The sequence below is a fragment of the Physcomitrium patens genome, chromosome 5 (genome assembly GCF_059467195.1).
Source record: "Physcomitrium patens ecotype Gransden chromosome 5, ASM5946719v1, whole genome shotgun sequence".
In the NCBI taxonomy this organism is placed as follows: Eukaryota; Viridiplantae; Streptophyta; class Bryopsida; order Funariales; family Funariaceae; genus Physcomitrium; species Physcomitrium patens.
This window is the reverse complement of record NC_143414.1, coordinates 13,892,181-14,033,957: the sequence shown is the minus strand read 5'-3', so window position 1 is coordinate 14,033,957 and position 141,777 is coordinate 13,892,181. Positions and strand designations below refer to the sequence as shown.

Sequence of the window (141,777 nt, the reverse complement as noted above, 5' to 3'; positions counted from 1 at the left end):
ACCACTTGCCTCGTGAACAATAGTTGGAGTTCATAGTAGACGTTATACGAGAGATCTTCATTTTCTTGCGTTGGTACTGATTAACAACAACATTGCTTCTCAGAGACCTCGAAGCTAAAGGAGGGAGTGATGTTAGGGACATAATCCTTAGAATCTTCTAGAGAGAAGAATTTAGAACCTTCTGAAGACAAGTTTCTAGAACCTTCTAGAAGCAAGTCTCTGGAATCTTCTAGAAGCTTCTTAGTTAGTAGAAGTTGCTTAAGAAGCTTCCTAAATAGGAGTATATATTGGAATCGAGGCTGAAGAGTTCTTCAGTCTCGACAATACATCTCTTGGAGCTCTAGCTCACCTCTCTGGTATTGTTTTCATCTGATTAATCTAGTTCTTGCCAGTTCTCCTTAAACTTCTTGTTAGATCTCGAGTCTGTATTTCTGTGTCCATGACAAAAGGTAAAATTATTAACTAACCTTCAACCTACTAACTATTAAGACAAGAAAAAAAACCTAAGAGGCTTTTATAAAAGCCATGTTTAGATACTCTAAATTATAATTGAACTAAGATAATTAGATATTAATTAGAAATTCAACCTTGATTATAATTTCACTATATAGTCATATTGCATTACAACATCCACCCTCTCTTAAGCTATGCATCCTTTGGCATGTACCAAATGAACCATATGTCATAATTGGCATCACACCATCTCTTCATTTTCTTCATCAAATCCTTCATTTTTATTTTCACCATCCTATTCAAAACAATTATTTTCTTCAAAAATATCGATATCTTCAGCATAATCTTCCATATTGATTTTTCTATCTTATCTTTTAAAAATCTTTACTCACTTTCCAGCAATAGGTATTTTCAACCTCGTACCATCTAACTCCTTTAATGAATATGTGACATTATCATGAACTATTACTACCACATATGGTCCAAACCAACGTTTTAAAAACTTTCGTAAAGTCCTACGTTGGTTATCCAAAATGCTATCATAAATAAGTATCCAATCACCTTCTTCAATTGCTCTAGGTCTCAATCAATGTTGCTTATCAAATCGAGTCTTATTTCCTAACCTTACCTTTTGTAACCTTTTTAATGCTAGTTCCACATCTTCTGATTTTTGTTCAAGTTTTCGGATTCTAAAGGCTAACAATTCTTCTCTTCTCAACCCGTCTTTCCATGGTAGCATACTCCAAGTTGGTACATTTTCTTCAATTGGCATAATTGGTTTTTGGCCTGTCATAAGTTCTACTAGCATATATCCTATCACCAAATTATGTGTTGTTCGATCAGTCTATAATGCATAAGGTAGAAGTTGATGCCATTCTCTCACTCTTCTATTGCAAGCTTTAACTAAGGCTTTTACAGTTGGAGGATGCCGACGTTCACTCTTTGCATTCTCTTCTTGATTATAAGCAGTAGTCAATGATAATTTGATTCCACATCTCTTGAAAAAATCATGAGCTTCATGTACATCCAATTCTCTTCAATCTGCAGTGATCTTTCTCACACATCCATAGTGACAAATAACTTTCTCAAGTAAAAATCTGCAAATTTCCTTTGTGGACTTTGTTCTTAGTACCCTACCTTCTACTTGGTTTGATAAATCTTCATGAACCAAGACTAAATATCTCATCTGCCATAGTCTAATCGGCATAATAACCAAATGCACAACCCATTTAAAATGAATAGCCAAAGGATATGTCGGATGCAACTCATCTCGATGTTGTATATTTGAATACATCTGACAAGTTACACAAGACTCTACAAACAAAGTTACATCTCGATACATATTCTTCTACTAATATTGTTCCTTCATTTTAGCAAAAGTAGTCCAAATTCTTCTATATCCTGTCCATAGATTTTCATGAAATTCTTTGAGTAGTCTTTGTTGATCTTCTTTAGTACCCACTACTAGTCTTGGCATTCCAATTCCTTTCTTTGGTCTCTTCTATAAAAACCCTTCTTGAAGTAAAAATCCATAAGCCTTCTTTCTTATTTGATTAAATTTTTCTATTGACCAATTTTCTTGTTTACTCAAGGTATTCAAATAAAGACCAATTTTTAGTACTTCACCTTCATAAAGCTCTTTAAAAAATATCTTGTCTTCATTATTAAGATTTGATACTGAATAGAATTTTGTTCCAACATCATCAATATCTTCAACCATCTTGTCTTCTCTTTCATATACTGCTCGAGATAACATATCTGCTACCAGATTATCTTTCCCCATAACATGCCTAAATTTTGGATTTAGTGATTTGATATAAGCAATCGATCTCAAAATCGCAATATCTAACATTGTACAATTGGTATTCATTTTAAGTAAAGGCAAACAATCTATTTCAATTACTACCATAGCTCCAATCCAATAATCCTTTTTAGCTTTCATAGCTGAATCAACTCCCTATAGTTCCCTTTTCACTTGTGAATATGTATGTTGGTGAGTACTTAAATTTTAGCTCCAAATCATATTGCAAATCTGTCTCCATTCGAGTCATCTTGACCTACAGCCCATCCAATGGCAATCAGACTAGTATCCATAGTAAGAATTACTGGTCTATTGTACTTATAATCAATTTTTTTCAACATTGGAGGCGATATCAATAATTTCTTCAATCTTTGTACTGCTTTAATATGCTTTTCTTTCCATTTAAATTGATAGCCCTTGTGTAATAGTTCATATAGTGGATCCGCTATGTGTGCATAACGAAGAATCCAAATACGATAAAATACACATGTACTTAAAAACCTACAAAGTTCTATTAAAGAATTACAATCCTCTTTCATTCTTTCAATCGCATCAACCTTAGTTGGATCTAATTTTCTTCTATAAAATCCGCACAAATGTCCAATAATCACAACCTCTTGTACTCCAAATGTAGATTTTGTACGCGATAATATAAGATGAACTTTTCCAAGCCGAGTCAATATTTTTTTACAATCTTATATATGATCAACAACATACTTGCAACACCCCTTCATATTTAAAGTTTCATCCTTGTCTCTTCTTTGTACCCCTTTATAGGAACATCATCTAGAAAAGGCATAGTCTTCTCTGGAATAAAATCTCTTAATACCTTATTCATCCCGTTCATCATATGCACAATTGAGTTGGTTGTCCCTTGAAGAAGAGTACACATTCTAACTAATCTAAGTGGTGTTCTCATTATTTTCATATCTCTACTTTCTTCTGCAAGTTGAAATTGGTCATAGCCCGAATATAAATCACCCATTGAATAAATTACCCTTCCTGCAAACGCCTCAACAAATTCATCTACTATAGGCCCAATTCCTGCATTCCTGATAGTTACTGCATTCACTAGTTGCATATCTTAAATAAAATATAATGACCCATTTTTCTTAGGCACTCTAAACCATTGACTAGAATATGGTACAAAAGAGGGCTCCAAAATCTTCATCTTTATCTTTTCTTTTGATAATTCCACCAAGCTTGGTAAATGTGTCCTTGGTACTAGAATTGGCCTTAGATTCCAAAATACATGTGGTATAGTGAAAATAACCATAGGTGTTACAATATTTGAATCCACACATCTAATTTCATAAGATTCAAAGGCAAATGATCTACCTTGTTTTGTCAACATCTCTTTGAAGCAGGTAATTTTCTTTGGCAATAAAGAACCATCAGAACCAATCTTTAATTCTTCAAAAATCTCTTTAGTAAACTTATGATCAATATTCTTTGAGCCTCTCAAGCTCCTTTTTCTAGATACTTTTTTCATTTATTCTTTAGAATCTTTTGGCAAAGGTCCGACAATTGGTTTAACTTTCTTATCTACTGTCTTATATTTTGTCTCAACTATAACCTCAGGTATTTGAAAAGATTCAATCATATTATAAATTTCTCTTGAATGAATTGATATAACTTTATCATTATTACCTTATCCAATAGACACAATTAATTCCAAAGGATCTTCTAGTCCATTTTCTTTATAAATACTAGTAACCTTTTTATTATCTTCTAATATTCCCAACCTATATAATTTTCTTTCAATAGTACTTGTTTCCTTTCTTTCTTTTCTTTTTAAGCCATCAATCTTCTTATACATAATGCTTCTATTTTAAAAAAATACTAATAAATCTTCCATTAAAGGTACCTATATCTTATAAGAGTACCTCTCTTTCTGTACTTCTATAATCTTGCTTTATAGTGGTACCCTTAAAAAATCCTTGAATTCTTCAACAACCCTTGGCAATGGATTTTCTCTCAATTTGTCTTGATTTTGCTTATGATTTGGAGGCACAGTCAAAAACTATACTGCCCTACTTCCATCCTCACTACAAATTTGTATATAAGCTAAACCAATATTAAGTACCTTTGTTTCCATCTGAGTTGCAATAATATATGGTTGTCCCAAAATAAGAGGATAAGATGTTGCATCTTGAACAAAAAAATTCTGCTCTATTGCAACATCACCAATTCAAATTTTCACATCCGAGCAAGCACCATATAACTTCTTATGTGTATTATTGGCTGCTCGTATTACCCATCCATGCTCCATGTCAATTGGCCACCTTTACTTCATATAAAGATCTTTAGACATAAGGTTTATCTATGAGCCATAGTCAAACAAAGCAACAACCGGTTTGTCCATATCTCCAATCTTCACTAATGTCTCTATAATTGTTCTAGCTCAATGCTTTCGCGTATAATGACTTAAATCTCTCTATCTTTATTACTTTGATCATCAAAACATACCCTTTGATTATAACTCCTCACTTCATTTGCTGATTGTTTGTAACAATTATCAAATACATCTTTTTCACCTTCATATATGTGTGTATCAATAGCATGATTCAATCTAGCTTCTTCTATTAATTACTTCTTTCATTTAATACTATCAATAATAACATCATGGAATTCTTTCTTGGCAATTCCTAAAATTTCTTTCAATGTAAATTCAACCTTAGCATTGAGCACTCGTTCCTCAAGCACTTTCTTTAAATCTATTGCCACTTCAATATCAAAGAGTAGTTTACAAGTTATGAATTTATCTTTATCTTTCATCTCCTTTGCTTTTTCTTTCGATATTATTGAAGTATCCTTTGTGGACAATTCTTGTGAAGCCAATGCACGAGCCTTATCTCCTCAAGTTTACATTTCTCCTTTGTTGTAGTCAATGGAGGTTGGACAATAGGTTTAATCAATCTTATAGTAGGCATTGGCATCTTTGGTACTTGTACCACTCTTTAAGTACTAAATCTATCCTTTATCCTTTCTTTTTTTGTAAGTAATCCAATAGCATCTTCAACAGATGTCTACTTTATTGTCAATCCTTCCTCTTCTTCTTTATCTTCAAGAAGAACCTCTAATTTCTCTTGTAATTCTTCATTAGCAGCTTGAAGAAATAATTCAACCTTGTTTGGTCCCAATATTAACTTTTCTATTTTTGATAATTGAAAAAATTGCCTTTCAAATTCTCTTAATAATTTTGTAGCTTGCAAATTTTTGCTAGGTCACTCTATCCATTCTAAGAATGATTTCTTGGTAACTCAATTAGTATCCTTCAAAAAATTCTCATCCATCAATGCATATAAAAATACCTCCCATGAACTTCCAAATTGCCATATAATAGACCTTATATGCTCTCTTATATTTGGTACCATAGCAAGCTCAAATAGTTGAATCATCTCCTTCTCGGAAATGAGATTCAATTCTATTTCTCACACATAACATCTTAAATATTTAGAAATATCCCTCCCATCAAATTGGTCAACCTTCTTAACCACTGCTTACAATGCTTTAGTTGCCAAAGCCTCTTTGAAATTATTGCCTTATTGCTGTTGCATAAATAATGTAAATACTTGAAACATTTTTGTAGTATTTGGATCAAGGTACATACCTTATTCACGAGTAGGAATTTTACTTAAGGTGTGCTTGAAGATCCACTTGAAGCTCCACTCAAAGCTCTATCAAAAAGTCCGAATTCAACCTTCTTGCACCATCCATTTCAAATAACCACAAATATAATCCAATACCTTCCATTCCAAACTTTCACATCGAATTCACCATTTATGTCGAATTACGTATTGTTTTGCTTAGAAATGCATCGGGTACTTAGCTATTAACAATGAGATTAAGTTTCACAAATAGCCAAAAAATCCTAATAGGTTTCATCCATACGAAAAGAATATAATCTGAATTTCAATTCAAAAGTGCTTAGAATACTCTTCTTAGTAGTCTTAACTATACATAAATCCCAATTATCTTGTTACTTTCATATTTAAGCAATTTAGATTTTTCTTGTACACTCCAATCCTAATCAATGAGCTTTAACAAGCTGTAACATCTAATCCGACCATCCACTTGATGTAGAATTTTGCATGCAATTGTCAATGCAAGTCTTCTATATGCTTAAGAATTTTTAGTCCAATCCAACTTACAGATTGTGAAAAAACCTCCAAAAATTGTACCAATGTTACTCGGTCACCAACTTGAAAAGTGAAGCAAAAATCCCAACAATGATTTCTCCCTTTCTAATTGATAACTTTGTCTCAAAATTGTTATGTAGCTTGATCTTTAAGTCTTCCACGACTGAAAATTTTTTTATCTTAATTCGACTCATAGATCTTCAGATATCATAGAAACCCTACCAAACCTCAAACTGCCACCTTCTGAAACTTTCTTATGCTAAAAACTAGATATCTCTAAACCATGCTATTAGATTATCACAAAATTTTGTATACAATTAGCACATCCAATAATCCAAATAATATTAAATTTTTAATTATAGATATTATGCCAATTGTACAAATTAGCAAAAATTGCTAGCCTTAATTATATTATATAAAAGCCAAATCACTAATACAAACCTTGACTTTGAACAATAATTGCTAAGTCCTCCAAAACCCTCTCAAAACAAATCTTACATCTCTAGAAAGAACTTCAAGCTAGCTCTCAAATTCTAACCTTCGATCTTCAAATGAAACCCTATTTTGCCTTAGACTGTTGTTTTAGTAGCCAGAGGACTGATTTTGACCCTGTTTCAAAAATGGTCGACCCCTAGGTATCAATCTAACCTATCCTAAGGTGTTTTTAGTCCAACTCTACTCTTAACTTAATCCTAGTACCAACTATATTAATTATTTATCTCTTTTAATCTGATTTTATAAATTTATGGTCTTTCTAAGGTAATAGAAGAGCCTCTACAACCTAGAAGGTAAAATTATTAACTAACCTTCAACCTACTAACTATTAAGACAAGAAAAAAAACCTAAGAGGCTTTTAAAAAAGCCATGTTTAGATACTCTAAATTATAATTGAACTAAGATAATTAGATATTAATTAAAAATTAAACTTTGATTATAATTTCACTATATAGTCGTATTACATCATGACACCTTTGTATAAATTCCTCTATTATCATGTTCTTGATGTGGATGGATCAATGGAGAGTTATTGACAAAATTGGATGTTGACTAGTATTAAGGAAAAATGGTGAATGATTGATTCTTGTTTGAATACTATCATTATAAGCAAACTCCCAAGGCATAAAGTATTCATCCCAATCATTATGATGAACTACCACAAATTCTCATAGCATATCCTCCAAGGTTCGATTTATACTCTCTGTTTGTCCATTTGTTTGAGGATCAAAGATTGTAGACATGACAAGTCATGTACCTAGTAGCTTGAACAAGGCTTATCAAAAACCTCTCATAAAACATGGATTTCAATCTAAAATAATGACATGAGGTAATCCACAGTGACAAAAGATGATATCAAAGAAGACTTGTGTAAGTGTTGATGCATCAATATCCAAGCACACTATGGCCAAGTGAAGTTGCTTCAAGAGTCGATCCTTCAAAGATGGCAACTGTAATATCATTATAAGGCATCTGCGGCAAACACGTAATGAGATCTATAGTCACATACTCACAACATGTCATAGATAGTAGAATTGGTTGTAATAATTTAGGAGATACTACATTGCATGCTGTATTATGTTGACATGACTAGAAAGAGCATATAAAGGCTCGATCATCACAATTCAACCTTACTCAAAATCATGTCCTTGAGATCTATTTTAGGATCTTTTTTCATTTCAAATCTCTTAATATTGGGATGTCATGTTTCTCTTGAAGTAAGCACGTTTGGAATTTTGGATTGTTGAGTACATAAATTTGCTTCTTAAAATATAGCAAGCCATCACTAAGAGTGTAATTCCAATATTATATATCATCCACCTTTAGCTAATTACTAATCATCTTAAAATAAGCATCTCATTGCATAGCTTCTTTCCATTCTATTTCTTTTGTTAGATCTAAAATGATACTACTAATGGTAGCAACTTTTGCCTTGTCTTTAAATTCGTCCTTCAAGTTTGGTCTCTATAATAAATTATTTGGTACAATATGTTGTTGCCCATACTTATACTCAAGCTAGATATCAAAAAGTTGTAATTTTTTTTTCAACAATGATACAATTTCATATTTTTCATATATAAATCATATAGCAAGAATCAATGGTTAGTCCAAACAACCATTGGCTTTTCCAATAGATCGTGTCACCATACCTTTGTAGTGAGTACAATCACTAATTGCTCTCGATCACATGTAGAGTAATTGTGCTCTGCCTTTTTGAGCTTGCATGATTCATATGCCACAAGTTGAAGGCTCTTATCAAAGTCTTGTTGAAGGACCAATCCAATAGCAAAGTTGGAAGCATCAATGTCAAGCATATAAGGGAGATTAAGATCATATTGTTGTAATATTGGAATAGTAATGAGTGTCTCTTTCAATTTATTAAAGGTATTTTGCTGCTCCAATTTTTATTCAAATGAGGCATCCTTTTCCAATAGGTTTGTCAATAAATCAACAATGTTAGTAAATTGCCAAACAAAACAACGATAGTATTCAACAAGGCCTAAAAATGAGCAAACTCCAAAAGTATCTTTGAGAGTTGGCCAATCTTTTACTACTTTTATCTTATCTTGTTTCATATGAATGCCTTCGGAGGACACTATATGCTCCCAAAAAATGACTTTCAACTTCCAAAGTTCAAATCTTAATTTCTTGCAATGGAAGCATCTATCTTGCAATCAATATAGTACTTTTCATAGGTATTACTCATGTTCTTCAAAGTTTTTACTATATGCGAGGATATCATCAATGAAGATAATTACATACTTATTCAAAAGGTCTCAAAACAATCTATTTATGTGATCCGTGAAAGGAGTTGGAACATTGGTGAGGCCAAATAATAAAACCATCTGTTCAAAATGTCCATAGCGTATATAAAATGTCCTCTTTTCTACGTCCTCTTTTACAATAGATGTTCACCAATAGCTATTGTCGTATTGTAACATGACTATATGGTAAAAGATAATAATATAGATCTTATTATAGATGAGTCAAGTTAAATGAAAAGGTTGAAAAATATGAATAAAAGATAAGAAGGTTATAAATCTTTTAGTAGTAATGCTGCCCTTTTAGAAAAAATAGCTTCTATTTACTTTGTAAGGCCAAAAATAAGGCAAAATAAGGTAGATTAAAAAAATAAATGATATAGACATCTTTAGGAGAAAGTTAAGAGTAAATTCTAGAAAAAATTACTTAAAAAAAACTAGATGTTAATACCTAGAGAGTACCGGTTATGAACCATGATCCAAATCAGACCGTGAGGCACAAAATCAAGTCTCAACGACGACTTCGGGTTCTTTTAGAGATTGGAGAGTGAGGTTTGATAGCAAACTGAATAGGCATTATATGAATGTTGATTTTGGATGATTTAGAGTTGATAAGACTTTGTAAGAGCTTTGCAAAGTCAAGGTTTGTTTCGGATGACTTGGATGTTATGAAATAAAATAGAGTTTACATTTTGGGTGATTTCAAGAGTTTTGTAATAGATCTATAAGTGAAATTTTGTGTATTTATGGTTATAGTTGTGTTTAATATGTGTCGTAAATTTGAGCTTGATCTAATATTTGAATTGAGGGATATTAAGGTTTAAGTAGGTCAAGATCTTAGAAAGTAGAATTTTATGTCCAATGGAGGTTTTTGAGATTTCTTGCAATCTACTAGTTGGATTGGAGTGAGACTTACATGAATGGATATTAAACTTTTTTTTCTATGTGTATGAAAATTTTGAGATCAATCGAACGATGCAAAGGAGAGATATTGGCTTTGGAAGATTGGCATTAAGATTGGAGAAGGAGGCTGGCCAATACCTAAGTTAATTTTTGAGGTTATCGTCAATTTGGTAACTCCGATTCTTTTCAATTTTTTTGTGCTTTTATCTAATTTATTTATTTAAAAGTGTGAAAAAATTAAATTAAGATCAACAGTTTATTCATTAGTTATTGAGGTTTAAATCTGTTATAGGAATTACTAGGATTTAGTTTAGAAGTTGGTTAGGGTTTGATTTAGGGTTTAGAATTTGATTAGGGTTTTATTTAGGATTTGGCTAGGATTTGGTTTAGAATTTGGTTGGAGTTTGGTTTAAGATTTGTTTAAGGTTTGATTCAGGATTTAGGATTTTATTAAGATTTAAGATTCAATTAATTTTGGCCTAAAGTTTGAATGAAGTTCAATAGGATTTTAACTAGAATTAAATTAAGATTGAATTGAGATTTATTTGAGTGATATTTATGATCCTTCTAATATTTCTTTAAGAATTTTTATTACTTATTTGAAATGTCTTTGAGATTTTTTTTGGATTTGATTAAACTTGCTTAGCATTATTATGGTCTAACTAGAGCATTGTAAGTATTCTATTAGAATTAGGATTTTGTTATTGCAATTTCTATTCTTCCTTCCACAGCTAGGTGTCCGAAGCATTTTCAAGCAAGACTTTACATATTACGACATCGCTTTGAAGATCCAATTTACTAAAGATGATTGAACCTTGAAGGTGATCAAGAAGATCATCCATGCGTAAAAGTGGATATGCATTTTAAATAGTTTATTTATTGGGACTTCAATAGTCGATACAAAAACAAAGTCTACCATCTTTCTTAGGTACAAAAAGTATAGGTGCTCCCATATTGATGTGCTTTTTCAAATGAGGCCTTTCTCTAAGAATTCATTCAATTTCTTCTACAATTCTTCAAATTTTTTTAGTGCTAAGGGATAAATTAGTCGACTTACTGGTTTGGCTCCAGACAATAGTTCTATTTGAAAAAGGGCACTTCAATCAAGAGGTACGCCACTATGTAGGTCAGTTGAAAAGACCTCTTGATATTCTCGTATAAATTGTTCTGTCCATTCTATCCCTTCAATTGTCTTTTCTACTACTGATGCAAGATTTAGAAAAACCATGTATATTTGTTACTCATGTTATAATTGCTTCTTTGTAAAGATCGTTTCTATAAATAAATCTTTGATTGCACGATGTCTTTCTTCTTTACTTGATGTGGAAGTACAAAGAGTTATTTTGTATCCTCTATCTTTAAAAGAAATTGTCCTTGCTACTCAATCAACTTTTTTATTTTCCATGTCTAGCCATGGCAAACCAAGGATAATATCATATCTTAGCTTTGTTACCTTCAATCTCTCTCTAAAGACATAGATGTCTGTCAATCTCAAGGTTTCTTCTTTACACATCTATTTTCTTGGTCATCTGTAAGGTATATACTTCTTTCCTTAACTTCTTTGATTTTAATTCTAAGTCAATCAATAATTTTAGTTGAAATATAATTTTTTATAGAGCCACAATCTATAAGCACTATACATGGTTTTTTTTCTTAGTAGTCCTGTTAGATGCATCAGTTGATTTTTTTTATAGTGATTTGAGGCTATGCCATTTTTCTTTGAGAGATAATAACTACCCCTAATATTGGCTCTCAGTGCCTTTATTGAGAAGTCTCATTTTCTTGTTCTAATTCATTATTGACTTATTGAATTTTGAGACTTTGAACTTGCCTTGTCTTATTAGTACTTACATTTTGATATTGTAGACAACCTCCAATCTGATGGTCTAACTCCCAAGAATAGAAACACAATCCTTTCTATATCAATATTTGTTATTTTTGTGGTATCAATGATCCTTGTAAGGCATCAATCTCCATTGGCCTTGGTTGTTGTGCTATAATATTAGATAGCGCCATAAGACTTTGTGCTATAGGTTGTGCTCCATGATTTCAAAAATCTATAGCATTGACCCTCTCTACAATCCAAATTGCCTCTTTGATTGTTTGTGGATACCTTAGCTCCATCTCTCACTAGACTTTGGATTTCAAACCTTTTGGAACTCGATCCATCATCTTTGCCTCCAAAACATTTTCAATTTAGAGACATAGGAACTTGAATCGGAAGACATAATCTTGTACCAACCTAGCTTGTGTGAGATTTACAAACTAATCACGTGTAATCTTCTCTACATTGATGGGCCAAAATTGATTTCTAAATTCAGTCTCAAATTCCTTCCAATCACAAAATCTACCTTGAGCTTTATAATTTTGAACTTGATGTTGCCACCAAACGGCTACCGCATCTTTCAAATAACTGGTTGTATATATGATTCCTTTAATGGTATTTATCCCAGATAGTTGGAGGTATTATTGCATGTTGAAGAGCCATTGACATACATCTTCTTGTTTTAAAGTTCTAGAGTATGTACTAAGCTTATTCAATTTCAACCTAGTAGATGTCAACTTTCTTGTGCTTGAGGCTTCTATTTGTCCTTGCAAAGTAGCTATTTAGCCTAAGAGGTGTTGTATTTGAGTCTCCATCTAGGATTACTCTGCCATATGAAGTAAGCATGGAGTGTAATAAGATGAATCTTCATCAAATAAAAAGAAATATCCTTTGAGAGATAGAAAACAACTTAGTGGATGGTGAAAGAATCACAACTTTCTTCATGTAGGTGAAGAACATGCCAATGTTGCATTTTTTGCTGATCCATTGAATTTTTGTAATGCAATGAAGTAGAAAAAGACTATGGAAGATGAATACAAATCATTATCAAAGATATGAATCTCTAAGAAAGAAAATCCTCAATACACTCTTGTATCATTAAAAAGAACTAGAAAGTCACTCAAAGATAATATAATATTGAATTAGAATGGCTATTGCCAAGAACAAGAAGACTAAAAAGTCTTGAAACAAGACTAAGGACTATAAAGTCATTCAAAAGAGTGAATAAGACTTCACTCTTGCCTCTATATACACTCTCTAATTAAGAGCTATATGGCGATATTCTATAAGACATACAAGATGTGTTGATTTTGCTAGCCAAATGTCTAAACTTACAAGGCAAGTTATGTATATATGCATTACATAGTTAGTTTGTTTTATAAGCTATTATATAGAGTTAACTTGTTCTACAAGCTACTAATACATGATTAACTTGTTGGCTAAGTTTCTAACCTACAAACATATCTAAAGTCAAAATCATGTCTATAAAGCTTCTAAAAATCTTTTCTAAAAGACTTTATAAAAGTAATCTATATTTATCTACTTCTATCTAATCATATAAGTAACTATTGGAATAAATGAATATGTCCGTGATATTATCCTCCTATCTAAGGATGAGTTCTACAAAGAGCAGTCACCATCTTTCATAGAACTTTATAATTCTTTATCTTAGTTTTGATGGATGTCATCCATAAAAGGCCTCAACCTTCTTTATTACATTTGTAAGATGCTTTGTTGGCTCCCATGTGCGTTTACTAATATCATATCCAAGCCAATGAAAAAGATATTCTAACCTATTTTGGCACCCTCTTATATCTAAGACTTCTTCCACCTCAAATTCTTCATTATTATCTACTTTTATAAGAAGAGGTGATATTTGTCTTCTTTTTAAGATATTTACTATCTTATATAGCTCAAGAAAGGACATGTGAAATATAGGGTGGATCTTCATAGATACAAGTAGATATAATTGATAAGCAACAAGATTTATTTGTTCACAAATAGGAAAAGGTCTAAGCTTACGATAGTCCAACTTATCACAAGGACAAGTAGTCTTGATATTGTGACAAAGTAACCATACCTTGTCACCCACATTGAATTGTGGTTACTCCTTGTGATAGGCATCCACTTTGATTTTTTGTTGTTTTTGAACTTCCTTTAATTGTATCTTCATTGTTGAATATAGCTATGACACATAATTTACTAAATCTTTTATCGCAAGATTATTAACTTTTGAAAAGTTAAAAGTACCAAGTGGTAGATGATAACCATAATTGATAAATAAAGGTGTTTATCAAATAAAAGAATGTACCAAATTATTGTATGCAAACTTTGCCAAGGATAAAAGAATTGTCTAATCATCTTGATGATAGTCGATAGTATACCTCAAATACTGCTCTAGAACTTTATTCACCTATTCCATTTGTCCATCAATTTGAAGATGAAAAGCCAAAGAGAGCTTTATATCCACCTTTAAAATCTTCATATAAATTGAGTCACCCTATCTAATATAATGTATAAGTATCCTTTGACAATCCATGGTAGGAATAGATATTGTCAATAAAATGCTTAGTTGTATCTTCACCTAAAATATATTTTGTACATGGTACAAAATGTACCATTTTTGTGAAGCAATCTATAATTATAAATATAGAGTAATATAAACTTGAACTTAGAAGATCTATAATAAAATCTATAGAAATAGAAAATTGTGGTTGTTTGGATATAGGCAATCGTTGGAGAAGTCTATAGGATTGATGACGAGGAGTTTTTGAACTTGAATAAATATCACATTATAGGACAAAGTCTTTTACTACCTTCCACATTTGCAGCCACCTAAAATCTTTGGATGTAAGCTCTAAAGCTTTATTGTATCCAAAATATCTTATTGCAGAAAAATCATGATGTGCTTAAAAAATATGTTGTTGTATGGCGTGATTTGCTATCTGGGAATACATTGGATATCTAGTTGTAGAGAGTGTAGCTTAAACCTTTATATGAGTCTTTGCTTAGCCTCCCAAAACTCTTTTATTTTGCATAAAACTCAAAATATAACAAAATCACTTCAACACGTATTTTTTCTACAAAAGGTTTTCTTGTCCCCAAATTTAGAAATTCATAAAACTTGATCTATCCATTTAGTTTGTCTAAAATTTATAGGATAGGTAGAATTTACTCTTAAGTTTTATTAAAAAAAAAAAAAAAAAAAAAAAAAAAAAAAAAAACCAACCACAAATTCACTCTGAATCTTCTGGCATCTAAGAAACTCTAGCAGACGCTCTAAACCCTAATTTATTAATACCTGAGCACTATTTTCTTAATATCTCAAGAATCCAATATTCAAATGTCATAAAACTTATGCACAAAGTTTACTAATATATAATTATATATTTTTTGAAATTTTGAGCCAAAACCTTGCCAAATTGCTCAAAATAGAGCTCAAGATACAACCACTAGTAAATCAGATCACTTACTACCTTTAGATTGCATGCATTGACTTCAAAGTCCAATAACTCCTTCACTTCAACTTAGAATCTAGTAAGCAGTATATGAAAAGTGTAGCCGTAAAAGTGTTGTCTCTAGTCGCGGTCGCCGATCCTCAATTGCTATGTGTACGCGTGTGTTATGCTAAAAAGAGTGACAGTAGCTCTCAAATCAACACCTTAACTTTGAGCGCCTATATCTCCTTCATATAAACTCCAAACCATACAAAACTTGCACCAAAACCATAGCCAAAAACCTAAAATTGCTGATCTTAGCCTTCAAAGCTCGAATGGCTCCGAAAAACTAACCCTAATTTCTAATATGGCCTTGGGCAGCCTCCTCAAAGTCCATTGGTCATGATTTTTGACCAATAAGAATGGAGATTTTCATCATTCATCTCCATTCATCTATAATGGTGCCCTAATTACTTCCTTTGCTACCAAAACACTTTTTCAATTCTTTTTTTTTATAAGATTTTCATAATTTATGCTCTAAACATCAAATAAAAGAACCAAAAGAAGTTTTCAAAGGTCACCAATGTCTAACAAAGGTGAATCTAAATATTTAGAAGTTACTATCAACCAAAACCAATCTTAAAAGCTACTATCAAAAAAAAATTAAAGTTATACAAATTCTATATTAATCTTTTTAAACAACCTCTTCTCAAGGTAATAATCAAATTATATTCTAAAACCAACTAAAATCTACTAACATGGCTCTCACCATGTTACTTAATAAATTATATATTAAGTACATAATTACATTATTTTCATATAGTAGCCGAACCACAACACGACAACATAAATATGCTTCTCCTTTTGGAACTTATAGACATCTTTTGAAATAAAAAAGGTTGTTCTTGAATTTGAACTTTGAAACATCATGAGACTTAGAAGAAAGATTTTTGATATCATGAATAAAAATAACAGAGGACATACTTAATTGGATTCGTTTGATAAAGATTGAATCAATAGTCAATGTTGATTTCATTGCTCAAAGATAAAAATGCTTTGGCTTCAAAAGGATTGCTCTTTAGTAATCAAAAGATATATCTCCTTCTTTTGGTGCAAGATAAGAGCATCTAAAAAGAGCATTTGATAAACCTTATTGCTTTTCAGATTGATATATGATCTTGAAATCAAATCTTCATAATAACATGCTCCAACGGGCTTGGCAACGATTCAAAATACATACCAATAAGAAATACTTGAGATTCATGTCATCTATATATACTAAGACTAGATTTGAAGCACATTCTAGATAATGATACCATTCTTGAAATGAATCAATGATTACAAGAAGTTCTTTGTCGTAGATTTCATAGTTCATCTTGATTGCTAAAAATTCATGGAAATAAAAAGCTATTAGATTATAATAGGATATAAATAAGATAATTATAAAAATAATTAGAACCATGGAAGTTTCTTGAATAGGATTTAGATTAAAGGATCAAGTAGGATCCATCATAGAACATTCTAAAACAGATTAAAGGTAATTATTTAAATAGAACCTACAACAGAACATTCTACAAAAAGAATTATAGGTGGTTATTTAGACAAAGGCCACCACGATAGAATATTCAAGAAAGTCTAGGATGGTAGGACAAGGTATAAAAAGGACTATTCAAGGCCTTTTGGGATATTTGGTCACGTATAACTTTGGATCCATTTTCCTAGTAAAGTTTGGTTTTGCATACTTTTATTCAAGTTTGTTTTGTTATATTTCTGTTTGCTTAGTTTGTCTTTCATGACCTATTTTGTTTAATTTTGTTGAAGTTAATTTTGATCTATTTTGTCCTATTTTGTGATAAGGATTTATGTTGATGTGGAATAAAAGTATCTTAGATTTTTGAGATAGTCTGTTCTTATTCCATTGGTATCAAAGAGAATGTTAAACTGTTAACTTTTGATAGCATGTCAATTATCATCATTTAATCCAAGGTCAACTGTTGTGGTCATATTGGATACTATATTGATGCTATTACAAGCTACTCTTACAAAATCAATTGAGAAATAAAAAAAGATTGTATTAGTAGAATCTAATGGTAAAATTATACTATGGGAGATATAGTGGAGTAATCCTAGATGGAGACTCAAGCACAAGAAAGTTGACATCTACTAGGTTGAAATTGAATAAGCTTAGTACATACTCTAGAACTTTAAAACAAGAAGATGTATATCAATGGCTCTTCAACATGCAGTAATACCTCCAACTATCTGGGATAAATGCCATTAAAGGAATCATATATACAACCAGTTATTTGAAAGATGCGGTAGTCGTTTGGAGGCAACATCAAGTTCAAAATTATAAAGCTCAAGGTAGATTTTGTGATTGGAAGGAATTTGAGACTGAATTTAGAAATCAATTTTGGCCCATCAATGTAGAGAAGATTACACGTGATTAGTTTGTAAATCTCACACAAGCTAGGTTGGTACAAGATTATGTCTTCCGATTCAAGTTCCTATGTCTCTAAATTGAAAATATTTTGGAGGAAAAGATGATGGATCGATTTCCAAAAGGTTTGAAATCCAAAGTCTAGTGAGAGATGGAGCTAAGGTATCCACAAACAATCAAAGAGGCAATTTGGATTGTAGAGAGGGTCAATGCTATAGATTTTTGAAATCATGGAGCACAACCTATAGCACAAAGTCTTATGGCGCTATCTAATATTATAGCACGACAACCAAGGCCAATGGAGATTGATGCCTTATAAGGATCATTGATACCACAAAAATAACAAATATTGATATAGAAAGGATTGTGTTTCTATTCTTGGGAGTTAGACCATCAGATTGGAGGTTGTCTACAATATCAAAATGTAAGTACTAATAAGACAAGGCAAGTTCAAAGTCTCAAAATTCAATAAGTCAATAATGAATTAGAGCAAGAAAATGAGACTTCTAAATAAAGGCACTGAGAGCCAATATTAGGGGTAGTTATTATCTCTCAAAGAAAAATGGCATAGCCTCAAATCACTATAAAAAAAATCAACTGATGCATCTAACAGGACTACTAAGAAAAAAAACCATGTATAGTGCTTATAGATTGTGGCTCTATAAAAAATTATATTTCAACTAAAATTATTGATTGACTTAGAATTAAAATCAAAGAAGTTAAGGAAAGAAGTATATACCTTACAGATGACCAAGAAAATAGATGTGTAAAGAAGAAACCTTGAGATTGACAGACATCTATGTCTTTAGAGAGAGATTGAAGGTAACAAAGCTAAGATATGATATTATCCTTGGTTTGCCATGGCTAGACATGGAAAATAAAAAAGTTGATTGAGTAGCAAGGACAATTTCTTTTAAAGATAGAGGATACAAAATAACTCTTTGTACTTCCACATCAAGTAAAGAAGAAAGACATCCTGAAATCAAAGATTTATTTATAGAAATGCATGGATGATCTTCTTAATCACCTTTAAGGTTCAATCATCTTTAGTAAATTGGATCTTCAAAGCGGCTATTGGCAAACATCTATTGTAAAAGAGGATGTAGAAAAGAGGGCATTTTATATACGCTATGGACATTTTGAACAGATGGTTTTATTGTTTGGCCTCACCAATGTTCCAATTCCTTTCACGGATCACATAAATAGATTGTTTTGAGACCTTTTGAATAAGTATGTAATTATCTTCATTGATGATATCCTCGCATATAGTAAAAACTTTGAAGAACATGAGTAATACCTATGAAAAGTACTATATTGATTGCAAGATAGATGCTTCCATTGCAAGAAATTAAGATTTGAACTTTGGAAGTTGAAAGTCATTTTTTGGGAGCATATAGTGTCCTCCGAAGGCATTCATATGAAACAAGATAAGATAAAAGTAGTAAAAGATTGGCCAACTCTCAAAGATACTTTTGGAGTTTGCTCATTTTTAGGCCTTGTTGAACACTATCGTTGTTTTGTTTGGCAATTTACTAACATTGTTGATTTATTGACAAACCTATTGGAAAAGGATGCCTCATTTGAATAAAAATTGGAGCAGCAAAATACCTTTAATAAATTGAAAGAGACACTCATTACTATTCCAATATTACAACAATATGATCTTAATCTCCCTTATATGCTTGACATTGATGCTTCCAACTTTGCTATTGGATTGGTCCTTCAACAAGACTTTGATAAGAGCCTTCAACTTGTGGCATATGAATCATGCAAGCTCAAAAAGGCAGAGCACAATTACTCTACATGTGATCGAGAGCAATTAGTGATTGTACTCACTACAAAGGTATGGTGACACGATCTATTGGAAAAGCCAATGGTTGTTTGGACTAACCATTGATTCTTGCTATATGATTTATATATGAAAAATATGAAATTGTATCATTGTTGAAAAAAAAATTACAACTTTTTGATATCTAGCTTGAGTATAAGTATGGGCAACAACATATTGTACCAAATAATTTATTATAGAGACCAAACTTGAAGGACGAATTTAAAGACAAGGCAAAAGTTGCTACCATTAGTAGTATCATTTTAGATCTAACAAAAGAAATAGAATGGAAAGAAGCTATGCAATGAGATGCTTATTTTAAGATGATTAGTAATTAGCTAAAGGTGGATGATATATAATATTGGAATTACACTCTTAGTGATGGCTTGCTATATTTTAAGAAGCAAATTTATGTACTCAACAATCCAAAATTCCAAACGTGCTTACTTCAAGAGAAACATGACATCCCAATATTAAGAGATTTGAAATGAAAAAAGATCCTAAAATAGATCTCAAGGACATGATTTTGAGTAAGGTTGAATTGTGATGATCGAGCCTTTATATGCTCCTTCTAATCATGTCAATATAATACAGCATGCAATATAGTATCTCCTAAATTATTACAACCAATTCTACTATCTATGACATGTTGTGAGTATGTGACTATAGATCTCATTACGTGTTTGCCGCAGATGCCTTATAATGATATTACAGTTGCCATCTTTGAAGGATCGACTCTTGAAGCAACTTCACTTGGCCATAGTGTGCTTGGATATTGATGCATCAACACTTACACAAGTCTTCTTTGATATCATCTTTTGTCACTGTGGATTACCTCATGTCATTATTTTAGATTGAAATCCATGTTTTATGAGAGGTTTTTGATAAGCCTTGTTCAAGCTACTAGGTACATGACTTGTCATGTCTACAATCTTTGATCCTCAAACAAATGGACAAACAGAGAGTATAAATCGAACCTTGGAGGATATGCTATGAGAATTTGTAGTAGTTCATCATAATGATTGGGATGAATACTTCATGCCTTGGGAGTTTGCTTATAATGATAGTATTCAAACAAGAATCAACCATTCACCACTTTTCCTTAATACTAGTCAACATCCAATTTTGTCAATAACTCTCCATTGATCCATCTATATCAACAATGTGATAATAGAGGAATTTATACAACTACCTTACAACAGCCTCACTAGAAGGAAGGACACGCCTTCTTACAGCACAAAATTAGGAGAAGCAATATGGAGATAACCATTGAAATACAAATCTTTTGGGAAGATAATTAGGTACTATTCTCCAATGCCAACTTGCCACTTGCTTCATCAACCCAAATTTGTAAACTAGCACTTCAATAGCTTGAATCTTTTCACATTTCAACTGTGATATCTAATGTTGGATACTGCTTTAAGTTTTTGCCACATATTTAGGTCCATCTAGTCTTCCATATTTTGCAATTGAAGGAATTTCATACTGAGCCAAAACACTTTCCGAATTGATACCAATTACCACCACCACCACTAATTATACTTGATGACCAATAAGAATATGAAGTAGATAGCATTTTGGAACATTGCTACCTTTGTTATGGCAGTGGATGTCTACAACTTCATTACAAAGTTCTTTAGAAATATTTTCTTATTTACAATGCAATGTGGAAACCTGCACAAAACCTCACCAATTCTAAGGAACAATTTGGAGATACTATTGAAAGCAAAATGAGGATGTTTCGCTTTAGTAAAAGAAGATTAATCATAATAAAGTATTAAAAAATATATATATATATATATATATATATATATATATATATATATATATATAGATAATTAGAACCATGGAAGTTACTAGAATAGGGGTTAAGTTACTGGATTAGGTATGATCGACCATGGAACATTCTAGAAGAGTTTAGGGTGATTATTTAAGTAAGACCTACACTTGAATCTTCTAGAGAAGGCTTAGTTTAATTAACTAGGTAGAAACTATCATAAAATATTCTAAAAAGAATGTCTAAGGGAGTTATTTAAGAGGGATCTACTATCTATAAACATTCTAAAAAGTCTAGGGTGATAGGACAAGGTATAAATAGGACTGACCAGGGCCTTTTGGAGCATCCGATCAAGTATAGCTTCAAACCTTTTTTCTTTGTAAAATTTAGTTTTGCATCCTTTTATTTAGTTCGATTCTGTTTACTTTCCATCTGTTCAATTTTTTTCATGTCTTATTTTTTATAATTCTATTTAGTTTTATTTTGGTCTATTTTATCTTATTTTGTGATGAGGTTTTATATTGCTATAGAATAGAAGGATCTTGGGTTTTTGAGATATTCTGGTCTTATTTCACAAACCTTAGATTTTATCCATGTAGCATACTCCTTGCCATCTTTACAATGTTGTCATTTGCTCTTTCAGTAATTTCATTTTGTTATTGAGTGTATGGAGTAGAAATTTATCTTGCAATGCCTTAAATCTTCAAAAATCTATCAAAATACTTTGACATATACTCATCTCCATTGTCCATGCATAATACCTTGATCTTGCAATCACATTGCTTTTTCACAATTCCCTTAAATTTCTTGAATCTAAAAAAGTACTTACTCTTATATTTGATGATATAAATCCACATCTTCTTTGAAAAATCATCAATTAATGTGACAAAATACCATGCTCTTCCTATTAATGTCATCCTCATAAGTCCACAAATATCTAAATATGCAATCTCTAATAACTTTCTGGCACATGTTGCTATTCTATTTGAAAATGAGGCCTTTTATTGTTTACCTTGGATACAACCTTCACAAGCAAGTGTATTGACATTGTAACTAAATTGACCAAGATCCATGTAATTTACTATAGATTGGAGTTCCTTAATGCTCTTTGCATTCAAATGACTAAGGCATCAATGTCAAATGCCAAACTTATCTTGATCAAGTAAAAACTTAGCAAATATGGCCACTTCAACTTCGTTCACCTTCTTGCATTTGATGAAATAAAGATTGCCATTTCTAAAGCCTTTGGCAACATCACCTCCATCCAATGTCTTTACAAAGCATCCATTCTTATCAAATTGCACCTTACAACTATTTGAAATTAATTTATTCATCAAAAGGAGGTTTTTCTTTATCTTGGATACATCCAAGACATTCTTCAATCTGATCATCCTTATTTATCCTCTCACAAAAATTTCTACTACAATAGAGCCTATTTCAATAGCTTATACTATGCCATTGTCTTCTATAAAGACATTTATTATTGAAATTTCTTCATAAGTGTCAAATAAATACTTATATGGTGTCATGTCCTTGGTGGCACTTGAATCAACAATCCACTTGAATGTGGCAGCCATAGAGGTGCCTTCACTTGCCATGAATGCAAAATAATTTCTTCTAAATTACTCATGTACATTGTTGGTGCTTTCTTTATCTCTTTTTTTGGCCTTGTAGTAATTTTATACAAAATGATATGATTTTGTACAATTAAAGGAAGTTTTGACATTACCTCATTGGTATGAAATGTTGCCCTTGCATTGACATGAGTAGAATGTTGAATCTTCACTTTGAGGCTCTTTTTCTTTTCTTTTGGTCACTTATGGACAAGTCTTACTATTACATAGTCATTTGTAAGTTCCTTCAACTTGATGGATTTCAATACTATAATAAGATACTTGTAGAACTCAAAAAGACTCATTACCAAGATCATGATAATATCACCCTCTTCTAAAGGCTTATCAATGATTGTTAGTTGATTTGTAAGAATCTTTACCTTATTGATATGAGCCATGAGATCTTTATTTTTTTCTATCTTATAAGTAAAGAACTTCTTCCTTGTGAAGATGATGTTGGATAAGTTCTTGCTCTCATATTTGTTGTAAAGAGTCTTTTATGTTTCTATTGGTCTTTTGCAAGAGATGATGTGAAAAAAATTGGCTTCATCCAAATTAGTAGTAATTATGTCAAAAGCCTTCTTTTCACGTCTTTTTAAGTCCTTTCTCTCCTTAGCATTTGCATGTATGCTTGGAACCTCTTCACTTTCATCTACATTATCCCAAAGGTCTAAAGATGCCAACAAAAGATCCATTTTGACCTTCCAATAGTAGAAATTTTCTCTTCTAAACTTCTCAATGACTCTCAAACCTTCACCTTCACTAGAAGCCATGTCTAAGAAAGGCTCTATCTAAAAATATCAAAAAAAAGAGTCGTCATGAGCTTGAAATCACCTAAATAATTTTACACTAGTAGAATCTTAGAATGCCTTTTTTGTGAATAAATTACTCTTTTTTCACTTAAAACACTCAACTCAAGCTCTGAATCTTTTAATAAGTATGTGTATTCTAATAAACTTACTATCATGAATTCTCACTCTTTAGAATCAATTATTTTACTATACATAGAAGGTAAGTAAAACAACATCAACAAAATAAAAGATACTATCAAGGTCTTTCTATAACATCTTAAATTCTCAATCTTAGGAGATAAGAAACTACAAAGCAATGTTAGAAATTTATAAGGTCAAAGTTAGCACCTCTTCATGCTCAAAATATAAGTTTAAATCTTAGAAACCCTAACATAAGTAAACACCATAAGATGTATAATATGTGGTTAACTTATAAAAAAGTGGTCAACTTCTAAAATAAGTAGTCAATATATTTGATACATGGCCAATTTATTAGCTAAGTTTTTAATCTACGTATCATCCACAAATACTTGTAAAATCAATTTTATGTCTACAAAGCTTCTAAAAAGCTTGTCTATAAGATATTATCAAATTTATTATTTTATTCTTCTACTTAATTCTATTTATCTTCTTTATTATAAATATTAATATTAATATTTATAATTCTTCTACAAATAAGGATCTATTTATTTTAGATATATGATTCATTACTTAATTTAAACTATTTTTAATTATATCACTAAAAAAATCAAGTCTATAAGTTATTAAAAAATATTTAGGATTTTATTTTTTTAGCCACACTAAAAAAATAATAATTAAATTAATGAAATTATAACTTATTTTTATAATTCTTAGTTTGAAACTAAAAAATTCAATTATTACAATTTACATCAAATTTAAGTGTTTGGCTTAATATTTGAAGATTGAATAAGTTCAACATCAATTTTTTTACTTTATATTACAATCCATAGAATTTTTTTTTGATAAGTGCAACATTATCCTACTTAATATCAATTGCTAGTTGTCAAAATTCTAAAGAATGTAATAATACTTAATAATTTATTTGATATAAGATTCAAATCTTATTAGTTGCAACACAAATCATATTATGCTTTTTATATATGGACCAAAATTTTGCTAAAAAATCCTTTAAATTATTTAATATCAGATCATATTGTTAATAAAAGGATAATAATCATAATAAGATAAAATTCAAGAATTTTCTTGAAAATTCTTGAATTTTTGATTTTGTGAAAGTGGTGATAATGTTTTCTAAATGTCCTACATATATAAGAATTGAAGTAGTTCCAACCATCTCTACATCTTTATTTTCAATCAAGCATGATGGTACTCGTGGTAATAAAGTAAATTGATTCATTGAAAGTACTAATTTTCTAATTTGTAATTATATTTATATTACTTCATCTTTCATTTCTACAAACTTGTCCATAATTGTACAACAAAAAATATCTTATATCACTTATGATAAGAAGTAGAAAAAGATCATAAATAAATAAAAATTTCTAAACACAATATTGATTTAGAAGTAGATAATCTATTCTTAATTAACAAAGACAAAGCTTTGATATTATATGTGTACTTTGGTATATTCAGAAAAAACTAAATTAGCCATTTTTTAAAAAAAAATACTAAAGATTCTTTAAATTAGACTAAAAATAAGTAAGAAATTGACAAGAGTAGAAAAGACTTGACTACTGCTTACATATATATTATCTAACTAAAAAACTATGTAGGAATCCTCTATAAGTCACATAATATGCGTTTAATATATATATATATATATATATATATATATATATATATATATATATATATATGATATAATATATACAACAATAAGATTCATATATTACTCACAACTATATAAACTAATATTATATCTATTCTAATATGCAAGGCATTTCAATTCATTTTAGAACTACGTAAAATCTAAGGCTTTTTTAACTACAAATTATTGATTATTATTTGTTTCAAATGCAAGTAATAGTAATAGATTTATTTTGAAATTTTAGCCATATTATAAAATTTACAATGAAACATATAAAAAACATGATAAATATTTATTAACTTTAATAATTACTACTAATAAAAAATTATATTGATTTATTTTCAAATAATAAGTGGACTATTTCTTTGATAATCTAATTTTTTTAAAGATTAGTTGGTCTTGATTTTTACTAAATAAAATAAAATTAAATTAAATTAAATTAAAATATTTTATTATTAAATAGTGTTAAAAATTATTTTATTTTAGAGATACGTGGATTAATTTTATATTGATCTTAAGTTTTTATTGAAAATAAGTTATTATTTTATAAAAATATAATAAATAAGATTATTTTTAACATCAAATTAATTAGAACCATCATAAAGATTTTTTGTTTATAAAAAGTTAAAATGATATTATTAATTTTTTTATTAAATTTTCAAAATTTTGGTATATAATTGAGATGTATATATTAATAGGGATAGATATCTATATATTTGGAATTAAAAATAATATTAAATTAGATTAAATTAGATTAAATTTTATATAAATTGAGATTAATAATGTATATAAACTTAAATATTTTTATTTCTTAACCATTTAAAAAACTATAATTTTAAAAGTCATGAATATTATATGTAATTAAAAATTAAAATTAAAAAATCTAATTGATCCATTATAATTTATCATGTTCTTATAAAGCCATATTAATGTAGATTTGATTTAGATAGCTTTGATTGAAATCATTTGTATTAATATGTAAAATTTAAATGTCATAAATAGATGAATATTTATCACAATAATTAATCTTATTATTACATAATAATAATATTAATGATATTATCAAGTAGTTTTTTTAAATAGCTTATAAAAACTTATAAGTTTAGTTTAGTATAAATTTAGTTATAATAGAAGATAGAATATGTGATGTCATATCATATTGGTAAAAAATATTATTCTATAATTAGGGATTTTCAATAGTTTTTGTTTAGTTGTTAAGATTTATAAATTGTATTACTAAAACAAGACTAAAAATAGAAATTAAAATTTCTTTTGAAAATGTCATTGTCTTTATTTTCACTAAAAATTTCCTTATAAATTTCAATGATAGCAATCTCCAACAAGACTTGCATTTGCAATGACCATTAATAAATCTCAAAGACAATCACCATAAAATGAAGATATAGACCTTTGAACCACAATATTTTCTTATGGACAAAATAAGTGCCTCTATCTTCATACATATCTCCAAGGTGCATTAAAAATATTTATCTAAATTAGAATAAAAATAAAACATCAGTATTGATATAATTTATCATAAAATCCTTCTAAAGTGTTGTATGCATAAATATAACTTGAAATGAATGAATGGGTTTATTATACATATGCTAAAAAAATCCTTATAAAACCCAAGATTTGTACAAGAAGGGGGAAAAAATAAAATAAAATAAAAGAAAGAAAGAAAAAAGGAGAGAGTTGTCAATTTTTTATTTTATTCTTTTCTTTTCTTTTCAAGAAGCTTTGTTCAAAACCCATGCATCTTATTAGAACTATTTGTGTACGGGTATCCACCAAAATATCTATGAATCTATATATACACACACATGTACACTCATGCTAATATACAGTATCACTAAAATGCATGACGACAAAGACATCTTCCTCTAAGGTCACTCGTACAGAATTAGCGACACTCTCCTGGACGGCGACCGCTGGGTGCGGGGGTTGGATGGACCAGCAGGTAGAGGGGGTAGTCGCCTCGAAACGCGGCTTCGTCGCACCCAGTGCAGCGCCACAGCAGCAGCAGCAGCACTGGATTTGTGCTTGGGCTTCGCTGCGATGCGATATGATGCGATGGTATGCAGGGAGGAAGCAAAGCTTGGGATGACATACAACACAATAGTTCCTGGCAGCGGATCCTCCCGCCTCCGCGTCCCGCATCGGCACCGCTCTTTATCTCTACCTCACTCATCTGTAACCGTATTCATTCATGATTTCCAGCGTCATGATTGACGTGTGCGGTGGCAGTATCTGTGGAGCATTTTTTAGCACTTGCAACCGAGCATTTTGAGATGAGAGGAGCGATCGCGAGTTGTCACATCGAATCTGCAGACTACACGTGGTGAAATAAAGGGGGGTGGTCTTCTGTTTTCGGGGGAGAGTGGTGTTGCGATGGCGGTGGACCTGGAAGAGAGTCTCTCACTTTGCATCAGTCGCTTCTCTGATGCTTCTCTGATGCTTCTCTGATGCCACTCTGTTCATAACCCAATACATCGGACTTCCATTGGTGTGCCGCGCATCCTGGTGTTCTGTCTCTCCAGGGGGGCATATTGGTTGCCTTCGAGCGTGCCGCTGGGCATCGTTTCCTCACCTTGGTTCTGCCCCCCCTCCCCCAAGTCTCCGTGCCTCCGAGATATCAGTCAGTGGCACCGCCCGCCACTTTCTCCATCCGCAGGTAATGGCTGAATATACCGACAACGACTGGAACAGAAAATCCTATCATCCACTGAAACGGTGGAGTTCCGCACGGCTGAAATGGAAATTCACCGTCGGGACAACTCAGACAAAAGGGGGAGTGATAACATCCAGATGTCTGTCTACATCGAGTCTTGGAACGAAAGGATTGACGTTCGTCCACCCCACCGAATGAATACCGGTTTTGATTCACACAACATCCAGGGGACCCATTGCTAGGGATTCCACGTCAGGATGCTTAGAGTGGGGTGGAGGCGGAGAGCAGGGGCATTGACCGAATTCACTTTATATACTGAAATTTCACGCGTCACTTGAAGAGGTATAGAGAGAGAGGCGCAGTGTGCAAGTAATCGTAGCCTTGAGGATAGAAGCTAGGCATTCATCAGAAGGAAAAGTCCAACCTCGCTTCAAGTTGAGCGATGTCTGATAATGATGACGATGAAATCGACGACGACGACGATGATGCTTATTAATAGTGGAAGTGGAACAAGTAATGAATCCCAAAAAACTAATGTTTTTCCACGGATGCTCATTCGGTAGCCACCTTCTAAAGGTCCACCCTGCGGACGAGGGCGGCTCCTTCCGACCCATTGATGACCCAATGATGCCTGTGCTCGCAGGATCCTCGCAGCTCCAGACTTCAGTACTGGCATCGTTCGCAGCGAGCTCTTTTAGATTCTTGCCGATGCTTAGTGGTTGCTCGATGAGGTACCAGTCGTGGCTACAAGGTGGTCGATCTCGTTGTGAGTGTTGTGGAGTGCTCAACCATGTGGAGTGAGAGGAGTTCCTATGTTGGACACAGAACAGGTAGGCGGCAAGCGTGAAGGAATTCTCGAAGTTTACATTGAGGAGATTGCCGAGTCGGTTGCGGGGGCCTGGGGAGAGCCTTGCTGGGAAGCGGAGGATGGTTCGGGCTTCGTCGGGAGATTCTGGTTTGGCCTGGGGCATTTCTTGTGGTAGCAGCGGAGACGAGGTCGCCGTATCAAGAAAGGTGGCGAAGAATATTTTTTCGTTTTAGACATTGCCAGGTGCGTTGGTCTTTTCAGAGGTTTGCGCCAGTGGGTTGAACTTGATCGCCGTCCTGTGCTTGAAATACAGAATAGTTTTTTTCACTCTAGAATTCGGTTGTACACGTGGTAGTCGCACGCAAGTTTAGGACAGGATTGGACTTTCCACAGAGTTCTAAGTTCGTATTCTCCCGTGCGGTTCAAGGTTATATTTGCAGTGTTTGAGGAAATTGAGACCACGAATGAAGTGGGGAGGGAGGTATGCATCTGTTTACTGGACCGTTCGCCGGACCGTGCACGCCAGAGGTTCTGACGATGCTCCGGATAGTTGACGAGTAAATGCTTGTTGGTTACGATCTTGAAACTGATTGAAGCGCCCATGTTTATAACAACAGCCAAGAGCGAGAATACAACTTAATTACTTCTAACTAGCTTGGAGCTTCTTTCTGGGTGGCTGACATTTTCGCGTGGTAGGCATTGCACGGAGGAAGTTTGACTTTCTTTTCATTCCCATGTCCACATCAATGGCATCCCCTAAGCGTTAACGTTTTCAGACTGCTCCTGATTGTGATAGGTTTGACAATGTCTTTCTGACACTTTCTGCTTATCGCATCCTGTTGTGACTATTGCAAGATTCCTACGTATTTACAGAGTATGTTTTAGGTGGAAATAGGGTGAGCATTCCTTGCTCAGTGAACATCTTTTGTGAACTAATACGATGGGTTTCGGTGACACAATGATGAAACGACAGAATGCAGTGCCATGAGCTCAAGCATTCTGGTGACGTGCGGAAGTCTGAAGGATTCAAATTCCATGAAAAGATTCTGGATTAGTTTTAGTGAGTGAAGGCTTGATGCTGAGCATGTGTTCTCCATACAAGTCTTGGTACTGAGCAGTCTGTGCCCTGTAGCGTGTGGTGGAGTTTAGCTGACTGATACGATGTTGCGCAGGTCATAAGAGAATTATTCCCACTTGGAGGATGTTCTGGAACTTAATAAAGGGGTGACGAGGCGGCTTCAGTATTGAGAGTTGTTTTCTGACTGATCAAGTCTGAGAAATGTGTTGAGAGACTAGTTGTTCCTGATTTCCATCAACAATAAAAGTGGATAAGCTGCGTGAAATAAAACAATTGGTCAAGCATGGTTAGCATCAGGAAGCGGCGGCAGGGTGGTCTGTCCCCAGGTACAAATTGCAGGCTACCTTTATTGACTGCTTGGAGTGGAATCTGTAAAGTTTCGCATGTGCCAAACACAAGTAACCAAGAATCGGTCCACAATTTTATTCATCCCTCTCAGACCTGAACATTATATTGACGAAAATTCTCCTCGCAGACAATACAAATCGACCACAAGTTTACAAGGCTTCTTCATATCCTCGGCCAACTGCCGTTTCAGCAAGCTACCCGAACACCAAGAAGGATTTACCACTCAAACAGGTAATCGTGAATCTGTTCAGTTGTTTGTGAAGTTCACAAACACGGAAAGCAAGGTTACAACGATGTGATTTGGTTAAAAACATAACATTTAAGCTCATACGCGTCATTCGGCAGCAAAGCAGACTGCAGTTTGGGAACATCAGAAATAGCCACTTCGGGAATAATAATAAAAAAAGATTTTTTAGCATTTGTGCTCAGTTTCGATGACAAAATTAATGACTACCAAAGGTTTTTAGCAACTTATTTCAAGCCCTAACACAATCTCTGGAGTGGAGAAGAGTATTTTATGTTGGAGATGATGCACTGCAGGAGGTGGGCGTATCAAGGTTTAGATTTGCAACTCCGCCGCCTTTGCCTTCGTTTCAGGACGTGCACCAGTTGCTGAATCCCGCATCTCTCCCGAAAGGTTGTCTCTGTGAGCTACTGCTGTGAAGCTTTCAAAGCGTATTGCACGACTTCTGACGTATCATACCATACTGAAGTTGAATCATGCCATTTTATTTTGGATTTTAAACCTGGCAGCATTGAGCAGCATGCTGCTGTTGAGTTCCCAATTCATGTTGATGTTGCTCTGACTAGTTAACTGCACTGTCTGATCAAACAGAGAGAGAATTGAAAAAGAGGAAATGGCAAAGGCGTAAACACCAGGAGAATCAAGAGGCTTGTGTTATGAGAGGTGTTTACTTTAAGAACATGAAATGGCAAGCTGCCATTAAGGTCGAGAAGAAACAAGTTCACTTAGGCACTGTAAATTCCCAAGAAGAGGCAGCGCGTCTCTATGACCGGTAAGTAATTCCTCTGCTTTATTGACTATCTGGTCCTCATCATATCCTTTCTTTTTCATACAAAACCAGGTGTAAATAAAACAACAATAATAATGATAATAAATATCTCAACGATGTTTTCAGCTTTCTCATTAAATCTCGTCTGACAGTTGAATGCTTGCACATGGCAGAGCTGCTTACTTGCGTGGCAGGGAGCCCAACTTTGAGCTGACTGAAGCAGAGAAGCAAGAGCTCCAACTTCTCCAGTGGGAGGAGTTCTTGGAGCAAACACGGCAAGCAATCTTAAGCAAAAGTAAGAAAAGTAGGATATCTTGAAAAGCACAATATGTAGAAATCATTGGAGGATGTTGATTAATCCTTACGTCCTGTCTGAGCACTAACCTACGGTAGCTGTTGCAGAGAGGAAGCGGGGCACTAGCAATGCGAGCGGGCAGAACACGGAAGCTGTTGTATCTCCCAAGTCCTTCAAATGCTCGTCATAGTGGAGATCACTGCACAAGACCACGTTGTTATTGTTGTTGTTGCTGTTGTTCTTCATGGTGTTTGGGTCCTATCTTGCTTGATTTGGGTACCCATGATTTTACATTCTGGGATCCAATTTGGACAGTTTCCGAAGAAGACAAAGCAGCTATAGGTTTCGGCTCTGTTGTACATAACTCGTGGAGCTTTGTCTGGAATTTACACAGGAATCCCACCCGGACTGTGATCGATCCCTCCACTGAAGGAATCTCTCCCATACTACTAAATATTGCCAGGGTGCTGAGAACATCTTCTACGTAGAGTTGTAAGTAAGAAAAAAAGGTGTTTATTTTATTAGTCCTTTCAGTAATGAACCCAAGTTAAAAAGAAGGATGGGAGTACAGTATGGAAACAATATTTGGTGAACTTTGGACTTTACATGTTGGCCAGTTTTGAACGATTGAGCTGGTCCACTGTTTCCTAAATTGGTTCTGGCTGTTGACCCTCTTCACCATTTCTCATCGCTCTTCTGCTCCACTGCTCCACATGTTCACTGAGATTCTCCAATTTCAGCCAGATTCTTTCATTTTTCTAATTTTTTGAGAATATAATTGCTGAACAAGGATTGAACCAGCAAACCTCTAACAATTATCTAGTTACAGTGTAAAGCAGTGGTTTTTAAGATTTGAGTTTTATTATAGAACTGCAAGTCATTGGTTTAAAAAAGAACCTATAAATTATTAGATTTGTTGAAAAATAGTAATTCCAATTGATACATTCTTTCTAATCTTTAATAGCAAGGCCTTTCAGTCTTCAATGTAATTTTATAGTGAACGAATCAAAGCATGCCAGTAAACAACATAGAAGAATTTCAAATGATTTATTCCTTTTATTTCATTGTTCTTGATAATAAGTTTTTTATTAGCTTTTTATAATTTTCTTGTTTAGTTGGCTATAGAAGTAAAACCTAGATTGGTTTCTAACAATTGATTACAAAATAAATTAAAATACCAAGTAACAAGCTAATTTCTTCTTATATTCTTTATTTAAATTTTACAAACTTTTCACAAACTGTTATTTGTTTTTAATACCATTAAACACCTAAGACTTCACCGAATTGGTTTAAACCAAAAATGTTATATTTATCTAAAATAACTTTATAACATTTTTGATATAGTGTTACTTAAATTTAACCAATAAATTAATAATATTAATAAAATTAATGTTTCCAAATATGACCATTGTAACAACTCTTATTTAATTAATTATATTGTATCAATCTCTAAAAAGAGAAAATTAACATATTAATTTAAAACAATTAATGTGAATAATATTTTAGTTTGAAATAAGATAAATTATTAAAATAATATCATCCAAATTTTGGATATTTATTTATTTTATACATAAATAATGAATTTATGCCTTTGTTAATAATTACTTGTAAATAATTAATAAAAAAAGAGACTATCAAAATATTCCTACTTTAATTAATTCTATAAAATTCTAGGTCTAATACAATTAATTTTTTTTTCTATTAAATATAGAATTTTTATTGGCATGTTAAATGTATTTAATGATCCTAAAATCTTTGCTATTTACTAAAATAACTTGTAACAATTATATATATTTGAACATACATCTGCATTTTCATAAAAAATTATCAATAATAACATAAATAGTTATAATTCAATTTCTTAAAAAAAATTATGGCATAAATGAGAATTAAAAAAATAAGATTCTTAGATGATTTACCAATTTATAAGTATAAATAATAACACAATAGTTTTTATAATTAATTGGAACAACAATTTTCAAATGCTACATTTTCATAAAGAACTAGATGTGTGTGGCTTAACACCAAAGATGTACAAAGATAAAAAAAAAAAATTAAAAATAAAAATAAAAAATAAAATAAAATCAATATTTCAACCATTAACAAAAAAAATTAATACATGTTTATTAAATAAATAACATCAATAAATAACATCATTTTTTTTCTTGATAGTTTAAAAAATTAAATTAGATTTTTTTTAAAAGATATTCAATTTTCATATTATAAATATTTATTTTATGTCAACAATTATTGAATAAAATAAGTAAAAGATTAAAAGAATTACAAACATATGTATTCTAAAGATTAATAAGTTTTTTACTCAAAAATTGTTGCAGTGTTTGATTGTTATTTTTTTCTTGCAAGTAATTAGAGTGTCTATTTAAAATAAAAAATTTAAAAATAATTATTGAAACTATTGTAGATCATTTTTACTAAAAAAAGCTATATTTAATCTTTTTACTTAGAAAACATACAAAGGTAATAAATATTTAATTAAAATTTTAAAAATTATATTTCATTTTACCTTACAAATATAAGAGTTAATGTATATATATATATATATATATATATATATATATATGTGTGTATACACTAAAAATATATAAACAACTAAATATAAAAAATACTAAATAAATATATCTATTTTAAATGGATAAATTATTTACCTAAATTTAATATATACACAAATTAAATCAAATTATACAAATACTTAAATGCATTATAAGTAATATATTTAATTATATTTAATAACCGTGTTGCTATTATGTACATAATGCATGTGAAGATATAAATGATGTTTTCAAAGATATAACAAACAAAAAAGATTGTATAGAATTTAAAAGTAAATATATTTTTATCTATTATAATTGCCATAATTCAATGTACTAGTATATTTTTGTAATTATTTTCTTAAGACTTATTTGTTTCTGAAACAATATGCTTTAATATAGTTAATTTTTAATACTATTGGTACAGTAAATACAATATTATATAATTGAATAGATTTTTTAAAATTATAATAAATAATCTCGTGGTTTACAAAAAAAAACTATATATATGTGTGAGTATTGGATAACATAAATTAATATCTAAGTTGATTTTTATATTTTAAATTTAGTGACAAATATTCAATAAAAGTTTTAAAATAATAAAATTTTAATTAAGTTTAAATTCTCAATTTAAGGTTAAATATTATAATAACCAAAAATAGCATATCAATAATATTAAATATTATTATATGTATTAATTTTCAATAAAAAATAAAAGTATTTAAAAACATAGTAGTGGTTATTTTTGGCATATATAATTATGTAACACACACACACATATATATATATATATATATATATATATGTAAGTAGAATACTTTTCTTTCGTCCTCAATTTTTTTTAATATCAAAATTAATTTAAAATGATAATAAAAATTTATTAGTAATAATTTATTTTAAATTATAATTATCTAAAAATTAAATATTTTAATAAGATTATAAAAGTAAAGACATAAATAAATAAAGAAATAAATAAATATTGTATTTTTTAAACCAACACCCTCTCAAATTAAAGAATATTATATCTTATCAAATTTTTAATAATTTTTTATTATTTTAATATAAAATAAAAATTTGTTTTTTAAATAAATACTATGAATTTTTTTCATAAATAATTAAGAATAATAATTTTTAATAATATTTTAAATAATATAATAAAATTAAAAATTCTATGAAATTCAATTTTTATAAAAACCTTATGGTCTTGTATATCTTATCATTATATTTATAGTTTAGGACACCACAAATAGTAGATTTACAAGTTTCACAAAAATAATTAATACACAAAGTGCATAAATGATGGAGACAAATTTTAAATAACCCTAATTACTTGTTAATATTCCAAAAATTATATTATAAGAATATCTATAACTTACAAATAAATTTTAATTTTCTTTCAATTATTTTTTTGTCAAGCACAACTGCTTCTTTTACTGCTATTTTAGGTTCCAAAAAAAAATAGAAAATAATCTATTCAAATTCAACCATGTTGCAATTTATATTTGCCAAACTTAGAATAGCCATGGTGCTATTTCTTAGAAACGATTATTTGTTTTTGTTTTGTTTTCAAGGTTGCCCAAATCGGAAGCGTGCATTGACTGCCCGACATGGTGCCCGGGGAGGGAGGAAAGTGGCATCTAGGTCGCACATGCCCGGGAGGCCCGACGGCGCTGGAGGATCATTGAGAACGCCGTCGGAGGAAGAAGGCGTTCATTTTGAATCGAGGGGACGGTTCCAGCGTGGACAAAAGAGGACCTGAAACGACACCTGGGCCATGTGGCTTGAACTCTTCTTCTTCGTCTACTGGTTCTACTTCAACTTCTTCCTCGTCCTCTTCTCGGAGTTGCTGCTCTGCGTCCTGGCCTCCTTTTTGCTGTGTTCTGCCACAGCCTCTCGCACATGCTACGCCTCCTCGCTTCCCCGCTAAGTCTCTAGCTCAGTTCAGCCCCCTGTCTCTGCCTCTACCTCCTTGTCTGCATCCTACGCGCTGCGCACCGTTTTTTCGGTTCCTTCAATGCCCAGCAGCTTCCCTTCGCGCCCCCTCTAGGTTGGTCTTTGGATCGGTCATGGAAATGCAACGTCATGGATCAACGCGTTATTCGTGTGTTGTGGTTTTCTCGGCGGCTCGGGGTGTCGAGTGACGTAGAGTGGTTAAGATTTTGAATATCACGATGTTTGCTGTTTGGGGGGATGTGATCATTGTGTAAGATTTGGAGGGGGAAGAACGTTGGATTTTGGATTTGAGAGTTGTGGTTGGCCGAGGAATTGTGCTGTTGAGTTGTCAGAGCGCAGAGTCTCGGATGTCGGGTATCTTGTAGTTGCAGTGACGTGATCGAGGTTTGTATTGCATGCGAATTTTGTTGGAAACATTGAGTTTGTTGGCTTGTGGAGTTGATTACTGCATCATGGCTGTCGGCGGTCTGAAGGGCGTTGTAGATTGTTTCAGGATATTTGCGGAGGCGGAGCGGTGTGCGGGGAGTGCAATTTGAGTGGGACTGGATTATTGGATTGATAAGTGAATTATGCTCTTCTTCACCACTGGAAATTGAAGAGTGTTCGATCTTGGGTGGGGTCGCCCCTGGGCCCTTTGGATGCAGGACGTAGACAGTAATGATTAAGTCTGCCTCGCGCAGTAGCCCAGAATTTGAATTGGAGCTGCGATAGTTCGCAAACAGATCAATGCGAGAGGCTGTACAAATTTGTTCAAGATCACGATCTTCAGCTTAATTCGCATGGATCATAACTGATGGTAATCTCACTGTAGACAGCCATGGGGGCGTTGACAGAACTTTGCAACGTTTTGGCAGAGACCAAGTGTGCTCCATCTGCAGAAGCAATTGCTGTGCTACGAGATCAATGCCCGGCCCCTGGCTTCTCGCAACGTACGCCAGTGCAACTTTCAGGACGCCAGTTTAATGGCATATTGCTTCTTGCCCGGTATTTGTCACGCACTAGCGACAGAGATAATATACCCGAGATTTTTTCTCTTGTTCTTGAATTCTTTCAGGGTGTTACCTCAATCGTCAAAGATGATTCGACCTCCAGCCCAGATAATATGGATTTGTATTTTGAGGAGCTTCTCAAGTATGTTGTGGAGGTTACAAAAGTTTGCCCGGCTGTTTCTAGAAACTTGAGTAAGATTATTTCTGGATTCATTGAGAAATTTATACTGGATTCGTTGCAAGAAGGTTCGATTCTTGCTAAAGAGAATCCCTCTCTGACAAAGGCATTGTTTTCAGCATTGGCCAAAGGATGTCCTTCATTGATTGCAGATGATGCAGAACGTATAGCACAAAGACTTTTGGAGCACTGGATTATTCCCGTTGAATCATCTTTAGCACCGTTCCCACCTCCAGAAACTCATAATGGTGAATCTCCAGCAATGTATCATACACCTGAGAATAACGTTACATTGCACACCGAACCTTCTATAGACGATCCATATGAACTTAGCGCAATTGGAAGTAATTCTTTTCACACTCCCAAATCCACTCCCTCCAAACTGAGTCCTAGCATGACAGATGGTTCTCATGGCACTGCTGGTCTCGCTGATAGGGTAAATGGCTTGAGCAAGGGTGGAAGAAAATTGCAGGCTTCCTTCGAAGCAGAGTCGCTGGATACACTAGAAAGGCAGGATCTAGCTATGCAACTTTTCGTGCAAGTTCTGGAACAAGCCAGAGATAGTGATCCCCTTTCGCTTCAATTGAGAGCTGCTTCAACAAGACATCTTAAGGATATAGCTTTACTTCTGAAGGTACGCACCAATACATGTTGCGGGGCTGAAGTGTACATCTTTTGAGAGTTGAGTGATAACGTCTACACAATGAAGGATGTTTTCAGCACCATGGTGTTTTCTTCTGCACTTTCGAGAGCACTCCTCAAGCGTGGAATTGAAGTGGTGGTGTTGATTCACGTTCATCTACCGTAAAGAGTGTGTTGGAGATGGTGGAGTTCAATTGCAGCCACTTTGCTAAATTTCATGTAATTACTTGTGGTACTCAAGAATCTCTTTGTCTTCTTCAGATTCGTAAGCGGGATTGGACTGTAGACGGTGTACCGCTGCTTGCTAAGATGAATTTAAAGCTACAGACTGCTCAAAGAGCTTGTGTGGTACAACAGCGCTTTTTGAAACCAGATCCAAACACAAATCTTTCAAGAAGCTACTCAAATGGCAAGCTGCCCAAGACCATAATTCGAGATACACATTCGTTGTTGATGGACGTGGCAGATGCCTGCATTGTATCACCATGGCGAAGATTGAAATCTTGTGAAGCGCTAGTGGGTTCTCTTGTTTCTGTGGTGGCACAAGCTGGTGCCTTGCACGGTAGTCAGATGTTTAAAATTATTTTACTACGTTTCAAGGGGCTTCTGTTAGCTGCATGTGCTCAAGTGAGTTATTTTGCACTTTGGATCCATCTTGTGTCTTGACTACTACCAGCACCACAAAGTTGTCTCCAGTTGCTGTAATTTAGACCACCTGCTGTAGTTAAGAGGTTATGTTGAGTGCACGTGGGTGTGTTGTGCCTTGCTTCAAACAGGTGACCTCTTGGATGTGACATTTTCCCGATTAGAATCTTTCTTGGATTAACGACTGATTTTTATTGTTCTCTATGGAAGTTTAACCACGTGTTTTACAGGTTGATGTGTCATGCACAAGTCCTTTGCTATCAAGCGTTGTCAAATCCGTCTGTACATTGATCGGTGAAGGCTGGAATTTAGATAGGACTGCCATTGAATCTTTCCTCCTATCATTGGCAGCTTATGTTCGGGAACGACTGGCACAGGTATAGTCTTCTTGTTTTCTTGTTGTATCAATAAAGGAGACCAGCATAGATTCCAATTGCTTCTATTTCTGGTCCAGTGTACTTTTCGTGTGACTCATGGATAGAAAGGTGGGTTGAAACAGGAGAAAAAAGATAAGCAAATGACTGCAGTGACTCAGCTAAACGTCATATCTTCACTCGCTGATATTGCAGTCTCGCTAAAGAAGTCAGATGCAGTTGATTTAATATTGCCTCTCTTCATTGAGAGCCTGGAAGAGGGAGATGCTTCTGTTCCAAGTCTCGTAAGGCTCAAGGTAAATTTAACTTCGTAGTTGGTGATATTTTAAACTTCAAGAAAGTTGTACACTCAAGCGACAGAGATCGTTAGCACATGTAATCAGCAGCGTTAATGGGTTAGGCATGTTGTGCTGCAGGTCCTGAATTCATTGGCGCGCATGGCATGCTTGGGCTGTAACAAATCCTATAGGGAGGTTGCTGTGCAGCTCACGCGCGGTTACATGAGCAGGCTTTTAACATTGGAATCCGCATTCAGTCGGCTTGCTCCTGAGCTAACTACTGAATGTGAGGAGGTAACATATCTTCACCGCTCTATTGATACTACTTAAGTTTTTTGAGGATGAGGTGTTTGTAAGTCATAACCATGTCAGAATTGTTCTGAACCTTGTTGTGTAATTTCAGTTCTTTCGTATCATAGCTGAGATTAGTTTTTAGAATTGCTTCCGAAGCGACTTTGCGACAGTAGTGTTATGTCAAGCCTTTTATGGGTTAAGTCTCAATTTGATAGGAAACTTTGATTTTGTTAACTGTAGATCCTGTAAAGTAAAAATATTTGGAACAAAGATACTTCTCTCATTTATGAAATATGTATCTTTGTTTTTAAATGTTTTTGAGTAAAGAGTTATCATTTTAAGTTCTGTAAAACGCGATGTTCCAATGTAGACTCTTCCAAGCGCATTTCTATATATTTCTCAAAGCTTGAAGGATCCAAACATGCGTACAGACTATCGACAACGGCTTCTGATACTCTGCTCTGATGTCGGTTTAGCTACCGAGTCCAAAGAATACAGGTTTGTGTTCTCAGACCATTAAATCTCTTAGCAGTTTATTTTAACTGTTAGAATGCTACAAGTTAGACCAAGTTTTACGGTATAGGGTTTACGGTTTAGGGTTCAGGGTTTTAGCCCAGTCAGGGTTTTAGCGTGAGAAGACGCTTTGATGATCTTGAACTTGTTTTTATGACCTTGTTTTTAATTTTGTGAACTTGCTCAATGACATACTCGTACCGGGTTTTCTGCCTTCTGCAGGAGTGGTCAAAAACTTCTTGGGCCGCTTCTTCCAGCTGTAGCTGAAATATGCTCTGACTTAGATCCAGCTGAAGAGATGGAGCCACAATTGTTGAAGCTGTTGCGTAATCTCTGGTTCTACATTGCCTTATTTGGTTTGGCCCCACCTATTCAAAAAGTTCCTATGTCATCGAAGTCTGCTTCTTTGAGCAGGAGCCAAGTAACTATGAGTAGAAGTCAGCAAACGATGAATGGGATGTACGCTATCAGCGGGCCCTATCTATTGAGCCCTGACTGGGCTGCAGCTGTGATTCGTCTCACACTAGCCACTCCAGCATTAGTAAGTTATTTTCTACAATCTGCGTGCAATACAATCTTGTATTTTTTAAACTTTTGGTTCTTAGAAAGCGAGATAATCACAACTTCACTCGCGTGTTTTGAACAATGGCATTTTTTTTTTAGATTTGAAAATTGCTTTTTTTCTGTCTAAGTATTCCAATGTGTTACCGATTTTCTACTTGCTATGTCCTGAGCTAGTCGGTAATTTGCAATTGTGTTAGGTCGTGAATCCAATGAAGTGGCTAGAGGATGAGCAGGAGCTGAACGCATTGCATAATGCAGACAGTCGCCGAAGGGTTACTAATGAAAAGACTTCATTGATAATGCTCTCTGCTGCGTTGGGTGGGCAAGTTGATGTTGCTTCCATGTCCACAATAACAGGTAAATGATCATCCTAAAGCTTTGGTGTCGATGTAGCGATTCCAGTGATGGTTCCGTTTCCTGTCCTCAATCTCAGTCAACACCTTTGTTAATTTCGCGTTTGGAAGAAAATTGACAATTGCGAACACAATTCCCAGACGTCACACAGAATCTCGATCATGTTAACCTGTGCCTTCTGCAATTACTTCTCATCAAAATTGCCATGTTGATGACTTTCGAAAGAATTTGAGCACCTTTGGGTTGCATTCAGGCGTGAAGGCAACATACCTTCTAGCAGTTGTCTTCCTTGAGACACTACGCATGAGTCGACGTGGAGGGATATTAAATGACAAGGAAACAACCGGAAATCGTAGAAGTGCTTTGATCTGCCTATTCAAATATCTGGAGACCGCAAGTCCAAATGCTGCAGTTGATCAATGTCTTACCACGATTGTTTATCGTGCCTTTGGTGCTGCTTTAACATGGCTGGTAGGTTTTCAGTCACTCTTTTCTGATCGTAAATCTGCACTTGATTGTGGAAATGTTGCAAAAAGATGAATTTTGTCAAGCATGAAACAATGCATGAGGTCACTTTCTTTGGAAGTTTATCAATTGGATTATACTCTGTTTGTGGCAGGGAGAAGAGCGGTTGTTTAGTGGAGACGAGATAGAAGTAAAGCAGGGAATTCTTACTGCTCATGCGTGCTTTTTGATCAAGCACGCAACTCATCGCGAGGAGTCAGTTCGTGAAATGGCAGACAGTTTGCTAAACCAGCTGAAAAACAAATTCCCACCAGTATGTCCTGTCGTACCGATTCGCATCTAAGTTGGTTGTACCATGTCTTTTTGATGACCTCTCAATATGCTCTTAGTTGGCTTGTTCATTATTTCATTGCATCATCCTTTCTCATGTTCTCATTAGCTTTTTGAAATATTTAGCAAGGTAGGTACAAAATTCTTCATTCTTATATTTGTCTGTTTGTTGTTTTCCGGGGCTTAAAAGTGCGGTGTGAAGTGTAAAATTTGTAACCAACGACAGTTCTTACTTACTTAGATGGGTGCCACTCATTCGTGCACTATAGATCTGACTAGTAATCTGGTTTTACATGAATACAGGTTTTGTGGAATAAGCAGTGTTTGGAAGCAATGTTGCGTTTATTGTCTGAACAACCCCCGCTGCAATCTGTTGTAGATGCTACTGCAGTAAGAGAACTATCACACCAACGAGTACAAGAATGGATTACATATGCCCTTTTATATGCACCATCTACAACGCAAGGTCTTATACAGGTATATTGCAATATTCACATTTATCAGCAAAACACATTTTTAGGGGCCACCATGATTGTATCCCTCCGCCCTTCGGAATAATAGAAGCAGGGTGTTTTCTAATAAATATTGTTGGGTTGTTTTGCTTCTGGGTCATGGTTGGAAACTAACATGTGAGATAATGTAAGTTGGCATATCCATTTTCAGCCCATGAGGTTTGACATTGCATGTGGTGATTATGGGTGAGTAGGAATATTTTCGGCAGGTGACTGCATCCCAGAATGTGGCTCATTCAAGCGACATTATTGCCTTATTATCAGATATCAGGTTGGATCCAAGTGCCTCAATAATGGGTGCTGTTCCTGCCGTTACAGCTGCCACTGCAGCTGCTGCTGGCGGTGATATGAGCCGCATGGATGTCTTGTCTGTTGGAATTACGAGTGCAAATGTTAAATCAAAATATGTTGGAGAGATTGCTGGAATGAAGAGGATGCTTGGTGTTAGCATGAGTACTTTAACGTTAAATGAGATGCAAAGAACGTTGAGAAACGGTGGTACGGAAAACGAAGAGTCTCTACATGTAGAGCTTATTGAGCGCTTCATTCAGCAGCTGCGGCAATTTGAAACAGATTCTCAACGCGGTCTATCTATCGAAAAAGAAAGATACCGTGATGCCTGTTTGCAAGCTGCAGCTCTACTTTTATCCAACACTGTAAGGATCTGACTTCCCATCTTCTGCGAATTTGCATAGCAGTTCATATTTAAGCGAGCAATTTAATTGATCATAATCATCGTTTATCAGATTCTAATCTGTAAAACCTTGTCTGCTCAGAAACCTACTAGTGAAGTGACTTCAAAGGCCACTTTCCAGCTGTTGCGAGTGCTGTGTTGGAGTCCCGCTCGCATTTTCACCACGGAAGTGATGGAGACGGGTGTGTTCGCGTGGACGTGGCTTTTTGCAGCGGCCCCTCATTTCAGTTCCTTGGTGCTAGCTGAGCTCGTAGATGCATGGTTATGGACAGTGGAAAGTAGGCGGGGTCTGTTTGCTGCAGGCGTCTCCAATTCCGGGCCTGCAATGCAGCTTCGTCCTCAACTCTTCCCTGGACAGCCTGGACCTCCTCCTGCTCAAGATCCTGTCGAAGCTATAATTGCTCACAGATTGTGGCTTGGATTTTTCCTTGACAGGTTGGAGGTGAGATAGCTTCTAATGGTTTTCTGGAATGTTTTAATACTTATTAATCATTTTCGGTGTTCAATTAGAATCCTTTGTTTCTTACTCAACGACGTCCTCGAATTTGCAGGTGATAAAACACAGCGGAAGTGACCAGCTGCTATTGATGATGCGCTTCATGGAAGGATCGGTGCAAACACATACTCATTTTTCATCTCACCCAGGAGCTGTTGGCACTTTCTTTACTCTTTTGTTCTTGGGCCTAAAGACATGTGAATGCTTGGTTCAGAGCGGATCTCCTAATGGAAGTCTTGGTGTTCAGTTGTTGCGAGATCGCATTTACAGGTGCATTCAATATCTGTTAATTTTCTTGCAACGTGGCTTTAATAAGTCGAGTTCTTATGTAATTTAAAAAATATCTCATTACCTCATCTGATAGCTGAATTCGAGGTTAAATTCAATAACTAGTGTGATTGATTCATTATGCTAATGCTACTTGTAATTAAATTCTAAGGTGACATGATCCTTTTACTTGGTGATACAATTAACCTGATTATGATGTCATGCTGAATTGTGTACTCTCTGTGCGCATTGTAGAGCTGCATTTCAATGGTTTGCAGTGGAGCCAACCTGGCATGAATCGAAGATTGAAGGAATGGCTGCAGCAGAGGCTCAGGCCGTAGCTACATTTACTCAGCAATTGGTCCTTGATATGCCTGAAACTACCAGTCAATCGGAGTTACAAGGTCGTCCACCTTCTCGTTCAGCACGTCTCACCTCTTCAGCATCTCTGCGTCATTATTCATCACCATCTTCCCGTCCAACTGGAAACTTAATTATGCAAGTGAGAAGCCTTCACTATCTGAAATCGACATTTCTCTTGAAGTTAAAATAGTTTCTTATATATATATATATATATATATATATATATATATATACTTTAATTTACGTCTTATGAGGTAAATGTTACATTTCGGTCAGATGATGATTTTACGACTTTCTCAGCTTCTTGGTAGCTCTTAGTGAACTTTCTGTTTTGTGCTTAGCGATTTGGAGTAAGGCATTGTAGCCATCTTGGAAACAATTTGTGTTTCATCCTCATGTTTTTTCTTCGTTCAGATGGAGATTGAACACCCAGTTTGGGGCAAGATAGACAATGATTCAAGAGCAAATCAGAAACAATTATTGTGTATGCTATGCCAACATGAATCAGATCGACTGGATACTTGGGCTTACCCACTTAAGTAAGCGGGATTTATCTTTTTTTTTTTCCTTTAAGGATCTCCATTGAGGAATTTCAGTCTTATTCAATGCATGGCATCCAGTTCAATGGCACGAAGACGTGCATTAGCGATTAGTAATTGATTTTGAACGGTATCCATTGATGAAAAACAAATTTACTTGTATTATACTCAGCTGTGAGTTTCTTCTTGTGTTCACTCCTTGCAGGGTTTACGCAGTGCCTCGCTTGCAGAAGATGATACCAGAGCGGTGGGGAAATTTTGTTAAGACTGCTTGGGCTGTTGATCCCCGGATCGCTCTTTCATTGGTTGCTAGATTTCCGGGTTCTGCTGCATTAAAAGCAGAAGTTGGTAATTTGGTTCAGGTGCGCTAGCCTACGAGCTTTGATCATATACTTGGTTTCTCTGCACTTCATTATCCTTGTTGTTTGACTGCAAAATACAAAATCGTGTCGTGAATGCTCATCATCCACATACAGACTCGGGGTTCAGGAAAGATTACCTAGTGCTCATTGCTACTTTGTGCTTGCAGAACAACCTCAAAGACTTGACAAATGTTCCAGGGGCGTTACCATACTTTGTAACTCCAAAATCTGTTGAGGAGGATTCAAGCGTTTTGCAATGGTTACCGCATTGGGCCCCGTGTTCTATCACCAATGCCCTGGCTTTTCTAACACCGGCCTACAAGGGCCACCATCGTGTCATGGCGTATGTGCTTCGGGTCATGGAGTTTTATCCTCCTGAGAAAGTAACATTCTTCATGCCTCAGCTTGTGCAAGCCCTTCGCTACGATCAAGGAGTAAGAGACTTGATGTCCACAATGCTACTATCTCTAACCGCTTCTAAATTGTGGTTGGCTGTTTAGGATATTGCTGTTATCTAAAATTTCTCCAACTGGGTTTGAAAGAAAGTCATGCTTTGTGCAGGAACTTGATGTAAAATCTTCTGTACATTTACGCTACTGAAGTAGACGGTTAGGCTTGTCTAAATGACTGAGCTCACTTTTGCAGGGACTGGTGGAAGGATACTTGATGGTTGCAGCTAGAAGAAGCAATTTGTTTTCTCACATATTGATATGGCAGCTTCAGGTTGATTGAGCTCTTCCTTGTTGTATGTCGTTGAGTCGCTCGATTATGTAATGTTTGCTACTGTCATGGTCACATTTTCATATAGCCGTGCATGAACAGGGGGAAGAGGCGCCTGCAGATGATGACATTAAAGAAGATAATGCAGTCGAGGTATGTATCAAACCGTTATTATAATTAAAAAATTGTTTGGAGTGCCAGTGAGAGTGACCAAAACCCTGGGTACAAAATAATTTACCTTTCCGTTCATTTACGAAATATCCTTCTGGTATTCCATGTGCTTTGGTGAAATTTTTTTGTTTCATGACAATAAGTTACCTAATACAATTAAAATGCGTACGACAGGATAGTATATTGTACGAAATTGTACCGAAGATTAAGCAGCGTATTATTCGCAGTTTTTCTCCTGAAGCTCATGATATCTTTCTTCGGGAATTCCGATTTTTCGACAAAGTAACCTCTATCTCTGGAGTTCTCTTTCCCCTGGCTAAGGAGGAGCGACGAGCTGGTATACGCAGGTAAACCTCGTACCTGAAAATCATGATGTAATATCTGCTTCCCCTTTTTTGGTCTGAGATACGACATAGAAAATTCTTGTTTTCTGCGTTTTTAAACTTTGATGAATGTAATATGTGATGACCAACGACAACATATTAAGTATTTTTCTTGTCTTTGGGCTATTAATTGCACTTGTGAGTTTAGAAAGGTGCATAAGCTTTCCCTCGTTTTAGACTCGCATCTGACCGATACTAATGTCTCTGTTCCTGGGTCACACATGATCAGAGAATTGGAGAAGATAGAAGTGGAAGGTGATAATATTTATCTGCCTACAGCACCACATATGTTAGTCAGGAGCATCAAAATGGACAGTGGTATTCCACTGCAGTCGGCTGCGAAGGTGCCAATAATGATCACCTTTAATGTGGTGGAAAAAGATGGTGATCCCGACGATTTCAAACCGCAAGCCTGCATTTTTAAGGTTATTTTTGCAGCCATATCGAGTACATCCCACAATGATTCTGATTGTGTCGCTATCTCATGTTAAATCATAACACAGCTTGCAATGTGCGAGAGCATGTCCCTAAAAGTTACTAAGTCTACTAGCAAACTTTACGTTACCTGATGCACTCGAAAGAGTTCCTAGAACGATAACCTTCGGTGTAATGTTGGCAATCTGGTTGAATATGACACGCTGAAGTTCTGAAACTTTCCAAAGAACAACCTAGATTTGGATTGTCGCTTCTGCTTATATCTTTTTAGGTAGCAGGTAGTTTTTATACGTTTGAAATCGTGATCAGCAGTATGTGTTGAAAAATTGATCTTTAAATTATAACCCGTTGTAGGTGGGAGACGATTGTCGGCAAGATGTACTGGCCCTGCAGGTGATCGCACTTTTGAGGGACATATGGAGAGCAATAGGCGTGAACTTGTATGTATTTCCGTATGGAGTGCTTCCCACGGGTTATGGAAGGGGCATAATTGAGGTATGGTCATTTCTCTTGTCAACTTCCCAGCTGTAACATGCGGAATAAATGATATGGCCTTACTCTGAAGATTTCATGCTTTTCAAAGCGTCTACGTAGGATAGTGAGTTCTGTATCTGTTTTGGGTTTGGCTGGAATAAGAGGATATTCATTTGTTTCTCCGCTTCCTCATGGACTAGTTCATGAAAAGAGTGCCCTGTTTGCTAAGTACACTGCATGTAATCAATTGTTAACTTCATTTATTTGTGCGAAAGTCAAAACTATGTTTCTAATCAGATCTTAGTTTTTGTGGAACTTCCCTCAGGTTGTACCTAATGCGCGAAGTAGAAGTCAAATGGGGGAGGTTACAGACGGAGGGCTGTTTGAGATTTTCCAACAAGAATACGGCCCCGTTGGTTCTGCCCGTTTCGAAGAAGCTCGTAACAAGTTTATTGTTAGTAGCGCTGGCTATGCTGTTGCAAGCCTTCTGCTCCAACCAAAGGACCGACACAATGGAAATCTTTTATTTGACAAGTACGACTTTTCTTCTAGCCTACTCGTGTCTTCTCTTCTGCAATAGTGTTCTTGGTCGTAAAAGTTTCGTGATCATTCTAAATGCCTACTACTCACACTGGCATTGTGTATGAACAGCGAGGGAAGGCTGGTGCATATCGATTTTGGCTTCATACTTGAAACTTCCCCTGGAGGCAACATGCGATTTGAGAGTGCAGACTTCAAATTGAGTCATGAGATGACTCAACTTTTAGATCCCTCTGGAGTGATGAAAAGCGACACCTGGAATTACTTCGTCAGGTATTCTGCTACTCATCTTTTTTCCCTTCGTTGTAGATATCATATGGTAATTTTTTAAATATCTTTCTTGACCTTCTCTATTCTCTAGACTTTCAAATTGTCGTGAGACCTGTACTGGATGGTACACATTTTCTTTTTCATTCTGAGATAAAGTTGAGTACTTACCTATTAAGCAATACTTGCTTGGCAGCTTGTGTGTGAAGGGTTATCTGGCGGCAAGACTCCACATGGACGGGATCTTGAACACTGTCAATTTGATGATTGACAGCGGTCTTCCATGTTTCAGTCGAGGGGACCCTATCGGCAATCTTCGCAAGCGCTTACACCCTGAGCTGAGTGAGCGTGAAGCTGCAACTTTCATGATAAAGACATGCGCTGATGCTTATAACAAGTGGAGCACAGCTGGGTATGATTTGATCCAGTACTTGCAGCAAGGCATTGAGAGATAGGACCATATACTGGCATATCCACCATATATCTAGTTTAGAAGTACAGCATTAGGATCTTATTCATTAAGTCGTATGGTTGTCATACTTACAAAATTTGAAGGATGGTTGCGAGATTAGGAAGGATATCCGTACTTCATTCATTCCCTTCCGTGTATCATATTAATGTTGAGCTCAGAATATCATACAATTGAATGGAACGCAATTTTGTCGCGGGAAAGTTCTCTGTCGATATGTTAATTTCTGTGTACATGCCTGTCAACATCTGGAGGGTGTTTGCAGAACAATCATCTTCTAATTTTCTCATTTACCAATTTATAAATTAAACATTGTACGAAAAACTAGCAGTTGTGCGATTCCTTTTGATTCACTCATTAGATTTTATCAAAGATTTCGTGACTTATATCAATGTCAGTTACTACGATCCGATCATCTAATTTTTATTTATTACATAATGTAAATTGCAATTTTTTTGACGGTATTTTTATGTAGATAATTTTATAACATTACTTCCAAAACTTATACAGAATACCTTTGGACTATTCAAAGTCAACATGTGCCACCACAAAAGATTACATTTCGTTTTAATAAAAAGTAGATGGTTTGTAATTTTTAAGGAACATAGAAATTATCGTTATAGAATATCTATGATGATTCAAAATTTTTAAAATTTCTCATATACATCTTTGTAAAAACAAAAGAAATGTTATTAAATGTTTGTATTTTAATTTTACTTCAATAAATACTGGAAAAGCCCTAAAGAGTCATAAAGCAATACATTATATTAAGATTTTTTTTAGTAACTTACATATGTTGTGAAGAAGTAAAATAGTTGTGCTCATTTATATTAACTTTTAACTGATAACAATTCTATTACAATTTTATATATGTCTCTCTCTCTCTCTCTCTCTCTCTCTCTCTATATATATATATATATATATATATATGTAATACTTCTAAATTATGTTTAATCTTTAAGTCAAAGCATGAAGTCATAGAATTATTATGGATGATAAATAATAAATTGGTAATATTGCCATATGCTTTTGTGCTATGTAATAAGACAATGTCATCTTCAAACCTTAAACATTTATAAAAGTTTTGCAACAAGTCTTAAGTATGATATCAAATAATGCTCAAATGTTAGTGTTTGATCATTTGTAAAAAAAATAAAAATAAAAATAAAAATAGGTGACCTAATAATAAACTACAAATATGATATCTATACAAGGATAATAATATTTTATAATTATTAAGTTTTTACATATATGAAAAAAATCAAAAAAAATCTAACCATGATAGTAAAAAATAATAATGATTTAAGTTAATATGATTTCTACTAAAAGCCTAAAGATTGTAATATAGAAATTTTAAAACAAATTATAAATCCTAATTGTATTATTTCTAAAAACGATTGTACATCTTTAAATTGGCAAATAAACTAATTTCATACAATTTTTGCAATAGAAAAAATGCAAACTTATTTTATTTAGGCTCTTAGGAAAAATAAAAACAAAGTATTCATTAAAAAAATTACAAACAGTAGTTGTCAAAAGTCGAGTGATAATTTTTGCAGTTAAACAATTTCAATATAAAACTTTAATCCACTAAATTAAAAAAGAAATTTCAATATAAATAAAATAAGATGAAATTTTTGTTTTACTTTTATTTTGATAAAGCTTTGTACATCAAATAAGAGAATTTTCAAAACATTTACTCACACGTCTCTCAATTTTTTTTTTAAATAGTTTGGTTAAGAATTTGTTTCTCCCAATCTCAGTATCAATACAACAATGAAGACCACACATCACCCTTCAAACCACATGCATCACACAATTGGGTCAACGTAATTTCCAACCCACCCAAATCCAAACCACAAACAAGATCCAAAGACACACTAAAACGAGCCAATTAGGAAGGAAAAGGAGGAGAAGAAATGGCTAATGCACGGGATAAGAGTGAGACGAATGCGACCACAAGATTACGGCGACTAGAATGGCAGAACGGGCTTCCTTTCTGGCCCCTTCCTTCCTTCAACTCAAGCAAGCCACACTGGCAGTCACAAACGAAGGAAGGAAGAGAGAAGCCACAATGGCAATGAATGACTTCAAGGGAAAGCCAACAAACCAACATTCGTACAGACAACGTAAAGACAAACCAACCCACTCCATTTGGGGAGACTTTTTCCCTGCTTAGCGACGAATGGCAGGTGTGCGGGTATTCCGAATTTCCCCGTTTTGAAGACGCTGGTAGACTGCTGAACGCGCTTGAGAAGTTTGGTGTTGTTTTTCTTTTTATTCTCCAGGGGGGCTGCAAGTCATGTCGGCTACAATCCCTGGAGTTTGACTGATAGAAAGGAGAAAACTCGGGCTGGGGTGGAGTTGGCTTGAGGGGAAGTGCATGATCCACATAAAGTGAGTGGTAGTGTGTACTTTCAGTGATTTGAAATTGAGGAGAATCGAGGTGGTGGTGGAGGGGGAGAAGGTTGGTCCTCCGCAGATCGACGTCCACGTTGCGGCTTCGGGGGGAGGGGACACGGACAGCATCAGCCTTGCACCCACGTGGAGTTTTCGTTTCATGTGGGAATCAATCCCAGCTTCGTCGTCTTGGATTCCTGACTCCCTTGCGACACCTTTGACGAGGTGCGTCTGATTTGTTTGTAGATGGTCGTCATGAAGTTTTTTGGTTGTTTTTTTATTGTGTGGTCGCCCTTTGAAACGAGCTTTCCCACAAGTATACCGTTTTATTTAAATACCTGCACAGCGTTTAGGGAACGTGCCCATTGTGATCCATTTCTGATACGCGAGTCGGACTTGTAGGTCGGAAGACGGTGTTCGGAGAGCATTTCCTGCTTTTGCTGTTGGCCACTGAGGGTGTCCCGGTGTCGAGTTGTGAGTAGGGGCAATGTCTATAACGGAAGCAGAGGGAGTGAAGATGCTTAGCGGGCATGTGGTGCTGTTCCCCTTCCCCGCTGCAGGGCACATCGCGCCTTTCATTCCTTTCGCTAAGAGCTTAGCTCGCTATGGTGTGGCCATTACGTTCATGTGTCCCAAAAACGAGATCTCCAAGTTGAAGCGGTCCATCACCGAGGACGAAAGCTTTGACGCCCGTGAGAACGTTATCCTGGTGCCATTTGAGATTCCTACAGAAGACGGATTGGACCTGGTGACTTTTGACGTGCTGAAGCATTTCATGTACAAAAATGTCGAGAAATTCGACGAGATTATTGCCCATTACATTGAGGAGTCGCGGTCCATCAAGTATCCCAGCCGCTCCTCTAGCGGACCTCCAGTTTGCATCGTGTCCGACATGTTCATGGGATTCACCCAGGTCAGTTCTGTCACCTGCACACACACTGCGGACCAATCCGTCGCAGTCTCTAGCGGTTACGAACTTCTAGGATTGTAACTGGCCACTTCAAACTGAAGCTAACAGATACTGGCATGAACTGACATTGAGATTCTAGTACACACATTGATAATGCAGAGCATTACATTTCCATGTGGCAAGCATGTACAGAATTAGAGAAAGCCCGGTTATAACCTAACCCACACTCTATACTTATATGGTGCTCTCGATAAATCGGTACCCAATCCTACTGACAATGTAATTTGATAGCGGTAACCGCTAATCGACAGATGTAACACTAGTGCTGAGCAGGGTTCAATTCAAACCATCTTACCGAATAATTAACCTAATACCAGATATCAGATGTCGAGTAGAGCGCAGGAAGGACCCCCTCACATCTTGCCGGAGGATGAGCATAAATCTATTGGTCGCTTCAGCATTCTGCTATCAGCTCCTTGTCGATTAGTTTTAAGCTTTCGCATGTTGGATGGGAATTTGCGCAATGGGCTTTCGGAGCTGACTGTGAGTGGGTGTTGGGCACAATGTACAGGGAACTGCGGAGAAATTCAGCATTGTGAGGTACTGCCTCTTCGCTTCTCCGGTGCATTTTCTATCGCTACTTTTCCACCTTCCCAAGTTCAATGACGAGAATTTAATTCCCGTAAAGAAAGGAGACGAGCCCTTGATGATCCCGAACTTCCCCCCAATCCCTGCTGGCGATTTGCCGCCTTCTCAGCAGGCCGACAATGGGAACCCTGGGTCTCATTTCTTCCTTCTTAACGAAACGAAGCAGATGTGGAAAGCAGCTGGAGTTCTCGTCAACAGCGTGGAAGAGATAGAGCGCCCTGTCCTTGAAGGACTCCAACGCTACATCGACGAGACCATGTCCGGTGATCAGGTACATCCTTTTTATTCAGCTCATTCGCTGTAGAATTTAGCGGTACTACATTATGCTTCTAGAACTCGGCATGAACACCAGTGGATGCGGTGATTAGCCTTAGAAGAATTTACGTTTTGTTGGTGCTGGTTTTACAGGGGCCGAAAATAAGCACGTTTGGCCCACTGGTGGATGGTTGCGGAGAAGGAAAATTGTCTCTACGAGACAAGCTCCGAGAAATGAAGGAGGGAGGCGACTGGTACGACTGGTTATCCCAGCAACCAGACTCTTCGGTGCTCTACATGTGCTTCGGAACGGTAGCCATGTTAAGTGACGAGCAAATCCGGCAGATGGCCATCGCCCTGGAAAACAGCGGGCAGCGCTTCTTTTGGGCATTGCGCCTACGGAGAAATGAGACCGGCGCCCCACAAGACGTCTCTCGGGTGTTTCCTGAGGGGTTTCTGCAGAGGACTAAATCGAAAGGTCTGGTGTACTTCGATTGGGCCCCACAGCTGCACATCCTGGCGCACCGTGCTATCAAGGGATTCGTCACCCACTGCGGGTGGAACTCCACCATGGAGAGCATCCTCATGGGCGTGCCCACGATCGGGTGGCCTATGCAAGCGGAGCAGATGCTGAACGCCATCTTTCTGGACAAGGTGCTGGGCATCTCAATCCGCATCAACAAAACCGCCGGGTGGAAAGACATGATCTCCAGCGACACCTTCGAGAGGGCCATCCACACCTTGATGGTGGATCCCTCGGGCGAGACGATGAAAGCCAAAGTGTTGCAAATCAGCGACACGGTAGAGAAAGCTGCCAGGCCAGGTGGGTCTTCCAGAATCAACCTGGAAAGCTTCGTGCAGGATGTGCGTAGAATGGCATCAGGCGGGGTGAACTCGTAGTGCTGACGGAAACCGATTAGGACAAAAACCCCGTGACGAAACTCAGATTTTAAAAAAAAAGAAAAAAAGAAAAAAACCCCACGTTTTTCTGACCCCCCCCCCATGGCCTCTCCCATCAGATCAACGTGGATCTTCCCCCTTTTTTATGCCTGATTCTCAGTCTGTGGTTATAAATAGCGCTACGTCGATGCCTTCCCTCCTACGACACACTCTCACTCGGTCATCAATTGTAGCAGCACAACGCCGCACCCTACCATCACCAGACTGGCTCTGAGCCCATCTGAGCCAATTCATCTCCGAATCACAAGATGTGCAGAGAAAGTGAAGCATGCGTGGGTCGGAGATTGTTCATTTCATTCATCGTTCTTCTTCTAGATTGGGAATGATCGATCCTCCTTGCGATCGATCAATCGATCTCAATTGATCAGAAGCAATTCCTCTATTGAGATTGTGTGTGTGCTACTCCTCCTCCTCATGAGCAATGCACGTCGCTTCCACGGAGCCGGCCAATGCTGGATGAATGAAACCCGTGGATGAATTAGATGTGGATGTAAGGTGGGTAGATGATAGTTGTAGATGGATGAAACGTCGATTATATATGCGTAGATGAACTTCAAACTACAGGATTTTTTTGTAAAGATATTTTTAGAGGCAATAAATTAAGTGGGTGTTTTTATTCATTAAATGAAAAACTCATTTGTAGGGTTGGAGAGAATAGCGTATTTTCTCGACCAGAATTAAATGTAACCGTTTGTGTGGCAAAAGTGGTGTAGATTTGTTTTTGATAATTCTACTGTAGTGGATGGTTTTTTATTTTATTTTTTTATTTTTTTATTTTTTTTCCTTCTCCTTCTTGTGAAAATATATTTGTTTGTACATTAAAACAGAGATGTTCTGACGAGTTGAGATGTTTCCTTTCATTAGTTTATATTTGAAAGTGAAATGCTTTTGAGGATTATTAAATACTATTGAGAAGTGTGTGATGAGGGGAAGAGTTGAAGAATCTCTGTATATTATATTTGTTTATTTATTAACGCAGTTTGAATAGTTCAGGTGGACAATTTCTAAAGCATGACAATAAAATTAGGTATAATCTGATAGACTACATAGTATTTATTATGTTAAATCATTGAGAATCCAATGTGATAACACCTAATGATTTTTTATTACTTTAGGATGATTCTGTTTTATTTTATCTGTACAAAGTTATAAGACCATGTTCCGACCTGTAAAATAACTTTACACTATTTTGCAAGATGACCACTCTATAGATATTAATTTTTTGTTTACATTACACAGGGTCCTCCAAAAGAATATGTATCAATTTTTGTACTTACAAAATAACATTCTTTTTAGGTTTATAAAACTACAAAAGTTTCATTGAAATTCAGTGGATCTACTAGTGACCATGTTTTTGCAACTAGTTTTGCCTTGTAAATTAAAATATCATACTCTACATTTTTTTAGGTGCACAATACCCACTTGCAATCAAAAATAATGTGATCAAAGATGTTCCATCTTCCATGAGAGATTGATGATTTTCTTCTAATTTTTTATTTCACTTGCTTTTATCCAAGGATTTGCATAGTTTTATGCAAAATCAACAGATCATAAATATAAAGAACTATTTTTTCATTTTTTTTTTCTAACTTAAATAAAATGTGATTCCTCAATTGATTTCTTGGTAGTTTTTCTTTTTTCTTTTTTCAGTCTCTCTTTTGACAGATTTTTAGTAGGTTTTCTTCTTTTTACACATCTTCAATATTTTTAATATTTTTGTCACAAAATTTGTTTCTTATCTTCGATAAAGATGAAAATGAACACTTCGTGAGGTAATGCTCATAATCAACTATCTTTACATCAACATTTTTATCTTCATCAATGCTTAAAATAAGTAGAGATTTATCCATAACATCTCAGTACTTTCAGTTGGATGTATTTTCAAGAATTTATTGTGATGAAATATTCTTTTAAAATGCCACCAAATTTTGTAAATATAAAATTAATTCCGTTAGTAATTTGATCTTCTGTTCCAATTTCTTTTAGATAACACCTTAAATTTCTTAAATAGAAAGGTTTTATAAGTATTGTACACAGTCTTTCTATAGATCATGTGTTTTGCAACACCTAAATTAAATATGTATTTGTATATGATACTCGTTTTATTCTACTTTTTTTCTATAAGTACATAATCATCTCATCCATGTTCATTATTTGCATAATTTGCATAATTTACAAATTTTCTTTGCATATTACTTAAATTGAAAGAAATTTTGAGCAATGAAAATATATATTTCAAAACGGTCTGTTCTCAAATTAGAATACTGTAAAAATAACTTCTGGTAGCACAATTAAAGTGGGAACTTTTATGGATATGGATCTTAGAACTCATATATAAATTTTACTGATTTATAAGTAAGGTCATTATTACATTTGCATCTTTAATTGGAAAATCTATTATGATAATTTGAGTATTAAGTATTTTTTTTCTTATTGTTGTAAGCTTAACCTGACTCCAACTTTTTCTATCATAAGATTAAGAATGCGTGTCAAATTAAAATGGCATTAAAAATATTTCTTTGAGACCATGATAGTTAAGTAATGTTTTAAAAGTTGTATTGTAATTTTTTTAAAACATAATCAGTTAAGTGAAATCTTTGAATGTTAATATGTTTGCAATATTTACATCAATAGAATTAGAAAGAATCAAGAATTTATTTTATGAGAAATTGTAAATAGATCGACGTAGTAGTTGTGAGAATATTTGAAGATAAATTGTACAATTATATTATTAGTGCCAAGCCAAGATGTCTTTAATTTTTCTTGATACATTTTGAACTAGTTTATGTTCATTAATGTTTGTAAATGAAAAGTATAGTCTAAGTTATTAGATTATCATAAATCATTTCTTTAAAATTACTTTTTTATAACTTGAAATGAATGAGTTTTTTTTTTTTTTTTTTTTTTTTTTTTTAAGATTTCAAAAATGTTTTTATGACTGCAATTGTTTTTTAAGTAATCGTGACATCTCGTGGAATATTTTAAGAACTTATACAGAGAAGGTCATATTTTTTTAAAATACAAAAAAAATATGCAAGATACAAAAGAACAAAGACTAACATTTATCAACTTATGCTCGAAATAACACGCCCTCACAATCCAAAACTTAAGTTTTAAAATATTGATTACATGGATAGGAGAAAATCATGAATTGATGAATTAATTTTTGGTCGGCAATTTTTTGCAACAAGCCACTTGTTTGCTATAAAGAAGACTCCGTCATAATCATGGTTGACAACTAAGCCATGTTTTATTTAACTCCACCGTAATCTACTCAAGAAAAATAAAGAAAATTGATAGTAGCATGGTATCGCCTTTACATGACATACATTTGTGTGTAAGTGATGATAACAGTGCCGATTGCAACAACAATCTAACCACCTGACCATTTGTTTGCATCCATTCACTCAAAATACATTGATGAAGTAGTAAGCGCACACTATCAACTTATGCTCATAACTATTTTCAAAACACCACTAGGATTTTATCTGTACCAATGTACAATAGCTACAGCTGAAGGGTAGTGTAAGAATACTACCACAGAACCACTTCTCCAACACGATCACCATCATTTCCTCTAATGCTGAAAAAGACGGCGGTATTTCGTGTTGAGCGGGTCATCTTTTAGGCTGCCTCGGCAAATCCTAAGCGGGTGTTTCCAAAATCGAAAACTGTGTGATATACTCCCATGAAAACGTCTCCCAAAATCCTGAAAAAAACATTTCCAACCATCGTCAGATGAAAATAGATAGCAAGCGATCTCATAAATGCTGGTTAAATCTCGAAGTATGTGCACCATGAAACCGGGACGAAGAATTCATACCACAGAGGCCCTGCTGGAGGAGGGACATCAAGTCCTAGGAAACCACTGATGCACTGCGCCTCTGCTCCTTCCCCAATTTTGAGAATGTACTGTAACAACCACACCAGAATTAAATTTGGATGAACACATTACAAAAACAAATAGTCGGTAGACACATGCCATGAAAACAGTGCAATTCATGCATTAAAGCACAACAAAGATCAAAGAGTACATATTACGCAAGATCAGATATGCAAGTAGGATATCTAGACAGATGTAGCATATACTAACCTCCTCTGGTTTAAGCTCGAAGGTTTTGTTAGAAATAGTGAAGGCCACATTTGGCATTGAGGAAAGCGAATTGCAATCTACCGCAGACTCGCCATTCGGACTTGGCAATCGCTCACAAAGCTGAACGACGAAGTATGGCATTAGTAACATACGATTACAAACACATGAATTGAGCTCAAAAAGAGGGAACGAACACCAAGTACTTACAACCAAGGCTAAAAATAGAACAAGTATCCATGCAAATATCAACACCCTCCAAATGATGTTGCACTAATTTTAACTACCTGGTTCAAGTAAGCGTCGATCTGCTCTTTTGTTCTGTTCTGACTGAGCTGGTTCTGGGCCCACACAACAGCCATTTCACATACTGTGCACAATGGATCTTCGCGCAGAGAATGAGACTGGTCCTTCTCCACAACGCTGGCAATCCCTGGCTCACCAGCTCCGAAGTTGCATAAACCAAGAGTAGTGCATACTTTCCCGGGGTTCATCTGTAGTAAAAGATATCAGCCAAGGCATGACTTTCCACTTTTTTCAACGTGAATGTAGGCAGGACAAACTCACTTATATTATTGTACTAGAGAAATAGGGAGAAGAGTTCGTTCTTGCACTCGTGCACCTTTCACCTAAGAAAATTCAATACTCCAAGGCAGTACATGAACATAATCCATATCAATAACGTAAAAGCAATATTTTTTAAGTTACCTGAGCTAAGAGCATCTCAACAATCTGGTCACCATACTGCTGAACAACCATCTTGCACTGCTGGCTAACAACACCAGTAGCACCAATGGCCTGGTTGATTTCTGCAACGATTCCCTACAGAAATAAGCATTCATCAACAAAATCAATACCTGACATGCAACTGGAATGTTTCAAAAAATAACAAGCTGATACATTATGAAGCCTCAAAGATTTAACCAATCCACAACAACAAGATAAACAAATAAAAATAAGAAGAAACAGGACTTAAACAAATAAACAAGTTCTCACCGATGGTCCAGCAAGCAGCGACGTGCCGGAATCAGCAATGGCAGTGCAACCATTCGCACAGAAACCTGTGGTGCGTCCATTGATGGTTACATCACCAAGATCAAACTGCACAAACGAATAAAAACACAAGTTAAGCGTTGTTTGGCTGAATTTACAAATTGATAGAGCCTACAATAACGGAACGAAAAGAACAGCAATAAATACATCAACCGAAACTCTCCACTATGGAATGACTTACCTGCCAGTATCCCTTGCGCGTCACAGGAGTATAAACGTGTTCACCCTTGAAGTGCTTAGGGTCAACACCACCTAAAACCAACTCACCGCCAGAAGATTCATCTGGATTTCGGTTCAACCAGAAAGAGAAAACAGGCTCCTTCACAAGCCCCTGATCCAACATGTTGTACCTGAAGAAGCAAAAAGGAAAACATCAATTTCAAAAATCTGAGGTAGTAAACAAACCAGTTGATCATTTTAGAAACATCGACTGAGGGAGGAACGCTGGTACACAAGCCACGGAAAATATACTTACCATGGAGGAGTCACCCTGTTTACAGAAATCTCCTTAAATCCAAGACCAAGAATGCCGTCAAACTTGGCTACGACAAAAGTGAGACCAGGCTCCTTCGTAGCTTCAGCAAACACCTACGGAAAATGCAATATTAGATGGGCCCGACCTGTTTGCTCAACGATACAAGCCCCTAGTTGAGCTTCTCTGGATTACACACCTGTACAAGTTGTAACTTTAAGGATAAAATCTAAAATTTGAGCCTATTCCGAGGCCCAATTCGAAAGACTGTGAATCCACAGTGTGAGTAAAATAGGTGCAACTAAAATTCTCCACTACGAACGTGTTCGATTGTACTCACCTGGCCTTTCACCGTGAGATCACCAAGTGTGACATCGTCTTGACTCAAGAAACCTTCCATAGACCCAGTGCCGTATTGGATAGCAAACGACGTTCCTACAACACATGCATTTAAAGAGCTACATAAAAGTCCTAGAACACATAATAAAATACTCGATGACGTTTAAATGCTACACAACAAAAACATGACGCTAATTGTGCGAAATTGAACTAAAGGGTAAGCTGCGTACCATCTTCCTTGTATGTGCTCGACTTGCCTGATTTGTACCTATGATGAAAGTAGCAAGCCAGCTGCAAACCAAGAGAAATCACCTAGTCAGGGCAAACTGCCATACCTTTTACCAAGCCAACAGTCACACACGCGAGTTCACACATACCTACGCTTAAGCACTACATAGAGCTAACTCTAAAAATGAGCACAGGCACTACAGAGCATAGGCTTGCACATTTCCAATTGTGACAAATGTGTACCCAACGACAACCAACACCGAAACCAAACCCATTCCACGCCAATGACACATGATCAGCTACGGTTTCTGACCACAAACAGCGGCATGAATGATGCGCCACCAACTGAACCCAGGAATTAATAACCATCCCAAGGAGAAACGCACCGACAAGTAGCACTTGGCAGACGGGACCCAGAGATTGGAGCTCCCGGTGTCGAAGATGACAGCGAAGGGCTGGGGAGGCGACCCTATTCCGATCTCTCCGAAGTACTGCGCGTCCAAATAGTTATTCAACGCCACGATGTCCTCGCCATCCCTCAGCTCATCCTCACTTCTCGTAAACGTCTTCGCCCTCTGAATCGTCCTGGATGCAGCGTTCCTCACCGATTGCAAGGTGACGGGCTTCTTCTTCAGCGCGATCCTGCGAGGGCTTGCCTCAGCTAAGGCTGCTAATACTACCAAAACAACCAAGAAGAAAGCCAATCGAACACTCCTCGATGCCCCCATCGTCACTCCAGACCCAGTGGCCACAATTCACTACAAATCAGCGGAAACCCAACTGGTGAATCCGTCTCTACAACGATCTCCAGAAGGCAGTTGAACGCAAACCCTGGCTCAAGAGGAAATGAGAGAAATAGAAACTCCTATGTAGCACACCACCTCTTCTCGGTAGAGCGCGGTGACCCACTTACTAGTAATGTATAACCACGTCGTGAGCTACAAAAGGTCACATAGCAGGGGAAGTACCGGCGCGCGTCAGTTCTCGTACCGGAAAGGCCCCTTCAGAAACGGTCCAATTTCCACCCTCGGTCCCCGAAGCTTCACGTAAACAACACCGAAAATCAGGCCACCTCTGCTGGCTTAATTCTCATCATCGTCATCGAACCACGGACTCGTCGCTCTCTCTCTCTCTATCTCTCTCTCTCTTGTTTCAGTGATGTACATACAAGTTTGCGGCACAATACACATCTGTTGTTGTATGAGTGCTCTCTGAGTTGCTGGCAAAAACGCTCTACTTAACGGAGAAACACGCTAAGCTGCCGAGGTTTCGTCAAATCGAAGCGATTGTGTCTTACAAAGTAACCCGAGGGATTTGTTTTTGTGGCTTGAAGCAATGTTGTCCAGCCATGTTGGCTGTAACAAGTTGTTGTATCAATTTTTCCCCTTTTTCTTCAACATGACCGATGGTTGTTTACATCACAGTTGCTGATTCAAAATGCAAAAAGATGTGTTCATGAAAGAGCTTTAAACTAAACTGATGCAACCACGCTAAATGCCATGATAAAAATATATTATTAAGATGAGTGAAAGTGAGCTACAGCACTGAGAGTTTGCTGCTTGAAGAGACAATCACAAATTTAATAAGAGAAACAAACAACACAAACAAACAAACGTAAAGGCCAAGTAACCAGAGTGAATGAATCGTTTTTACGATTTTCCAATCAGTCTTCCAACACCGCTTCTCATTTTATATTTATATTTTTTTTTCAAGATTCCATTCACTTCTTCTTCATCTTCTTCCTTTTCAACTTTCTGCTCTTGATCGACGCCGTTAATCATTCACCCAGCCACTCAACCCTGCTTTTGTTTTAGGGTAGGCTTTTTGGATTCTTCCTTCCCCGCGTGGCATTGCACCAAAAGAAAGCCACAACAACATCAATATCAACAACATCAACAAGTCACCGCTATATATGTAAATACACCCACACACACAAGCACAGATAAGCTATTCCTATCCATCCATCTATCTATGCAATCTTTCTAACTTCGGAGAGAATGGGTTTGCTTGTTTGCTTGCTGCTCAAGGGAGCCCCATCCCATGCGGGGATACTTTTTCAAATTACGAGAGTAGGGAAGTGAATAACAAAGGAATGAAGCTCCCTTTTGTCGTTTGTTGCTCAAAGGCGGTGGAGAGGGATATGCACATTTATTTAAGCGAATGTGTGGACAGAAAGGAAAAAAACGTGTGCCTCTCTTTCAATGTAGTGTATTGCTAACTATGTACCATGTAAGGCATGAAAACCACACTAACTTTACTTTCTTTTTATTATAAATGTTTGTGTCAAAACACATGTCACAAATTTTCTTAGAAATATTGATTTTCAAAGCCTTGGATTTTGATGTACCAATCCTATTAAGTATATTTCTTTGAAAAACATTACTCGATGATTTATTGCAAAGTAGTTCAAGTTTACTTTTCTGAGTTAGCAAAATCAATTATTATCCTTAGTAATTAAATGAAATATACAAATTATTATCACAGTTTAGTCTTTATTGAAGTGCATAAAAACAAATTCTTCTATTCTCAAAGTATAGAAAACTTTAGGGGTGTTAAACTACTTATGTTAATCTTTTATTTTTTGTGTTGTTTTAAAAAAATTTAAATCATGGTATAGACCAGGTAGAAATGATAAATAACAACGTTATAACTCACACATATTAATAAATAAACAAACTAAAATCTTAATAAATAAACTAAACATACTAACAAACAAACAAAAGGGGGGGGGGTGTAAAACCTTATCTCAACATTGCAATTCACAATCAACATAATTCTTACAAAAGGTGATAAAAATCTCTTGAACATCTATGCATTATGCAACAAGTAATGTCCATGCAAGTGCAAGTGGATGGATGAAATTAATGGGCATAGATGGATGTTGTGGTTCATCCATCCTTCCAACAAACATTAATAATTGATGAACGTCTCCAAAAATGTTTCCAAAAAATATTCCAAAGAAATTTGGTCTAATATTTATAAGTAATAGAAAATGACATGTTGAAGTTTTTAGCATTTCTAATTAATTATCACATCATGTTGGTCATTATCCTTTGGTCTTACTTGAATTATGTAATTACAACAACATTTTTTTATTTATTTATTGTTAAAGTTTCATTGTATTTATTTAATCCTTAGTTGGTATTAGGAGTAGGTTTGGTAGAATGTATTTAAGTTATGATGAAGAACTGGTTGTGATTAAATGTTGTTGATGTCATCTTTGTGGTTTTAAGTCTAATTTAGTGGAAAGGGACATACTAGGAAGAGAATTATCAATACAAAGATTGTCAAACACAGTAACATCAAATAAAAAAAGTCTTTAATGTGTATTTACAACAGTCCGTTTTGCTTGAGTAAGACAAAGAATAAAGGTTTTAATTTGAAAAAATATTATTGTTATTGATAGGACAGACGATGTTTCAATTTCAATTTCGATTTTTTTGTTATGTTGTTGTGGTGTAAAACTTAATAAAAAATCACAACGAATATTACAAATGTTTCAAGGCATTCTCATAGATATTAGCTGTATTGGTGTTTATTTCATAAGTTATTAATCTTTTGCTTGTGCTGGGTTGTAAAGAAGCATTAATGGTAGTCTATTGGCACTCTATTTGCTGCATGGATTCTCTTTAGTTTAATTGTACCACTAATTCTCCTATTGTAGCCTATAATTAAACTTACATGAGTTTTATTTCTTTGATTGAAAAAGAAGAAGAAGGTCTATTCCTTACTTGTGATTGATATTCAGTAAAACCTCAAAACTTTGAATATATGAAAAATATATAAAATACTTAAAAAGCTATCATTTTTATCTCTTTTAATTTTTTGTAATTTGTAATTTGAGATAATCTATAGATTAGAACGGGTTAGAAAAAGAGATTATATATATATATATATATATATATATATATATATATTGGTATATTTATTTATTTATTTTTAACTAAGTTTTAAATTTTTGAATATTAATTAGTGCATACATATGTAAATGTATATACACACCTGCATTGCTTATTCTTTTGTACGATGTGCAACTGTTATTTTATCTGGTCATACAACATCTGAGAGTACTTTTTCTTGATCCAATGCCTCGTATCTTTTTATGTAAATATGTATAATAATTTAAAGTAATTATTTCAAGAATTTTTTATTTTATAGAGGCAAGATTGATGTGATTTCTATAAATTAACAAAATACACTTCATTGCACATCAATTTCTTTCATTGATATTTTTTACTTTTAGAATTCTTGTCAAAAAATTAGACTGATTATATAAAGTGCAATGAAATGATCAATATATTAATATCAAAAATAATTGTTTATATTAGCAGATTACCTTTCTACTTCTGCCAACATTCTTTTATGAAACTGTGTCTCAACATCTTGTAATACTTGTGCATGTTTTGAACAACAAAACAACACTATTCAAGTTAGAGTTGGAATGATAATTTATAACACAGAGTACATGGCTGGAGAAACTCACATACACAAATGAATTTTCCAAAATTGTGAATGAAGAAATTTAAATCTAATGTGTGCTTATTAGTATATAATTGAGTTTTTTTCTCCAACTCACCTTTATTTTCTCCAAAAATTTTGTGTATTTATTTACCTTCTTTAATAGATAAGAATGTTGGACATAGCATAAAACTTCCAATTATTTGTGACATCCTATACAAAAGACAAAACTGATTGTTGCTTGAATGTTACTTGGGTTAGGTATAAGCTCAATTCATGTTAAAATTTACATTGAAACAAATCTATGAGATGAACAAAAAATGCAGTAAAAATATATCATGTTTTATATAACACTAAGACTATGTTTACCTATAAGTTATCTAAGAACTTGAATTTTGTTTGATTTCACCCTTTCAAAATTAGAAACAAAATGAATTGAAGTTACAACATGAATTGATCATACCTTAGGATAGAACTTTGCGTGGCAAGAATACAAATCATCTACTACAACATCTACAACATCTAAGCAATGCAATGCACCAAATTAGAGTCTAACTAGCAAGAAAAAGACAAAAGACAAAAAACAAAAACAAAAACAAACACTGATGCAAAATGCCGCCAATTATTGTCACCTTTATATTCTTTGATTTAAAAGATCCACTACAAAAACTCCAAGCAAGTCCAAACTCTACAAAATTGTCTCATGATAGCCATAAACATCAAATAATGACACTTCATCTCTATTGCTCAAAATCTCTACCACTACCAAATATAACTCGTATATACATGAGTTTTATAGAATGCTTTGCAATGCTTCAAAATACTAAAGTTTCATCCCAACACATTGGTGTTATGTGTTGAGGCATTTGAGATTTAATGTATAGTTTAGATTGCTCATAAGTTTTATAAGGCTTATAGAAAAAAACATGGACTTAGTTGGCAAATGAGAATATGAAGGCTCAAAAAATGAAACAAAATTAGTTTTTCTAAGCTACTACTTTGTGCAAATCCAACTTGTGCAAGATGTGATTAATTGCAATGGTTGCAGAGCCTACATTCTTGTCTTTACTCAAACAAAAAATGTCACCTTAGAGCTCGTAGGTGCTTTATAAAGTCATGTTGAATTAACTTTATTAGAATAATCCTCAAAATCAGCCAAAAAAAACTTGTCAATCCAACTCATTGTTTCCTAGTCCAATCAAACAAGCTTCTAGAATCTAAAAACAACAAGCTTTCATTGTGTCATATAATGAGTTGTCTCACTTGAGAATACATGAGGCACTTGACTATGGAAGAAAAATTAGAATTTGCAACAATAAAGATCTTAATAACTCTAAAGTAATTCTAAATAAATCCTAATTAAATCTTAATTATCTTAATCAATTTTTAATTAATTCTAAAAAAAAATTTAAAACTCTAAATGTATATTAAAAAATACTAAAATAATCTAAAAAATAAATAAATGAATCCTAAAGTAATACTAAAAAAATAATAAAGATCCTTAAAATATTAAAAAAAGAAATCTTAAGTAAATCTTAACCAAATCCCAATAGAAGTCATAAAATTCAAATAATTATTAGTTGAATAGTTGAATAGTTGTTTAGTAAAACAATTTACACATTTCAATCTTCAACCAAACAAAAAACACAAAAAAATTGAAAAAATCAAACTTACCAATTAGAAAAAAAATCTCTTAATTTTCTTAAGTATTGGCCTTCTTCTTTCTTCAACCTTGATATTGCTCTTTTAGTAGTAATTACTGCTAGTTGAACTCTTCATTTGCTTTTCAAATTGACAAAATTGAAAAAATAAAATAAAATAAAATAAAAATGAAACTAATGCTTAAACAAAAAAATTTGTATAGGTTGAGATAATTCAAAAAAAATTGTATAGGTTTTATTTTTTTTAAATTGACAAAATCGAAAAAAAAAAAAAAAAAAAAAAAAAAAAAAAATTGAAACTTATGCTTAAACAAACCTTTCAAAGGCTACTTTCTAACCTTACTCTTAGGTCATCAAAAAAATCGTGGAATTGCCATAGATATGCATTTTTTAGCTTTAGAGTTTAATTTCAATCTTGGCTCAGTATTGGTCCTCTCCAAGTATTAATTCATAGTTTTTTAAGATAATTTTTGTTTCAAACTACTCTTAACTCTCTCCTAAAGATGCTTATATCATTTATTTTTCCAATGCACTTTGTTTTGTCTTGTTTATGGTTGTACAAAGTAAGTAGAAGATTTATTTACAAAAAGGTAGCATTAACACTAAAAGTTTTTATTACCTTCCTATCTTTTACCTATATTTTGCTACTATATTTTTCAATTAGGCTATTTTATAATAGAATCCAAATTTTTATCTTTCACCATATAATTGTGTTACAATACAACAACATGGTACAATAATATAATTGTTGTTTTGATGTATGAAACATTTTCAATTACCAATAGCTCTAGTTTTTAGTTTTTAGTAATTACAGCATAATTTTAATGATTTTATTAGAAACTCAAAATTTTATTATATTATAAATACATATTAACACTAGAAATAATATGCTAATGCAATGGGGTTTTAAATGCTTATGAAAGATGTAAAAATTAATTTTTATGAAATTATTCATTTATTTATGTTAAATATTAATCTTATATAAAATTTAAAATAATATAATATTTTATATTAATTGCAAAGTAGAAAACACACAATATAGATAAATACCATAGAGTATGGCTCTTGGTATGTACTTTAAGTGATGTGTCTTTCTTTAAAAAAAATGATTTTATTAAGACACTTAATTAAAAAAAGAAATTGCTAGAAATTTTAGATAAATTCCTAGATGGATTGACAAATAAAGAGATGTAAAGTCTTTTGGATGGATGTATATAAATAGACACCATTGTCTTTAATATACAAAATACATTATATTGTAAATTAATAAGGCATCTTTCACAATACTTTTGTAAAAGATGTCTTATGCATGGACATTTTTTTCAAGTCTTCCATCTATATTGGACAATATCCATGCTATATTTTTATCCAAATTATACAAAAATATATAAATAGTAGGCAACAAAAAAATACATATATTCAAATTGACAATATGCATACATACACACATACATATACACACACACATATATATACATATATATATATATATATATATATATAAACTTTTTTATATATCTGTTTAGAAATTAGAAATATGTTTTGATGATTTTGACACATCAATACGATTAGGATTTTAAATGAGATCATTGATATCTATTATTGTTGAAACTAAATAAATATTTGCTACCTTAAAAGTGCTATAAGGTGCCACTGCATACCTTGCATGCTCCAAACATAGCTCCCTTCTTAGGCTGCCCAATGGAAGATCAAATACAGTGAATAGCGTGTAGCTTCAACCGAGGCCTTGGCGTGAGACATTACATAGCTAAGTAGCCTAAGATTAACTGAACTAAAGCAGCTTAGAATGCCTTTAGAGAATTAAAGGAAGGTGAAGGAAGAAGTAAAACAATTTTAACAAAAAGAAAGAAAGAAAAACAAAGAACAAAAAAGGAAAACTGCAATCAGGTGACCCAGGGATGACCCCATAAGACATATATTCATATTGAGATACGATTCATCAAATGAGTGGTCGATACATTGCTTAATTTTGCAGTATCAAGTACTTACAGATCTCATCTCCAAGCCTTGCCAATACTGCTTTCTTGAGGAAAGCTACAGCATGCACTCGACTAGAGAGAATGGAATCCATAAAAAAAACACAGTGAAGATGCTGCATCGAACATGAGATTTAAATCAACTATCCCACAGCTGCGAATATATATATAATCGTCATTCAGGGTCGAAATTGTGTTAAGACTCATTCTGCACGTATTCCTCCTCAGCAATGGCAATCAGCTGCTCCAATCTCTTGTCGAATTCAAGTGCACTTTCATCACGCTTGTCTAATTCGGATCCTTCTTCGTTTAACCACTTCTCACGCAAGTCATCAAGCACGTTTTCTCCGGCTTGAGGGCCATCTTCAACCCCAGGAGCCTTCGGAGCAGTTGTCCGCTCAGCCAAGTCTCCAGAAGGGGGTGGAAGGCACAAGAGCATTTGCCTAAATTCCGGGATCCCGGAAAAAAATTCGAAGTTTGCTGCCATGGCGTCTAAACAGTGTTCCCGAAGTTTCCATACACCATACCTGCCATCGATAACAAAAGTATCAGTGGGTTTACCTCTAGTTCAGTGATTGACGAAATTCCCTTAGCACAATGAAATAGGCAGCACAACGCGGAACAGGCAGATGTATACACTTACTTGTCAGCCAAAAGGAGCCAGCCACATAAATCAGCTGGAGAGGCCGTTTCCAGTTGCGGCAATAATGCATCCGTAACCGCACGCTTCAGAGGGAATAGAAGGTATCTCGAGGCAGCATCGAACAACTCTTCTGCCTACAATCACAACCCCAACCCATGTGCAGTGTTACAAACAAAACTGAGACAGTCATCTTCGATATGTTAAGAAAAGCTTAAAAAAAAAGGCTATTAGATACGGTTGAAACATCAAAAACTATGTGCGAGGCTCCATGACTGATTCCAAGTAGCAACTAGTCTTATCATAATGAACAATATTATCTTGCCCTTCACACTCTCTGTATCGTAACTTTCTTTCCTCATCGTTTGTCGAACATACCTCATCGAGATCCACCGTTTTAACTGAATCCGTGTAACTGCAATATAAAGCAACAACCGAACTTTAAGACATCAGTTATTTGACAGATTGCGCATAACCTGCTTAATATTCATATTATTAACCAACATCGGTGAATAGCTTACATGTACTCCAAGACCTTCTCAAAGGCTGAGGCGCTCAAATCATTTTCTTGCAAGATAAGCAATGAGTCTGCCCCTGAATTGGTCGCCAAGCCTGCCACTCCTTCTCTAAATCCAGTTGTTCTCGAGAATCTAGCCTTGAAGTATTCAGATCGAGCACCCAATACAAAACGATGACACCTGAACTTCTCGTTTCCCACTAAAAAACACACATCTGCGTGATCTTCTTCACAATGCTCATCTTGCTTACTGATAGAGCATTCATTCATTTCTACTTCCAGCTTCTCAATGTCACCTCCTTCGCTAGTGTCCTGTTGACGGCATCAGACGTCAGCCTCTGTGAACGACCAATCACAAATAATCACACCTTCACGACCAATAATCGAACAAATACCCTCATGATAAATGATAAATGTAAACAAATACATGATAAAACAGCTCAACATGAGTTCAAATCAGCTGAAGTGTTCTTAGACAATCTAAGAATCTCAATTCCAATGGATTGTGATGTCTACTAACATGGAGTACAAAGAATTTTGAAGAAACGAATTGATCCAGACTGATCTCTCTGTCTCAAAATAAATCCACTGTCACCGAAAATAATACGGCAAGAGGAACAATTTACCTTTCTGTCAACAATTATGTCTCTGTTATTTGCGCTGAAAGACTTAGATGAATCAACTGACGTCCTCGAAGGCTTTGATCTGTCCTCATCACCTTTACTATCAGATTTCTTTCTCTGGGCCGAGTTTGAAAGTGACAAAGTGAACAGGCTGTACAATGCTGACGACAAACGCTCAGATTCAGGCAACGATGATCCTTGAAAAATAAACCTCTTTTGAGAGTCATCTACCCTTTTGATAGACTTGTAGTCAGCATATTTCTGGTGTGCCAACTCATTCTCCAAAACTTTCTGTAATGCCAAGCACTTACAGTTTTTGCAAATAAGCACCAGGTCCTCCATATCCTCGACAGCCACATCCAATCTATCCGTGTAGAAAAAATGAACCAAGCTAAAAAGTGCGGCAAAAGTAAGTCTGGGCCTCGCCAAACGAACTACTTGCCGGTGCTTCCACTTTCCTTGGAATTGCTCTTTGAAAAACGGACTCCGAGCTGCCAGTAGAGCGCGATGAGCTCCAAATGGTCTTCCACTAATATAAAAAATGACATCTGGTCCAAGACAATCCTCAGCGTCTCTTAAGATCTTCTCGTGAGCTGCGGTCTCCGTATGTGACCTCCCATCCTGCTTCATTCCATAAATGCTGTTGTCGTTGTAATTCACAGGTGCACCCTCCAGATACCTGTTCAAAATTCAAAGATTGTTTATGTGTCGCGTTCCAATTGTATGCATTTCCAACCAAACTTACTATTTATGCACATGCTTACAAAACCTGTAACTTGCAAAAATGAAAAAGATTTAGGAACCGATTAAATAAACAAATCTTAAACGAACCAGAACAAAAACAAAGATCAAATTCAAACAAAAATTGTTGCTAGAGTCACTTTCAAAATATTTAACTAAAACAAAAACAAATAACAAAAAATTAATTATTTTTTTTTAAAAAAAGTATCAAAAGCAGCATAGCACCTGCAATTGGCCTCAAAGCTGACGAAGAGCTCCCGAAAAGTTCGCGGAAGAGGATCAAGAGGGGGAGGCCGTGCCTCAAATGCCTTCAAGAGCCTACGCACTTGCAGATTTAAAGAGGCATAGTGACATCTATCGCCATCAAATGTGTTTTCACTGCAAATTGCCCCTTTCTCCAGCAAAATACGGGCTGCGTCAAGGTGCCCTGCCAAACATGCGTAATAAAGTGCAACAGAGTCCCAGTTATCACGAGCATTCACATTCACTCCCTCATCAAGTAGAAGCTTCAAACGATCAACATCACCCGCCCTAGATGCCTCGTATATGTCTCCCATAGGAACCTGCAAATGCAAAACTATGTGAATAACAAAGCAATCAATGGATGTCCTGCCTTCAATCAAATGTAATAGGACCACAACCAAACAATCAAGAAAACAGTGGAAGGCATGAATCTTGACCAGAATGAGCCCAAGGTAAGCTAAGCAAGAAGAATCACAACCCAACTACTAACTCAAATTGAAAATATGAGATCCTCCACAAATGAAGTGCGCATTGACAACAGCACTGAAAAATTGTACCATTCCTTTCTATAAAAACTATGCGTCTCACAACCAGGGGCCGAAGGTTTGAGAGAGTGCCTTTAGGGAGTAGAACCCTCTCTGAAACTATGTGTTATTGAACCCACACCCACGAGCTGGAAGTGAAATCTCTCCTGCGCCTTGAGATTTCAGTCACAGTTTCCCATAATGGAAAACATTTCATACGATTGGTACAAATTGCTCCGAAAAACTAATACCCAATGTGAACAATTCGCCCCAACTAGTAACCTTTATTATTATAACTTCAGCACCACATATGAAAAGTGTAAAGAGAATAACGAATCAAGTTCAGAACATAACGTATTGAACACTCGCTGAAAGAAGCAGCAGAAGTCAAGCATAAACAGACATGAGAAAAACAAATCAACTGAAGTATCTGACACAAATTGACAATGATCCACACTCCTATGATAGCCGAGTGTAGACCAGAATAAGATTATATCTGTTCCAAATTCGACATCATAATTGCAACGAATTGCTTCAGTATGTATGCTCTTGAATCGAAAAGCAAAATAATAAATAAATAAATGACTCTGAGCTACAGGAGGAAGATAAAAACCGTGCTTTGCACTAGAACTTCGCACAAAACGAAACTAAGCTTCAGAAGTAAAGAAGCTCAATACACGAACACTCTACATTCGCAGCACACCGTTGTAAATTACAGATCATAGTTTCCCTTGAACTAAGACATGAAGAGGAATGATCGCAACACGAGCATTATCGAATATCAGTGTGAATTCGTGCGTAGAGATGAATTACACGCAAAAACTCAAACCCTAAACCTTGCAACTCTCCGCCACAAGTTACTTATTTGATTCAGCTTAGTTGCTCTGTCCATTGATACATCAGCAGCAATTATTAAACTGCTATTGAAGAGGATTAGTCAAATAAATATTGATTAATTGCAGCGTTCCTCTTCTCTAAACTATGCTCAAATGCAGAGTGGGATTAACTTTGCAAGGTACACAGAGACAATTGACGATCGATAGAATCCCCACAACCCAAATGCCAAAGCAAATTCGCAGGCATATTGTGACCAGATTCTACTCAGAGTGAATGTCACACAAAATGCAAAAAAATGCAAAAAAAAATACATCAACAAATGTTCGAAATTTCATTGTCAAAAGGAAATCCTAAAACAAACAAAAGAAACTCCACACCAAATCACCTTTTTGCGTGGAAGGGCCGGCTCCTCAGGCTCGTCCCCATAGAGACCAATGTCCATATCCTCTTCAACCAAAGGACTTATCACCATGTTGACACTCCGCCCAGCCTTATTCCTCTCTGTACACCACTTCAAAACTATCCCACAGCTGTTCACACCATCTAGTAATCCGCCGCACCTTTCACTAAAAATCTAAAGAAAAAAAACTCCCAATTCCACTCGACGCCGCCTTCCCAACACAGAATTCAGCCCACAATTCAAGCCGGCGGCATCAACCTCACACCCTCTCTCTCTCTCATCCCATCAACTCTGCGCCTCCAAATGACCTGAAAACGTGAGAGTCGCAGCAGCAGCAGCGGAAAGAAACATGCATACGCGCCGCCAGCTCGCAGTGCACCGAAGGCTTCTTCGACGGCTTTCTTGCTCGTCGATGCTAGGAATCGACACCGACAATGGAGTCGGTCAATGGGGAATTCAAAACTGGGGAGATCGGCCTCGGATGTTGCTCTCTCAGCTGCTGCAGCTGCGGTTGCGCCCTCGTGTCGCCCCGCTCACCGCTTCACGTGGCGAGCGGGTTGCGCGTCGTGACCCCGGTGAGGTTCGAACCCGTGACTGGTTGCGGGGTTGGATGGGAAATGGGTGGATGGATGAATTAATGGATGGATGAAAGTACTGGGTGGTATTACGGGAGAGGATGCTGTTTCATTGTTTCGTTTGTCCTCCATAACAAAAATCGTGCATGTATTTATTGCTTACGTCTTTGATAGTTGTTGTGATCTCTTCACATAAAAGTAAACAAAGCAAAACAAAAAATCACAAAGAATGGGTTGAATGACGGAAACCATTTAATAGTTCTTGAATGCTTTTCACATGGGAATCAAAACCAAAACATTCTATTGATTCTTACTACAATAATCACTAAAAAAAATTATTCTGTTAATCCATAAATTTAGAATTATAATTTTATTTTTAAAAAAATATTAAAAAACACATAAATTAACACTAGTTTATTTAGTCATTTATTTTGACTGCTAGAATTGATACATCAAAACATATATATATATATATATATATATATAGATAAGGTGATGAGTTTTTGTTCAGAAAAGTAAATTTTATGCGTGATTTTTAGAACGTATAAAAGTAACCAGTTTAGCACAAAAGACTGATATATTAGTGTTATCTTGTATTATTGTGAATTAGTAGTAAATAAATTATACATGTGAGTTCTATTGTTATTCTGAAAAAAATGCACGAAATGTGATTGGAATATATTGTTATCATTTGTATTTAAATGATATCAGTTTTCCACAATACATGAACAATAATCACTTCGAAAATTGAATTGATTCTATACAACCTCTATTTCACACACTTGTACTACTACACTGACAAGATCCAACCAAACCAACCAACTAGTGTGCAAACATCAAGCCTTACCTGGAGTTATAAAACTCAATAATAAATGTGGTGTGATTCTACAATGAAGTATGAAACTACCCATCTCACGAAATTGGAAGCTTGCCTTGCGTGTCATTGAGCTGCACACTTTCTAAACCCCAAAACCCACAACCCTCACATGCGTATTGCTATTTATTTATTTATATATCTATCTATATATATATATGTCTTATTATTTGTGTGTGTGTATGTGTGCACATAAAGAATAGGGCAACAGAAAGAGACTATCTACAATGCAGCAAATCTAGATGAAGCATGGATCAGATACAGTTCGTTGCTCAGCTTTCCATCACAAGCAGTAACGTTGTCGATCGCGAATTGGGGCAGACTTTGCTGATGAGGAGGAGATCAACAATCTGGTGGGTTCACTTGAGAGTCTTCGAGTTTCGATGTGGTAGGCGAGGTTTGAGGGTCGCCGCTGCAGGGTTGTTGTTCTTGTTGTTGTTGACGAGGATGGTTAAGATTGAAGACTTCTCCATCCTGGTTTTCACGGGACGGCACAGGATTTTGTGGGGTTTGTGAGGATGGGTTTGTGGCAGGATGAGGGATAGAATGAGATGAGGGCCCAGGGATTCGGTTTTGTGGTGAGGTGGGCAAGTAGCACCAGGCAATCATGTTCTCCATGGAGCCATACTGGTCGAATTCACACCTTGTTGGGATGCGTCGTTGCTCTCGTCGTCGTTGCAGCTGGATTAGGAAGGAAGTGTTGTTGAATGGTGTGGCAGGTGGCGTGACATTTGCTTTCCTCTTTCTTTTGAACCGTGTCGTCAAAGTGACTCCAGCACTGGTCGTTTTCAAAGCCATTTTGTCTGGATCAGTAAGATATCTGCACAATGCCGCACACTTAGGGTTAATTTCATCAGATTGAAGTTGTTTATGGAATCGATCAGACCCTAATTGTGTGCGTGCACATCGAAAGCGCCAGGTTGAGGATTTACTTAAGGTTTTTGGTGATTTGGAGAATGCCCGTCTCAACTTGGATGGACTTCTCGAATTGCCTGGATCGTCCTGTTGCAAAATATCCAGTTCACAACGAAGTAAAGAATTGCATTTCGTAAAAGAAGATGAATGGAAACGAGGCCTAATCACCCTCCAATACCTCATTCACAACAAAATCATGGGGTTGTAGACCAGATGATCGTCACTGGACAAAGGAAACTTATGAGATACTGCAGGGGTCACGAGAAAGTGCATGTACCCTACGTCTCACAACAGCAACATATTAAGCGAAAACTCAATTATCAAGCAAGCCGTGCCAATGTGGCAGCTACGAGATCATACTTCATCTTATACTGCACTGTAGACAATCGGTGGAGTGAGTCTTTAAGGTGACGCTTCCTGACGATTGCAAGGTTGCGCCCGCCTCCGAAGGCATTCCCGTGGAAATGAGGTTTTTCATTTACCGACTAAACTGTACATAACGTGATTCTGCTTCTTACGAGAAGGTTACCAATCTGTACCGATCAACATCTACCACGTATCATTGGCAGGTTTTAGGGTGTAGTGTCTGCACAGATTTCTAAGAATTTGGTTCATTTTCGTCATGATGTTCTCAATTACACATTCGACTTTACTAGGATTACAAGCCATGGACTGAAGCATCTGGTCAGCTTCAGCATGCAAGAGTCTCCCCAGTCTCACAATCAGATAAAGTTTTTACTAGAACTGTCTCGGTGTCAACAACACAAGAATATCGTACTACATTTCGGAAAATCGTGTGCAGAAACAACATATACACAGTTCACTCACAAACACAAAGGTTTGCCACAGCCTCGCAGTCAAAGACACGCTCGAGATAACGATCGACACTACTACCATCGACTCGACCATCATACCTTTCGATGACCACCTGATCGAGTTTGTTGTCGGAGTCGGCCCGTCAAAAAGATGTTTCAATCGCGTGGCAATCTTCAGACCAGAGACTTGTAGTGGGTTGACACAATTCATGATCACAAAACAGTAGAAGACACGGGAAAAAACACACACACACACACACACACACACACAAACAACAAGAAACAAGAAGTATGCTTGCTAAACACTGAATGGTGCTGGGTATCCTACAGCGCAAGCGAACGAACTCCTACAAAATCAATTCTCGTGTGTGCACATCAATAGGTTTGGCAGTTCATTGTGTCCACATGAGCTTACCCATCCGTCCATCTCTAAACCAATGCTCGTAAACAAGTTTTGAGAGAGGCGAACATCAGGAGACGAAATCAGAACCTACCACCAGGTGAGCATTCTGAGAGTTTGAGCCGATGTGAAGGCGCTTGGAGTAGAACGAAATGGAGAAGTGGTAGCGGCAAATGCGAATCTTAGCGATCAGGAGTGGCGTGGGGGAGGAGAAATTACACTCGTTTGGACGTCAAACTAGTCAATTGCCGACGGTTTCGGGGTTCGCATTCCTGCCACGCCTCGTGAAGCCTCGTGTACATACTTTTCCCCTCTTTCCAGGTGGGGAAATTAGGGCTTGGCTTGGTTCATACTCAACTCACAGACACGGAGCTGGATTCGGGTCCGCGATAGATTCTTTAACCTGCGATCAAAAATTTCCTGTAATTTCTCAGACATTTTGAATGAAGAACAATTCAATGTTAAGTCCATTCTTCTCATCAGTAAAAAAACGGAAGTTGCAGCCTGTCCCTAGTCTTCTACACCAAAACTTTACGTCAGACCCCGTAATTTAAATTAATCTAAATGCACCATGTTATATATTGTTTTGCAACGTAAGCGAGTTAATTGACACAGCCACAATACTGAGAAATTAAGCCATTTTCTCTCAACCGACACTCAAGATTGCCACCATCTTTGAAGCTGTGCTGTAGTTGACTCTCATTGTCCTCAACCATTCTTGTTTATTTGGCCATTGATACCGGAAGTTTCCAGAGGATTCATCATCACCTTGTGTACAGACAATTTTGTATAGGAATAAAGACTGCGACGACAAATTTAGCTTTCACGAGAACAATTAGTACATTACGGTGAGCCAGGAGAATGTGTATGTTTGACCTCTGCACAACAGAAGAACTGTGCACAGGGACGATTGAAGCTAAACCGCGGTACGAATGACATCACCTTTGCTTCACAGCATTAGCTGTACCTGAAAATCGAAACGCAACGCAACATTCAGTCGTTCGTGGGAGAGCAAGATGGTTAGCAGTAAAATAGGAGATGAAGCAGATATTGCTCCTCACCAATTCCACAACCCAACACAGGAAGTTGAGTTAAGAATATTCTGCACAGATGTTTGATACTTTCAGAATGGAATACTTTTACCTAGAGGCCAAGCCGCTGCAGAGTGTTGAAATATGTGAACTGAACGATTCGCCATAAAGTGTGAAATGGCTATCACACGACACGTCCAACTGTCCGGTGTACGGACTCGAGGGGAAAGTGAGAAGTCTAAATAAGTTGGTGTCACAGTGATCAGGAAGGGTGGGAGCGACGCGCCGCAGACTGAAGCGAAGGAATGAGTGGTACCAGTGATTCTCACCCAATTTTTCCCTCATGGTGTGGAATTTAGATAGGACAAGTGGTGCCAATATAGTCGACACGTTGCTAACCTCGTGCTGGGAAAGGGAATCGGTTGTGGGCGAGAGAGAGAGAGAGAGAGAGAGAGAGAGAGCCAAAGCAACCAGTCCGTCATGCTGGCTTTGTTTGCAGCAAACCCTGATCTGAACCTCATTGTTAGCCTTGCCCCTCCCCCAACCCCGTAGCGCCGCTTCTGCAATTTCATTATCAGAGGGTAGGGCATTCATTTAGCGATGGAGACATCACTTCGCTACAGCAAGGAGGAAAAGCAGCTGCTCCTGCACGCCAAGGAAAACTTCCTCCTCGACAAAGCCTTCTTCTTGGAGGTGGGCACTGATGCATAGCTCACCGTGCTCACGAGAACCCTTGTGGCTTAATTCTCGTTATCAGTAGTTTTTTTTTTTTTTTTTTTTTTTTGTTTTTTCTGCTTTTTCTGTTTATTTATGTTCGTTTGGCCTTTGGTGTTTAGTGTTGGTTGACTGTAAGCGTCTCTGTTGTGGGTACTCGTTTTCTGTTTCTGGGAGCATGCAAGATTTCAAACTCCTGTTTGCGGTTCTCTTCCTTTTCTCGCTTTGGATTGGATGTTCGATTCTGCCAAGGTGTGGCTACTTCGTGAGAGGTTTCTGTGTGCATTGTCGCAGAGAGGTGTTTGTGGATGGGGAGGATGGATGTTTTGCGTGTAAGTCGTAGCTGGCCATCTTTACGGTAGCGAAGATGTGGTGCGTTTGTTAACTTCAAACTGTGGTTGATTTATTGTTGTTGTTAGTTTTGTAGACAATTACGTACTGGTGGACGATTGAAAACAGGATTTACAATGTCGTAGAAGATTGCCAATTTGTGTTTTATTCTGCTAATGAAGAGGGGAATCTCTCGATGTCTCCAAATCGTTAGCACTCCGTTTGTTGGTGGTCGTTGTGTGCTGATCATTACTCGGAATGTGGACATCGCCACTAGTGCAATGAATTAAGCATTACGGAGCGTTAAATTTATGAAGGGCATTGGCTTTTCCGTTATTGGGTTGTATCTTCAATTCTCAGATGAAGGAGCTCACTTGTGATGTTCAAGGGAAGAAGACTCTGCCAGTTACAGACAATGGGTTATTAAGTGTGGATTTGAAAGGTGGCTACAATTTCAACCCGAGGAGTAGAAAGGTAGGTGATCTACTTGTCAATCTCTGCGCTTGTTACTTTCTCCAAGACTTGAAGTCTTTTCTGGGATTATTGCTTTGATCAGAGCAATGCTTTCCAGGCCTACAGCTTTGTTGATCATCAAATCAATGGCCATCCAGAACATTTAAATTGAGTAGTTGAACTTGAACTCTCACAAAGCAACATATTCTAGAGCACATTTTAGTCGGAACGTGGTGAAGATGAGGAAATGGCTAAGGTGCTTGTCACGTGAAACTCAAAAATCTGATATGCACTTGTATTTTGGATATGTCGTCTTCTTCCTCCTAACTAGATATTCTAGAATCGACATGGTTGAGTTGAACTTGTTTTGCGAGTTGTGCCCCTGCGAATCTCTGATCTGACGGAATGTAAAACTGATGAGGGAGTTGTGTGTTAGCAAGCAGGGAAAACCAAGGGGTGTAGTGGAACTCAGCTACAAGGTGTTTAATTTCACAGAGGATCAGGATCTAAAGTTTAAGATTGGTTGCAATGTTTTCAAGCAGGTTAGTGTTCCAACAGGCAGTGATTATTGTATACCTCAGCTGTTCTGTTCTGTTCTGTGGATGATTATTCTTCTCATGTAGAGTCCATCTTTGGAAGGAAATACCATGCTTATTGTTCTAGTTTGATTTGATAGTTGCAGTAGTGAGCGCAAATGAGATTACAAATATTCGTTCTACAGTTTCAACGTTATCTTGTAAGAATGCTGTCCCAGCGCTTCACAAATCTGCTGAAAGGTCTTCGCTGTATGGTAACTAAAATCCAAGTGTTACTCAATTTTGTTAACCTTACAAAGTAGGGATAAATTAGAAGACTAGCATAGGAGTTGTGCGTTTGAGACGTTTTTTAGTTGAGTTGTATGTTAATGCTTGGATTACAACCCTTTGAACAGACACCTTACTTCCAGTTAAGGGAAAACAACTGGACGTTAAACCATGAACTCAACGTTGGCTGGAACGTAATTTACGATTTGTGATTCGCAAGGGTCACACATTATATCACTTGCAAGGGTTACTTTGTGAATGGATTGAATCCTCACTTTGATTACTGAACCTCTTTGGGGTAGCCTAGGATAATGAGACTGCTGCCAGTTATAGGCTGCAAGCCAAGGGTCATGTCCTCCGGCAGCTATGCTTAGAATATTTAGTAACAGACAACTCAACCTTGAGTGTTCTGAAGACGGTGGATGGGTGATATCAAGAATGTTCCCTTTTTCGAAGCAGGATGTGTTACATCTGCTTGCAGTTCAATTATTTACTCACATGCTTGGACAAATGTAGGGTTGTACGAGTGTACTTTCTGTTGTTTTGAGCATTACTACAAGTTGCAGCTGTTGCAATCACACTTAACGTCGGCAGAAATTTTTATATTCATGGAATGTATTAGAGACACAGAAAAATAGCGAGTGATTAAACCCAGTTTGCGCACCTAACATTGGTGGATCAATAAACTCCTTGTCAAGACTTGAAACCCCTATTCTTGCACCTCAAACGATCCTTCGAGCATTCATTATTACAAACAATGAGGTTTTTTTCATATGATTTTGGATTCGGGATTTTAAATATTAACTCTGAGAATTCCCGGAAGTCTTCTGGTTTAAATGGCGGTTGGCTCAATTTCTCGAAGTGCTGGAGAAATGTGACTGATTCCGAAGATGGTGTCTCAATCAACGTACATTGCCTTTCTGCAAAGCAGAATTCAGTCCAGGATCACAGAGATTCCCAAACCACTCGCACTTCTCTCCTTCCAATCGTTCGTCGCGAGGACAGTTTCTAAATTAGGACAGCAACAATGGGAGCGATGTTGTCAAACGCCGACAAAAGAGAATACGATGTGTTGTGTGGGGTCGTGGGTGCCCCGTTAGAACCTCATTGACCACGAGCCCCCATGCGTGCTGTTGCTTTGTCTCCTTGCGAGCCACTTGGGGGATGTTATTGACTCGTTTGTAACACGAGCAACCTTAGGCAGGAATCAAGCTGTCACACGTCGAAGTTTGTGACGCGACAACTCCGGTGAGGAGGAACATATACAACCATCCCGTCCTTCGGCAGCACATTACACGTCGAGGTTTGGTGAAAGAATAGACTTTTACTAGGCTTCCACTGACCATGAGGGCTTTCATGCCGAGAAGATGAGATGTGAGAACTTAGATCCAGGTTGGCCTCCTTGTGTTGACCGACCACATGACCGTCGATTATTCCGCGGAATGCTGGACCCCTACTGTTCTAGACCACTGAGACTGTTCTATGCGATCCAATCTCCATCGATCTCGGCTTTACGGGCCGGCCGTTGGTTCGTCACCCACCATATTTAGCTAATCAGAGGCAATTTTCGTTTACCGCATTTGGATGCGCCGGGGAGCATGTACTCGCCGCGACCTCGCGAAGCTTTTATTTGGGGACAAAACTTTGCAGCTGTCATCAATCCGTTACGTATCCTCTTGTGAGTCGAACCTAATCTTTTGACGTTTAGGGGGCAGTGTCTTTCACAAAGCTTGGGCACTTAGCAATCTGTCGGTGTGTGTGGTGGTAATGTACAGCTTTCGTGTGAATAGTTCGCGAATCCCTGAATTGTTGTACTCGTTTATTGGATCTTTGGATCGGGACGCGGTGTGCGTGAGGTGATATAGCTCAGTGGGTGGCTTCTACCCATAGCGAGGAGGGATTGACTGTTAGGAGTAGGAGTCTTGGGGGTCTTTGTGTGGATTGTTGTTGAGTGTTAGAACAGGGGCAACGAGAAGCATTCGAGATGGCAGATGCGAAGGAGGAACTGGCGCTGCGCACGGAAATGCACTGGGCTGTGAGGAGTAACGACGTGGGGCTGTTAAGGACCATTCTGAAGAAAGACAAGCAGCTCGTGAATGCTGCGGACTATGACAAGCGCACGCCCTTGCACATCGCCGCGTCCCTGGATTGTGTCCCTGTTGCTAAAGTCCTGCTTGCGGAAGGAGCAGAGTTGAATGCAAAAGACAGGTGGGGGAAATCTCCGAGAGGCGAGGCGGAGAGTGCAGGATACATGGAGATGGTAAAGCTGTTGAAGGATTACGGGGCTGAGTCACACGCAGGTGCCCCGAGGGGCCACGTTGAGAGTCTGATTCAGGTTGCCCCTCCGTTGCCTTCTAACCGCGACTGGGAGATCGCTCCGTCGGAGATTGAACTTGATACCAGCGAGCTCATCGGCAAAGGCTCCTTTGGAGAGATTCGGAAGGCGCTTTGGCGCGGCACACCCGTCGCTGTGAAGACAATCAGACCTTCTCTGTCCAACGACAGAATGGTCATCAAGGACTTCCAGCACGAGGTGCAATTGCTCGTAAAGGTTCGGCACCCAAACATTGTGCAGTTCCTCGGGGCTGTTACCCGTCAAAGACCTCTCATGTTAGTCACCGAGTTTCTGGCAGGGGGCGATTTGCATCAGTTGCTGAGGAGCAACCCTAATTTGGCTCCTGACCGCATCGTGAAGTATGCCCTCGACATAGCTCGCGGCATGTCTTACCTTCACAATCGGAGCAAGCCCATCATCCACCGCGATCTCAAACCCCGAAACATCATAGTGGACGAAGAGCATGAGCTGAAGGTCGGCGACTTCGGACTGAGCAAGCTGATCGACGTAAAGCTTATGCATGATGTGTACAAGATGACGGGGGAGACTGGGAGTTACAGATACATGGCGCCTGAGGTCTTCGAACATCAACCCTACGACAAATCCGTCGACGTGTTTTCCTTTGGAATGATATTATATGAGATGTTTGAAGGTGTCGCTCCGTTTGAGGACAAGGATGCATACGACGCTGCCACACTAGTTGCTAGAGACGATAAGCGGCCAGAGATGAGAGCCCAAACGTATCCCCCACAAATGAAGGCATTGATCGAGGATTGCTGGTCACCGTATACCCCGAAGCGACCACCTTTCGTCGAAATCGTCAAAAAACTCGAGGTAATGTATGAGGATTGCTTATTGAGATTGCCCAAAGACCGTCGTCATCTCCGCGACATCTTGCATCTTCGACGCAATCCTGCAGACTCGTGATTGATCGGGCCAACCTTCGAGCTGATCAATCTAAGTAGTCAATGCCTTACTGTGTCAAATTCAGCCTCCGCCGACAGATTGGCTATGGTTCAAGTGATTGGATTCTCTGCTTCTCCAGAGCCAGAAACGACCCCCGTGCAATTTCTTCTCCGACGACCACATTGCGACATGAAGCACCAGACTTTGGATGTAGAAGGCATGGTCTACATGCTTTGCTGTGAGCCTTGCACGTCTCGCAGGTTGATCTCTTTAACCAGCTTCTAGCCTTTCGCAATGGCTGCATCACTTAAGAAATCACCGAGTATCGTGATGCTCAATTTCCAAGTCCTAGGTTCACTGGGTGCAGGAATTAGATTTCTGTCCAACCCTGAGCGTAGCAAATATTAACCGCAGAGCAGTCATGTTATTTTCATTCTCGAACCATATGGAGCGTTCCTGAATACACACACAAGCCTCTGCTTGAGATAACTGAAGTAACGCGCTGATGTAAGTATTTTGCTTTCCGAGGAGAAAGTCAATGAGAACGGCTTTTGTTTACTTCTGCCCCAAATCTTGTGGGGGTCTTCATTTGGTTTTAAGATTTTTATCCCACGTTTTGTAGCTCTGAGGGGGTCTGCACTTGCTACCCCAAATATCTGCTACTGCATTTTTTTTGTGACCCACAAGTTGGACAGGTAGTAGTGTTATGCTTACGACCTCTTGCAATACGGATTCCCTACGTCGTCTTCGGATGCTCCTTCGTCATCTCTGGCGGCAGTTTCTCATTGGTTCCTTCACTCCACCGACAGTTTAGATTCACAGGGGTTCGAGCTCGGACATCAAGTTGCAACTGCAGTTGAGCAAGAATATCGATTCTCCTTGCATTCATCTCCTGGATCCTGTGAACATTCATAGGCTTGAGCTGTTTCAGTTTTTGTGTTCCACTTCAGTGCACAGTAGAAGGTGATGAGAATTCTGAATATAATATAGCCGCAGGTTCCGAATACACAGGTTCCGAATACACACAAGGTCTCATAAATTGCAGAGGAACGTGTGAATTACAGAAGTATCTCTTCTCTGCTTTGATCCTTCATGTTTGAAATTGATGGTGAGGTGCACGTCTTGTTGACATGACATCTGTACAAAAAGTGAATAATTGCGAAAAGTGAGATTTTTGAAACTATACATCTATTCGTTAAATTACCTTGTGGCAATAGTTGGTTTACAGTGTAAAAATAAATAAATAAACTACTCTTTTGGAACTGAATAGAAACATCAGATGCACCTTGTAGACTGAAATTTTTTTTAGCTTACAACAACCAGACCAAGAGTGCAGCAAAAATGGTTCTAAACAAATAGTGGATGAACCCAACTGTGTTACACTCTACAGTGCTGTTGCCCATCCCTACATGAAAGATATTGATATTTTAGATGAAGTTGAGTGGAGAATGTTACAATGTGTAGAGGAATCTTCTCATGTCTGACACCCTTCCCATACCAGAACATGCTAATCAATATAAGTAGCATGCAAAGTTGACCATGTTCACACAAAAGCCTGATTTAGACACTTTATATAATATAAAACGAGATGTACAAATGCATACAATAGAAATATATTGAATATATATATATATATATATATACCTAATTTTACTTATAATAGGTCAAAAAATAAAAACATAGATAAGGGTAAGATTACTCATAAGAATTATAGCTTTTTTATTAGTTTCGTGAACGTGTAACAAACTGAACTTTCTAGTAGCTTTTAGAACTTTTTGGAATATTTTAGATATTTGTTCAACTTTCAATGAGTACTTAAAAGTACCTATAATTTTTTAGTATTTTTCAATATTTTTTTTAAAAGCTTTTAAGAACCTTCATTGTCATCTTAAATCTTTTAAAATATTTGAGGCTTTCTATGGTCTTGTTGAAGAAATTTCTACAAGACTATAAAAAAAATTAAACAATTATTTAAAACTATGGCATCTTAGAACTTTTTAAAAACTTTGTAAGATTTTTAAAATGTACCTTTTATACTAATTATGGCACAAAAATCAACAAATAAATATTTAACCTCGATATATATAATTATAACATACAATGAAGTTTTGAAATCTTAAGCATTACGTGGTTCAAACTAATTTACCAAACTACTGATACTATCACTAACAAGTAAAATAATGAGCAACAACTACCCGAAAATTTCTCAAAAATGCACTAAAAATATTTTAAAAATTCAAACGTTCAAATGCTAAAAAAATAATTCTTAACATTCTCAATTGATGCACCCACTCAATTCAACAGACTTATGCACAATAACACCAAAGGCAAAAAGTAAAATAAATAAAATAAAAATAATTGGCATTTAAATAATTGTGTACAAGTGCACACACGCATATCATTACGAAACCGAACAACATTAATTCTGAAGAGCTTACACTAATCACCAAATAAAACAACAACGAAAGAATTAACCACACTATTTTCACTAACAACCTCGATTCAACTTGAAGTTAGAGATCGAAGGCAGCTCAGGCCTACACGAGAGTCACAATCGATCGCAGGATCGAATCTCAGCAAACGAAGACCCTCTACGCACGCGTAATCGAATCTACAGCCGCATAGTGAACGACGACGTGTTCGCCTGCGGCGCTGAAATGAAGGACATGACATCCTAAAGTGACCACTTAATGGAAGTACGCGCTCACGGAAGCTGCAAATCTAGATTTCTGCGTCGGAGTCTGATTCATGGAGTCTACATTGGCTGAGTCTTTGAGGATATTGCAGATAAGTGAAGATGGCGAGTGCAGAAATGGATGAGGGATGAAGCAGCAGCTGCAGAAACAACCGGAGATGGAGTCGGAGAAGGGGGAGAACAGTTCCGGGTGGAGGCAGGAAATGGATCCGGAGATGAAGCTTGCCAAAGAGGAGGAGATGGAGCATGCACTGGCTCAACCAGATTTGTTGCCGAGTTCTGCCTGCGGTGTTTCGTATCACAGGCTCCCGACCGTGTCGATCATGGAGAGTATGAGTTCGAGAAACGTGTTGCGATTCAAGCTTGAGAACACTGACGTGAGCATGGCCAACTCGCTGCGCCGCTGCATGATGGTTGAAGTGCCCACATTGGCTTTCGACTTGGTGGAGATTGAGATGAATTCCTCCGTCCTGACTGATGAGTTTATCGCTCATCGTCTTGGACTTATTCCGCTCACCAGCGACCGGGCCATGGAGATGGTGTTTCCCAGCGAATGTGACTCATGTCCGGGTGACCGCAGGTTTGCGAAATCGTCGGTTTCGGACTTTCTAAGTTTAAGAAAATTGCAATGAAAATGTTGTACTCTAGCTTTCATATTCATAATATTTTTGTTTTTATTTTCTCTGGTGAGTGATATTTTGGAGGATTATCCTAATGATCAGAAGCGAATTCATGTCGCTTGCGTCACTCGTGCGTTCTGCAGTTGTCAGAATTGCACTGTTGAGTTCTTGTTAAGCGTCAAGGCGACCGAAGATCGCATCAAGGATGTCACCCAGCGCGACTTGAAATCTTCGAACGATGCCGTGGTACCTGTTGAAATTGACGTGGACAAGCAAGGTGTATTGGAAGAATGCAAGATGGACATATGCATTGCGAAGCTGTACAAGGGTCAGGAGATCACCCTCCGTGCTTTGGCGAAAAAAGGGATGGGAAGTCTCCACGCCAAGTGGTCGCCAGTTGCCACTGTAACTTTTCATCACGAACCAGAAATTTACATCAATGAAGAGAAGATGGAAGCTTTGACACTTGCCGAGAAACAGAATTGGGTTGAAAGTAGCCTCGATCTCCCACAAAACCAGAGTTTTCCTGTCCCTGCTACTCTTGTTAAAGTCTTCAAACTCGACCCAGCCACTAGCAAGGTTTGCTGAGAACTATCCCATGTCGTTTCATTGATCGCAATCGGTGCTCAATTGCAGGCTTTTCTAAGATATCTCAGGATTATAATATCCTGTGCAGGTGATGGTGGTCAGTCCGGGCGCCTATACCAGCCAAGAGCTCCAAAGGAACGTAGAAGCGGCTGGGATGGCAGAGCTTGTCGAAATCGCCTGGCGAGATGACAGTTTCATATTTTCAGTGGAATCAACCGGAGCCATTGCCCCAGCAAAGATATGTGTGGATGCTGTCAACATACTGAAGAAGAAGCTGCTTGCATTGAGGATTGCAGAGGATGGATCTCCATTGCCAGTTGATGATAACGAGCGTGTCTTGCAGGAAATTTCGTTTCAAGCAACGGATCAGAGCAGACAACAAGCGCAGCTTGAATCAGATAACTTCGCAGATGGCTTCGCTAATCTGGAGATGAATGAGAAAGCTCCGAATGAGCCAGACTGGGATTAACTGAAATTCGATCAAAAGCAATTCTGTGAACCCAAGTTAATGTCTTTGAGATGAAAGCATTAATCACAACCATTAGCAAGCAGCCATCTTAAGAATATAGACTCGGGGTATAATTGAAATGAACACGGTCTTAGTTGTTGAGGCCAGATTTTGCCGAGGAATTGAAGTTTTGAAGAAGGCAGTGCTCTTGAAACTGTGCCACGCAAACAGTTGAAGGATTTGAATCTTGTGCGAAATGTGCTGTAGTTCGTTTGGGTGAATTTCAAGCACGGGCTTGGGGCATCGCTTGACAAGAAACCTTGTTTCTATGTGCCCTAGTTCTTACCACAGAGCAAGATTCCAAACTCGCTTGTTTTCCTCGTTCCTTTGGAAGTTGTGTGCACCAGGACGAGCAACTCTCACAACCGAGAATCTGAAGAACGATAATTTTGAGATTAGTCTCAAAGTGACATGTGAATATACACACAAAACATGGATTTTTTTTGTAAAAAAATGTATGAATTCAAACCGTGCTTCTTAGAGAACGGAAAAGAGAGGTTGCTCTGTAAGATTTTCAAAGGCGTTGCTTGCTTGCTTCCTTCGTGGGTCTAAGTCAGTTTTAAGAATATTGCGGAATACGGTGTGAACGGTGATCTAAAACCGGAAGCTTTCCTATTGGCCCACTTCAGCGCTCTTTTATCCCTTGGGACTCCGTCTGCGTTCCTGGCAATCGAGGTGTTGGCACAATCGTATTCCCCTGAGACGGGCCTGGAATTTCTTCACAAGCCCTATTCGTCCACCTCCGATTATCCTTATAATCTTAGTTCCAAGCTGAAGAGGTTCGTTGTGTGTCAGTGCAATTGTCAAGCCATGGCAACGATGGCGGGTGCTTGCTGCTTGCCCTCCGCCGCTTTCTCGCGCACCCTGGATGAGTCGTGTAGCAGCAGCTCCGGCTCCGTGTTCGCTACCTTTCAAACCCCGCAGGCGGTAACTGGGATGTGCCGGAGTTTGAAGCAACTCGGCCTTGTTGGTCGTGGAAGGGGGTGGTTGGGTGGGTCGTCGGCTTTGAAAGCCAGCTCGGTGTTCAATTCGGCCTCTTCGTCGTTTCAAGGCCGGATTTGTCTGTTTCTCACATGTCCCGTGGGTGGGTTTCTCAATCCTACTCAGAATGAGCAACTCTGGAATCTGAAGTTCACATTCGATTGGTGCTACTGGAAATTCTTGCTAATAGGCCAGAGTTAGGATTTGCTGAACCACCTCAACCAGTTACAGCGCTTGTAGTTTTTTGTGCCCGAAACCTGGATTTTCAGCATGATGAGGTTGCAGGTGCAGGTGTTGCTCTGTCATTTGAAATTTCTTTACGCAGGGAATTGAAATAGTTGTGCTTAGGTTTTGCATCAGGTGAGGCGAGAGAGGGTAGAAGGGTAGGAGTTCAAGCGTCTTTGCTTGGGGTAGGCGCCCCGGAAGCTTTGGTGATAGGCGTGGTGGCACTGCTCGTGTTCGGTCCGAAAGGTCTTGCCGAGGTATTGGAGCAACCTACGATCTCTCTTTCTCACCCTTCCTCCCTCCCTCCTCTTCAATCGTAACGGTATGAGCACTGTAGCTTGAATGTGGAAGCGCAAAATCTATGAGCATGGTCTCCGTAATTAGATTTAGTCATTCGATCGCTCACATGCGAACTCTAACCACGTCATGCATTATGCTGGTGATGATGGTTAGACCTTCTAGTCGTAGTCTTTTCTGGGAGTTCATTGGTCGTTGGATTTGAAAGAAACTTCAAACAGCATAATTAGAATTTCAGTTCATGACACTGAAGATACAAACATATATCAGATGAATATTTCTTGAATTTTCCTCAGCTATTTTTATGCAGGTTTCTTCTGTCAGGGTGGCCTTGTTGACCTGAGAAATGATCTGGAATTTTTAATACGCATGAATTGTTTTAACTTCACTGAATGTGGAAATTGAGCAAATAAAAGTGGAGAGCCACACGTACAATCAAATTAAAATTCGATTCTCAAACTGTCTTGTTACCCGATCTTAAGTATGCACTGTATGCCATTGTGTTGCAGGTTGCCCGTACCTTGGGCAAGTCGCTGCGGGCATTTCAACCGACGATTAAGGAGCTCCAGGTATTAACATAATGTATTTAGATATGTGAGGCCATTTATGTGGATCTTCATTTGTTCGCAGCTTAATTCCACGAGAGGATTCTGTGATTGTCCTGTAGCGTTTGTCTGATTTTGCTAAGCATGTAGTACCTCTGCGTAGGCTGCAGATGGTTGTTAGCAAAGATATAAGGAAATGTTGACAGTTCTCATCTGCGTCATGTTAAAGTTCTTCATCTGAGAAGCTTGGTTGGTTTTACAGCAAGTATCTAATGAGTTCAAGGCCACCTTGGAGCAAGAAATAGGTCTAGATGAGATGCGGAATCCCTCTTCTTATGATTATCCACCTACTTCAACTCCATCTCGTCCCTCCTCCGACTCGTCGATTCGAATCTCCATCCCGCCCACCCTCTCCGCAACCGAAGCGCCCAAGTCTGGTAGGCCACAAATTTATTTAAATTTTAACACCTTGACTTGTTTATTCAAGCATTTCCCATTGGTTAAGGTTGTTACAACTGCTATGGATTATTTATTTGAGAGTTCTCTCTGGACTGTGTTTTTCAGAAGAGGCGTCTGTTCAGGCTCAGCCTTATGTCGCAGATGACTATGTCAGGATTAAGGAGGACCAAGCCAACACCCTTGTTACAGAAGAACAGCGTAAAGGTACACATTTAGTCCCTCGAAAGTATTTTGTGGGTTCAAGGGATTCAAAAAATTCATTACATTCTGTCTACTTTTGGTTCTTGTTGAATTAGTACAAGCCACTTCATGTACGAGTTTACGTGGTTGATTTTTCACTTGGGTCTTACCTGGCAGCCTCTGAGGCTGCTGCTTGGGGAGGCTCTCGTCCTGTGAAGCCCGCGGCCGAGGACTCCACTGGAGATCAAGTTCAAACGCCAGCAAAATCTTTTTTCAATGACAATGGACCAGTGCAAGCGGGAAGCACACCGTCCAAACCATTAGAAAGACCCATTGATAATGACAGTCAAAAGTCTTAGAACTGCAAATATTAGTGCGATTTTTTTACAAAGTGTAGTGCTTTTAGCAGTTGAATGTAGAGTTGTGTGTCATTTTGGTTTTACTTCAACAATGTTCCACAATGACTTAAACATGAGCAGTTACGTGTAGAAGGCTTAAGTGAAGGGTAATATCCAGTATTTCATAGCAACCTACTCGGGAAGATTGTTGTACTACCAAATCTTACAAGTTGCATGTTTGTGTTGGAATGTCTCCAAGCAAAATCCGCGAAAAGCGATCCAGAAATCCACATATTGACCAACTCAGGTGCTTCTGCCCTTCAGCCTTGAAGAACGATGTTGAGAGCTTCGTTTAGTAGCTATAATTTCGCAGTTTCCCATAAAAACGGTCCTTATATTTTCAAGTTTCCTCAAAAAGCTTCGCGGATCACAGCAGAGGTCAACTCTAGATGTGAAGGAAAAATCCTACTAAATGATATCAGCTGCTCCGCTTTCGGGATCACTGCACTATTTCTCTGTGAGTACCATTGAAACAGTAAATCTGTTAGCAATCCTTGTAGACCCTAGCTGACCGACACCTACGAAGGCCAAAATGCGAGCCTGCAGTAATTTGCAAAGTGAAGATATTGGTCACAAAGCAAAACATTAATTGGACAAGGAGGTGACTCTGCAAAGACCCACTTTCAGGTATCCACGATCCAACGCAACACAAGCGGTGGCACACAAGGACCCCCGTGGCCGTGGTTAGGGCTTACTCATGGTCGACTAATTCAGCTTAGACCGCATTTGCAAAGCACTAATTAATATTTTGCAACTGCCTTTGAGGTGGTTTTCGGGATTTGTTAGTAGGTAGTATTGAGTTTGGGATACCAGTCATAATTGAGATTAGAGATTGAAGTTAGGTCAGGGAGTTTACTTAACGAGACAACTAAGATAAGTAGCAAAGGATTGCAAGCTGAGAAGCTTCGAGGCTTCGTAGACAAACATTTACACTCAATATATAAAGATGAATACCATTAAGCAGATTATTATTGGCAATTTGAATCCAAGGCAAATGATCCCACAAGTTTTGTCTATTGTCAAGTTGCTACCTGGGTAGTGGATAAGGAGACAAAATCCTTCTTCTCATAAATGGTTATATGTTTTGAATAGTAAACATAGACTCAAGAGGTTGTGTGATATGGTGTGTATTCATTATCATCTCAAAGGTTATTAGTGTAATTTTTAGCAATAATATTGTGGTTTAATATTGTTATATTTTTTAAAAATAAAACAAGCATGCTAAATCATAAAAAATTTGAAGCTTTTAAAAGAAATATTAATGTAATTTTAAAAATATATTATTGTGGTTTAGCATCGTTATACCACAAAGTAAAAAGAATTAAAAGGAAGGCATAACTTAAAACATTTAATGTTAGAAAAAAGAATGGTATCAATCTATTTGAGGAGTCTTTAGTTGAAGAACTATATATTAGTTTCTTACAAGCTTTTGGAGGTTTAGTGCTTTGAAATTCTAATTGTATTTTTGAAATAGACATGAAGATTGTCAAACAAGAGATGCATTGCCTTAAGCAATTTATAGTTACTATAAATTCTATGGAGGATAAATCTTTTTATTATGTATTTTAACAATCATTTTGAAATTTACAAAGAAAAATGGGTTGTTTATTAAAATGTGGCACTTTTTAGAAAAAACTTATCTTATGGTAAAAACCAACATTTTAAACATGGATGTAAATTTTAGTTATTAAATCTTCATTAAACCACTACTAATATCTACTTAATACAATTCTATTGCCAGTAGTGGTTTAATGAAGATTTAATAACTAACCCTATAGTACAAATTCTATACAAATTCTTGCATGTATTATAATAAAAAGTCACCTTTAGACACATTTAAGAAGAATTAAAGTTGTAAGTAAACATTTGGCAAAGCAATTAGAAATACTAGTAGATAAAGATAATAATAATGGTATCAAAAGCAATTCTTGTTTTTGCATTGTTCTAGATTTGAAAAGAAGATCTAAACCTTTATTTGGAATTATTAATTTTATTACCAAAAAGAAAAAAACTATTTTGGTGGATTATAGTTTCATATTCTATAGGTGCAAATATTGCCTCAATATAATTCATGATATAAGAAATTGACAAAATTTATTAGAGCTAAAAAATAAATAGGGTAAAAATTACCTCAAAATGTGACTTCTAACCATAACAATATAACAAATATTTTTTTGGGCCTACAAACAAATGTTTAAGATGGCTTTACTACTATAATACATAATAATAGAAACAATAGATGCATCATTTGACAAGTTACAAACATATCAATTTCATCTATCTAAACAAAGATATTATTGAAACAAAGATATTATTGATTAAATATGCTTGAGTATAAAAATTTAAATTTAATATCAATTATTTATTTCTTTTTGCAAATAGGAGACACAAAAAAAGTACTTCATAAATTTTGAAGATGACTTACAATCTAAAGAGTTAGAAACTAAAATATTATAATTTTTTATATTTTTAAATAAACAAGAACCAAAAATGGAAAAAAAAAATGTGTGTTTGCACTTCCACGAGTTGTTGTTAGAAAAAAAAATACAAATATAAAAAAATATAAAATTTTCATGGTCTTTAATTGTTTATGCCTACTTCTAGACTACATAGGAGTAATGTTAGAACATGATTTTTAAACATAAGAAATGGAAAACAAAAGAAAATAAGTCAAAATATCTCAAATGTTTTTGATAAGACATGGATTAAAGAGAGATATATATATATAATAATAATAATAATAATAAACAACCATCTATCTTTGATACATGCAAATTCCCTACTATGGAACTACATTCCAGTTCTAAAGTAAGAATTGGTCATCTACTACCAAGGTCTTAAAGGCCATATCTAGTGCTTCATATTCTATCCATCACCAACAAAAGGGTCCACTTCCTCATGTTCAAAATAAAAATAAAAATGAAAAAACAAAACATTAATCCTAATGTCCGATTGGAAAGCTGTAGAATCAGTATCAACACCACGCATGTATCAAATCGGTATCGACCGGATATCAACTGCAGTAAATGTACGGATAGTTCCGGGTATGTTGTAATAGTAGTTGTTACAGTGAAGCCACTGGTGGTTGAGAGTTTGTGTGGTTCGCCAAAACGGCGGCAAAAGCAAATTTTCTAACAGTGGGGCCGCATTTCAGCAACTCTTAAGCCCATTGTAATGCAGAGGTCGTGATTTCTACTTCCCCCCAATTCCCCCGTAACATTGTGTACACGTGAGAGCTTACACACATTAACATGAATTAGGGTTCGGAGCTCTAAAGCACATTAGGGCTTTCACCACGGCATGGATGTGTGCTGGACTGGAGCTGTGAATTCTGTGTATGATGCTGGTCGCAGATTGACATTGGCGCGCCTGTGTCCCGTTGGGTTGGATTGACAACGAATTGGCTATGGAGTCCGATCTGAAGCAGCAGCTGCGACTCGTGGATCAAGAGCTTCACCAAGTGCAAGGTGTGTTTTTACGTGTTGAGTGGTGAATTCTTGTGAAATTTTACAGTTTAGATGATTTGAGGTTTTATTGTTATTACAACGCATTTTGTCTGACTTGAAAGTGAAATTAGCGGTAGTGGAGATGGTGATCGTTTTGTTCAGCTGCGAGAGCCCTTGGGCATGTTGGTGGAGAATTGGAGTTGGACTGAGGGCATTGTTGAATTTATGAGAGATGGGCTTTTCAATTGTGCTTGTTTGGGGCAAATTCTTTGACCGTTCATGGCAGGCTTCGCCAGTGGAATCCTAGTCACTACTGTCTCCTCAATGTAGGATGTAGCTGTGTTGTTGCAACTACTTTGGAGTCGTGTTGAGCTTTTGGAATGGCGTGTTATGCAGATCAAATACAGTCGCTATTACAGCATCAGGAGAGCTTGCTTGAACAACAAGCTGAACTTCAACAACTTATCGCGTCATGCAGGTATTTCGCATGCCCGAGTTGGGGTTTATGAAATTGGTGTAGCTGTTGTCGTATTCTAATGGTATTCGCGCATTGATGGTTATGCAGCAAGGTCAGCTTCATTTCTCTCGATTTATCTAGAATAGTTTCTCCGTGGAAACTGCAGAAACAACATATTCTTCCATCTTGCAAACAGGTTCAAGTTCTCATGGTTCTCACTTCACAGGGATGTTGCTGCTCATGATGAAAATGGCAACGGCCCCGGAGCATCTAAATCAGGTGGAGTGAATTGGTCGGGTTCTTTTGAGTGGGATAATCGTGCTGCTGATATTCGTTTGAACCTCTTTGGTATCAAATCCTACCGCCAAAATCAGCACGAGGTGTGTTCCTTGGTCTTTGGCTCTCAGATTACTAAGTACTTTTCGAGTTCTTATTTGAAATTCGTATAGACTACCGCTTCATATCCTATTTTTGAGCTGCATAATTGTAAATCAAGTGATAGCTATCACGGTACTTGATATTTGTGTACTTGGTTTCCGCTTTTAAATTAAACTTAACCGTGGTATATTTTTTGGCTGTGCCAGATCATAAATGCAGTAATGAGTGGAAGGGATGTAATCGTAATAATGGCAGCAGGTGGTGGGAAGAGTCTTTGCTACCAGCTCCCAGCTATGTTACGTACTGGAACGGCACTTGTCATCAGCCCTCTACTATCCCTCATCCAAGACCAGGTATGCTCTCATGTTCCATCTAAACACAGCTTATTGTTAAAGTTCAATAGTATTCTAGGCCAGCGCTTTCGTTGTTGCCGTAATTTAGCATTGTAACTACCCTCTATGTTTGTGTCCTCCAAACATTCTTAGTTAAGTTTATGTATGTAGGTCATGGGCTTGACTGCCTTAGGAATTTCAGCGAGTATGCTCACATCAACAACAACCAAAGACGAGGAGAAATCCATCTATAAGTCACTTGAAAAAGGGGAAGGAGATCTTAAGATTTTGTATGTTACTCCTGAGAAGGTTGCAAAAAGCAAACGGTTTGTATCAAAGCTGGAAAAGTGCAATCACGGCGGCCGTCTCTCTCTAATAGCTATTGATGTGAGTTGCGCCTATCTATTTCATGTTCACATCACCTTACTCTTGTTAGATTAGGCTTCAGGGTTATTATTTTTTAACGAATTACGTTTACTGTAATATCAAAGCACTGATTTCGAAATTTTCCTCCTTGTTGCAGGAAGCACATTGTTGCAGCCAGTGGGGGCATGACTTCCGTCCTGACTATAAGCAATTAGGTATTCTGAAGAAGCAGTTCCCAAGGGTGCCTATGATAGCATTGACTGTAAGTATCCTCTTTGGCGCAGTTTTGACACCAACCTGTGCCAGAATTGGCCTTTGCGTTGCTCATTAACAAACTACTCTAATTGAGTTTGTTTTGATCAACTTTAGCTATTGCACTTGCAATGCAATTGGATGTATTCTCATAAGTATTAAAGGATAGGATGACTTTGCCTTTAGAGCTTAGGGGGAAGGGGTTGTTATATGCAAGGCTACGGCTACAGAGCGTGTTCAAACGGACCTGAGGGAGATGCTTCAAATTACTCGCTGTGAGAAATTTGTCAGCACTGTCAACCGCCCCAACTTATTTTATGAGGTATATGAGCCTGAAAATTATCATGTTTGCAGCTTAAATGGCATCCTTGTTAGTTGTGCTTTGATGAGAAGTTCTTGCAAAAATCTAATTAGTTGGTCAAGAATCTTTACGTCTTGTGTATTTGCTTGCTATTAAGTATTGTTCTCTCTCGATTTTCAGAAATAATTCACCTAATTCACGTTTCTTTTACTACACAATTTCATAGGGTGAATTTGTGGTTACATAGGTACGCGAAAAGAAGGCCAACGGAAGCGCAGCTATCGATGACATTGCATCATTCATCTTGGACAAATATTCAAAGAAGGAATCTGGAATCGTATATTGCTTTTCACGGAAAGAGTGTGAGCAGGTATACTCTGGTTTACGGATTCTATGTTTTTTATTACGTACAAAATCTACATCTGAAGCGTGCCACTGAACGAATTCCTATTCAGATGCTCGTTGGTGTCTGGTGCTTTATTTTGGCAGTGACAATAAAGTTTGTAAGACATTTAATGTTTTCATCTGAATGATTTTGTAAGTTCAGGTAGCAGCAGAGCTTAGAAAGCGGGGAATTTCAGCTGCTCATTACCACGCTGATATGAAGCCTGAAACAAGATCTTCTGTTCATATGCGGTGCAAAATCCAGCATACTTAATGATTTTGTGAAGCTGATAATTTTTGTTCCAAACCTTGAACAGGTCATTGAAAAGTGACCTTTGGCGAGTTCCTGTTCTAACGTAAGCAACACTTGATGCTCAAGGTTAGAGTTGCATTCTGGGAACTAAATAGAGGTTCTTCTTGTACATGGTTCTTTGTAGGTGGAGCACCAATAAACTGCAAGTCATTGTTGGCACGGTGTGTTCCTCCTCACAACTGAAGTTTCTCTGGAAACATTTTAAGTGTTCTTCTATTGCTTTGTTCTGAATTTCATGACTTTGCGGTTCGGTTGAAATATAGGAGTTATGATTTTAGTCATTATTTGAAATATACCTCCACGATTTCTGTTTTAAAGTCGGTTTAGTTTCTTGATGGAAATCCGCCGTGTCTCTCCACTGAACAAAAAAATAAAAATTCTTCTGTTATATTTGGCAATTATTCAAGCTCTAATTCTTTTGTGATGCTGTTTTGCTTTTAAGCATGTAGGTAGCTTTTGGAATGGGTATCAACAAACCTGACGGTAAATTTCTTGTGAACTTTTGCGTTGTTGTCTAGTTCATACTTGTCTCTTCTTTTTTTGGAATATAATTGTTGATATTCTAAGGACATCAGTGAGGTTAGTCTCTTTATTCTTATAATTATTGATCCTAGTCCCTGTTCTAAATTATTACCCACTGTTTTCTTTCTTTTTTACAGTGCGGTTTGTTATTCATCACAGTCTCAGCAAATCGTTGGAGACCTATTATCAGGTAGAGTCTCAAAGCTATTGTCTACATCAAGATTTAGAAAAGTTTTACCTGAGTAACTAATTCCTGAGGGCTTGCAACTTGACAGGAGAGTGGGCGTGCAGGTAGAGACGGGCTTCCCGCGCATTGCCTCTTGTACTTCAGACCCGCAGACCTTCCTCGACAGGTGCGTTTCCATCAGATATTCGCTTTTTCACTGCCAGATATTCTTCACAATGTGTGTTACATTTCTTTGCCGTCTTTTGCGCGTGTGTGTAAATATATTCATACGAGCTACTTATTTGCATTATGAACATCACTATATCTCAGTTACGTTTAACTTGTCAAGTTGCGTGGTACGCCTAAACATAATATTCTGGGTTTGTTACTGTTATCGAATTGTGCAGAGTTCTATGGTTTTCGCGGAGATGGCAGGTCTGCACAATTTATACGCTATATGCCGCTTCTGCCAGGTGAGGTATCATTACTATTCTATGGCTTTCCTGTAGGAGCGAAATTTTAATCATTTGCGTGTCAAAAAGCTCTCATGACCCTGAAGGTTAGGATGTACTTTTAGATTTTAGTATCTTAAATAAATTTAAACACTTGGGAATTATAGCGGTGTATTTTTTACGTAGGATTTCGAGGTGTTCAACTCAAATGACTTTTTCGTGGAAATTTTACAGTCCAAGCAAGCATGCCGTCGTGCAGCCTTCTTTCGACATTTTGGGGAGAAAATCCAGAAGTGTAATGGTAATAACTCGTCTATTCCATGTAGCGTATTCATGATCCTATCGCAAGTAATGCGAGCATGATTTTTTGATGAAATTTCTGGTGATTATTTTTAGAATTTGTAGTATTGTGGCACTAAATACGAAGTCATTCAACTGGCTTTGAATGGTAGCTTAGTATAGCTCACATTGCCGAGAGTATTCAGTAAATATTATTTATCCAGATTTCTTTCATGTGCAACTGACCTTCACTCAACTTGTGTTCAGGCATGTGTGACAACTGCGCTTTTACGAAGGAGGTTGTGGATACGGATGTTACTGGTGTGTCTTTGTCCCTATTTCATGCAATGCAGTGTTGGCAAGGAGTGTTAACTTTCTGTCCAAAGAAGTTTACAAAATGTTTGTTTGTGCACAACTATTTTCCGTGGATCTTGTCGAATACTCGTCTGAGAGCGCATAGTATTCTGCAGAACACGCCAGGTCACTGGTGTCAATGGTGAAGGAATCGAATGATGTTGAACAGAAATTAACGATTCTCCAGCTTGTGGAGCAATGGAGAAGTCAGACTAAAAAATCTGGTAATCCTGTTTATACTCTCTCAGATTTCGTTGCATGTTGTGCATCCCTATCACCATGGATCATTCTCTCAAGGTGTTGATCATCTTCTGCTAATGACATGTTCTCCTTTCGCTTTACTTGTTCCGTGATAAAAACTGGCATAGAATGCTATGAAAACAGACACAGACGCTCAACTTGCGAAGGATCTAAGTAAAGATGACGTGGAACGTGTGATCGTTCAGCTGATCTTGGATGGAATCTTGGTACCATGCTTCATCTCTGGATTCTATCTTCGTACATTTACAATGACCTTGTTATATAGATGTAAACATATGTTGGTTTAATATGTGGAAATTACATGATATTCCTGGGTTTTCTTCGCATATTGATTAAGCTAATATTCTAAGCATGCGTTGTGTTCCATGCACGTTGATGCATTCATATGTTGCTAACGATTCTGGATCTGCATTGTCATGTTACAGAAAGAGGAATTTGCACACACGGCTTATGCTACTAATGCTTATGTGGCATTGGGGACTGGTTGGAGAGGTCTCCTGCAAGGTGATTCTTTTGTTTCCACTTGTTGTGATGATGACCTAGCGATTTTTTTTTCTCATACATAGTTGCTTCTATGAAGCTTACCCCTATGAAACAGAGAGTATGTTCTGAGTACCGCAGATCATAGAGTTACAAGCCAGATGCATATTTATATTTGTTCCATAGGTCTTAATGGAATTTCGTTGGTAAAATAGAAGGCAGCAGACTTCCACGAGATGGTGCACTGATCTTGATCTGAATTCCCCGAGATTGCAGGTACAGGTAATAGAAAAGTGAAACTGGAGATAGTTAAAGGAGCGCAGAGTGCAAAGAAAAAATCCAAGGCAAATACAGCACCAATTAGCGAGGAAGGAATGACATTCTCTGGACTGGGATCAGCGCTCGATGATTTGCGGCAGAATCTTGCAGCCAGTCATGGAGGCATTTTTCCACATTCAGTGCTTACGTCTCAGCACATATCCTTGCTCGCGTCTCAGAAGCCTGTTACAATGGAGGAGGTACAGAAGTGCTCAGTACATTTGTTTTTTCTTCAGAAGCTGCGACCTGTAGAGAGTTGCCAACAATCGTGTATGATTTTTTGAAGCCTTAACTCTGCATCTCGTACTTTTTGCAGCTAGAGGAGGTGATTGGAAAAAGGATAGCAGAGCAATACGGAAATGAAATTTTAGTATCGATAACAGATTATCTTGAGGAACACCCAGCGGATACTGAAAACGGAGGCGCTTGGATTGCTCCTAAAGGGAAACGTGCTGCCGAAGGTCCATCAACTGGACAAGCCAAAAGAGTTGCTAAAGCTCCCTCAGACAAACCAACTAAGGCTCCAGCAACTAGGCAAAGTAAACGCGTTGCTGAAGGCCCCGCGCACGATGCTACTAAAACTCGATCGATCAAAAACTTTTTACAGAAAAGTACCAAGGCTGATACGGATGTCGGTCCTAGCAACACTGCTAGATCTAACCAGACTCCTGAAAGCTTCGGACCTAGCACTACTAAAACCCCTACTAAGAGACTTTCTCTACCGAGACCATCAGCTATTAGTACACCAGCGCCCACAACACCCAAGGAAGAGGACGTCAAGCAGGAGGCAGGTAAGGTTCCTCAGAGTGAATGCATAGACCTTGATAGCGACAGTGAGGGTGAAGAGGATCAGCCTGCATTGAACGGGACTGTATTTAAAAGAGAGAATGAAGAGGAAGATGTGATAGAAGAAACTAGTTCTGAAGAGGATGAGTTTTCTTTATTCAAGCGATTGAAAAGACAATAATATATGTCAACTACACTCTAGAGGTTGTATGTTTAGGGTTATTTATCTTGTTATCTCTCATCATTTGAATTATTTTTTATTTTTTATTTTTTTGGTGGGGATAGGCCGTTATGTTGGTTATCGGCAAACTGAAACCTCTTTGCATGTTCGATTTGCAAAATTGTTTTTGTGCTGCATATGAAGTTGAATGCAATGCTCCACCCTTCACTTTTTGAGTTTCACCTGGTTCAAGACATTATCTCTGCTCCATCGTGCTTGCTGTAAGTTCTGGGTTCTTACAATGCTGATTTGGATATCTGGATCTTACCTGCTCATTTTAGCAACCTGTCTTGTCTAGTTCATTCTCTGATCTAATTCTAGTTCTGTTGTCTAGAATACATCAAGATGGTTGCACACAAACGCCCGCAGTGGTTGTGGTGTTTCCATAGCACAATACTAAACATTTCTCTTTTCATTTAACCACCTCCGTTCATCTAATCTGTACTCCGATTCACTACCTTACAAAAAGTGTAAAAGATTGCATAATAATTGTACTCACTTCTTCCAAACCAGACCTGCAAGTTTATTATTTTGGTAGGATATTATATTCACTCTAGTATTTTACTGTTTATTGTAATAAACACTCAGGTTTAAGGATTTTTATCCTTATTTCATAACAATTGCGTATGAAATTAATTATTATTCTTTGAATATGCTAATTTCAGTACATATTGTTGTTTTCATTTTTTTAATAAAACTTGTTGAGTTATTGATAGTACTCTGAAAAAATTCAATTGTCCCTTGCTGTTTTGTGTTAGCAATCTTGTGTGTCTACATATAAAAATCTGGCTAAAACTCTTGTTAACTTTAACCTTTCTAAGAATTGAGGAATAAATTTTGCATTCTATTGACCCCTATTGATAACATGAAAATCTTGATAAGAGGTTTGGAATCAATATAATTTTTGTTGGTAAGAAATGTACACATTGCAAGATGAATTCATACAACATGACAATACAAGACCAAATTCTTCGTTAGCTTGTTGAATGCATAAACTTATCGTCCAGAACTTCACTGAACTCACGATGTGAGTACAATATTGCTGAGGATCAGCAGTACTGACTAGTGATAAGGCAACTAATCTATACACTGGCATATCAATTCAGAATCTTCTGTGTAGCGGTATCTTCCATGAGGAAATAATGTTTTAACCACACCATGTAGAAAGAGCCTCATATTAACTCTAAAAAAGACCCTCCAAATACCTTTGTACACAAAGTAAGCAGAATGAATTTTGAGTTACTGTTTATACAAAGGAGAATAACCAATATTAGCAAGCTATAAGAATAAATGGACACTGTGGAATTGTGGTGTTTGAAGGACACCAGCAATCCATCCCAATGCCTAATGTAATCAAGTGAATCCTATTTCATTGTAAGAAACGAATTGAACAGATAAAGCCTGTCTGTTCCCACTTCATCAACAGACATCATTTCCAAGATCTCATGTAGGGTCACATACCTCCATAGAACAGGCGAAACGCCTCTACCATTTTACTGAGATATACACTGCTCTAAGTTTTCCATACCTCCTTTACTTGTTACATACTCTAAGAACCTTGTACCTTGTGCTTCAAAATTACTCGCTTCTTTCATTCGAACGTTGAAAACAACGTACGATATTTCAGCTGGTCTTGAACCTTCAAGTAATCTTCAGAATAAACTGGAAAATTTGGTTAGCCTTGTTACCACTTTCCAACCCTCTTTTTTCGTTTCATGTACAGCTGGGCATTGATACAATCCATACAAGCCTGAGAACCAAGGCGTGTAAGGTTTCGCCCCTCATCCATAATAACCAAAGGGAGTTTGAACAAGCTCTGGGCTTACAAAGAGATAAATGCAGGACTTCAGAGATACAGCTGTATAAGCTCATCACTCACAGCTGACGGAGTCAAAACTCCTAGATCTGAAAATATAAGGGTGAGATATTGAGGTGGGGTGTAATCCCTTGCGGAATTTTCCACATTCACCACTTGAGGTAGTGGGACTAGGAAGTCGACGTGGCGAGGGGCCGGAGACATGTCCCTCTGATCGAGAGGAAAAAGTCGAGCGAACTGCACAACCAAAGTACAAGAAATAACGTACCAAGATTTAGCACATCTTAGCACAAGCATGCGTACCGCAAAAACCCAAATCACCAATCGACCGCAGTGATTTTCCAAGGCAACACTAGCATATAACGTAAACCTTCAAATCTTAATGTCATCCACACGAAATCCAATACGAGCTGCCGTTTAAACTGAGATCATGCAGCTTAGCAGCAGAGCAAACCAAATGATTACCAGATATCACATGGGAAATGTTAGCATTACCTTATAGCTCTCGGCTGCAACATATACAGGTTTCTTCAAACTATAAGCAACCAGTGCGGTCTGGTAAGTGCCAAGCATACTGATGATTCCACCACTTTCAACGACTCCCTCCGCCCCCATCAAAACCATGTCAACCGTCTCCATCACGTATGCTACACCTGAATCCAGGACTAATGTAACAGGTATCCCCGCCGGAACAAGCTCCTTTGCCATCTCCGCTCCAGTGTTGTCGGGTCTGCCTTCTGCAAAGGGCATCATAACGGAATTTAACTCTGTTAAATACAACATAAGCTCTGCGACGCTTAGAATTGTAGATATCCCAGAATTATTTTATTCAAGGATATGGAACATCAATTATGGGTACTAAAAACGCATTAAATGATATCTAATTATTCAAAGTCGAATTAAAGAATAATAATAATAATAATAATAATAGAGGAACTGTCCTAAAATCGGCGACTAAGTGATACCTGTGCAGATAACATTAAAATCTTTACCCTCAGAAGCTGCAAGCTTGAGCAAAGCTAAAACAACTCTTGAGTAGCCATGGGTCAATATAGTGATTCCGTCTGCTATGAAATCCTTTCCTAATTTCGCAATTGTTCGTCGCGCCTATCATGATAATAAGAAATGCTCCCATGAGTATTTAGTTACACAATTTATAAGATATGAAATCAATTTGCAGAGAAATAAACTCGTCCACGTTCTGGAACACGCCAATGTTACTGCAAAACATTAAACTCAGAACGCTACCTTCTGGGAGATTTCACCAAATTTCTCCCCTCGTTCAATTAAGCGGGCCTTGCCAGCTTCAATGTCTTCGTATTCAATTGCTGAAGTGCGAGTAACATAACGCATAAATAGATCACAGCCTGCAGACAATGATATAGAGCTCTCATCTGATTCCTGACAAGCCAATGCACCCCACCCATACATGCTACCCCTTATGAGCGTTGTCGCTTTGTTTCATAGACGTCGTAATATGCTTCCTAAAACCATGATGAAGTGCAATCATATCACGAAGTTTAGAACCAACAAGATAGGGTACGTGCTGTGGTCCTTCTTACAGTGGAGAACTTCAGCCATGACCTAGGTAAGCAACACATTCTATTCCATCAAATTTGAAAAGAGCGGTTCATTTCTGAACTCATACTCTATTTCCTCGAAATCGAACACCTATCATACGTTCAAATTAAGACAAAGGAAACCAATCATAAGGTGGACTTGCAGAACATCGTGATAAAATAAGCAGCATTTAGACACAAAAGATTAAAAATATTACAAATGAAAGAAGAAGTGCATTAAAAAACACGCACCATATAACAAGCGCGTTGTGCAATTACAAAGCACATATTGATGTGATGGTCCTACCTTAAGAGTGTCTGATGCATTCTTCAGTTCAACTTCCAGGCCCATCATAGTCGTCGCCTCGCTCCGCTTGATAACAGCAGTCAATGCTTTAATAGCTGCGACTGCCTCCGCGAGATCTGGACTCTTGCGCCATGAGTCAAACTCGTGAATAACATTAAATGGTTTCTCTCTAACGACCTCTCGACCCCATGATCTCACGGAATGCGAAACTGATATTGTGTGGTCTTTCAATCCTGCATACAGACTTGCACTCTCCGCCTGTAATTCACCGCATACAAGAGCACACATACAAATAGTTCAGAACGTGATATGGCAACCACGATCTCAGCTGTCCTCCTATATGACAAATGAGACAACTGTAGCAGAAGCGATCACTTTAGATTTAAAACAGAATCTGCTGCCAACTTTCACACATGTATAGATGCGGACAGGCAATACCAAGCTATCACTTGTGCAATGCCGCAGAGATCAGTAAAATAACGCAAAATGGCCAGCGTGCCTGTAGTATACAGAATAGACCACGAACATTCATCATACCTGTCTTAACCATTCAAAGGTAACACTATTCGGAGTAGAGTCCCGCCTTTCTTGCAACACCTTTTTCCGATCTTCGTGAAATGGATGACAAAATCCCCTTTTTGAGCCACTGACTTCGAACCCTGAAACAAGCAAGCCGCAACATTAGCTTTTGCACAAAAGTTGTCATTAACATGCTCAATTATGTTAGGATACTTCTAATGATAAGGTCTCAACTTCTCACCTATTATTTGAGCTAATGGCACAACTGAATCATCAACCCCTAAAGTCGCCAGTCTTGACACCCAGTTCTCTGACTAGACATAAGATTGGGTCTAAGCAAACCGTAAGTCAAAGTTTGTCGTGACTTGTAACTGTCGAACTTCGCAGTGAAAGGTGCCTCTAACTTGCGAATCGACGGCACTTCTAATCCCGATCACACGTTCTTGAGACTTGTAGAATCAGTTGCTCAACAAATAGTTCAAAGACATTCAATAATGTAAATAATATATTTCCTCGCCTACCAAACAACTGTGCTTCAAGTTCCATGGGCGCAAAATTGGGCGGGCTCGACTAACGCAAGACTCATTCTTTACATATAGTGATTTGATAACTATACATTCCTCCTCGTCAAGTGGACAAGAAGGCATAACGTTGGAATGAAATGAACGTCAAACATAACGTGAAAAAGATCCAGAACATATCTTTATACACCAATGTTTCGCATACCACAAACAAGGATGCCCTTGCATCGACATTGCTAGATAGGTTTCCTGTAAACTGATGTGCACAGAAGTATAGAGACATTCGACCATCAGAAAGTCAATCAGGAGTCGGCCAAGGGTCTAAAAATGAAGCTTCCCGCATTGATCCCACGAGTAGAAAATCTCGTCAAGGCGAATGTGCTACTAACTTACAGTCTAAATGAAACTTACAACAGGAGGACATTGGCTGGCACAATGTTCAAGTGAGAGAGGACATGATCGTGGCGAAATTCAGGATTACCGAATGAGAAGAACCTCAAGCTCCAATCACGTAGCACACAGGCTCCAATGCTTCGAAAACCAGAAGGATTGGGTCATTGTAGCATGTTACACTCCCAACGTGGAAAATAATTGTCTGATGTAATTCGGTGGGTACCTGGTGACGGCTTACACCATCCGCGGTCGTCTTCCAAAGAAATGTCCAAGTAGTCTTCATCGCTTTCTCCCCTCAAGCTGAAATCGCGGTGAGAGGACTCGTATCGAAGGGACGAAGACCTATACATCTTTGCAACCACTACAAGCCGTCCATGAACACGAACCCGAGCGCTTCCCGGCTGACAACCCAATTTTGAAGAAAAAACATAAAACCAGAATAAAATAAAATAAAATAAAACCAAGAGATTTAATGATGCAGCAACCAAATCTTCATGAGGATCTGAGCTACACACCCATCCCCAATGGAAAAACTAACAATCCCACTTCCCCTTTCTCACTCCCCTTGAATCCCTCCCCCCTCTCTCTCTCTCACTGTAATTCTCTCTCTCCACTCGTAATCCGCAACTCTCCTGTAGATAGGTACACGCTCGGTATAGCTCACAAGTACAGTGCTACTAGAAGCATAAATAAAATAAAATAAGATAAGGCACTCCTCGAAAGGACGCCCCAGTACACCCTGCGTGACAACTCAGTCCCCAACCACGCAATTCCACAAACTCTACAAAATTTTCCCCCAAGGAAGTGGTCAAATTGCCGCGACACCCCCGAAAATTAAAACTACGTCAGAATCTGTACGAGGTGGTGAGTAGCAAAATCATCTACCACCCCCCACAAGCCGCTATGTCCACTCACCCGCCACACACACACACCCATCCCACGGAACCCCTCCGAATTACTTATCCCTCGTTCCCAAACCACTCAACCGAACCACGCCCATGACCATAACCATGCCTGTCACGTCAAAATCAACACCACCACACTTACTCTCCAATTCCCACTCCTTCTCCTTCTCCTCCTCCTCACAACCCAGCACTCGCACTATTACACCAACCAACCAGCACCAACTCTCTAACTCCCACTCCCACTACCACTCACAATCTCCTCTTACCCTTCCTCCTCCTCCTCCGCAAAAAAATCACTAACTAATCCACCACTGTAAAAAACGAAAACACTCACTGAGCTTCACACACAATCGTCAATGCTGCAACAACACCACCACCACCAGAAGAAGCAAAACCCACAAAAGCTCCCTCCATCACTCTCGCTCGCTCTCTTTCCTCTCTTTCTCTAGCTCTTCTTATTCTTGCAGGTGATGAAATTGAAAAATTCGAGAAGGAAGTGAAGAAGAGGAGAGTGCGATGATGCTGATGATGGAAGGAAGGAAGGAAGCATTGTGATTGTGGTGGTGGTGGGCTACGACGGAGCTGGGCCCGCGAGCTCCCACAATTCCCTGGCTATGGCTTCTGTCGGAGCCCCCCTTGGCTTCTTCTGCTTCACCTCCTCCTCCTCCTCCGAAACCCACAGACACGTTCCCCTTGTTCCCTCCTTGTGAACCTCACAGGATCCCTTCAGGGTACACACTCTTGGGGAACGCATCCTTGTATAAAACCCCCACTTTTCCCTTTAATACATTTTCAGTTAGTGTGAGATTGTGGGGGAAGAAGGGGGATTATTATCTGGGCCCCATTTGTGGGGGAGTTTTGGGCCCCTCCCCCCCCACACTCACGTGATTTACCCTTTTGCAACTCCCTCTTCCTTGTCCTCCTCTTCACAAAGATATTGATACTATAATTAGGTTTGAGAATCACAAGGTGGGGTTTTTAATGAGGTTCCTCTTGTAATACAAAAATAAAAAACAAAACAAAACAAAACTATTAAAACATATAAAAATGTTCTTCCTTGATTGATGCAACAAGACTAGTCTAATTCTATGCCACATGACATAGATCTCAGAATCCTTGAGGGTAGTGCAAGTTTTTTGAGTAGTGTGGGGGCTCCTTGCTTATGGCCATCCATCCATGTTGGAATGTTTCATGCACAATATGTTGCAAAGAATTTGAGCGACCTCAGCGGGGTTTGATTCCCATACACAGCTATTGTTTGTAGTAGGAAGGGGTGTTAATGTAGATTACACTCCACCCCTTTGTTCTATTAATATTAAGTTTTGATGTGTGTGTGGCACATGGAGAAAGTAGATTTTTTGTGTGTGTGGAAATCATAAGGGCCTTTAAAGTTGATCCTTGTCAGCCTGGTTTAACAACATAATATTTTTTTATGCATAGAGGGGTCGTTTTATTATAATATTATGGACTAGGTGGGGTGGGGTGGGGTGGGGTTGGGGGGGATCTTACAGCTGGGCATGGGGCTCAACATGGGAGTGCTCCCATTGGAGAATAGAGCTAGAATAACAATGAAAAATGAAATAAAATAATGAATAAGAGCCCTAATTTTCTATTGATTTCTCTTTCTCTTTTCTATTCCCCTGCCATTGTACTGCTTGCCCTGACTAGGACTGGGCTTGTGGACCCCATGACTCTGCTGCCTAGCCAATCGCCCTAACCCTAACCCTAACTTTTCTTCCTCCCAGCCCTAATCCTAATTGTTCCCCCCCTTAACCCAAACCTCTGAGTTTCAATTTAATTGCCCTGAGTGTGCATTACTTCACCTGACTCTTTTAACTCATGTGCTGACTATGTGTAGCAAAATTAATGTGCTTGTAGTTAAGGTTGAACTAATGTGGGGTCATATGCTGCAAAAAGAAAGAGAATGACTTCAAACTAAAGGACTGACTAGTTGATCATTCACATGGAGCAGTGTTGCGAAGAAGAGAGTTTGTTTTATTGACGATTATCAGTAACATTATCATTATTGTTGTTGTTATTGTTATTATAATGCAAGCATTACAGCACCACATGTATTGCTAAGTCCAAACTCAATTTTTAGTTTCATTTTTATTTTAAGATTGTGAGCATGTGTTAGTAGTTTATGCTATATATATCTTTATATATGTATATACGTACATATATCAATGTAGTGGGCACCTGCAAGAAGAGGTAAAAAGCATGGTCAAAGGAGTATTATGCATACAAACACATTAAATAAAATTTGGAAGCATTATTTTTTTTTCTTCTTCTTTTAAGCACATATTAAACACTCAATACTGTCTAACCTTTTATTTTTTGCTTCAATAGTTCTTTGTTTTAATACAATCACATTAAATGTATAGTACTGCAGATTTATTTATTTATTTCCCAACAAAACCATGTGATTCTGCAAACTACAACTTTATTAAAATTGAACCAACTCTGAAAATACTTAACTATGAGGGTGGCCATAATAATCCTTATATATCCAAGTTTGATCTGAACAGTCATGAAATATGACTGTCTTCAATTGGGGGGTTTTTGATTATATATATATATATATATATATATATATATCAAGGATCATACACACTAATTACACAATACATATGAATATTGTCACAGAATGCACAAGAATATATCAAGGCAAAGAGAGAATACACTAAGTTAAGTTAATGATTTTTGAGTAAAAAAAATCAAAATGGATACATCATTTAGTATCAAATTAAAAAGTAAAATATCTTTATTATCTACATATATAAAAGAACGTATCATATGTTGTCATACACTATCTTGTTGTTTCTTCAACCTTTATGTGATTACTTTGGTTCACTCATACACAAAACAATCAACTACAGATGTAGCCTCTTTTATTATTATTATTATTATTATTGTTGTTGTTATTCTGACTTTGAATAGCTCAAATGAACAAATCCATCAAAAGTATAACAAATCCAAGTAGAAGCAAACAGGTAGCAAATAAAGCACTATAATCTAATGTATATGAAGAGTTTTGATTCCCTTTCTAATGAAACAAGTAATTATATGTGGTTGGAATTAATTCATAAACAGGGATGATGCTCCAATGGTCTAAAATGAACACTTTTCTCCAGAAGTATTAAAAATGGTATTGTTGTTGTTAATCATATTAAAAAAATATGATTAATTTTTTAAAGATTAATCCCAGCTCAACATGGCTCACACAAAGGCATTTATCAACACATTTTTTTAAAATTATTTATTTATTTATTTATTTGATATGCCTATATATATTTACATAACTTTCGGATTTTCATGTATTCTCCTTGAGTTTGTGAAGATGGACTCTTGAGCTCAAAATCAGAATAATAATTAGGCTTTATTAGTAACCAAATGCAATTTCATTCTGTACTGCGTTTTTAGCACTATTGCTGGATAATATTAAAAAACTATTGAGAATGAGACAATTGACCCAAAAGAGAGATGAGATGGTAAATTCTCAGATTGAAAACAATCCCACAATACACAAATGGCAAAAGGAGTTTTTTTTTATTATGGAACTTGTGCAACTGTCGGTATGTGATTTTTCTTGTTACTATGTTTCTACAATTTATATAACACATTCCATCTACTTCTCTTTGTGAAACTACTCTTTGCTATTAGGTTTGCAATAAAACACACACACACACATATATATATATATATATATATATATATATATCTCTGAATTAATCCTCAAAAAATATTTATATTTATACAAGTTTGACATGGCTATTAAAATTTCAAATGAAAATTTTGTTTTATATCCACTTTGTGCCTGTCCTTGAAATTCGCTAATTTGCTAAGTTTTTTCTGTCTATCCTTGAAGTTTGTTGATTAGATGAATTTTTGAGAAAGGAAATGAATTCCTCATTGATGAAAAATTAGTAATGGAAATGAATGTAGCAAAAATTAATTTTGATATCCTTGAAAGTGGTTTTTGTTCTAAAATACAAACTTAATTTTGAATGTGCATTACAGAAATGCAATTTCTCAAAATTTATTCTGAATTCAAATTTACAAGCAATTGCAAATCAGAAATACCATGCCTAATGATTTTTTAATTTTATTTTTAATCTGTTTTTGCAAAAAACTTTTCATTACATTAAAAAAAATCATATTGGTATTTTTTTATTATTATGATGTCAAAAGTTTAATATTGAATGAAAATAAATTAATATATAGATTTTCCACATGAAATGTCAATTGGTTTTCAATGATACTACATACATTAACCGAAAGTGAAATAATCATACATATAATCAAGAACTGTTTAGCTTGCTAAATGGTCTCCTTTCTTGTGTGTGTGTGTATATATATATATACACAAACACACACATGGATATGTGTATGTGTATCATACTTAACTTTTAAAACAAATATTTTGAGCCTCAACCTTTAAAGTTTCACAAGAGAAGTATTGGTTTAGGATTAGATTCATTTTGATAATTACATATCCCTTCACAAATGCAGTTGAAAAAATTAGTTGAATATATAGCAGAGGATTTCGAATTAGTGGTAAATCAAACCTAAATATACATTCTACAACTCTCAGTTGCGTTTTTATTTTAGGAGTAATTTTTGTAATATTCATTCTTTTGAGTTTAAATATGGTTTAGTATTATCATCACTGAATACTTTTTTACTCTTTTATATTATTCATAAAAAAAACCATATTAACAATGATACAAAGTCATACTATTTATTTAATAAACTTGATATCTTTAATCATCTTTAAGTGGATATATAGATAGATAGATACATTACTTATTTTATCAGTGAATAATAAAAAAATTATTTACTTATATTTCTTCTTGGATTTGATTACAAAAAGGCACATAGCGTGTAGTTGTAAATTTATCTATCTATATCTATATCTGTACATACATACTCAATAAAAAAATATTAATGAAACAAAACTAACTTAATGTCATTAAAACCACTTAGCAAAAGGTGCTTTGACTTTAATTAATTTTTATGATTTAATTGGCACACCCATTAAACCTATACACACACCAGCCCTCTCATTGGCTGCTTTAGACCTAGACCCCCTCTTCCTTAACAACTCAAATCCTGATTGTGCCAAACCCTGTCAAAGCACTAATGAAGAATCTTGCTTACTAGATTAAACATGCTTCAACAATAACCTCATAGTTTCCCATGTAATAATATTATTCTTCTCCGTTACTCATACCTGCAGAAGAAGCCTGGTTTACCTCACATAGTTCTCAACCACAAAACCTCGGCATCCTGTGTCTTGTCTAGAGGTGGGATTTGTGGAGAGTATTGCAGAGCTGCAGGTGTTTGATGGAGAGATGGAGTGCGGAAGTTGTGCAGTGTCAGAGCAGGTGGGTGGGTCAGCTCAACCTCTCTTCCATGTTATAGTGAAGTCGGCTTGAGCATGAAGTAGTTGCGGCGAGACAGATAGACAGACAGACAGACAGACAGAAGCATCTTCACGGCTTGGTTAGAAAATGGAGCCTTGGAACTCTACATAATACGAGACTGCAGAGATGCCTTCGGAGACCGTCATGTTTCGAAGATGACGCCACGAAGACTCGGACTTGTTCCACTATTCCAATGGAGGATAGATGGCCCCATCCCTCTGATTCCGCCCTCTGAACGTCGACAACTGTACTTTTTGTTTTTTTGTTTGCATATTTCCACCTCGAAGTTCGCCCCTGACACCACCATCAGTGTCTGTGAGATTCGATACCCCGCCAGTTGATTTATTTTCGAGCCATTGAGCGCGACTTCGACGCGCTGAGCTGCTTGATCGACACCGCCTTTCGCTTTGTTAGAGTAGGGCTGTATCAGATTGTTGCGGTTTTCAAACGTCCTCAGTGGTACGTTCACCAGCACCGCTCACCCCACTGGTGCCGGGATGGGGGTTGCTTGAGCGTATGGAAACACTTGTATTCGAATCTTAGCCCTCGTGTGCGCTAGTTGAACTTGTAGACTAGTTTCCGATTAGATGCTAGTCGCCTTCAGGTCCAGTTGCACCAACAGTGACTGATCGTGTGTGTGGTTTCAGGCCCCAGAGATGTCGTGTGAACTGCTCGCTCGAGAATGATGCTATCGCCTCCGGGCTCATGTGCTCACAGTTCATCATCTGCATGTTTTCCAAAGGTGACGGTGAAGTACTTCAGACGAGCTCAGAACTAGATAGGCACTTCACTCACAGCCTTGCAGCTAAACGAGTGAGCTGCAGTTGTTGTAACGCAACATCTTCTTCCACAATTCATCAGGAATGCTGCCAAGCGCGAGTTGGCAAACTCGATGAAGGGCATGGCATCAAAGTAAAGCAAAGCAAACACAGCTGCAGCTTTGCTTGAACAATCCTATTGTTTCAATACTCATGTACTTGATGAGTTGTTTAGTTTTTAGTTTAAGAAAAATGAGGGTATTAGAGTAGAGGTCTTCTCATACACACACACACACACACATATATATATATATATATATATATAGAAGAGTGTCTCAATTAATTGTCATAGTCCAGTGAGGACTTCTTTCATGTGTCAGACTTGTGATATGATATGGAGATTGGACACCTCGTCGTTATCATTCTACCTCACTGGATCCTAACTTGAATTCAATGATTGTGAAATTATATTAAACAAAATTTTGCCAAAGTGTGGTGAGTGTAGAATGAGTGAGACATAACAATTGCTAAGGTTTGCTGGTATTGTTAACAAGGGTTGTAGAGATTAAGTGATAAACATTCTACAATTTTTAAAATTCTATAATTATTGCATATCTTATTTTTCAACAATTGAAAATTGGTATGTATGTATGTATGTATATATATATATATATATATATGTGTGTGTGTGTGTGTGTATGTTGCATAACACATGTATAAAATTTAGAAAATTTAAATTTCTGACATCAAGAGGAAAGAAGAAAAGAAAAGAAAGGATAAGTTAAGAATATATTTTGCATCAGATACTATGATGCATATGTGGAATAAGTTCATTAAAATAAGACGAAAAATACTTTTGAAGTATCTCATGTATGATAAGTGCTAAGGTAAAGCAATAATACATTTCAATTATTAGCTTAAAACATTCTACATAATTCAAATAATTACACCAATAAAGTTCAGTATTGCATATTAAAAAGAATAATTACTCATATATTTATCAATATTTTATTCAAGTCTCAAATAATTTTTTTGTTATATTTTAAGGTTATTTAAATGTTTTTCTACTGAGAAATATATATATATATATATATATATATATATATATCTTAGAGACATCATTTGTTATTTATTATTTGTCATTATTATGATGATTTTCATACTATAAAGTCATTCAGTTCATAATTTAAAAACAGTACAACTTGATTGGTTTTATATCACAAACAAGACTTTAAATATTTTATTCAAAAGTAATATGAAAAAAACATATGTATTATTTTTATGATAGTTATATGTTAAATACTAGTAACAGAATCTGACAAAATTTATCAATTCTATTAAAGAAACCAACATTCAAATCATTATATTTCTTAATATTAATAATAAAATCATTATTTTTCGATGCATGAACAAATAACATAATATAATTATTGAAAATAATAGATTATATGAATTTTTTGATTTTTTAAAATCGATTGTGGAGATAAATGTATGTATATATATATATATATATATAAATTATTATTATATATATATATAAATTATTATATATATATAAATTATTATTATATATATAAATTATTATTATATATATATAAATTATTATTATATATATATATAAATTATTATTATATATATATATATATACATATATAAATTATTATTATTATAGAGCTGTCAAACAAAATTCATTATTTTAAAAATTAAACAACCAAGATAATCCAATTTTAATAACTGGGATTCTCATGAACTTGAATTGCAACAGGAAAGTTAAATGATTTTGTAATTGTGATATAATTAAATATAAGATTCATTTTCAGATGAATTACAATATTGGTATTATAATCTCAATCATCTAGAACAAACATCAATTTGAAGTATTTTAAAATAATGTCTTCATAATGTGATGAATTTTTTCCAAGAATAGAAGAGAAAATAAAAATAAAAAATAAAATAATGATTTCTTTGCAATAGGAATCATGTGTATCACTCGAAATCTTATACAAAATCACAAACAAATTGTTATCCAAAGATTTGAGTGGTTTAATATACATATTGTTATTTATTATTTATTATTCGTTTAAACTTTAAGCCAATTTTTATTTTTCAAACTTTAAAAAAAAGCTTCCTAGGAAAGCTAAATAACAAGATTTGCTGCCTAATCAAACAGAAGATCTTAGGATTTCTTCTAATATCCCAAATTTTATCAGAAAGATTTAGTAAAAATGAGCAAGGTATTGAATGCACCTGCAATATTTTAAAAAAATGTTCTGAAAACTTGCGTTCATGACACTAAAAACTTGAACACAATTCATTTCTAAGTTTCCAGATTCCAAACTAGCTGACAACATCCAACAAGAAGCCGAAATGCATAAAAACAAAGCAGAAAAAACAAAACTTTGCAAGTTACACAACAAATGGTAAAAGGAAGGACTTGCCCTTCAATGAAACTCAGCACAAGAAGTCCAGCCGGCCACGGCAAAACCTCAGGAATGACAATCTAGGGAAAACATACATCCAATGCATACTAACAGGGAGTTCATTCTATCAAAACAAAGGTCAGAAAATAATGCAAGTTTGGAGGAGAATCCTCCAAACTTGCACAAAAGGTGGGCCCAGAAAGACATAACCTTGGCCAGCAACACCCAAAAGCCTTCACACTCTCAACTCACACTATAACGTTGGAATACCTTTAACCGTCAACTTAAGGTTTTTCAGCTATCTCGGGGGATTTGTTTTTGGATTTGTTTTTGGATTTTTTTTTTTGTTTTGGGTGGAGAAGTAAGGTTCTGATGTGCTCCAGAAGAAGAAAAATAAATCAATAAATAAATAAATAAATAAATGAATGAATCGCCGCAGTGGTCGAATTGATAAAAAAACATTCAAAGCAGTTTTTGCATTTTATCCCTGAACCGAGTCGTAGACTTGAGCAAAACCATGCACTTCCATCACACTAAACCGCACCCTTCATCCTTGTAAAGTTTGCCGATCAATGGTCGATTTGAAATGTAATTGGAATCTTTCTACAGGAAGAACGGGCGGTTTTGGGTTTGTGAAACGGCGGTTTAGGTAAGGTCTATGGGTTGGTTCAGGGTTATGACACGATTTTATCTATTTCGACGTTCTCCTGCTTCGTCTTGTTTTTCTACTTTTTCTACTTCTACTTCCTCCGGAGCCAGCACATGCTTTTCCTCCAGAAAATTTCCAAGTGACAACTCCTCTTTCATGCTTTGCAGTCCCTTTATGAATCCATCAAAGCGTGGGCAGGAGGCGGCACTTCAGCCAACTTCGATGCAGCTGGCAGCATCTGATCTCACAACAGCAGCAGGTGAGTTTCCGCAGTAGAAAGATCAGAGATCTGCAGGATGGATGGATGGCCGGCTGTGTGCCAATACGACCCTGCACTGTCAGATTCTGCACTCTGGGTTGCGGTGGGGTATTTCGCAATTGGTTGGGCTGTGAATCTTCATGGCTTGCAGAAACAAGTCTGAGCCGAAGCAACATACTGGTGGTCGAAGCTTCTTGTTCCTGCGCCGCGCTTGTGCTTGTGTTTGTGTTTGTGTTTCTAATGCATGACTTGGACATACGAGTTCTGGAAGAATAACTAGACCACTGATCGACCTGCGTTCATCGACAGACTCGGTGGAGCGTTACAGTTGCTGAAACACAAACACCGTTGCAATCTGGACTTGATTCTGGAAACTCTTGGTTGGTGCGGTGGGTTTCCAGGGAAATATATGAAATGCAAGTGTAACTTCTTATACTATTACAACGGTAAGAATAACAACAGGAAGCTTAGTTAATTCGATTCTTGACTTGTAGCAAAACTGTTTTGTACTGGAGCGTGATGTGTAGGATGAGTGATATGTGATACTTGTGAGCATGCCACCCAATCATGTAGAGTTAAACTTAAGTTTTTGTTTTGTTTTGTTTTGATTTACTGTTATTAAGCAAAGGATGTTTGTGATGTTCAGACGTGGTTTACTGGAAGTGCCTCCATACTGAACTTGGTTCTCATCGTTTGTTTGCAACGTAGATACTTGTCTTGTTAAGCTATGTGATGATTTAGCAAGGTGGTAGATTTCTCCATTGCTTACTTCCCAATTGAATGGCTCTAAATCATGGTGTTAACAATGTAACATTAACCATTCATACTAAGTTTCATGTATGGATTTGAAAATTTTATTTTACAAATATAACATGATATGATTTTAAAATCTTCATCTTCCAGTTCAACACATTTACAAAATTTGTAGTAATCCTAGGAAAGACAATCTTTGGAAGGATTGTTTTCTTTATTACAATTGCTTCTCATGTATAATTCAATTTTATTGTGTATATATACAATATAAAACAACAAACTTTATTAATAATCATTTTTTTTCTTGATTCCTGTAAATAAAATTAAAATTATATATATATATATATATATAAATATTTTCTGTGGTTTTTACTTCTAACAAAACTTATCAAAACCACTGTGCAAACAAGTCATTTGCCTTCAAATTTCTTATAAAGTAACTACTATATCAACACAAATATTATCCTACTTTTTTTTTTTTTTTTTTTTTTTTATCACTTTTATGAGTATCTATTTATTAATAAAACCATCATAAACAAAGATTCTGTAGAGTTCATTTGTAAATACTCACATTTTTTTTCTGATTGATACATATATATATATATATATATATATATATATATATAAACAAATAATAAAATTCACATCTTTCAGTATGAATGTCAATCTAAAGTTTAGAACATTTTGATACCTTATTTGGTCACATAAATAAGTAAAACAATTGTAGATAGTTTTCCTGTGATCAAAATTCAATAAATCACAAAAGTGCATATGTTGGAAATGAGTACAGAAGTGCTTCATAACCTTTTATGAACGAGTTAAAGCATTCTACAACATTACACCAAGTAGATTTATTTATTAATATATTTATATTATGAACCAACATCCTCTCAACTTCCTTGTGTTTAAAAATTTAAAATTCTTTAAAATTTACACAATAGAATATAGAATGAAAAGATACACGAATAAAATCAATGACAAACCCATAATACAAATCATTTACCATGCATGCAAATAGAGAATCCTACTCAAAATTAAGTTGTTTTGTTTTGGTTTGTGTTTGTGTTTGTGTTTTTTTTTTTCATGCATTCTGTGTAATTTTTTTATATAAGAAAATTAATAATAACACGAAGTTCAAAAACCACATGTATCTTCACGCACACATACACATATACACAAATGAATTTTTTCTAAAAATTACAAAATAAAAACTTTGAAACACTTACTTACATGTTGAGCATATGAAGGCATATCATCACATCTAGAGAAAACTTCTTTGTAACACCAAGCACGCATTTAGAATGACCTTAAATTAGAGATGATGGCACATTGAATAGTTGGCTGTCTGGTTCGCAGCAGTGTCATTCCCATCTGTGAAATCTAGTATTCTAGAACTGCAATGTGACCTCCTCTTCCATCATCTAGAGAAAGCAAAAAAACAAAACCAACCAAAAACTAAACAAAACAAAACAAAACAAAGCAAGGAACTCATCCCCAGTAAGAAAGGGCGATGGTGAGCCGCACCCATGAATCCAAGTCGGCGACCCAGCCACAAAACAAAAACGGCAAAACACCAGTACCACAAAGTGTCATGGCAAAAAACCTGTCAGGGCAGCACAGCAACCAACTTAACCGCTCCACAACTTCAGCAGAAGTTGGTATATATGAATAAATGACGCCAGGAAATGAAGCAACAGAAGCAACATAAGCAGCATTACAAGCTGGAAATGGGTCTGCAACAGCGCGCCACACAGCGAGGTGCATCACTTAGACAGCCTGGTCCTCTGAACTTGGCGGCGTCTCCGCTCGCTCGCTCTCTCTCTCTCTGCCTCCCCGGCCTCGGACGCGGCGATGGCCATCTCGACCTCATACTCTTCCCCTGTCGATCCATGCCCGGAATATGTTGCTCTCTGTCTGCTTCATTGCCGCATGTGGTACCCTGCCTCTTTTTGTTTGTTTGTTTGTTTGTTTGTTTGTTTTTTTTTTTTCTTTCATAAAAGCTGCCCCGCTGTTCGATATTCTTCACCGATTGGCTCCGCAGAGAAACAGTGTGCGTCTGAGTTTTTTCGAAGTCAATCTGGCTGAGGTGCTGCGTTGTTGCGCCAGGTGGGTCTCGACCCGATCGATAGACCTGTTTGTATCGTGCCTGCAGGGTGGATCTTATTCTAGTTTGAAGCGCATTCTGAGCTGATGGGCTTCAGGTAACGAGGTATTGTGCTTGCTGCAAAGAGTTAGGACTAAATCAGGTTGATCAGTTGTTGAGAAGATGTGGGTGGAGTTTCGCGTGCCGAAGATGAGCTGTCGAATTCACATGGTTGAGATAGTAGTTTGTGAATCAGTGGTGTCGTGAGATACTGCCAAGTTGAATAGTAACGTAGTTGGCAGGTCCACAGTTCGAGGGTTATAATCGACGTCATAAGCTTTTGTAGGGAATGATGGCAACTGCACGTTTCTTCTCGTTCGATCTCCTTGCATTCAAGGCAAGGCTGACCAGTAATCAAAGCTTGAAGGAATCGGAGAGGAGGGATGTCGACAGATATTTTGATAAGCGCCGCGAGTTTGCGAAGAAAATTTTGTCCATACAGGAATCAGCGCATCCTGGAAGACCGGCAGTTTTACCCGTGGCCCCAGCGAAGACAACCTTCCGGATTCGAGTATCCAAGGCACGTGCCCATTGTCACCGGCACTTTCTGAGTGGATTCGATAAGCTGGAACTGACAGAAGCTCAAATCGCCGAGAGACGCCACGCTCTAGCGCAAGATCTTATTGCTAGAGTTTTAAAGGAATCTGATCCAAGACCACGCCGGCGATTGATTCCATTAAGCTCTCGGAACATAATTCTCCCGAACTCATCGACCAGTTCGTGCATTCAATGGTTGCAACAGCCGTTCGAACTATTGGCTCGAGTTGCTTCTGTTGCTGCCTCAAAACTGGAGATCAGCCAGGCTGCCGTCAGAGTTCGCAAGCATTCCGCCAGGGTAACGAACTTTCCTTTGGACGACAGCTTGCCCCTTCTCTCCGTCTGCGAGGCCTTTTAACATCACGTTAACAGTATTTTTGTGCATAAAACGGAGCGATTAGATTTGAATAATGTGCCAGTGACTGTAATCAATAAGTTATTGCCATCGCCAGACCTAGGCTCTACATTGTGATTCTTGGAAACTCACCTGGCATGCATGTTTCCGGACACTCGCGAACTTAATCTTGCAATCACGTGGGGATCAAAGTCTGTGCGTCGTAGGTTGATGCGATTGTGACATGAATAGGATGTCTGAATTCTTTGCATATCGATTTCTCCTCGCAGTTGTACAAAATGCTAACTGACACTTTGGATCAACTCACATGCAAACAATTCAGTAGATCTCCTAACTCAAGGGTCATTTCGGCAACCTTTCAAACTTTTGGTATGATATATTTCGCCGTGGAATGTGCGTCTAATACTCGAGGACCACTTGGGAAGAAGCTTCAGAAGGGCTATGGTTGGTACACCCGGAAGAAATTCTGCAAGTGCGGGTTCAATTTCACGCTGCCACGACACAATGACGGACCCTAAACCTCATCCTGTTCGACGTGAATGCCAGATTCTGCCTCGAGAGGCAAATGAGGAGTCTGACACGAACTCAGTGGCGTGCGATTGGACACTGTTGTTCAACGTTCCCTGATTCGTTCAATCCGACACGCTTGAGGTCACACGAGACAAAGATGCAGGCAAGTGAGCCACGATTGTGGAGGCAATTCAGCTCCGCCCACGAAATGTCTTTCCCAACATGAAGCAGTTGCACGCCACAAAGAGCTATGAAATTGTTTAGCAGCATCTCTCTGCGCTCTCAACGCAGTATAAGCTGCAATGAAACCAGGACTTCTGTCGGTGTTTGTCACGTCGATGTGCGCTGCATATTCTCGCTCACCTTGCTTGAGCTCGTATTCAGTTGTGTGTCGTGTTTTGTTATCATTGCATGAGGTTGTGATTTGAAGCTACCATTGTTGCAAATATGTACAGCGAACTGCATTTTTCATTAGGTGACAAGGACCATATATACAATTAGGATTACTGTCCGCAGCAACAAGGTTTATAGATCACCACTATATGTTACTATAGTGGTGATCCAGTTCAATGTGTTTAGTTCTCTAATGCATAACAAGGTTTTGAATTAGCCGAATGCTACTCATGTTGTCTTACAATAATGGTGTGGGGCCTTTGTCATCCAAGTGCATGTACTTGAGCAGTTTGTGGAAGTAGGTGATATAGCAGGCAATTTCAGAGAGGACATAGTACTCGGTCTCCACAGAAGACATCACAATTGATGGTTGAAGTTTACTTGACCATGCTATTTGGAAGATACTCTAACTACATGTGCAAAGGTTTTGAAGAAGTCAATGTCCTCTCTTCTTGTTTGTATCTTCAAGCAACAATTCTAGCTTTTAATTTTTTGATGTTTCCACTAGGTCCTGATTTGAAGATCCATTTTGTTAATATCAAAGCTTTTACTTTTGGTAAGTCTACTAAGTCTACTATGTGTTATTATTTTGTATAGATTCCACTTCTTGTTTGATTGCTTCTTGCCATCCACTATATTGAAATGTCTCATCATAATTTATGGACTTTATATTTAATTCTACCACAAGCATATAGCTATCCTTATATTTAGTGTTTGGTTTCTTGTTTTTAATAGAATATATTTGTTGTTCAAATGGATCTGGTAGTATTGTTTGGATGATAAATAATAAGAGACATTGATTCACTTATTAGTATTGACAACGAAATATCAAGACTATTATCTCATCTACAATCAAAGTAGTAAAGATTTGAAGTTTGATTATTTAACAATTAGCCAATGATATCAAAAAATTTCTTACTTAGAATCAAGATAATACAAGATCAAACATTTAGAGATATTGTACCAATATTCAAACCATTGCTTTATTAAAAATTATGTGAAGATTATAATGCATTGTTTATGGCCAACCTCTCTAAAACAGCCTCTAAGACTTGTAATTAGGCTTTAAAAAAATCTATTTATATAAGTACAAAATATACCTCAAAATGGCCAAAAATAGATTAAAATATGTATCAAGAAGTTGTCAAGGACAAGAACTCGATGAAAAAATAATTCAGACAAGTGAACCTTCATTCAAAGAGAGGTAATAAAATATATATAAATAAGTATATATATTGAAAGAGAAACTGGAATGGCTATTGCCAAAAGACAAGAAAACTAGAGACCCTTGAAACTAGACTAGAAGCAAGAAAGGAGTTGACAAGAGTGAAGAAGCCTTCACTCTTGTCTCTATATATACTCTCTAACTAAGGGCTACGTGGTGACGTTCTATAGGACCTCCAATATGTGTTGACTTTGTAGGACACATGCCTTGACTTACAAGGCAAGTTTTTCTACGTGTTGGCCTCATAGTTAGCTTGATCTTCAAGCTAACAACATGTGTGGCACATGGCCAACTTGTTGACCACGTTTCTAATCCAAAAAGTCAATTAAAGACACCTATGAAGTCAAAGTAGCATCTAGGAAGTTTCTAAGAAGCTTCCATATTAAATATTATAGAATTAACTTACTTTTACCTACTTTTACTTACCTCTACCTATTTCTATATGTAATTATTAGCTTACATGATTATGGCCGTGACATTACCCCTCCTTCTAGGGACGAGTTCCACGAAGAGCAGTCATCATATGTTGAGGAAATCTATGATGCGTCGAATTGTATTCGCCACATACTCTCATCTCTGTTCTCTTCGAAGATGATTGATAGGGCCTCTCAACCATCGGTAGTGTCCCATACCAGGGCAGGAAGACCACCCAATTATTTGATTATTGTTGAGGCCTTCGTAACTTCCTTCGAATAGAATATTTGGAACACCATCAGGAATTGCTCCTACCTCTAGCAAAATCACCAAACATCGGGAGTCCCTTCCCAAATCGTGATACCAAACGCATTGTATCTCACCATCTATTCGAGGAAGAACATGTCATTCTTGAAGATCTTCATCTCGATTGCATCGTCTTGAAGGTTGTGACAATCATAATGTCTCGTCCGACAGGTCAGCAAATGAAGGCTCTTGAGTTGAATCCACTGGTTGTTGGTTCTCCATCTCCTGAGTGCCACTACTACAACGAAGCTACGAATAAGAATTGAAAGTAGAATGTTATCTTGCCTAGATGTTGTTTCTTTTATAAAGAAGGTTTTCATCTTGATTTTGATGGATATCGTCGATGAAAAGCCTCCACCGCCTTTGCTGCATTTGTAAGATTCTTTATTGGGTCCCATGTATGTTCACTAATACCATATCCGTGCCAATGGACAAGATATTTTAATTTATTTTGGCGTCGCCTTGAATCTAAGACTTCTTCTACTTCAAATTCTTCATTATTGTCCACTTCTATAAGAGGAAATGGAGCTTATCGTCTTCTTGGTATGTCCACTGTCTTGTATGGTTCAAGAAGAGATACGTGGAATACTGGATGGATTTTCATTGAGTACGGTAGATATAAACGATATGCAATTGGATTGATTTATGTAGAAATAGAAAATGGTTCCAGCCTTCGATAGTCCAACTTGTTACAAGGACGAGTGGTCTTGATATTGCGACGAAGTAGCCATACCTTATCACCTAAGACGAATGATGGTTGTTCCTTTTGATAGACATCCTTATTGGCCTTTTGTTGTTCTTGAGCCTCTTTTAACTGCGCCTTCATCGTTGCATGTAGCTCTGATAAATGAATTGCCAAATCTTTCGCAGCAGGATTATCAACTTTTGAAAAGTCAAAAGTATCAAGTCGTGGATGATAACCATAATTAGTAAAGAAAGGTGTTTGTTTTGTAGAAAAGTGTACCGTGTTATTGTAAGCAAACTCTGCCAATGGCAAAAGAGTTGTCCAATCATCTTGTTGATAATTAATGGTACATCTTAAATATTGCTCCAAAACTTGATTAACACGCTCCGTTTGTCCATCAGTTTGAGGATGGAATGCCGAAGATAGTTTTATATCCACTTTAAGAATCTTGAAAAGAGTCCGCCAAAATCTTGATACAAATTGAGTTCCCCTATCTGATATAATATCCTTGGATAATCCATGATAGCGATAGATATTGTCAAGAAAGAGTTTAGCTGTTTTTTCACCTGTGATAGATTTTGTACATGGTACAAAATGTGCCATCTTGATAAAACAATCTACTATCACGAATATAGAGTCATAAGAACCTGAGATTGGAAGATCCGTGATGAAGTCCATAGAAACAGAAGACCATGGTTGTTCTGGAATGGATAATGGCTAAAGAAGTCCAAAAGGTTGATGACGAGGAGTTTTTGATCTTGAGCAAACATCACATGATTGTACAAAATCTTTAACTGCCTTCTATATTTGAGGCCACCAAAAATCCCTAGATATCAGCTCCAAAGTCTTATTATATCCAAAATGTCCTGCTATTGGGAAGTCGTGACGAGCTTGAAGAACACGTAAACGTGCTTCTCCTTCTGGAACATATAGGCGTCCTTCGAAATAGAGTAGGTTGTTCTTGAATTCAAATTTAGATGGATCATGAGATTTAGAAGAATTGTTCTTGATATCATGAACAAGAGGGTCTGAAGACATACTTAACTGGACTTACTTAAGGAAAGTTAAATCAACAATCAATGTTGATTTTATTGCTCGAAGATGAAATTGTTCCGCCTTCAAGAGAACCGTTCTTTGTTGCTCAAAAGCTGCATCTCCTTCTTTTGGTGCAAGATAAGAACGTCTAGACAAGGCATCGGATAAACCTTGTTGTTTTCCTGGCCAATAAGTGATGATGAACTCGAATCTTGATAAAGACATGCTCCAACGAGCTTGGCAACGATTTAATACACGTGCTGACATAAAATATTTGAGGTTCTTGTGATCCGTATACATGGTGACTGGACTAGAAGTGCCTTTTAGATAATGATGCCATTCTTGAAAGGAATCCACAATTGCAAGAAGTTCTTTGTTGTGGATCTCCTAATTGATTTCTGCTGCTAAGAATTTTCTTGAATGAAAGGCTACTGGATGAAGTTTGTCATCTGTTCGCATTTGTGATAAAACCGCACCCAAAGCAAAGTCCGATGCATCTGTTTTCATAAAGAATGCTTTGAAAAAATCAACACGATACAAGATTGGTACAGAAACAAACGTTGTCTTCAAAGATTCAAAAGTAACTTCTACTTCTTGATTCCATTGGAGTTTGTCTTTGCAAGTCAAACATGTAAGTGGAGCTGCAACTCGAGAGAAGTCTTTGATGAAGATCCGATAGTAGTTGGCAAATCCCAAAAAACATTGGACATCTCTTACCGTTTTTGGGATCTTCCAATCTATAATAGTTTGAACTTTCTTAGGATCCATCATAAGTCCATCATTTGAAATGATGTAACCTAAGAAATCGACTTGAGTAGTGTGGAATACACACTTTTCTATCTTGGTATAGAATCCTGTATCTCTTAATTTTTGTAATACACGACGAACATGAAGTTCATGTTCTTTTGGATTTTTAGAATAGATCAAGTTGTCATCAAGATAACATATCACAAAATCGTCCAAAAACTCTCGAAAAACATCATTCATTAGATGTTGAAAAGCTGCTGGTGCATTTGTAAGTCCAAAAGGCATGACGTTGTATTCAAAATATCCATACCTAGTTCGAAACGCAGTCTTCCATTCATCTCTTTCTTTGATGCGTACTAGATTGTATACTCCCTGAAGATCTATTTTTGTATAGATCTTAGCTTGATTCAGCTGATCAAGGAGTCCGGATATTAAAGGTAGTGGATACTTGTTTTTGATGGTAATCTTGTTGAGTCCTCGATAATCAACACACATCCACAATGATCCATCTTTTTTCTTCACAAATAGAATTGGAGCTCCTACCGGAGATTTAGAATGGCGTATGAAATTCTTGGCTAGATTTTCTTCAATATACTCCTTGAGTTCAGCCAACTCATTTTGTGATAAACTATAGATTGGTCTGAATGGCGGTTGTGCTCCTTCTTGAAGGTCAATTGAGCAATCATATGGACGATGTTCCGGGAGTGTATCCGCATTCTTTTTTTCGAATACATCTTGAAATTCTTGATATTGGCTTGGAATGTCACTTGAAGTCTTTTCACCAGTAGAAACGGGTGTAGCATAAATAATGTATGGTGATTCTTTCATAGCAGTATGCAAGAAAGCTTTTGCACCTATAAATACGGGTTTAATTGAATTGGACTTATGACTCTCTACTTGCTTAATTACACTGTTAGTTATACTTTCAGAGAAAGAGAGAGTTCGGGAAATCCAGTCTATTTGAGGGTTGTATTTTTCTAACGACGATAAACCTAAAATAACTGGATTAGAGGGAGATCTAATGATATTAAATACTACAAAACTATTATGACCATTGATTATTACTTCTATAGGAAGGATTTCATGAGTAATATCTCCAGAAGACAATGGACGACCATCTATGACTTCTACATGAACAGGTTTAGTTTTCTTTATTAAAGATATGCTATGTCTTTTAGTAAATTCTTCATCTAAAAAATACGCTGAGGCTCCTGAATCTAACAAGGCAGAGACTTTGTAATATTTAGGTCCTAAAATAACATTTAATGTAAAACAAGGAGAGGGCTTTGAGGAGAGAATAGGACCTTTACTAGAAGTTGTGCAAGGTTCCAGCCGCACAGTCCCTATTGTAGCTCGACAAACTCGTTTTCCAACATATTATCTTCTTTCACAGCCATACTCCTCATTTTGTGATTACGTCGTTTCTTTGAACAATGTTGAGCAGTGTGCTTTGGTTCTCTACAATATAAACATAATCCTTCTTGACGACGACGAGTCTTTTCTTGCTTAGTAAGAGCTTTAAAATGTACTGCATCAATTTGCATATCCTCTACTTTTGAATGTATGTGTTGAAGAGGTGTTGGTATTGCCATTGAATTATAGTAACGTTGAGGTCCACTTGTACGGTTCTCAGATCGAAATTCAAAAAGGCGATTGTCGCACTTCACAGCAAAGTCAATTGCTTGACTCAATGTTTGAGGATCAGGTAAGTTGAGCATTAATTTTTTTACCTCATATTGTAATCCGTAGAGAAATTGGCTAATAAGTGCAGCATCATCTCACTTGATATCAGTTGCAAGTTGTCGAAATTGTGAAGCATATAACATTACTGATCGATTGCCTTGTCGTAAAATATGGATCTTATTGGTTGCAACACGAATTGCATCATGTTCTCTATACATGGATCGAAACTCCGCAAAAAAAGCCTCTAGATTATCCAATATTGGATCTCGTCATTCAAGAAAAGATGAAAACCACAATAGTGCTGAACTTGAAAGAAGCGTACCAATCAATCTAACTTGTGATCCTGGAGTTGGATAGCTTTGGGGTTGAAGTTCAATGAAAAAGGGGTAATCCACTCTTAATCAAGAAAAAGGGGTAATCCATTCTTAATCAAGATTAGACAAAGCTCTGATATTGTAGGTATACTCTTGTCAATCTGTCAAGAATAAGAACTCGATGAAAAAATAATTCAGACAAGTGAGCCTTCACTCAAAGAGAGGTAACAAAATATATATAAACAAGTATATATATTGAAAGAGAAACTGGAATGGCTATTGCCAAAAGACAAGAAAACTAGAGATCCTTGAAACTAGACTAGAAGCAAGAAAGGAGTTGACAAGAGTGAAGAAGCCTTCACTCTTATCTCTATATATACTCTCTAACTAAGGGCTACGTGGTGACGTTCTATAGGACCTCCAATATGTGTTGACTTTGTAGGGCACATGCCTTGACTTACAAGGCAAGTTTTTCTACGTGCGGGCCACATAGTTAGCTTGATCTTCAAGCTAACAACATGTGTGGCACATGGCCAACTTGTTGACCACGTTTCTAATCCAAAAAGCCAATTAAAGACACCTATGAAGTCAAAGCAGCATCTAGGAAGTTTCTAAGAAGCTTCCATATTAAATATTATAGAATTAACTTACTTTTACCTACTTTTACTTACTTCTACCTATTTCTATATGTAATTATTAGCTTACATGATTATGGCCGTGACAGAGGTGTTGCCTTGTATCTTGTCTAAGGAGGGTTGATATAACATATTGTTGTCTATGTAGAAATTTCCTAGCTTGCATATTTGGTAGCTTTACTATCTTTAAGATAAGATAGGAAACACATATTTAAGAGTTTTTAAGTAATGTATCAATCTTTGGAAATAATTTGAATTTAACTCATGGAGTTGAATGGTTTTTAAATGATCTAATTCAATTAGTATTTTTTAAAATATAATATTATAATTGATGTATATTTTATAATACAAAGGATCAAAAATCCTATAAGCTTTAGTCTAATCATTGTATCTTAAAAATATACATTTAACAATATTACTTTCAAGTTTTGAAGAGCTTTCTTTTAGAATATATGAATAGGCAATTGAGCAAAAAACTTGTAAATGGTCTATACATGGTTTGACTTTGTTATAAAGTTGTTCTAGAATTATACCATGATTAATCTTAGTAGAGCTCAAATCAACTAAGTGATTAGTTATATAAATTACGTCAATCTACAAAGATTGGAATAGTTGACAAGTAGTTGCCTTTTTATTTTGGAGATTGATTCACAAGTTTAAAAATTTGTATGATAAGTATTTTCTACTTCTTTCTATTTTAAAACTACTTATTTATTTTTATGTCTCTCTTTCTACTTGCGCTTTAAATTCTCAAATTTTTTTAAAACTTTTGTCTTTATTTTACATATAGTAGACACAACTTTTATGAAAGTGATCATTATTAAAAACAAAAAATTACTTTGAGCCTTTTAAGGATGATGTTATCATGAATCCTACTAAATTAGAGAGAATGAGTTAAAATATCATTTTAATACAATGTAGTGAAGCATTTTGAAAATCACTCCTAATGCTGTCATTTCACTAAATAGTCTTTGCAGGTTTTTTGGATTGTATTAAACAATGACAAATCTTGTATCCAATTAGCTTGTGACAAGTGCTAAAAACTGACATAATATAAGTGACCATATCTTTTTTTGTACCATAATTTCATATTTTTATACTTATTAATTGGATTAGCTTCAGAATTTAATTTTTTTTAGAATTAATAAAATCTATTTTTATTTATTTTTATTCTTGCAATTATTTATTTCTTTTTTAGATAATAAAATATTTATTGGATATTCATAACATCTTCAAATGTAGATTGTGCTAAGTAGGTGATGTTCTAAATAACCATTTGATAACTTTGTAGCTAACAATTGAATACAATTTTAATAAGTTTCTTATCTACAATGGTTTTATTCAAGGCCTCCAATTGATTCTTTATATTTGTAGCTTTTGTGAGGTAAATACTAATGCCACCTCCTTCTTTCATTAATATTTCATTCAACTTATTTGTCAATAATATGCTTTATTGTTGGTCTCTTACATTGAATATTTTTCTAAATATGTCCCATAAATCTATAAGGTCATTGTATTGGGATACTATTCCAATCAAACTATTTAAAACCAACATGGTGAGTCTCAATTGTGATCTTTGTTTTTCTTCTACTGGCTGTATCTCAATATAAGATCTATCTATTGCAGTGACTTAAAATAATATGATTGTCATCTTTACTTCCACTATTCCACACAAATTCTCTCTTTTTAATATTAAAACTTCAACTTCAAAATTTAGTAGTTCTAAATTCTTAATAGTTTATTTGATTCTCCTATCTCATAGTTTGAGGACCTTTCTTTGGATTTTGCCATCTCTTTAGATCTAATATTACTTCTTAAGATATATATTTTATTATTTTTCTATTCTTTTCTATCTTTTTTTAATTAAGTAGTGAATATGGCTCACTTGATCTAATAGTATCCTAATGCTTTGATACCATGTTGCAAATATGTACATTGGATTGTATTTTTTATTAGGTAACAAGAACCATATATTAATTAAGGTGATTGTCTATATTATCAAGGTAATATAAAGTTACTTAAATTTAATAAAGAACTGATGGCATATGAAAAAGAGAGGTGCAGGTTGGATAGGACTAACAACGATGACAATTAGTTTACCAAAGAAATTGAATTCCTATAGAGAAGTGTGAGTTTTTATGCTAATCTTTGGAATTTGAGCTGTATTTTAATGCATGCCAATATATATGTCTTTGTGTGGATTTTTTTATGAGCTTCTTTACAAGTTGATATAGAGATTTTAAATAAGGGGGATTTGATAGTCATACATTATAAAATCTATCTTTTTTGAAATAAAAAAATTAATGTTGATATCTAGGTCTTTAATATAAGACTTAATTTTGAGAATTAAAAAATAATACATAGCTAAAAAATAAAACATAGCTAAAAAATAATACATAGCTATAAAAATTTTTAGCTATGTATTTTTTAATTCTCAAAATTAATGTTGATATCTAGGTCTTTAATATAAGAGAATATCTTTTCTAATATAAAGCACATTGGAATATTTTAAAACCAATTACACATCTAAATATGTTAAAAAGAAGTTGTTAATTTTCTTCTATGTTATCTAAATTTTCTTAATCATATTTATTATTATTATTATTAATAAAATAAAAATAAAAAATATTAAAATCTTCATATTGCACATAAAATCACTTTAATAATCTCATTTTCATTAGTAATATGTACTATTGAAAATTCTTGATTATCATTATTGTTGATTGTAATATAATTAATTTTTAAAATGCTAATTATTAATATTATTTATTTAAATTATATATATATATATATATATATATATATTTTAAAAGTATTTTAGTAGATTCTAAATGTCTATTGAATTATAATTAGAGAATTTATAAATTTGTACTTCTGTGTTTTAAATGACATCTTTATTCAGTATGTCATCTTTTCCAATAATTACAACAACTTGCTCTATAATACAAATCTTATAATAGAAGAAGCATTTTGCAATAATAATTAGTTTAATACTAAACTTCTAATTTATAATAGCCAGCTGAATTGCATTAAAGACGATCTTTTTTTAATTCTCAACATCATCTTTAAACCGTAGAAGAGGAAATTGAATCAATAATAAAAGAATACCTTAAGATTATAGATTATATTGGCATGATAAGGTTGGATCTTAGAAGTCATGTTTGGTGGGTTGTAAAAGAATATATTATTTTTTAGATAAATATAATTAAGAAGATATTTGAGAAAAATGTGGACATATATAAGTTGTTTAGAATAAAATAACCTAGTGCCTTAAAATATAAAAATTAAAGAAAGACAATCTAAGTCATGCATTTTTATCATTCTTTTAATATTAGCATCTAAGACTATTTATGTTAATATTTTTAATATAATATAGAAGCTTAAATTTGCTATCTATCCACAGTGGAAGTTTAATAGCTTCAAAATGTATCATATCAAATCAAATCATTAAGCTTCTGTACATTTAATAAAAAAGAATAATTGTTTTTGCATTAGAATTGTTGTTTTAATCATACTTACAAATGGCAAGGACATTTGTGATAATACTTATACCTATTTGGTTGTATTTATCAAAGTAGTAAAAATGATTGATGCTATAGCATGCTTTAAATGACTTTAGTAACCCATTAAAGAATTTGAACATATTATGGTTATCCTATCATTATAATAAAATTATATGATGCATTTTTCAAAAAATTAATTAATTTTCTAAAGATATTTTGTTTTTGCCATAAATTATTTTAAAATAATTTTTTCTATTACAGCTTCATATCTTCCATACATCAAAAACTTTTATTCAAAAGAAATCCACTCGAATTTTATCCTTAAAAACTGAGTTATTAAAATTTTAATATGAAAGACAAAAACTAAAATATAAAAATTTAGTTTTATTATAAGAATATTTAACTAGTTTCTTCAAAAAGGTTATTCATTTATTACAGCCATTTTAAGAAACAAAGAAAAAATAAATAATAATTTAGAAGTTATTTTATATTTTTTAAAAAATAATAAATCCATTAAAAATATTTTTTAGGTGCTTTAAAAAAATCTTTTAAGAATATATTATATTAAAAATACAATATATTTAGCACTTAAAAAAAAATTCTTTAGTTTACTAAATTATCTTATATATCATATTTTCAATAAAATTATTTATCTTTTTTTAAATATTTTAAATATTTTTTACTTGATAACTCATCATCTTAGTAAAAAATAACGTGATGTTTAATGAATTTAGTAAAAAAAATCTAAAATTATTTAAATATTTTACACATATTTTAAATTGTTAATGACAGATAGTAATATTCAAATGTTGTGTATTTTGATTATAAAAGAAAGTTTCTAATTGTATTTGTCATGTATTATTCTAATCAAGACTTGATTTGGTACACGTTTTGGTTTTGTTGAATTAAAAAACTATTTCAGTATTTGAGCTTATAAATAGTCTTAAATAATTAGATTTTTTAAAAAAAATTTAAGAAGTTCTTATAAAAGTAATTTTAAAAATGAAAATAACAACAAACACACACAGAGACAAATGATGTTTGCTATATTATATAGTTTTTTTTTGGTAAAAATTCTCTTTTAAAAATTACCATATTAAATAAAAATAATCCATTAATTTTTTTACAAAAATAATTTTTGTGTGCTTTTTAATATTCTAAGCTTTTTATTCATATTTATGATCAAAGAAGTAATTTTATGTTCTTAAAAAAATAAATAATAATTGTAAATTGCATGACAAAAAAAAAGATGTAGAATAAATCTCATTGCATAAAATTAGCTATTATAGTATCATATCAAATACAAGAAAATGCAACAAAATTTAAAGTCTTAGCCCATTAAAAACTTGTTCTTGAAAAATTCTATCATCACAGGTAAAAATATATTTGCTTAACAATCATGTATATTATATTTAATTCTTTTATATTAATTGCAAACCAAACCAAACATCAAAAATATTTTTAAATAATAAATATATTATTGTGGAAAATGGTGTTAAAAAAACACCACATTAGTTAAGAAGAAGAATATTAAAAACAAGAAAAAATCAACTATAGCAATATGTTTTAATTTACATTAGAACACATGAAATATATTTTAAATTACAACAAGAAGACATTAAAACAAGCAAAAGAAAATAAGTTTATAAACAAAATATAAGAAAAAGTCTAAAAGAGTACCTAAATATTCAAAGTTACAAGAAAAAAATTGAACTATAAAATAATAATTGAGTTTTATTCCAAACCGTGAAGAAAATGAAAATACAAAAACAGCAAGTTTTGTGTTAATTTATGATTCAAAGAAATTTAAAGCAGTATATGTAAAATAAGTTCAAGTAATGTATTACAAATAATATTTAATATATGGTATTCATCCCAAAAATTGCAATTGTATTAGTTGGAATTAAATACTTATAAAAAACTATAAATATTTTAGTATGTCACATTACAAAGAAATAATAGTAATCTAAATTTATCCCTGTGTACACATGTGTGCATATTCTACCAGCTACGTTATAAAATTATATATTCAAATGAATTTAAAAAAAATCAGATTTTTTAATACAGAAAATAAAAAATCAAAAACAAAGTTTAGTGGTTTTTTTTATAAGTTTAATTTGTAATATGTATATTACAATAATAAACTTACAATATTAATAGGTACTTGACCATGAATTTTTCACTTCAAAACGTGGTAATACACACAAAATGGAAAATCATGTGCCAAATATCTCTCTAACATGAACCCCAATCTATTCGGCTCAGTGTGAACACGATAGGAAAGGATCGGAAACCCGCCATTTTCGGCATGCAGATTCCACCCAGGAAACAGCCTTGACACAGTACTGATTCCGGCGCCGCGAAAATCGCAAGAAAGAGGAAAACAGTTCCAGTTCAGAATCCAGTGAATAGCTTCGAAGCCTTTTGACTTTTGCGGCACCTATGGCGAGGCGGCCTCGAGCAGAGGAATTGCAGAGCGATCGAGGTCTTCCCGGCGCCTGTGCTCGCCTGGCTGCGTCTTTTTCTTCCGCCAATGTCGTGACTGTGGCGCCACCTCCTCCTTTATTTCTCAAACGGGTTTTTTGTCTCGTTCTTTTTCATGCAGTATTTAGGGGGACCCATAAAGTCGATTGTAATTTAAAGGCCGTTGAATGAGGCAATGCGGGTTGCGTGGAGCCTAAGTTGTGTTTTGATTCTGCTTTTGGGATTTTATAATGGTGATGGTGATTGCGGGTGCTGGGTTACGGACGACGAGCTGGGTTGCTGTTGTTGTTGGAGGGGAGTGGAAAAGGAACTGGTTATGAGGGAGCTGTAAGCTAGGAGATGGAGCTTTGATGAGGGCATGTGTTGGTTTTGTAGACTAGGGTCATCTTGAGTGCGGGGAGAAAAGAATGTGGTACCTCAAGCTTTCATTCCCTCTCTGCGTCTGTGTACAGTGCGAGGAGCAATCTGATTGTGATCGTTTACGGCTTCAGAGGTTGGCGGGGGGCAACCTCCTCATATCGACAGGGAAAGTTGAATGCGGAAGCTGTGATGTCACTCGCCATGTTGAGAGAGGGGTGGATGATGCGGTGTTGTAGCGACGGTGTAGCAGCAGCAGCAGATATCGATTGTTGCTAGGGATTGGAGGGCTCTTGTTAGTGAAGTCTTCTAATTTGTGGTAATGTGGTCTTCTATAGCTCGGAACCTCGTTTGGACGACTGCTGCAAAGGTTTCAGCTTAATTTTGGTGTTCTGGCACCTGGTATTCAGGGTGACCTAGACTGAGAAGCAAAATCGTGTAGAATCAAGACAATTTGTAAGCAGCTATTGCCAATTGCACTTAGCATTGATTGGTGTATCGTAGTTGTGTTGCATTCCGCGCTGCACAGATTTAGATTGGTGTTGGCAGTGCATCTTTGCGTCATCGTCAAGACGCTGTCGATACGAACGTAGAGTACGAATATATATATATATATATATATATATACATGCTTTCCCAATCACCTTTTAAACAGACGTGGAAAGAACTGGAACTGTTGCACAAAATCATAGGCGTGCTGTAGAAACTAAGCGAGTTGACAGAGGTTGGTGCATTGCGACTTTTGCTTTTACAGAATATTTTGGCAGAGTAAAGCCCAAGCATTGCGAGCGATGGCTATTCAGTAGGATTCGTTTTCCAGAAGCTAGTTAGGTTAAGACGTAGGCAATGGCAGCGGGTGATTTCAGCAATGTTGAAATTGAGATCCGTCAGCAGATCGATAGATGGGTGGCCAGTTTGGAGGCTGAGGCAAACCACGTGAGTGCCAAGCGGGACGCGGCTCTTGGGCTGCGGTCACTCACGAGGAAAAGCTCATTGAACCGGGAGTACATTGCAACGAAGGGCGCGATTCCGGCGATCGTGTCTGTTTTGCGCGACAGCACCGACCCTGAAACCAAGAAACATGCGGTTACTCTCCTTCTCAACCTCTCCATCCATCCCAACGTGAAAGACGAGATAATGGCAGCGGGCGCTCTCGATCCTATCGTGCAAGTGCTGAAATACGGCGACTGCGAAGCCCGGGCGAATGCTGCCGCAGCATTGTTCAGCCTCTCCACCAAGACTACAACGAACAAAGCACTCATCGGGAGCTCAACAGACGCTATCCCTGCCCTCGTCAAGCTCCTGACAGAAGGCACCACGCGAGGAAAGAAAGACGCGGCGAGTGCTATCTTCGATCTCGCAATCTGTCACGAAAACAAGGCAATTGCAGTGCGAGCTGGTGTAATCCCGCCCCTCGTGGATCTGCTTCTCGACGAGAAGCAAGGCATAGTGGACGAAGCCCTCGCAACCCTCGCAATCTTAGCCACTCACGTGGAGGGCCAGGCTGAAATTGGCCGGGTGGGCGCGTTGCCTCTCCTCATCGATATCATATCCGAGAGCAGCCCACAGAACAAAGAGAACGCCGCAGCTATTCTTCTGGAGCTGTGCTGCAGTGATCCCAACAACACTTACATGTCTGCGAAGCTGGGCGTGTGTGGACCTCTTGGCGAGCTCTGTAGCACCGGCACGAGCAAGGCCCGCCGGAAAGCGCGCAAGCTCCTGGACCTGCAGCGGCATGCCCAACACAGACACGGTCACTTTGGTGCCAGATCCTTCTGAAGCCAATTTTTGGGCAACTACTACAGATCTGGGATGTTTCTGTTCACTGGTTTAGATTGCTACCTATCGAATTCGCACGGCGAGGGCAGTGAGGCAGGTGAAATGCTCCTGGAATTCTCATTCCCTTCTGGTTTCTATTCCTTGGCATCTCTTGTTTAGTCCTCCAGTGTGGATCTGTAACTGCCCTCTTCCTCCATCGTTGATTCTGATGAATTAGAGCCTCGAGAACGCAGGAATGACCAATTTTGTAAGACAGAGTAGGTCCGAGCCAGAATAATGTGGACAGAGGAGTAATAGCTCAGCAATATCAACGTTGGTTACTGCGATGATATCAACCAGAATCATACACTTAATATATATGCTAAGAGTGGCGAGGCTTTGCAATCAGTATCAGCATCAATGTTCTTTTGTCTCCCAATTTCGGGTCTGACATCACGTTATGATTTCGATCTCGTATACTTTGTTTGTAATCCTGCTTTCCACCATGCATTCTCCTGCGAGCTTTCGAGTTCAGTCAGATCGGATTGTCCTCATACCACGTCCTTGATTAGCCACTAATTTAGTTGCAAAATTAGTGTGAATGCCTGCAGAATTCAATTATAGAGTACAGGCCCTCGATTTTCAAGCGTGGTACTGCGAGCCCTTCGATTTCTCGTGAGGAGCTCCCTTTCGCCGGTTCAATTAATTTTGTAAGTGGCTCTGGGGCTCATCGTGTTGGCTTAGCAAGGCCACGTTCGTCGGCTTCCGGCTTGTGCCTTTTGGCACGCAGTAGTACCTCTGGCAACCAACACTACAGTGTCAGTGACAGCTTGGGACGAGATGTTTTGGAGCACCTTCAGTCTCAGTTTGCCTGCATCGTAGATTGAGAAGTCGAAACGAATTGCAACAGAGCACTGACACTTCTGAATCTCCACTCACGTGTAGCTCGTGTGACCAGGTTTGACGCTGTAAAAGCCTCATATAATGTGCCAAGTGGCTTCTCCGTCCCCATTTCGCACACTACTTTTTTCTGAGGACCAATTCTAACTTAGATCCGCGCAATCCTCCGACTCTGGCTTAACTCATGGATCTGAGACCACAATTCCTCATCAAACAGCCTAGTCCAGAGATTCTAGCCTTGACGTATCACAGCTACAACAGATTGCTTGCCCTCGATCGACAGGATTTCGTCAACCAGGGTGTTCCAGATGAACGAGAGCTTGGACAATGTGTTCGATTTCTGGTGTTAGAGACCAATTTTCACAAAACTAGCTTTAGAAAACTCCTGTTCAAAAATGTTTTTGGCATAGTCACCTCCCACTATTCATCCTAGCTCAATTGCAATCTAACATGATGGAGAATGTGCTAACTTGCAATGCATTGTCTTGTTTTTAGAAGTGAGTGAACTACTCTACTTCTATTATTGTCCTTTGAAGGTTGTGGACTACCCACTTTTAATTTAATATTTTTTCATAACAATAATTTTTTCTTTAAACAAAGTGAATTATCTTTCTTTGTAGAAGTTTTCATTTGATATTTAAGATTGCAGATTATCTTCCTCTAATTTGACTTATCTTCCTCTAATTTGAATTATTTATAGATTTTTTTTTTATAGATGCTAGTCTTAGGAAAAGTGAAAATAGATTTGCAACCATTGTAGATCTTCACAAGCCTATCAATAATCTTAAGGTGAAAATCTCACAAATTTCTAATTGTTAATCATGGAGATAATATTTTAATGTCTATGGAAGAAGTCAACATTGAAGTTCAAAGTTTATACCAAAAAATTGTGCAACTCAAAGAAACAAGTAAATCAAGTTCATAACTAAATTCAAGAAGTTTTGCTACTACAAATATGAGAGAGGCAAGAATAAGTATGTTGGAAAAGTTTGATGGAACAAGATCAAAGTTTTAAGGATTTTTTCAATAAATAAAACTCTATCTAAAGTTGCATCTTTTTTTAATATCTTAATGGATTTACTCAAGTTGGATTTATAGGTGTACTTTTCTTTAGAAGTGTGCTTTCTTCGTTTGCACCTTTGATAAAAAAGGATTCAAGATTATTCTATGATTTGAATTTATTCTTAAAAGTCTTCATGGCCACATTTAAAGAAATTGATTGAAAAAAGATAGTAGAGACCAAACTTATATCTTTACAACAAAGATTATGTTCAGCTACCATATATGCTGCTAAATTCCAAAATCTTGCTTATAACATGGATTTAAAGAAGAAGGCCCTTGTCAATCAATTTTGATATAGATTAAAAGATAATATCAAAGATTTTTTATTAACAATATCAAGAGCAGATTCATTAGAGTAATTTATTACTTAAGCCATTGTATGTGCCAATTGACTCTTTTTAAGATATCAAGAATAAGAATTTGATTCGAGAAATATAAGTCAAGTCATGGCAACAACTTTTAAGTTCAAAAAAGTTTATTTATCAAGATTGGAACCTATACAAATTGACATGGTATGTTTCAAACCTCTTATAGAGCAAAAAAAAAATTCAACACCATCAAGAAGGTTTGTGCCTATATTATAGAGAATCAAAGCATATTATTCAATATTCTCTAAAAAAACAACATAACCACAAAATAAAGAACATGGTTGCTAAAGAAGATGATGTGTAGAAAAATCAATTTTTCTAGCTATAATAGGAATTGTGCAAGTGAAATCTTATACAACATCTAATAAAGGTCATATCTTCTCCTTAGATCTTTTATCTTGTTTTACAATAGAAATTTATTTAGGATAAAAAAAATCAAAAAATCTTAGCATTATTAGATTTAAAAGTCTCAATTTTTTTTATAGATGAAGACTTTGTCAAAAGTTAAGAAATATCCTTAATTAAAAAACCAAATCTATGCATGTAGAAATAATAGATGATCATTTTTTTATCTTCTAGAGATATCATCCATGAAATTTTTTCTTTAGATGTAGCAACTAGTAGTCATAATAGCTCAATATTATTTAATATAATTAAATTTTCTTCTAGTACAATTATTTTAGGATTATTATAGCTAAAAAAATATATTCCTCAAATAGACTAGATTTCTCATAACATTGATTTTTTTTATAGTTTAGATCAAGCTTTTGCTAATCAAATACAAATCAATGAGTCCAATACGTCCAAATTTTTTTTTTCATTTGTTACTTAGATAATATTTTAATCTATTGTAAAAATACATAAGAACATAAACTTTATGTTTGTCATATGTTATAAAAACTAAGAGAAGTAGGATTATACACCAAGATAAAAAAAAGTGTGTATTTCATATTACTCAAGTTAATTTTGTAGGATACATTATTTCAAATGATACTATTATAGACATTTAATAAAAAGATTTTAAGAAGATTTTTAAAATATTTAATTAAAAGATTTTAAAAAGATTCTTATAATATTTTAAAAGATTCTAAAAGGATCTCAAAATATTTTTAGAGATTCTAAAAAATTTTAAGAGGATTAAAAAAATTGTCAAAAAATAATTTTAGAGTTGCTTTATTTTTCAGAAATATAGAAACTTCTCAAGCTTCTTAATACCTAGTATATATTGGAGTTAAGGCTTAAAAGATCCTCAATCTCAATAATACATCTTTTAGAGCTCTCTTAATATTGATCTTATACTCATATGGTTTAATTAAATTCATGTTAGCTTTCTAGCTTTTTATTATAATTCTTTTATTCAACTTCTTGTTTAATCTTTTGTATAATATATCTATGATAATTTTTTAAAATTATTCTTTTATCAATACTAGAGCTTGATCTTTCTCGATAGCATTTGAATGCTTTAAAGATTATAGTTTATTTTCATTTAAATTGGTATTATTTAAGAACTTCATTTTTTTTCTTTTATGATGGCTAGAAGTAAAGATCTTACTATAGTTGAGTCTATTGAATCCAAGTTATATATTATTATGAACATGCTAAATATTTTATTTCATAAAACTACTAAGGGATTTTTTGTAAGATTTTATAATGGTACAAGATTTGGGATAGTTCACCATATGATGCAACTACTTCCTAAAGCTTCTATATCAAAGGAAGTAATGGCACTTGTATCTCAACAAAAAAAATTACCTATTAAATAATATAAAGAGCCTTGGATTAATCTTTCAAAAAAGTTTGATAACGCATGCTTTAAGTTTTGAAGGTTTATTAATCAAATTCATTTGATAATTTTTTTACAAATTGAGGACTTTTCAATAAAAGAATCACAAGTTAGTTTAGTTAAAACCTTGCTTTCAGGATAAGCCTTGTCTTAGTTTGCTCATTTATTTAAGAAGAGTTCTCCAATCTTGAGTAATTTTGAAGTTTTTTTAGAAGCATTTGTACAAGTATTTGAAGAACATAACAAGATTCAATAGATGACAACAAATATTTGGTCATTGCAACAAGAGTCATGTTTAATATAAGTTTATGAATTTTAATTTAGGTAATTGACTTATGATATCAATTTAGATAAAGAAGATCTTATAAATGAATTCTATTAAAGACTAAATGATAATATAAAAGACCTATTATTATTATTATTATTATTTGATCTTTAAATATTCAATGAAGCTATCAAGTAAGCTATGAAGTGTGATAATTGATTATTTCAATGCCATTAAGATTAATTCTTGTAGACTTTGACAAAGTAATGCATTAAAAATTTGTATTCTAGTACTTCAACAAATATATTATTTCTATATTTAATAATTGAAGATATGAAAATTAATGTAGTACAATCCAAACCTCTTATTGCAAAAGAAAAGAAGCGTCAATTTGAAAAATGCCTATGCTTGTATTATGGTGAAAGAGGCCATAAATCTATGAATTTTCAAAAAAAACAACTTACAATCAGAACTAAAAGTGCAATTGTTTTAAAAAAAGAAAGAATCCAATCACAACAGGAACCATGTAGTTGAATATTTTAACACCTCAAATCCATCAAGGTTTCTCTTTTTCTATCCAATTTACTTGTTTTTTTATTATATCTTTATTTCTTGGCTACAAAAACTTTAAACAAATGCCTTATTAGATTTAGGAGCATTTGCTTGTTTTTAAGATGAAGAGTTTATTAAACTTCATAAAATTCTTTTAGTATAGAAGTCAAAACTTATATATATAGAAATAATAGATCATCAAGCTTTACCTTTAGGCAATGTTACTGATAAAATCATACTACTAGAAATGTCATTTGAAGGCCATAGTATAAAAAAAAATTAGTATTAAATATTATTAAAATTCCATCCAATCCTATCATTTTAGGAATTTTGTAGTTAAAAAGATATAATCCATCTATAGATTGGAGATTATTTGAGGTTGAATTTCCTATTGAATTTCTTTGGACAAAACCTATTAAGAAGTTATCAACTATAAAGTCTTTATTTCTTGGAGCAAAGGCTTTTATGAAGATAATTAAGAAAGAAATGCCATTTGTTATTTATGCAACTCCAACTCATGAAGAAATAAGATTGCTAGTAGCTATCTCAAAATAATATAAGAAGTTTTAAGATGTCTTCAAAAAAAAATGCTAACATATTGTCAAAGCATCAATCGTATAATTACGCCATTAATCTTTAAAAAGGGACTCAAATACTATTTGGTCCAATCTACAATCTAATATAGAATGAGCTTTTAATAGTGAAGGATTACATTGACAAAAATCTTGCAAAGAATTCTATTTAGCATTCCAAATCTCTAATAGATGCATCTATACTTTTCATGAAGAAAAAAGATGGATCTTTGTAAATGTCTATTGATTATTGCAACATCAATAAAATAATAATAAAGAATTTTTATCCATTATTTTTGATATTAGGACTTTTGGAGCAACTCAATGAAACTAAAATCTATACTAAAATAGATCTCTGTAGAACATACAATTTGGTGTGGATTATAAAAAAATAAAAATAAAAGACATTATTTTGGATAAGGTATGGATATTATGAATATAATATTATACCTTTTGTATTGATAAATATTCTAGCTACATTTGAGTATTTGATAAATGATATTTTTTATAAATTCTCAAATAAGTTTATTGTTTGTTATTTTGATGATATCTTAATTTATTCCAAGACTATTAAAGAACATAAAAAATATGTGAGATTAATTTTATTA

The 141,777-nt window shown here is 36.1% G+C and overlaps 15 protein-coding genes across 22 annotated transcripts; 11 read left to right on the top strand and 4 right to left on the bottom strand.

The window, feature by feature from the left end:
* Nucleotides 1-28,511: 28,511 nt before the first annotated feature.
* Nucleotides 28,512-32,451, top strand: LOC112282070 (ethylene-responsive transcription factor-like protein At4g13040). 3 transcript variants are annotated; one of them, XM_073533891.1, is made up of 8 exons: nt 28,547-29,277; nt 29,462-29,726; nt 30,207-30,438; nt 30,588-30,691; nt 31,001-31,097; nt 31,296-31,476; nt 31,647-31,768; nt 31,876-32,451. In XM_073533891.1, exons 3-8 carry the CDS (start codon nt 30,396-30,398, stop codon nt 31,956-31,958), a joined length of 630 nt encoding a protein of 209 aa, XP_073389992.1. In that variant the 5' UTR covers nt 28,547-29,277; nt 29,462-29,726; nt 30,207-30,395; the 3' UTR covers nt 31,959-32,451. The 3 variants fall into 3 exon arrangements, with proteins under 3 accessions (XP_024375016.1, XP_073389992.1, XP_073389991.1); XM_073533890.1 differs by having other exon boundaries at nt 29,462-29,830; XM_024519248.3 differs by lacking the exon at nt 29,462-29,726 and having other exon boundaries at nt 28,512-29,277.
* Nucleotides 32,452-36,159: 3,708 nt separating this feature from the next.
* LOC112282552 (phosphatidylinositol 4-kinase alpha 1) lies at nt 36,160-48,791 on the top strand. Of its 4 annotated transcripts, XM_024520274.3 has the most exons (27): nt 36,160-36,364; nt 36,754-38,071; nt 38,341-38,706; nt 38,955-39,101; nt 39,224-39,394; nt 39,515-39,670; nt 40,041-40,168; nt 40,406-40,724; nt 40,945-41,104; nt 41,355-41,572; nt 41,721-41,879; nt 42,200-42,373; nt 42,603-43,064; nt 43,185-43,544; nt 43,654-43,868; nt 44,121-44,367; nt 44,643-44,767; nt 44,973-45,129; nt 45,297-45,563; nt 45,775-45,852; nt 45,952-46,002; nt 46,195-46,367; nt 46,633-46,828; nt 47,193-47,333; nt 47,638-47,846; nt 47,964-48,125; nt 48,316-48,791. In XM_024520274.3, the coding sequence occupies exons 2-27, from the start codon at nt 37,088-37,090 to the stop codon at nt 48,572-48,574; spliced, it is 6,084 nt and encodes a 2,027-aa protein (XP_024376042.1). In that variant the 5' UTR covers nt 36,160-36,364; nt 36,754-37,087; the 3' UTR covers nt 48,575-48,791. The 4 variants fall into 4 exon arrangements, 2 of the variants coding, with proteins under 2 accessions (XP_024376042.1, XP_073390419.1); XR_002969917.3 differs by lacking the exon at nt 36,160-36,364 and having other exon boundaries at nt 36,942-38,071; nt 45,938-46,002; XM_073534318.2 differs by lacking the exon at nt 36,160-36,364 and having other exon boundaries at nt 36,942-38,071; nt 45,938-46,002; nt 46,248-46,367.
* Nucleotides 48,792-50,806: 2,015 nt separating this feature from the next.
* On the top strand, nt 50,807-54,393 carry LOC112282011 (anthocyanidin 3-O-glucosyltransferase 2). 2 transcript variants are annotated; one of them, XM_024519108.3, is made up of 4 exons: nt 50,807-51,213; nt 51,391-51,901; nt 52,470-52,817; nt 52,955-54,393. In XM_024519108.3, the coding sequence occupies exons 2-4, from the start codon at nt 51,476-51,478 to the stop codon at nt 53,699-53,701; spliced, it is 1,521 nt and encodes a 506-aa protein (XP_024374876.1). In that variant the 5' UTR covers nt 50,807-51,213; nt 51,391-51,475; the 3' UTR covers nt 53,702-54,393. The 2 variants fall into 2 exon arrangements, with proteins under 2 accessions (XP_024374876.1, XP_073390173.1); XM_073534072.2 differs by lacking the exon at nt 50,807-51,213 and having other exon boundaries at nt 51,358-51,901.
* Nucleotides 54,394-57,121: 2,728 nt separating this feature from the next.
* LOC112282012 (phytepsin) lies at nt 57,122-60,769 on the bottom strand. The gene is made up of 11 exons (XM_024519109.3): nt 60,330-60,769; nt 59,946-60,006; nt 59,717-59,811; nt 59,380-59,492; nt 59,086-59,254; nt 58,848-58,952; nt 58,560-58,673; nt 58,139-58,345; nt 57,855-57,974; nt 57,585-57,673; nt 57,122-57,470 (listed from the first exon to the last, which is right to left on the bottom strand). The coding sequence occupies exons 1-11, from the start codon at nt 60,669-60,671 to the stop codon at nt 57,386-57,388; spliced, it is 1,500 nt and encodes a 499-aa protein (XP_024374877.1). The 5' UTR covers nt 60,672-60,769; the 3' UTR covers nt 57,122-57,385.
* Nucleotides 60,770-68,018: 7,249 nt separating this feature from the next.
* Nucleotides 68,019-73,058, bottom strand: LOC112283022 (BTB/POZ domain-containing protein At2g04740). Its single transcript, XM_024521325.3, has 7 exons — nt 72,570-73,058; nt 70,806-71,143; nt 69,843-70,518; nt 69,221-69,528; nt 69,078-69,114; nt 68,703-68,836; nt 68,019-68,586 (listed from the first exon to the last, which is right to left on the bottom strand). The coding sequence occupies exons 1-7, from the start codon at nt 72,654-72,656 to the stop codon at nt 68,256-68,258; spliced, it is 1,911 nt and encodes a 636-aa protein (XP_024377093.1). The 5' UTR covers nt 72,657-73,058; the 3' UTR covers nt 68,019-68,255.
* A 940-nt stretch (nt 73,059-73,998) lies between these two features.
* Nucleotides 73,999-76,395, bottom strand: LOC112282309 (uncharacterized). The gene is made up of 4 exons (XM_024519761.3): nt 76,258-76,395; nt 75,863-75,935; nt 74,966-75,035; nt 73,999-74,853 (listed from the first exon to the last, which is right to left on the bottom strand). Exon 4 carries the CDS (start codon nt 74,829-74,831, stop codon nt 74,376-74,378), a length of 456 nt encoding a protein of 151 aa, XP_024375529.2. The 5' UTR covers nt 74,832-74,853; nt 74,966-75,035; nt 75,863-75,935; nt 76,258-76,395; the 3' UTR covers nt 73,999-74,375.
* A 608-nt stretch (nt 76,396-77,003) lies between these two features.
* On the top strand, nt 77,004-80,005 carry LOC112282310 (outer envelope pore protein 21, chloroplastic). Its single transcript, XM_024519763.3, has 4 exons — nt 77,004-77,887; nt 78,599-78,712; nt 79,135-79,233; nt 79,623-80,005. The coding sequence occupies exons 1-4, from the start codon at nt 77,795-77,797 to the stop codon at nt 79,704-79,706; spliced, it is 390 nt and encodes a 129-aa protein (XP_024375531.1). The 5' UTR covers nt 77,004-77,794; the 3' UTR covers nt 79,707-80,005.
* A 687-nt stretch (nt 80,006-80,692) lies between these two features.
* On the top strand, nt 80,693-83,293 carry LOC112282308 (serine/threonine-protein kinase VIK). The gene has a single exon (XM_024519756.3). The coding sequence runs from the start codon at nt 81,479-81,481 to the stop codon at nt 82,754-82,756; it is 1,278 nt and encodes a 425-aa protein (XP_024375524.1). The 5' UTR covers nt 80,693-81,478; the 3' UTR covers nt 82,757-83,293.
* Nucleotides 83,294-85,430: 2,137 nt separating this feature from the next.
* LOC112282825 (DNA-directed RNA polymerases II, IV and V subunit 3) lies at nt 85,431-87,300 on the top strand. Its single transcript, XM_073534328.2, has 3 exons — nt 85,431-86,010; nt 86,194-86,629; nt 86,727-87,300. Exons 1-3 carry the CDS (start codon nt 85,559-85,561, stop codon nt 87,105-87,107), a joined length of 1,269 nt encoding a protein of 422 aa, XP_073390429.1. The 5' UTR covers nt 85,431-85,558; the 3' UTR covers nt 87,108-87,300.
* Nucleotides 87,301-87,942: 642 nt separating this feature from the next.
* On the top strand, nt 87,943-90,461 carry LOC112282973 (sec-independent protein translocase protein TATB, chloroplastic). 2 transcript variants are annotated; one of them, XM_090250594.1, is made up of 6 exons: nt 87,943-88,230; nt 88,488-88,609; nt 89,159-89,218; nt 89,457-89,631; nt 89,759-89,857; nt 90,011-90,461. In XM_090250594.1, exons 1-6 carry the CDS (start codon nt 87,957-87,959, stop codon nt 90,190-90,192), a joined length of 912 nt encoding a protein of 303 aa, XP_090106720.1. In that variant the 5' UTR covers nt 87,943-87,956; the 3' UTR covers nt 90,193-90,461. The 2 variants fall into 2 exon arrangements, with proteins under 2 accessions (XP_090106720.1, XP_024376998.1); XM_024521230.3 differs by having other exon boundaries at nt 88,476-88,609.
* Nucleotides 90,462-93,341: 2,880 nt separating this feature from the next.
* Nucleotides 93,342-100,345, top strand: LOC112282392 (ATP-dependent DNA helicase Q-like 2). Its single transcript, XM_024519923.3, has 21 exons — nt 93,342-93,698; nt 94,074-94,155; nt 94,361-94,514; nt 94,719-94,865; nt 95,016-95,231; nt 95,368-95,472; nt 95,680-95,784; nt 96,011-96,133; nt 96,311-96,399; nt 96,585-96,621; nt 96,910-96,943; nt 97,120-97,172; nt 97,258-97,335; nt 97,556-97,621; nt 97,835-97,901; nt 98,147-98,200; nt 98,350-98,457; nt 98,618-98,700; nt 98,920-98,998; nt 99,251-99,492; nt 99,609-100,345. The coding sequence occupies exons 1-21, from the start codon at nt 93,638-93,640 to the stop codon at nt 100,257-100,259; spliced, it is 2,634 nt and encodes an 877-aa protein (XP_024375691.1). The 5' UTR covers nt 93,342-93,637; the 3' UTR covers nt 100,260-100,345.
* A 1,172-nt stretch (nt 100,346-101,517) lies between these two features.
* Nucleotides 101,518-106,733, bottom strand: LOC112282393 (uncharacterized). The gene is made up of 7 exons (XM_024519924.3): nt 105,637-106,733; nt 104,518-104,639; nt 103,981-104,238; nt 103,363-103,515; nt 103,080-103,221; nt 102,610-102,851; nt 101,518-102,351 (listed from the first exon to the last, which is right to left on the bottom strand). The coding sequence occupies exons 1-7, from the start codon at nt 105,761-105,763 to the stop codon at nt 102,145-102,147; spliced, it is 1,251 nt and encodes a 416-aa protein (XP_024375692.1). The 5' UTR covers nt 105,764-106,733; the 3' UTR covers nt 101,518-102,144.
* A 4,939-nt stretch (nt 106,734-111,672) lies between these two features.
* On the top strand, nt 111,673-112,929 carry LOC112282257 (uncharacterized). Its single transcript, XM_073534412.1, has 3 exons — nt 111,673-111,709; nt 112,065-112,203; nt 112,392-112,929. Exons 1-3 carry the CDS (start codon nt 111,673-111,675, stop codon nt 112,690-112,692), a joined length of 477 nt encoding a protein of 158 aa, XP_073390513.1. The 3' UTR covers nt 112,693-112,929.
* Nucleotides 112,930-118,179: 5,250 nt separating this feature from the next.
* On the top strand, nt 118,180-119,809 carry LOC112282300 (uncharacterized). The gene is made up of 2 exons (XM_024519730.3): nt 118,180-118,689; nt 119,013-119,809. Exon 2 carries the CDS (start codon nt 119,016-119,018, stop codon nt 119,619-119,621), a length of 606 nt encoding a protein of 201 aa, XP_024375498.1. The 5' UTR covers nt 118,180-118,689; nt 119,013-119,015; the 3' UTR covers nt 119,622-119,809.
* Nucleotides 119,810-133,497: 13,688 nt separating this feature from the next.
* Nucleotides 133,498-136,106, top strand: LOC112282824 (U-box domain-containing protein 12). Its single transcript, XM_073533866.2, has 2 exons — nt 133,498-134,365; nt 134,664-136,106. Exon 2 carries the CDS (start codon nt 134,756-134,758, stop codon nt 135,686-135,688), a length of 933 nt encoding a protein of 310 aa, XP_073389967.1. The 5' UTR covers nt 133,498-134,365; nt 134,664-134,755; the 3' UTR covers nt 135,689-136,106.
* The last annotated feature ends 5,671 nt before the right edge of the window (nt 136,107-141,777 follow it).

Bases quoted from the DNA above. Each gene is read 5' to 3' on its own strand.
- LOC112282070 (XM_024519248.3), top strand. From the start codon at position 30,396: ATGGTTAGCATCAGGAAGCGGCGGCAGGGTGGTCTGTCCCCAG. The intron at 31,098-31,295 runs GTTGTCTCTGTG...CTGATCAAACAG, and splicing joins TCCCGCATCTCTCCCGAAAG to AGAGAGAATTGAAAAAGAGG. The intron at 31,477-31,646 runs GTAAGTAATTCC...TGCACATGGCAG, and splicing joins GCAGCGCGTCTCTATGACCG to AGCTGCTTACTTGCGTGGCA.
- LOC112282552 (XM_024520274.3), top strand. From the start codon at position 37,088: ATGGGGGCGTTGACAGAACTTTGCAACGTTTTGGCAGAGACCAAGTGT. The intron at 41,880-42,199 runs GTATGTCCTGTC...ACATGAATACAG, and splicing joins TGAAAAACAAATTCCCACCA to GTTTTGTGGAATAAGCAGTG. The intron at 44,768-44,972 runs GTAAGCGGGATT...CACTCCTTGCAG, and splicing joins ACTTGGGCTTACCCACTTAA to GGTTTACGCAGTGCCTCGCT.
- LOC112282011 (XM_024519108.3), top strand. From the start codon at position 51,476: ATGTCTATAACGGAAGCAGAGGGAGTGAAGATGCTTAGCGGGCATGTG. The intron at 51,902-52,469 runs GTCAGTTCTGTC...CACAATGTACAG, and splicing joins TGTTCATGGGATTCACCCAG to GGAACTGCGGAGAAATTCAG. The intron at 52,818-52,954 runs GTACATCCTTTT...CTGGTTTTACAG, and splicing joins AGACCATGTCCGGTGATCAG to GGGCCGAAAATAAGCACGTT.
- LOC112282012 (XM_024519109.3), bottom strand. From the start codon at position 60,671: ATGGGGGCATCGAGGAGTGTTCGATTGGCTTTCTTCTTGGTTGTTTTG. The intron at 60,007-60,329 runs GTGCGTTTCTCC...CTTGGTTTGCAG, and splicing joins CTGCCAAGTGCTACTTGTCG to CTGGCTTGCTACTTTCATCA. The intron at 57,471-57,584 runs GTATGAATTCTT...TGTTTTTTTCAG, and splicing joins CCTCCAGCAGGGCCTCTGTG to GATTTTGGGAGACGTTTTCA.
- LOC112283022 (XM_024521325.3), bottom strand. From the start codon at position 72,656: ATGGTGATAAGTCCTTTGGTTGAAGAGGATATGGACATTGGTCTCTAT. The intron at 69,529-69,842 runs GTAAATTGTTCC...TGCCGTCAACAG, and splicing joins ACATAATTGTTGACAGAAAG to GACACTAGCGAAGGAGGTGA. The intron at 68,587-68,702 runs GTAAGTGTATAC...TATCGATGGCAG, and splicing joins TGGCTCCTTTTGGCTGACAA to GTATGGTGTATGGAAACTTC.
- LOC112282309 (XM_024519761.3), bottom strand. From the start codon at position 74,831: ATGGCTTTGAAAACGACCAGTGCTGGAGTCACTTTGACGACACGGTTC.
- LOC112282310 (XM_024519763.3), top strand. From the start codon at position 77,795: ATGGAGACATCACTTCGCTACAGCAAGGAGGAAAAGCAGCTGCTCCTG. The intron at 77,888-78,598 runs GTGGGCACTGAT...TTCAATTCTCAG, and splicing joins ACAAAGCCTTCTTCTTGGAG to ATGAAGGAGCTCACTTGTGA. The intron at 79,234-79,622 runs GTTAGTGTTCCA...CCCTTTGAACAG, and splicing joins GTTGCAATGTTTTCAAGCAG to ACACCTTACTTCCAGTTAAG.
- LOC112282308 (XM_024519756.3), top strand. From the start codon at position 81,479: ATGGCAGATGCGAAGGAGGAACTGGCGCTGCGCACGGAAATGCACTGG.
- LOC112282825 (XM_073534328.2), top strand. From the start codon at position 85,559: ATGAAGCAGCAGCTGCAGAAACAACCGGAGATGGAGTCGGAGAAGGGG. The intron at 86,011-86,193 runs GTTTGCGAAATC...TGCGTTCTGCAG, and splicing joins TCATGTCCGGGTGACCGCAG to TTGTCAGAATTGCACTGTTG. The intron at 86,630-86,726 runs GTTTGCTGAGAA...TATCCTGTGCAG, and splicing joins TCGACCCAGCCACTAGCAAG to GTGATGGTGGTCAGTCCGGG.
- LOC112282973 (XM_024521230.3), top strand. From the start codon at position 87,957: ATGGCAACGATGGCGGGTGCTTGCTGCTTGCCCTCCGCCGCTTTCTCG. The intron at 89,632-89,758 runs GTAGGCCACAAA...TGTGTTTTTCAG, and splicing joins AACCGAAGCGCCCAAGTCTG to AAGAGGCGTCTGTTCAGGCT. The intron at 89,858-90,010 runs GTACACATTTAG...CTTACCTGGCAG, and splicing joins TACAGAAGAACAGCGTAAAG to CCTCTGAGGCTGCTGCTTGG.
- LOC112282392 (XM_024519923.3), top strand. From the start codon at position 93,638: ATGGAGTCCGATCTGAAGCAGCAGCTGCGACTCGTGGATCAAGAGCTT. The intron at 98,201-98,349 runs GTGTGTCTTTGT...AGTATTCTGCAG, and splicing joins TGTGGATACGGATGTTACTG to AACACGCCAGGTCACTGGTG. The intron at 98,701-98,919 runs GTACCATGCTTC...GTCATGTTACAG, and splicing joins TGATCTTGGATGGAATCTTG to AAAGAGGAATTTGCACACAC.
- LOC112282393 (XM_024519924.3), bottom strand. From the start codon at position 105,763: ATGTATAGGTCTTCGTCCCTTCGATACGAGTCCTCTCACCGCGATTTC. The intron at 103,516-103,980 runs GTAGGACCATCA...TTGGCTTGTCAG, and splicing joins ATGCATCAGACACTCTTAAG to GAATCAGATGAGAGCTCTAT. The intron at 102,352-102,609 runs GTAATGCTAACA...TTGGTTGTGCAG, and splicing joins TTGCAGCCGAGAGCTATAAG to TTCGCTCGACTTTTTCCTCT.
- LOC112282257 (XM_073534412.1), top strand. From the start codon at position 111,673: ATGGAGTGCGGAAGTTGTGCAGTGTCAGAGCAGGTGG. The intron at 111,710-112,064 runs GTGGGTCAGCTC...AGTGTCTGTGAG, and splicing joins TGCAGTGTCAGAGCAGGTGG to ATTCGATACCCCGCCAGTTG. The intron at 112,204-112,391 runs GTACGTTCACCA...GTGTGGTTTCAG, and splicing joins GTTTTCAAACGTCCTCAGTG to GCCCCAGAGATGTCGTGTGA.
- LOC112282300 (XM_024519730.3), top strand. From the start codon at position 119,016: ATGATGGCAACTGCACGTTTCTTCTCGTTCGATCTCCTTGCATTCAAG.
- LOC112282824 (XM_073533866.2), top strand. From the start codon at position 134,756: ATGGCAGCGGGTGATTTCAGCAATGTTGAAATTGAGATCCGTCAGCAG.